Genomic DNA, 127,725 nt, shown 5'->3' with positions numbered 1-127,725 from the left:
AAGTGAAAAACAGCTAAGGTAGCAATACTTTGATCCAACAAAATAGACTTTAAAACAAAGAGTGTAACAAGAGACAAAGAAGGGCGCTATTTAGTGAAAAAGGGATCCATCCATCAAGAGTAATTGTAAAAAATCTATGCACCCAACATAGGGGCACTTAAATACATAAAGCAAATATTAACAGACATGAAGGGAGAAATTGACAATAATATAATACTAGTAGGGGACTTTAACATCCCACTTCCATCCATGAATAAATCATCCAGACAGAAAATCAACAAGGAAACAGATACTATAAATGACACATTCAATCAGAGGACCTAACAGATATTCACAGAACATTCTATCCAAAAACAGTGGAATACACATTCTTTTCAAGTGCACATAGAACACGCTCCAAGACAGATCATGTTAGACCACAAAACAAGTCTCAATAAATTTAAGAAGACTGAAATCCTAGCAAGCACTTTTTCCAACCACAATGGTATGACACTAGAAATCAATTACAAGAAAAAATTTGGAAAAAACACAAACACATGGAGGCTAAACAACACAATGGGTCAACCATAGTCAAAGGCGAAATAAAAAAATACATGAAGGCAAATGAAAACGAAAACACAATGATCCAAAATCTTTGAAATACAGCAAAAGCAATTCTAAGTTTACAGCAGTACAGACTTACCTCGAGAAACAAGAAGTATCTCAAACAACAAAAATTACACCTAAAGAAGCTAGAAAAAGAAGAGCAAAAACCAAAACTAGTATAAGGAAGGAAATAATAAAAATTAGAGCAGAAATAAATGAGACTAAAAAAATATGAAATCAAGAGCTAGTTCTTTGAAAAGATAATCAAAATTGATAAACCTTCATCCAGATTCATCCAGAAAAAAAGAGAGCACTCAAATAAATAAAACCAGAAACAAAGGAGGAGAAATAACCAATACCAAAGAAACACAAAGAATTATAAGACAATTTATGGAAAACTACATACCAACAAATTGGACAACCTAGAAGAAATGGATAAATACCTAGGTATATAAAATCTTCCAAAACTGAATCAGGAAGAAACAGAAAATGTGACCAGACCAATAACTAGTCATGAATCAAATCAGGAATCAAAAAACTCCCCAAAACAAAAGTCCAGGCCCAGACACCTTCATTGGTGAATTCTACCAAACATTTAAAGAGGAGGTAATACCTATTCTTCTGAAACTACTTCAAAAAATAGAAGAGGAAGGACAATTTCCAAATTCCTTCTATGAGGCCTGCACTACCCTGATAAAGAGATACCCAGATAAAGACACCATAAAAAAAGAAAACTGCGGGCCATTATCTTTGATGAACACAGATGCAAAATTCCTCAACAAAATAGCAAACCAAATTCAATAATACATTTAAAAAGTCATTCACCACAATCAGGTGGAATCTATTCCAGGGATATGAGGTAGTTCAATATTCATGAATCAATCACATCACGGTACATCACATGAACAAGACAAAGGATAACAATGATCATTTCAATAGATGCAGAAAAGCCATTTGACAAAATACACCCATTCATGATGAAAACTCTCAACATAATCAAGGCCATATAAGAGAAACCCATAGCTAACATCACACTCAATGGTGAAAAGTTGGGATCTTTGCCCCTAAGGTCAGGAACAAGACAAGGATGTCCACTCTCACCACTTTTACTAGTATTAGAAGTCCTAGCCACAGCAATCAGACAAGAAAACGAAATAAAAGGCATCCAAACGGGTAAGAAAGAGGTAAAACTGTCACTATTTGCAGATGACATGATACTATACATAGAAAACCCTAAAGACTCCACCAAACAACTACAAATGAATTCAGTGAAGTTGCAGGATAAAAAATGAATGTACAGAAATCTGTTGCATTTCTTACCCTGACAACAAAATAGAAGAGAAATTAAGAAAAAAAAAATCTCACTTACAATCGCACCAAAAAGAATGAAATATCTAGGAATAAATTTAACCACGGAGGTGAAAAACCTATACTCTGGAAACTATAAAATACTGATGAAAGAAATTGAAGATGACACAAACAAATGGAAAGGTATATCATGGTCATGGATTGGAAAAAATATTGTTAAAACGTCCACACTACTCAAAGCAATCTACAGATTTAAGGCAATCCCTATGAAACTACTAATAGTGTTTTTCACAGAATATAAGTAATCCTAAAACTTGTATGGAACCACAAAAGACCTTGAATACCCAAAGCATTCTTGAAAGAAAGAAGTACAAAGCTTGAGGTATCACAATCCCAGATTTCTACAAAGCTCTGATAATTCAAACAGTACGGTACTGGCATGAAAACAAACACAGGTTAATAAAACAGGACAGAGAGTCCATAAATAAACTGACACCTAATGGTAAATTAATCTACGATAAAAGAGGCAATAATATACAATGGGGAAAAGATAATCTCTTCAACAAATGGTGCTGGGAAAACTGGACAGCTACATGCAGAAGAATGAAACTGGGTCACTTTCTTACACTATACACAAAAATAAACTCAAAATGGATTAAAAACCTAATGTGAGGGGCACCTGAGTGGCTCAGTGGGTTATGCGTCTGCCCTCAGTTTAGGTCATGAACTCAGGGTCCTGGGATAGAGCCCCCCATCGGGCTCCCCGCTCAGAGGGAAGCCTGCTTCTCCTCCCTCTGCCTCTCCCCCTGCTCGCACTCGCTCGCTCTCATTCACGCTCTCAAATAAATAAATCTTAAAAAAAAAAAAAAAGATCCGATGTGAGACCAGAAACCATATAACTGCCACAAGGAAACATAGGCAGAAATCTCTTGACCATCAGCCTTAGCACTGTATTTATGGATATATCTCCTCAGGTAAGAGAAACAAAAGCAAAAACAAACTACTGGGACTACAAATAAAAAGCTTTTGCACAGCAAAGGAAACCATCAACAAAACAAAAAGGCAACCCAGTGAATGGGAGAATTTACTTGCAAATGACATATCTGATAAGGGGTTAATATCAAAAATAAAGAAAGAACTTATACAAACTCAACACCAAAAAAAACCACAAAAAAACATAAAACCCAACTCCCCCCCCCAAGCCCACAAATAATCCAATTAAAAAAGGGCAGAGGTGCGCCTGGGTGGCTCAGTTGGTTGAGTGTCTGCCTTTGGCTCAGGTCATGGTCCCAGGGTCCTGGGATTGAGCCCCTCATTGTTGAGCTCCCTGCTCAGCAGGGAGCCTGCTTCTCCCTCTCTCTGACCCTCCCCCCTACTCATGCTCTCTAATAAATAAATAGAATCTTTAAAGGGGGGGGTAGAGGACCTGAATAGACATTTTTCCAAAGAAGACATACAGATGGCCAATAGACACATCAAAAGATGCTCAACATCACTCATCCTCAGGGAAATGCAAATCGAAACCAACCTCACACCTGTCAGAACGGCTAGTATCAAAAAAGACAAAAAACAGCAAGTGTTGGCGAGGATGTGGAGAAAAGGTGACCCTCCTGCACTATTGGTGGGAATGTAAGTTGGTTCAGCCCTTGTGGAAAACAGCATGGAGGCCCCTCCAAAAATTAACAGAACTACTATACAATCCACTAATTCCAATACTGGGTATTTACCCAAAGAAATCAAAAACACTAATCTGAAAAGATATATGCACCCTTATGTTTACTGCAGCATCATTTACAACAGCCAAGATACGGAAGGAAATTAAGGGTCCATCAATAGTTGAATGGATAAAGAAAAGGTGAAACACACACACACACACACACACTGGATTATCACTCAGGCACCAAAAAATCCTGAGATGGGGGCACCTGGGTGGCTCAGTTGGTTAAGCATCTGCCTTGGGCTCAGGTCATGATCTCAGGGTGTTGGGATTGAGTCCCGAATGGGGCTCTGTGCTCAGCGGGGAGTCTGCTTCTCCCTCTGCCTCTCCCCCAGCTCGTGCTCTCTCTCTCTCTCTCTCTCAAATCTTTAAAAAAAAAAAAAATTTAAAAATCATGAGTACCATCAGTGACAACATGGATGGACCTAGAGGGTATTATGCTAAGTGAAATAAGTCAGACAAAGACAAATACCATATGATTTCAGTGGAATCTTAAAATCAAAACAAGCAAACAAAAACTCAGAGAACAGAGTTCTCTTAAATACAGAGAACTTCTGGTTGCCAGAGAGGGAAGGGCAAAATAGGTTAAACGGATTAAGAGGTACAAACTTCCACTCATAAAATAAATAATTCATGGAGATGAAAAGTAGGGCATTGGGAATGTAGACAGTAATATCTAAAAAGGTCAGCTGCTGACAGATGGTGACTGCACTCATGCTGAGTCACGTATAGAATTGTCGGGTTAATATGCCGTATACCTGAAACCAACGTTGTATGTTAATTATACTTCAATTTAAAAATAAACAACTAAAATAAACAATAAGCATAGGAATAGCAGAAGAAACCATGAAGAATCTTTACCACCTCACCGTGGAAAAGACATGAAAAAGAGCCAGAGGTCATAAAAAGAAAGGAAGGAAGGAAACTGCCAATTTCACCTGTTTTTAAGAGACAAGCCAATGTGCCCAGGCCGGGGCTGGGCGGGGCGGGGGGGGGGGGGTCACAGCCCGAACACGCAGCAGGCGGGCACCATGCCGAATTCTCCCAGGCGCTCCCTGCCGCCGTGTCTCTGAGGCTGAGCAATTAGAAGCAACCAAAAATGCCCCACAACAGGTGACTGTTTTTAAGAAGAAAAGTTTCCTATGATTCCAAATAGAGTTCTTTGGGACCACTAAAAACAATGATTTAGAAAGCTAGTCAGTGAAACTAGACACCTCAAGACTGTGTTGTTACATGAAAACAGGCTGAAGAACAGTGTACATGGAATGAGCCATTTTGGGGGGAAAGGGGCAGATTCACGTGATTAGGGAGAAACACTAGGAGGGAGATATCAGATTTCAGGACTTGGCAATTTCAAAAGCAATCCAGTGTGTTCCATTCAGGGGACCCCGGGAGGAGCGCAGGCAGGCAGGAAAGCCCCAGGGGGAGCCCCAGGCTCCGGAGATCCGCGCTGGAAACGGAACTGATCTCAGTGTGAAGCCCGTGCCTTGTGCAGCTCCATGGACAGGACACAAGCCTTGAAGTAGTCAAGGGTGAGGTGGGGAGGGGACGGCAGAAGGGCACTGGGGTCCCTGGCTGCTGGGGTCCCCGTGGCGGCCACGCACAAGGCCCGGGACGCCTGGGGACGTCCAGGGCTGGGGAGCAGCAGAGCGAGGCGAGGGTTCCAGATCTCCCGCCTCCTGCCTGAGCAACCTCACAGGGCACGGAGCCCCACCCGGGAAGGACAGGGACCCGAGAGCCCGAATAGTGTGTCCCTCGGGAACGGAGAGGCCCAACGATGAAATTTTAAGTAGAAGCCAAAGTTACCAACCTGGAAAAAGACCAAGGTCTGTCTGCCCACCTCCCTGGAGCTGAACCCTCCCATAAGGGAGAGGGAAAGGTCACGGGATCATAGGAAACCGTTTTGCTCCCATTTCTTCAAAGAAATAATTAGATGTGGAAGAAGCAGCTTCTGAGTCACAAGGAAGCCTTTTCCCCAAGGATTGGCATCAGAAACAATGGGGAAAGGAATTATTCAAGCCATCAGCTCACAACAGGCTCAGGAAGAAGCTGAATAAACTTTGAACAATTTGTCTCATCCTGCGAAACGAAGAGGAAATTTCAGCAAGTTGAGAACGCTCGTGTGTGCACAGTGACACGCCCTTCCACTCTGCGGGTAGGGTCCTGTGTGCCGAGAGAAGGAGGGACGTGCCTTCACTCCTTCCCCGATGCCTGTGTGCAGGAGGACAGTGCCCACAGCCCCTGCCTTCTCCTTGGGGACATGCAGCCTGCAGGCCCCGCCCACCACTGTCCCAGAACCCGCCTTCCAGCGGTCTCCGCCGGGTCTGTGGGATGGGGAGAAGAGAGGCAGGGAAATACAGGGAAAAAAAATCAAAATTCCTTTGCAGCCCATTGACCAGTACTTGAGACAGGCAGAGTGACCTTCCATGACCTTCCTTCAGGAGACCAACTGCCTGCGCTCAGGGCAAAAGGCAACTTTAGCCCGACATGAGCCCAACCCCCAGGATCCTATAAGTCTCCCTTAACACAGAAAGATCCCTTTGGGAACTTCCTTTATCTCAACCCCACCCAGGATATAGGTTAGCCATCATCCTCCAAACATACGGTCCCCTGAGGTCCATCTGCAGGGTCTCATGACGAAGGTTTTCCGGGACAGTAGTAAGTGACCCCTCAGGGTCCTGGACACCTTGCTTCCAAATTCCTGAGACTTACACTGTCCCCAACCCCCTCCCAACCTCAAAGGATATGATGGGCCACTCCTCACGCCCCCACTGCAGCTCTTTCTTCCCACGGGTCCTGTCCCTGTGCTTAAATAAAGCACCTTTTCTGCACCGAAGACGTCTCACGAATTCCTTTGTGACCGTTTGCTCCTGAACCCCAACATTTCACATCACATGTGTGCTGGGGTTGGCGAGGTGTGGGTGGACACTTTCTTTGATAAATGAATGGACCCCGCACCCGTATCACCTCCACTCTTCCCATTTCTTCTCACCAACCCCCTCACCAAAACCTCAAACCCTAGCTTTCCAAAAAGCCCCCTTCTTGTCCCACGGAATAGATCCTATTTGATCTAGAGAAGGAAAGAAACACGCTCAGCTGTCAGGAAGCAAGGGCATTATTAACCTGTGGGTCAAAACCAACCCCGCCAACAGAGGACAATGCAGGAGGGACCTGGGGGCTATTGAGGCAGCTTAGCCTGGTGGTTGGGTCACTAAGAGAGAATGGAGTCCTGGGTGCACATCACACAAATGGAGGGTAGACTGTGCAGCCTCCAAAAAATAGGAGGAATGCTTTAGGAGCTTGTCTGAGGATTTTTCAGACTTTGAAAATAAGTTTCCTTCAGGACAGAGACTGGCCTCACATGAGACACCAGTTCCTTAGTTCATGGTTCAGCATAAATAATCCACAATAGCACCAAGATATTTGGCCATGGACCTAGCTACAGATCACTGCACCCAGGTGGGATGGAACTCCCAAAAGGAAAATTATTCCAGAAGGAAAACAAGATTTTCCTTCCAAATTACTTTATAAATAGGGAAGACTCAGGTCTTCCTTAAAAAAAACTAATGATGTAATGTATGGTGACTAACATAATAAAATTTAAAAAAAGAAAAGAATAACTTTTGAAAATCCAGAGTTAAAAATATTGTTAACATGCTCCAAGAACTTGTAGTCCCAGAATTTCACACAAGATTAAAAATGAAGATAAAACAAGCTAATGCAAGGATAAAATAGGTCCCATAATTGCGACAAGTGAGTACAAATTTAGCTCGGAATTTCCAAGCAGCCAAAGTAAAAACAAAACAGGATCCGTTCAATAATGATAAAGACAAAATAAGCCAGTGATCTAGAAGTCTTTTCGTGGTAGAGATTTCAGAAGATTTTGCTCCGGGGGGATCCTCTATAAGGTAGTCCTGGGACGTCTGACTAAATGCTGTCCTCGTACTGTGATATCAAGACCCTCAGACCAAAGCTCCAAGGGCAGGCTTAATGTTGACTCTTATTGCCCACAGGAGGGGCACCATCTTTGCTTCACTCAGAGTGTGGTTCACCCCCTCAAGGTGCGCATCCCGTACCCACCAGTGACTGCTTCAGGCCTGGACACATGACCCTGTTCTGCCCAGGAAGCCACAAAGAGAAGTCTGCAGGGGCCATTCTGAATAAGGTTCTCAATCCACCAGAAGGCCATGGGAAGAGACAGTCTCTTCTCCCTCTAGGTGGGTTGCATCTGAATGTGACACCCGGAGCTGCTGCAGCCATATTGCTACCACCCGAAGGATAAAGTTGCCTCCAGCAGTGACAGTCCTGAAGGATGCAGAAAAGCTGAGGTTTCAGTGTCAGCACTGAATTACTACACCAATTTCTGGACCTCCTCTCCAGTGAGAGAAAATCCTGCCCTTAGGGTTTCAACTGGGTCATTCACAGGTTTCCATTTTACAAAAACAAAAGGTAAAAAGCCCAACTTTTCGAAGGGAAATACAAATGAGACATGAAAATTTTCTACACAGAGAACTATTGCATATACTAGGCTATTCGTTCCAGCATTGTTTGAAAGAACACAGGACTGGATGCAAACTTTTTTTTTAATATTTTTATTTTTTATTGTTATGTTAATCACCATACATTACATCATTAGTTTTTGATGCAGTGTTCCATGATTCATTGTTTGTGCATAACACCCAGTGCTCCATGCAGAACGTGCCCTCTTTAATGCCCATCACCAGGCTAACCCATCCTCCCACCGCCCTCCCCTCTAGAACCCTCAGTTTGTTTTTCGGAGTCCATCGTCTCTCATGGTTCGTCTCCCCCTCCGACTTACTCCCCTTCATTCTTCCCCTCCTGCTATCTTCTTTTTTTCTTAACATATGTTGCATTATTTGTTTCAGAGGTACAGATCTGTGATTCAACAGTCTTGTACAATTCACAGCGCTCACCATAGCACATACCCTCCCCAATGTCTACCACCCAGCCACCCCGTCCCTCCCACCCCCCACCACTCCAGTAACCCTCAGTTTGTTTCCTGAGATTAAGAATTCCTCCTATCAGCGAGGTCATATGGTACATGTCTTTCTCTGATGGACTTATTTCACTCAGCAGAACCCCCTCCAGCTCCAGACTGGATGCAATCTTAATAGCCATCGTTAAATGAGGGGACACATACCCATCCCATGCTGTTGGCCAAATACGTGCACGATGGAATCTCAAAGTGCCATAAAAAAAAAGAACAGGAAAGACTCCTTGGCCCCCATATGACAAAAAAGAACATTTACACTAAGTGAAAAAAGTGCAGAACACGGTGTATAGTGTGCTTTAATAGGTATTAAAAAGGGGAGAAGGGCTCCTGGCTGGCTCCGTCAGAAGAGCATGGGACTCTTGATTACGGGGTCTTGAGTTTGAGCCCCACGTGAGGTACAGAGATTACACAAATAAAACTTTCAAAAGAGGGGGAGAAATATATATTTTTTGTTTTTGCATATGGTCATCTATTGATGCATAACGAATTACTCAAAACTGAGCAATTTAAATCAAAACAAACATTTATTATTTCAGTTTCTGTGGCTCAGGAATTTGGGAGTGGCTTAGCAGGGTGGTCCTGGTTCAGTGTCCCTCATGTGGCAATAGTCAAGATGTTGCCCAGGGAGTGAAATCAGTGAAAATGGAGACATAAAGACACCACCCCCCAAATTCTCTCCTTCATAAAGGCAATAAGAAAACTGGCAAAGTTGTCAGAATCAACTTTTCAGAACCCTGGAAATTAACCAAGGGACTGAAGCAAGCTGGAGAGTTTTTATCAAGAAAAATGGCTAAATCTCAGTAAGAACAGTGAGTTTTGTGGCAATTAAACTTGTTCTATTTCCATCCCCTCTTACCAGCTCTGAGACGCTCTTGGGAACCAATAGTTCCCGTCACAGCCTGGCAGACAATGGGGCAGGATGTGGGAAGAAGTTTGGGGTTTGAGGTCCTTAAAACCTTCATTTGCATAGAACTGTCATTTGTGACCTGTCTGGTGGCATCTTTAAAACTCCACTTGCAAGGCTGTCTTTGTTTTACTAGACTTGGAGTTCATCCAATGTGAAAAAGCTCTTCTCTGGGAGTACTGGTATGAATCTTCAGATTCATACCCTTGTGGATAGACTAAAACCACTATATGGTTGACCCTTGAACCATGGGAGGGTTAGGGGTGCCAACCCTCCATGAAATCGAGAATCCACATATAACCCTTAACTCCCCCCAAAACTTGACTTATTGCCTACTGCCAACTGGAAGCCTTACTGATAACATCAACAGTTAACACGTTTTATATGTATATGTATTGTATATATTGTATTCTTACAATAAAGCAAGCTAGAGAAAATATTAAGACAATCCTAAGAAAATACATTTTCAGTTCTGTATGGTAAAAGATCTGCATATAAGGGAACCCACACTGTTCAAACCTGTGTTGTAAATACAAAACTGTATTTACACTTTAAAAGGGCACATTTTATGGTATCTGAATTATGTCTCCATTAAAAAAAAAAAAAAGATGTTGTGTCAGGGTGCAGTCAGCCAAAAGCCTGACTGGGGCTGGAGGGTGCACTTCCAAGGTGACTTTTTTTCACATTGCTCTACCAGGAGGCCTCAGCTCCTCACCAGATGGACCCTCTCAAAACACTGCTCAAGTGTCTTAGCAACAGAGCAGTTGGCTTCTATCAGAACCAGTAATTTGAGAGAGAAAGGAGAAAGTCACAAAGTATTTTTATGACTTTGGCTTAGAAGTTATGATGGTCACTTATGTCAGGTTCTAGGAGTTCTAAGTGAGCCACCAAGTCCAGTCCATTCTCAAGGAGAAGGAAGCAATCTCCAGCTCTTAAAGGGGGTATGACATAACGCATGGACACGCTTTCAAACCCACGACACATATGTAACATCTCCAGGATACACAAGAAACTGACAACAGGGCTCCTCCATGTGGAAAGGGGAACCAGGGGCTCAAAGTCAGGAGCTGGATGGAGGGCAGGCACACACCGTAAACTCATTTGCACGGTTGGAATGGTGAACCATGCGAATGTGCTGCCTGTCCGAATGATTCAAAACAACTTTTGAAAGCTAAAAACAAGAAGTAAATTTGTATTCCTTTAAGAAGGAAAATGGTTTTAATCTGTAATGTGCTTTACTAGCTGAATTTGTTAGGTGAAAGTCCTAAATTGTACTTAATACATAAAAGTTTTAAATATTTATATTCATCCATCCATACACACTTTCTCACTCAGCTCTTAGCCAAATTTTTTTTAAGATTTTATTTATTTATTTGACAGAGACACAGCGAGAGAGGGAACACAAGCAGGGGGAGTGGGAGAGGGAGAAGCAGGCTTCCCACTGAGCAGGGAGCCTGATGTGGGGCTTGATCCCAGGACCCTGGAATCATGACCTGAGCCGAAGGCAGATGCTTAACGACAGCCACCCAGGCGCCCCCTAACAGCCAATTTTTAACAAAAGAAAAAAACTGTACTCTTCTTTGGGCTCTAAAATCTGTTTTTGCATATTCTTATGTACCCATTATGCTTTAGTTTCAAGGTTTGTGATAGAAAATTACAAAAATACCCCAAACTCTAGCAAGCATGAAAATTAAGGAGAGATCACAAATTGTATCACCGAGTAAACAGATTTCAGTACTAAGCTCCCCAGTCTCCTTTCTTGGACCTGATGTTTCCTACAGCTGTTAAATCTCCTTGTAACTTCCAGGGGAGAACATCATTTCATCATTAAGTTTCATTGACAAAATCTGTCCACTAGATTCCTGCATCCTAAATGCAAAACCACTTTGTCTTTTCTTTGACTGTTATTTGCTGCTGAAAGTTTCTGATCCGCTCCACCTTAGAGGCAATAGTGCCCATGGGTTAAGCAGGGGCTGGAAGTTTGGCTCAATTCAAACACCGATTATATGGCAACGTAGGAAAACCCTGAACTCACCTCCTGCATGGACACACCAAATCTACACTTACAGAGCAATTTCTCCTGAAGAACTGTGGGCTGATGGAACAGCTTCTGTACAACAGAGAGACCACACAGAGAATGGCAAGAGAGACAGACACGGTAACAAAGGGAACCCCACTTCTGACACCATCAGCTGCAGTGGGAGGGATGGAGCTGAGGGACTGTGAGCAGTTTCATCCGTCCTGAGGCACAGAAAAAAAGCTATGGTTTAAAAGAATTAGAAGGCACCTGGGTGGCTCAGTCAGTTAAGTGTCTGCCTTCAGCTCAGATCATGATCTCAGGGTCCTGGGATCGAGCCCCGCATCAGGCTCCCAGCTCAGCAGGGAGTCTGCTTCTTCCTCGGCCCCACTCCCTCTTGTGTGCTCTCTCACTAATAAATAAATAAAATCCTTAAAAAAATAAATAAAAGAACTGGGATATAAAAAATCAAACTTCAATATTCCACCAAATGGCCAGGGAGCTCCTCGAACTATCCCCTGGTTGGAGGGGCTGGTGAGCACCATGGTTTATGTCCCCCTCCACCTTGACAGCACAGACAGGAGCAGGGTCTGGGAACCCTAACTGGCTTACTGCCTCAGTGAGCCCCAGACACCTAGCCCACACCACCCCCAGCACTGTACACAACAGGAAATCCCTGGTCAGGGCTCACTCCAACATATCTCACCAAGGTCACACAGCACAAGCACCCCAGAACATGCCAGGCCCACACTACTTCAGCTCCAGATGACTTGCCAGAGACCCCCAAGGCAGAGAACCCTGGAATAACCCACTTCAGCTTCAGCTGGCCTGCCAGGGTGCCCTCTGTATGGAGAGCCCTGGAATCAACCTGGACCATGCCCACCTTCAGCTCCTGCTGTCCCACCAGGCAGCCCCAGCACAGAATTCCCTGGGACTTCCAGTCTGTACCAGCTACAGCATTAGCAAGCCAGCCAAAGTCACCTGGCACACACAGCCCATACAGGGGACAACCTTATCTTCAAGTTTAGGGGAAGTAGCTGTTCTGCCTAATTCATAGACACAATATAGAAAATCAAGCAAAATGAGGAGACAGAGGAATATGTTCCAAACAAAAGAACATGACAAAACCTCAGAGAAAGACTACATGAGATGGAGATAAGCAATCTACGTGATAAAGAATTCAAAATCATGGTCATTAAGATGCTCACTGGAGACAAGAGTGGATGAACTCAGTAAGAACTTCAACAAAGAGCAGATATTTTTAAAAAGAGTAGAAGAAATGAAAAATACACTAGAGGGAAACGACAATAGATTAGAGGACACAGAAGAACAGACCAGCAATATGAAGGAGAGGATAATGAAAAGCACCCAAGCTGAAAAGCCAAAATTAAAAAGAAATTTAAAATGAGAATAGGTTAAGAGATCTTTTTGACCACATAAAGAAGCAAATATTCAGAGAGGAGTGGGGGGACAGAAAAATTATTCGAAAAATTAATAGCTGAAAATTTCCCCACCCTGGGGAAGGAAACAGACATCCAGATCCAGATCCAAGAAGCACAGAGAGCTCCAAACAAGATGAACCCAAGGAGGTCTCGCCATGACACCTAATAATTAAACTGCCAAATATTAAAGATAAAAGAGAATTTTAAAAGCACCAGGAGAGGGCGCCTGGGTGGCTCAGTTGGTTGGGCGACTGCCTTCGGCTCAGGTCATGATCCTGGAGTCCCGGGATCGCGTCCCGTATCGGGCTCCCTGCTCAGCGGGGAGTCTACTTCTCCCTCTGACCCTCCCCCGTCTCATGCTCTATCTCATTCTCTCAAATAAGTAAATAAAAAATCTTAAAAAAAAAAAAAAAAACGCACCAGGAGAGAACAACTAGTTATATACAGGGGAAACTGCATAAGGTCATCAGCTGATTTTTCAACACAAACTTTGCAGGCCAGACAGAAGTGGCATGACATATTCAAGGTGCTGAAAGGAAAAAACCTACAACCAAGAATACTCTACCTGACAAGGCTATCAATCAGAACAGAAGGAGAGATAAAGAGCTTCCCAGACAAAAGTTAGAAGAGTTCATCACCATTAAGCCAGCCTTGTAAGAAATGTGAAAGTGGCTTCTTTAAAAGGAAAAGAAAAGGCCATAATTAGATGAAAATTATGAAAGGAAAATACTTTGTGAGTAAAAGCAAACATATGGTAAAGGGAGCAGAGCAATCACTTATAAAGCTAAAGGAAAGGATAAAATACAAAAGCAGTAAAATTATATCCAAAACCTTAGTTACGGGGCCTCAAGGTAAAAAGATGTAAATTATGAGAACATATGCATAAAATGTGGAGGGGAGGTTAAAATGTAGTTCCTTTACAATGTGTTCAAATTTAAATGACCATCAACTTAATATAGACTGCTATAGACTTAGGATGTTATATGTGAACCTCATGGGAACCACAAGCCAAAAACCTATAATAGAAACACAAAAAAAGAGAGAAAGTAAGCCAAGCACAACACTAAAGAAAGTCATCAATCACAAGGAAAGAAAGAGAAGGAACAGAGAAAAGCTACAAAAACAACCAAAAAACAACAAAATAGCAATAGATGCATACCATTCAATCATTACTTTAAATGTAAATCATCTAAATGCTCCAATCAAAATACAGGGTAGCTGAATGGATTAAAAACAAGAACATAACACCAATCTGTATGTTGCATACAAGAGACTCATTTCAGACCTAAAGACATGTATAGACTCAAAGTGAAGGCATGGAGAAAGATATTCCATGCAAATGGAAGTGGAAAAAAAAAAAAGCCTTGGTAGCCATACTTATATCCAACAATATCTACTTTAAAACAGACTGTAGCAAGAAACAAAGAAGGGCACTAGATAATGATGAAGGGATCAACCCAAAAGAGGGTATAACAACTGCAAATAGCTATGCACCCAACATAGGAGCATCTAAATACATAAAAGTAAATATTAACAAACATAAAATGAGAAAATGACAGTAACACAATAATAGTAGGAGAATTTAATGCCACACATGCATCAAGGGAGAAATCATCCAAACAAAAATCATAAAAAAGAGAGAAAATAGTGGCTTTGAGGGCATGTGGGTGACTCAGTCAGTTAAGCATCTGATTCTTGGTTTCAGCTCAGGTAATGACCTCAGGGTCATGGGATCCAGCCCTGCATTGGCTCAGGCTGAGCACAGAGTCTGCTTGGGATTCTTTCCCTCTTCCTCTCCTTCCCCTCTGCCTCTCCCTCACCCCCACCCCCGACTTGCACATGCACATGCAATCTCTCTCTCCCTAATAAATGAATAAAAACTTAAAAAAGATATAGTCGCTTTGAATGACACGTTAGATCAGATGGTAAATCACGTTAGGCCACAAAACAAGACTCAGTAACTACAACTGATAAACCTTCAGCAAGATTTGTCAAGAAAAAGAGAGAGGATCTAAATAAAATCTGAAATTAAAGAGAAGTAACCACAAATACCACAGAAATACAAAGGATTAAAAGAGACTACTATGAAAACTTATATGCCAACAAATTGGACAACCTAGAAGAAATGGGTAACTTCCTAGAAACATACACTCTCCCAAAACTGAATAAAAAAATAGAAATTCTGAACATTCATCCGTCAATCAATGGATACTTGGGCTGCTTCCATAATTTGGCTATTGTAGATAATTCTACCATAAATGTAGGGGTGCATGTATCCTTTTGAATTAGTGTTTTTGTATTCTTTGGGTAATACCCACTGTGAATGCTGGATCCTAGGGTAGTGCGATATTTAACTTTTTGAGGAACCTCCGTACTGTTTTGCACAGTGACTGCACAGTTTGCATTCCCACCAACAGTGTAGGAGGGTTCCCCTTTCTCCACATCCTTGCCAGCACCTGTTGTTTCTTGTATTTTGATTTTAGCCATTCTGACAGGTGTGAGGTGATATCTACGAAACATTTAAAGAAGAGTTAATAGCTATTCTTCTCAAACTATTCCAAAAATAGAAGGAAAACTTCCAAATACATTCTATGAGATCAGCATCACCCTGATACCAAAACCAAAGGCAGCACAGTATAGACAATTACTGGTCAATATCTCTGATGAACATAGATGCGAAAATCCTCAAGAAAAGCAAGCTGAATTCAACAGTATGTTAAAAAGTCATTCTCAGGGTGCCTGACTGGCTCAGTGGTAGAACATGTGACTCTTGATCTTGGGATTGTGAGTTCGAGCCCCACACTGGGCATCAAAACTACATACATACATAAAACAAAAAATAAAAACCATGATCATCTCAATAGATGCAGAATAAGCACTGGACAAAATTCAACAACTGTTCATGATGAAAACTCTCAACAAAGTGAATCTAGAGGAAACACACCTCAATATGATAAAGACCATATATAAAAACCCACAGCTACCATCATACTCAGTGGTGAAAAAAAAATTTTCCTCTAAGAATAGGAACAAAACAAGAATGTTCATTCTTACCACTTTTATTCAACTTGTACTGGAAGTCCTAGCCACAGAAATCAGTCAAGAAAAAGAAAAGGCAGGGCCACCTGGGTGGCTCATTTGGTGAAGCGTCTGCCTTTGGCTCAGGTCATGATCCCAGGGTCCTGGGATCGAGTCCTGCATCGGGCTCCCTGCTCATCAGAGAGCTTGCTTCTCCCTCTGCCTGCAGCTCCCCATGCTTGTGCTCTTTCTCTCTCTGACAAATAAATAAAAATCTTAAAAAAGAAAAAGAAAAGGCATCCAAATTGGTAAGAAAGAAGTAAAACTGTCACTATTTGCAGAAGATATGATACTAGAAATCCTAAAGACTCCACCAAAAAAACTAAAATAACTAATAAGTGAATTCCGTAAAGCGGCAGGATATGAAATTAATATGCAGAAATTTGTTGCATTTCTATACATTAATAACAAAGTAGCAGAAAGAGAAATTAAGAAATCAATCCCATTTATAGTTGCATCAGAAAGAATATCTAGAATAAACTTAACCAAGGATGTAATAAACTTGTACTCTAAAATATATAAAACAGGCGCGCCTGGGTGGCTCAGTGGTTGTGTCTGCCTTCGGCTCAGGTCAAGATCCCAGGGTCCTGGGATCGAGCCCCGCATCGGGCTCCCTGCTCGGCGGGAAGCCTGCTTCTCCCTCTCCCACTTCCCCTGCTTGTGTTCCCTCTCTCACTGTGTCTCTCTCTGTCAAATAAATAAAATCTTTAAAAAAATATATAAAACATTGATGAAAGAAATTAAAGATGACACGAACAAATGGAAAGATAAATCACGATAATAGATCAAAACAGTACAGTGCTGGCACAAAAATATAGATCAGTGGAGAATAGAGAGCCCAGAAATAAACCATGCTTATAAGGTCAATTAGTCCATGACAAAGGAAGAATATATAATGAGGAAAAGACACGCTCTTCAATACATGGTGTTGGGAAAACTAGACAGCTACCTGCAAAATGAGACTGGACTACTTTCTTACACCATACACAAAAATAAACTCAAAATGGATGAAAGATCTAAATGTTGAGACCTGAAACCATAAAACTTCTAAAAAAAAAAAAAAAAAAAAAAGCAGGGCGCCTGGGTGGCTCAGTTGGTTAAGCGACTGCCTTCGGCTCAGGTCATGATCCTGGGGTCCCGGGATCGAGTCCCGCATCAGGCTCCCTGCTCAGCGGGGAGTCTGCTTCTCCCTCTGACCCTCCCCCCTCTCATGCTCTCCCTCTCTCTCATTCTCTCTCAAATAAATAAATAAAATCTTAAAAAAAAAAATTAAAAAAAAAGCAAAAACAAAAACCAAAAAACATAGGCAGTAATTTCTTTGACATCAGCCTTAGCAACATATTTATGGATATGTCTCAGACATATCAGACAAGGGAAAAAAAAGCAAAAATAAATTATTGGGGCTACATCAAAATAAGAAGCTTTTCACAGTGAAGGAAACTATCAACAAAATGAAAAGACAACCTACTGAATGGGAGAAGATATGTGTAAATGATATATCTGATAAGGGGTTAATATCTAATATATATAAAGAACGTATACAACTCAACACCAAAAAACAAATAATCTAATTAAAAATGGGCAGAGGACCTGAATAGACATTTTCCCAAAGCAGACAGACCACCAACAGACACATCAAAAGATGCTCATCATTCATCATCAGGGAAATGCAAATCAAAACTACAATGAGATATCACCTCACACCTGTCAGAATGGCTAGAATCATAAACACAAGAAACAACAAGTGTTGGTGAGGATGTGGAGAAAAGGCAACCCCCGTGCACTGTTGGTGGGAGTCTAAGTTGGTGCAGCCATTGTGGCAAACAGTATGGAGGCCCCTCTAAAAATTAAAAAGAACACAATTCAGTAATTCTGGTACTGGGCATTTATTTACCCAAAGAAATCAAAAACACCAATTTGAAAAGATATATGCACCTTTATGTTTACTGCAGCATCATTTACAACAGCCAAGATATGGAAGCAATCTGAGTGTCCATCAATAGTTGAATGGATAAAGAAAACGTGGTGTATGTATACAGTGAAATTTTCTCAGCCATGATGAGATCTTGACATTTACAACAACATGGATGGACCTAGAGAGTATTATGCTAAGTGAGAGAAGTCAGACAGAGAAAGACAAATACCGTATGATTTCACTTATATGTGGAATCTAAAGAAACAAAATAAATGAACACAGAAAGAAAAGAAACAAAGAAAAATAAATACAGAGAACAAACTGGGGGTTGCCAGAGGAAAGGGAGGAGGGGGAGAGCAAATGGGTGAAGGGGAGCGGGAGGTCCAGGCTTGCAGGTGTGGGATGAGTACATCACGGGATGGACGGGACAGCAGAGGGACTACAGTGAAGGGTACTGGCATGGTGTTGCGTGGTGACAGATGGTGGCCTCACTTGTGGTGATCACAGTGTCTCACACACACTTGTGGAATCACTATGTTGTGCACCTGAAACTAATGTAACACTGTGTGTCAACTATACTTCAATAAATAATAAATACTCATAGGTTTGTTGTGAGGATCAGATGAAATGAGGTGCAGAGCTCACAGTAGCATGCCCAGCACATGGTACACACTCAAATACATGCTCATCGTCATCAGTCAGACTGTATTCCCAGGGTCTTGTACTTAAGAAACAAGAGCTGAAGGAATCATCACAGCTTTAGGTAAAATGAAAACATTGTCATTGGAGAGGCCCGCCTTTGGCTGAGATGTGATGAGCCCCCAGGCCAATGCAGAGTCCTACCTGCGAAGTCAGACACCCCTGAGAAACGGGCCTTTGACTCAGTCTCCCAGTAAATCTCCAGAAAAGTATTAGGGGTTGTGGAGTGAAAGAGATCCCTGGAGGGGAGTGAGCAACAAGGAGAGCTTCACTCATCAGGCACCTGGGTGTGCTCAGCTGCTCTGGCCCTTGCATCCCGTGTGACAATCTGTGTGGCCAGTTCCCTGGCCCTTTAGCTACATTAAAAGGCCCATGTTCCCTTCGCTGTGTGTACTACAGTCTTTCAGGCAATCACTCCTGCTTGAGGACCACCCCACAGCTGACTTTCTGAAAACACCGTCAGCGCTGATGCAGATGAAAACAACACAAATCTGGAAGGTGCGGAGATGCTGTGAGGCCTCTGCTGCACAGGAAGATCATGGGGTCCAAGGACAGTAGGCAGAAAGGAACACTTTGCAAAGATCTATCAACCCAAAGAAACACTGCACCCTGGAAGCTAGAATTTCAAAAAAACTAGTTACTCTCCTCCTCCAAATGAGAACTTGCTGGCTACAATGAACAGAGAAAGAAAAAAATCTATTTTGAGCTAACCTCAACAGATTACATGTCATTATTTAATTATTCATACAGAATGAAGAAACTTTAACTTCTGTTTACAAAGTATTCATCGTGTTTAGATTGTATTTAAAATATTTAAACCATAGGTCCTGAAACCTAAAGAGTGCCCCAGAGGTTTTCAACTGAAAATAAAATTATTAAAATAAACAAGAGAAGGGCACATGGGTGGCTCAGTTGTGGTTAACCACCTGCCTTTGGCTCAGATCATGATCCTAGGGTCCTGGGACCAAGTCCCTGCTTAGCAGGGAGTCTACTTCTTCCTCTTCCTCTGTCCCTCTCCCCACTCATTTTTTTCTCTCTCTCAAATAAATGAATAAAATCTTAAAAAAAAAAAAGATTGAAAAATTTTCCTATAATTTCACAAATGAGACAAGAATGCCTGCTTTTGGGCACGTAGATGGGTCAGTTGGTGAACCATCTGCCTCCAGCTCAGGTCATGATCCCAGGGTCCTGGGATTGAGTCCCGCACTGGACTCCCTGCTCATTAGGAGCCTGCTTCTCTCTCTGCTCTTCCTCCCCCCACCCCGCTCGTGTTCTCTCTCTCTCTCTCTCTCACATGCGTGCATGCATGTAAAAATAAATAAAAATACTTAAAAAAAAAAAAAAAAGAATCCCTGCTTTCACCACTGCTATTTAACATAGCATGGTGTTCTAGCCAGAAGAGCTGGACAAGAAATAGAAGGCATCCAAACTGGAAATAAAAAAGGAAAAATATCTCTATTTGCTGGTGACATAATCCTATACATAGAAAATCCCAAGGAATGCACAAGAAAGCTATGAGAGCTAATAAATTCAGGAAAATTGTGGAGTAAAAGACCATCACACAAAATCAGTTGTATTTCTATACACCATTTATGAACAGTTTTTTTAAAGAAATTAAAGAAGCAATTCCATTTACAGTAACATCCATGGATGAGTTTTCCACACTAACCAATTCTCCAATTCCCCACAGGTAACAACTGGGTGTTGTACAATTTAATTCAATCCTCACACGAACCACTCAGAATTAGCACGGACACCACAGGTGACCAGCTCAGTCCCACAAGGTTTCCCCGACTTCAGATGCCAATCACAAGTAGCAGGGCCCCAGGTTACCCACACTTCTGTCCGACTTGGCTATAAACTGGGGCATCCCATGATCCCCTCCTTAGGTTTAATAATTTGACATAATGATTCATATAACTGGGGAGAAAAACCTTTACTATTATTGTTTTATTATAAAGGATACAAATGAACAGCCAGATGAAGAGGTACATATGGTAAGGTCTGGTAGCGTCCTGAGTACAGCACTTTCTGTTCCGTAGTTTGTTATGTGCCACCCTCCCAGCACATATTCACCAAGCTCTTCCAACCACATCAGTTAGTTTCTGTGGACATTCAATTATGTAGGCACAGTTGATCAAATCATTGACTGTTGGTGATGAACACAATCTCTAGTCCCTCTCCCCTCCCCAGGGGTGGGGCTGAAAGCTCCAATTTCCAAATCACATGATTGGTTCCTCCAGCAACCAGCCCGCAAACTACCTATGAGCCCAAGGGTGACTTCATTAGCATAAACTCAGGTAAGGTTGAAAGAGGCTTATAATGAATAACAAACGATGGTCCTCCCACCCCTAACACTCAGGAAATTTCAAAGATTTTAGAAACTTTTGTGCCAAGAACTGAGGACAAAAACCAAATATATATTTATTACATCACAATATCACAATCTAAAATACCTGGGAATAAATTTAATCAATGAGTAAAAGATTTATCGTCTGAAAATTAAAAACATTTCTGAAAAAATTTAAAGACTTAAATAAATGGAAAGACATCCCATGCTCATTGATTGGAAGACTTAATGTCAGTACTACCCAAAGCTATCTACAAATTCAGTGCAACTCCTATTAAAATTCCAATGGCAATTTTTTTTCCCCAGAAATAGAAAAGCTGATCCTCAAACTCATATGGAATTGCATATGGTCCATGTCTTGGGCTCAACTGTATTCCCCAGAGTTCATATGTTGAAGTCGTGAATGCCCAGTACCTCAAAATGGGACCATATTTGGAGATAGGGTGTTTAAAAAGGTAATTAAGGGGCACCAGGGTGGCTCAGTCAATTCAGCATCTGCCTTCGGCTCAGGTCATGATCACAGGGTCCTGGGATCGAGTCCCACGGCAGGCTCTCTGCTCAGTGGGGAGCCTGCTTCTCCCTCTGCCTCTACCCCTCCCCCTCTGCTTGTGCGCTCTCGCTCTCCCTCTCTCTCTCATGCTCTCAAATAAATTACTTAAAAATAATTTTAAAAAGGTAATTAAGTTACAATGAGGCCATTAGGGTGGGCCCTAGTCTACTCAGACTGGTGTCCTTATAAGAAGAGGTTTGGACACATGCCAGGACACCAGGGATGCACATGCTCAGAGGAAGACTGTGTGAGAACTGTCCTCTGCAAGCCAAGGAGAGAGGTCTTAGGAGAAACCAAACCTGCTAACACTTGGATCTTGGACTTCCAGCCCCTAGATATGCAAGGAAATAAGTATCTGTTTAACCACCCCCTCCCCGGTCTTCGGTATTTTGTTATGGCAGCCCTAGCAAAGTAATACAGCCCAAGCAGCCAAACCAAAACAAACAAAACAAAACAAAACAAAACAAAACAACTAAAAAAGAACAAAGCTGGAAGACTCATACTTCAAAACTTACTACAAGGCTGTGGTAATCAAAATACCGTGGTACTGGCCTAAGGACAGACTTATAGACCAATGGAATAGAACTGAGAGTTCCAAAATAAACCCATACATTTATGGCCAAATGATTTTTGACAAGAGTGCCAACCCCATTCAATGGGGAAAGCATAGTGTCTTCAACAGATGATGCTGGCACAACTAGGTTTCCACACATAAAAGAATTAAATTGACCCCCTACCTCATATACAAAAATTAACACCAAATGACCAAAGACCAAAATATAAGAGCTAAAAACCATCAAACTCCTGAAAGAAAACATAGGGATGATTCTTCATGACCTTGGATTTGGCAAAGGATTCTTAGGTGTGACACCAAAAGCACAGGTGACAAAAGGAAAAAATAAACTGGACTTCAGTGAAATTTAAACTTTTGTGTGTTCAAGGACACAATCAACTGAGAGAAAAAGCCACCCACAGAATGGGTGAAAATATTTGTAAATCATATCTGATAAAGGACTAATAACCAGAATATACAAACAACTCCTATAACAAAAAAACCAACAATCCAGTTTTAAAAAAAGGGAAAAGACATGAACAGATGTTTCTCCAAAGAAGATACACAAATGGACAATAGACACATAAAAAGATGTTTGATATCACTAATCAGAGAAATGCAAATCAAAATATAATGAGGAGCACCTGGGTGGCTCAGTCAGTTGAGCAGCCCACTCTTGATTTCAGCTCAGGTCATGATCTCAGGGTCCTGGGATCCAGCCCTGCATCAGGCTCCCCACTTAGAGAGTCTGCTGGAGATTCTCTCTCTCCCTCTGCCCTTCCCCTGGCTTGCTCTCTCTCAAATAAATCTTAAAAAAACACCAAAACACTATAATGAGATACCACTTCACACCCACAAGGATGGTTATTATAAAAACAACAACAGCAACAACACAGAAAATCACAAGTATTGGCAAGGACGTGGAGAAATTAGAACTCATATGCATTGCTGGTGAGAATGTAAAATGAAGGAGTGGCTGCAGAAAACAGTCATGCATTTCCTCAACAGATTAAACATAGAATTACCATATGATCTAGCAATTCCAATCTTTGGTAAATACTCAAAAGAATTGAAAGCAGGTGTTTAAACAGATATCTGTACACCCACGTTCACAGTAGCATTATTCACAATAACCAAAAAACAGAAGCAACCCAACTGTCCATCAATAGATTAAAAAATACATATACACATTGTTTATCTGTATAAATATAAAATATCATTTAGTCATAAAAAGGAATGTAATTTCATATATGCTACAACATGGATGGACCATCGATTGATGAATGGATAAAGATGATGTGGTGTATATATACAATGGAATATTACTGAGCCATAAAAAATGAAATCTTGCCATTTGCAACATGGATGGATCTAGCGAGTATAATGCTAAGTGAAATTAGAGACAGATAAATACTCTATGATTTCACTCCTATGTGGACTTTAAGAAACAAAACAAACAAGCAGAAGGAAAGAAAAGACAAACCAAAAATCAGACTCTTAACTCTAGAGAACAAACTGATGATGACCAGAGGGGAGGTGGGTGGGGGAGGGGGGAAATAGGGGATGCAGATGAAGGGGGGCACTTGTCATGATGAGCACCGGGTGAGGTGTGGAAGTGTTGAATCACTATAGTGCTCACCTGAAACTAATATAACACTGTATGTGAACTAACTGGAATTAAAAACTTAAAAAAAAAAAAAAAAACCTGCCAAAAGGCTTTCGTAATTGAGGATTCACTCCTTTTGGTAGGTTCCTACTTACCTGGTTAGGGATAAAAGTAAATGAGTCTATGATCAGGAACTTCTCCTTAATTCCTAGTTACTGCCTAATCTGTTGCTTTGACTCTCCAGCCAAAGCTGTTTTGGAGAATAGAACGGTTCTTGCTCAATCCTTTAGCTGTGCAAGGAGGCATCTGTGCTGTGGCTGACACCACCTGCTGTATCTGGATTAACACTTCCAGGGACGTTGAAACTCAATTATATAAGATTACAAAACCAGCCGCTTGGCTTGAAAAAGGCGACTCCTTCCACATGGACTTTCTTTGACTTATTTGATTTTGACTGATTTGGGTCTTGGGGAGCGTGGCTTCAAAGTGCGCTCCAAACACTGGACATTATTCTGTTTAGACTAATCATAATAAGCTCCCCGCTGCCTTATAGTCTCTCAAAATCTTTAAATGCATGTTTGTAGCCGCTAAGTACCAGGCAAACAATCTCTATAAGCCTGGAGCACCAAAAAGGGAACAAAGAGGGTGACCGCCGTAACCTGTAAATACCACGGAGCGGATGACCTGCGGGGCCGCCTGGGGGGTTCAGTCGTGAAGCATCTGCCTTGGGCTCAGGTCATGATCCCAGGGTCCTGGGATCGAGCTCCGCATCGGGCTCCCTGCTCCGCGGGAAGCCTGCTTCTTTCTCCCTCTCCCGCTCCCCCTGCTTGTGTTCCCTCTCTTGCTGTCTTTCTCTGATAGATAAATAAATAAATAAATAAATAAATAATAAATAAATAAATAAAAGCATGACCTGCGGCCGCCATGCAGAGAATCGGCACAAGCTGCAACAGCCAGACCGTTCACCTTGCAGGCTGCAACCACAGAACCTAAGAAGGCAGAGAAAATTTCATCTCCCCCACAGTTATCGTGAGGAGGATAGGGTATTGCTGGCTGGGACACCCTGCTCACTTAGGAGGCTGCAGCTGAGATCTTGGGGACACTGGAAAAAAGCCAGGGAAAGGTTCCTAAGACACAGGCCCTCTCTACATGGAGGCAGAGCACCTATGAACAAGCCCTATTCACCAGTCCCTCTATCACGGGGGGTGGGGGTGGGAATGGGCTCCATCCCATGAAGCGAATCATGACTTGAGCCGAAACCAAGAGCAGGATGCTCAACTGACAGAGCCACCCAGGCGCCCCTGATTGCTTTTACTTACAGAGAGAGAGAGAGAGAGAGAGAGAGAGAGAGAGAGAGAGAGAGAGAGAGAGAGAACGAGTGAGCAGGGGGAGGGGCAGAGGGAGAAGCGGACTCCCTGCGGAGCAAGGAGCCTGATGTGGGGCTTGATCCCCAGGATCCTGGGATCATGACCCAAGCCGACGGCAGACAACCGACTGAGTTACCCAGGCACCCTTGACGGCTCTTTTAGACAAAATCCCAGGAAAATGTAACCGTTCTACCATAGTTTCCCCACTTGACCCACTGAAGGCATACTCTGCGTCCACCGTAATATCAGCCCAAGCCACTGAACCCACAGCTTCCACGAGAGTTTGCACATTGGCAAAAGGGAACAGTGCCCCCATTTACAACGACGCCAGGTATGCCTTTGGAGTCTACCACATTGTTGGCACAATCTGGAAATCCTGTGGATTTTTTTTTTAAGATTTTATTTATTCATTTGAGACAGAGATACAGAGGGAGAGCAAGAGCATGAGCAGGGGAGAGGCAGAGGGCGAGGGAGAAGCAGGCTCCCCACCGAGCCAGGAGCCAGACGTGGGGCTCAATCCCAGGACCCTGGGATCATGACCCGAGCCGAAGGCAGACACTCAACCATCTGAGCCACCCAGGAGCCCCAAATCCTGTGGATTCTTAACCTCTCTTGATGCTGCTATTGCTGATGAACATCTGATTGTTACTCTCTTACAGTCCATTCATCTTGCTACCAAATTACTATTGCTCATGGTCCAGCCCATACTAAGGAGACTGATACTATATCGCTGGGAACAGGACTGATAACTGCTCAGCTCGAAATGGGTCCACTATCCTTTCTCTACTAATTTATAAACCTGCTTTTATCCCCGATGATGTTATTGACTATCAGGCAAATATCCTGCAATCTGAAAAAGACAAAGTGATATAAAAGAGTGTTATGTACCAGATAGAGTGTGCACTGGGCCAAATGGACATCCTGTACCCCCTCTTCACTTGTTCTTACCTCCCATCAATCAGATGGGACATCTGTACAGATGAGAGAACATTAAGGAACCCGAAGACAGTTTGTCCTCCGAGGCTCACCCTGGACCCAGCAGCACTCCAAGTGGATTTTAAGATTTCCCACCAGCTTCAGGCTGTTTTTCTGTGTGGTTATTGTCTGCATGATTAGTGAATGGATGGAATGCTATCCAATTAGACATCCTGATGCCACAACACTGGTAAAGAAATTAATAACCTTTTTTTGTCTTAGCCTTCCTTTATGGACTAAATCAGACCACAGAACTCGTTTTATAGCAGAAACTACTTGCTTACAAGAACTCTGAGGCACTCATTGCAATTTCATACCTCACAACATTCTCAGTCATAAAGGCAAGTATAATGTAAAAATCTAGGGCGTTAGAAAAATCTGTGAAGGATTTAAATGGTCAGAAGCATGACCTCTGTCCTCTGTCAAAATCCAGAATACTCTCAATAGGAGACATGGATTAACCCCTTTTGAAATATTTTTCATCATCCTATGCCTACTGGTATCTCTAAAATTTCTGTTCCTAGAATAAGGGAACATCATAGGGACAATTTAATGCTGTGATTAGCTATACGTAAGAGCTAAAAAGTCATCAACAGGTAAAAAAAAAAAAAAGACATGGCCTCCACTGACAAGCTTTCCTACCCCTTTCAACTGGGAGACTGGGTATACATGAAGATTTTTAGAAGCATGATCTGTCCCCATACTGGGAAAGAACTTGCAAAATACTTGCTGACCTACCCTGCCATCAAAATTAAAGGAAAATCTGGGGCTCATGTGAGCCACCCCAAGCAAGACCCAGATCACTCCTCTCAGGACAAGTAGATGATCTCAAAGTAAGGATTTCCAGAGCCAATTCCCAGTCCCTGGAAGAAGCACCGCAAAATAGATACATCCCAAGATCACGTCTCGAAAACCTTTGCCTCCACCTACATTTTCCTCCTTTTAAGTGTCTGTTCTCCCTGAAGGGGGAAAAATCATTTAAATTAACCTCACCTTTCTTGCTGTTTACTGAATGACTGCTGGTTATGTCAACGCCTCAAGAGCATTGAAGAACCTGAGCTAGTATTTATTGTTGCCAATGTGAACACCTGGTGGACGAGCAGACGGATGAAAGCATAGGATATATCCATGACCGGAAGAACAAGTTCATTCTACTTCTCCTTGAAATGAGTCCACTGGGCTCAGAGAAACCTTTATGGAAACTCAAGGACTGTCCCTTGCTCAGGTAAAGATATCGGGAGAAAACAGAGCTAGCTCTCATTAGCCATACCTAGGTGATGTACCGAAACAACACTGCAATCAAACCCTGTGGTTTGATCCTCAGACCCTTCGCAGAGGTCGTGTTTCAAGCACAGCCTTTTAAGGGACAAACATTTGCCAAATCATCAAATGTTTCAGCTGGTTCACAGGCCATCCTCAAAAAACAACAACAAAAGCAGCATGGGTAGACCATGCTTAGTACAATAAGCCAGTCACCGAAAAGACAAATACTATATGAATCTGCTTATGTGAGGCACCTAGAATACGCAAATTCATAGAGACGGAAAGCAGAATAAAGGTTACCAGGGGCTGGGGTTCGGAAAATGGGAAGTTATTGTTTAATGGGTAGAATTCTTGTTAGAATCGATGAAAAAATTTAGACAGTGATGGTGGTCAAGGTAACATTGCAAAAGTATTTATGCCACTGATTTGTACACTTACGAGTGGTTAAAATGATAAATATTATCTATGTGTTACCATAATTCAAAACAAAATTCATGGAACTGAATGATGGTTAAGTCTGAGAGCAAATGAAATGTATTGTTAATAGTACTGGTTCAAGTACTGTGAGATACTTTCTGCAAAATACCTACTGATGAATAAGGTTTTAAACATTTTAAACATGCAAGCTTTGAAATTTGTCCAAAGAAGCCTTTTTCTGCCCCATATAGATTTCTACCACCACCAGTTGTAACATTAGCTCAGGTTATATTGAATTAGTTACTTCTCATCCTTAAAAGTATTCTCACCTGTAGTCCTTCTAAGTGGACTATTCAGAGGCTAATTCCTCAGTCTCCTCAAACTCAGCATCAACTCCTGCATAAACACCTGAGTGGTATTGATAACATTTTCTGACTCATCAAGATCCAAGGAAAACCATTCAAAATCATTTGCCTTGTTTTTAAATTCTCTGTCACGCCCGCTGTTCTCACCTCTTCAAGCTACCATTTGCAACTCAAAGGCTAATAGTCTTAAAAAGTAAGTTTATATTCTCTGGACGTATTTCCTCCAGAGAAATTCACTCACCATTGATAAGCTTTCCTTGCTTGGCTCACGAATGAGCTACTCCTACCTTGAAAGTACAACACTCAAAGCCCAGTTTTCTCTTTTCAAGGTTGAGTATGCACTAATAATTTTCAGAAAATAAGATGTCTCAGCATGGTGATTAGGTATGACCCTTGGAACACTATTGAGTTATAAACATGTAACTGCGATTTGTTGTGCGAAGTGATGAGTGTCCCGTACTGTGTTGCAACAATTTCAATTCAGCCGTTATAGCAGGGAAATAGGCATATATAATATGTAAAGGAACGTGGCTGTGTCCCAATAAAACGTACGGACACATGAATTTCATACAGTTTTCACAGCTCACATTATTGTCCTCCTGTGGTTCTTTTAAGCCACTTCGAAATGTAAAAACCGCTCCTAGCCATTCTAGGCTCACACACAGGCCGCCAGCCACAGTTTGCTGACCCCTGCTGTGGAAAAAGAGAAAATGAGCTTTGGTTACATCCTTCACAACTGAATCGGGTTGTTTTTCTCCAATATCTAATGAGAACAGAGGCACCTCAGATAAAGTAGAAGGGTAAAACTTCAAGTGCTGGTTTTTCGAAACGATAAAATAGTCAAACATCTGACAAGTTTAACTTAGCAAAGAAAGAAAACACAACATTTAAAAAGTAACAGATGGAGGTTTTTCTAATTTTGAGAGAAAACTACGGACTATATACTAATGAAGCGGAAAATCCTGATGGCAGAGACGATACAGAACAACTATGAATTTTCAGAAAGAGAGGGGAAATTTGTTTGAATGCACAGCCACGGATTGTGAGGAGCAATAACCCTTTGGCTTCTGCTTGGGGTTCCAGAGCCGCTGCCCTCCCCCTTCCTGGCCCTGCTACTTACAGCTCTGTAACTTGCAAATACCTGAGAGCAAGCCAAGAATCCTTATCTATAGACGTGCAAATACATAAATTCTGTTGGGTAGGAAGTCAGTTGCCTTCACTCCTGTGGAAAAAGTCAGTTTGGTGTCCATTCATAATTCAACATTCCTTGACTCCACATTCGTCCTTCTGTGACTTCTCCTTTGAACTGATAGTGACATGTTCAGTTCCCTCAGAGTTAAAAAAAAAAAAAAACTTACCTTGTGTTCATTTGATATCTGTAGGAGAGTCATTTCCCTTTTTTTGTGTGTGTTGTAAATTATCCTTTAACACAAATAACCAAGGATGATACAGAAAAATAGGAAAAAATTACCTTTAAAGGTTTCTGGAGCACTGTCCAATCGCGAAGGAGCAGAGTCTCCCTGACACGGGAGGCGAAAGTCTGTCCAGTGCGTTTATGCCGGCTGCATCGTCGGACCCAAGCCCCGAAGAGACCCCGGGCCAACTTGGCTCCCGCCGCCCCCGGAGCTCGCGGGATGCACCTGCGTCGGCCCCGCCCACCTCCGGAAGCGCCAATCCCAGCCCCCGGGGGCGGGGCCTGACCACCTGTTTCCGACAGACGCCGCACGAAGTTGGGAGGAGCACCTGTCCTCCCCTACAGAGGGAGGTACTGAGGCCTAGAGAAGCTCCTCCGCGCGGCGGGAGCCTAAAGCAGCTTCTGCGGGCCGCCCAGCTCCGGTACGTGAGCCCCGACCTACAGTTACCTAGCCTGGTCCCAGGCCAGGAGCAACGGCACCTCAAACGTCACTGGGAGCTGCCCCGCTAACCCGCTTCCCGTTGGGCCCTTCCCTTAACCACCCCCCCCACAGAGCCCAACCCTTTCCTCCCCGCGGACCAAAACCCAGGTCGTGTTTAGAAGGCAAGAGTATTTGCTGGGAACGCCAGACCCCACACCAAAAGATGGAAACAGAAGTTTGCTGTGAGACAAAGCTTCCTCATGGAGTTAAAATAACATTAATCTCCCCACAAGCTTATAATTACAAAGTGGAAAAGTTCACAATGGAGAAACTTGACAGGTGTGCCTTAATTCAAGAGCTCGAAGTAAACATCACAAATGTGACAAGCTGATTCTGCGCCTCTCAATTCGATGCGCCAAGAACAGTATCACTTCTGGGGTCTTCCTACAGTAAAAGGTAAATTAAATCTCACTAAGGAAACATGAAACCACCCAAACCGAAGGACACTCTACAATGTCGGACAATACTTTTCAAAGATGTCATGAAAACACACGGAAAGGAGGCTGGAGGGACATGAACACTAGGTGCAGTCAGTGATTCCGGGTCGGATTCTGGACCAGGGAAAAAGAACTACGAGACATTGGGAAATCGGCAAAAATTGATATGGTTGCATCAATGTTAAATTTCCTGATTTTGAACATTGTACCGTGGTTTTGTAAAAGAATATCCTTGTTCCTAGGAAAGACTGAAATATTTGGGGCAAGAGGACATGCCTCTAACTTACCTCAATAGACCAGAAAAAAATGCCTATGAACATGCGCGCGCGCACGCACACAGTATAAAGCCACGGGCAAAATTAACAATTGGTAGATCTGAGGATTTGAGTCTGAGTATTTGCAACCTTCCTCCAAGTCTGAAATCCTATCAAAATTGTTACGCATTTTTACATTGTTTGCTGTACCTATCTGGGGCTCTGCCACCTCCTTGCAGAGATCTCGACACCCACGCTTGCAAACATGCCCAGCTTTACCCTGGACAGAAAAGCAGATAAATGTGTGGATCACCAACTGAACAACAGCTCCTTCTCCTCACTACTCAAGAGCAGGTACCAGCCCTGCCCTGTCTTTGACCCACAGCCTCAGCAGACCCCTGAACTCAGAGCGACTATTGAGGATCCTCCCAGCGAGCATCCCAGTTATACTGACCCACCTCCACCTCCACCTCCACTTGCATCTCCTACGTGCCAGGTACTAGGCAGACACCACCCATCCTATCTCCCACCTGCAAAGCCCAACCCTCAAACATGTGAGGACTGTTACCCTTTCAGGGCAGGTTCATTAGCCCAGATTCTATGTATCTGGGGGAGGCCGAGGATCAAACGCTCAGGGCATGCGGGGCGAGGAGGAAAGCATCTCCTGATTTCCACCTGAAGCCAAGGTTAGTGCTCAGCGCCTGCCAGGACGAGGCAGGGTGGCTCAGGTGTCCAACACACCCACTGTATGGGCACTGCCCAAAGGCCACTTACAGATGCTCCCACTGCAGAGCGCTCTTCAGGATTTCTCCCTGAGAGAGAACTCCTGCCCTTAGCACTGCTGGCACCCAACCCACACAGGACACAGGCAAGGTTGTTGTCCAAGGTTTATTGAAGATATTACAGCACAGCAGAAAGATTCAAACGGCTCCACGTGGTGTTTTGAAATTCATCCCAACTGTAGGCTGAGTGACCTGCAGGTTGGACAGACTGCCAAAGTCCTAGAAAAACAACAAAATAGGTTCAGTGTGGCTATATTGGTGAGATCTGTGCTGAAAGTCCCGGGAGCACTGCCAGGCCATGCCTGTCTGCCTCCCCTAGCTTGGGGTCAGGTTGGCAGGACCCTGCAGAAACACAACAGAGGCCTTCTCCCTGCCCCAGAGCAATAAACTCACAAGGGAGCCTACTTGAGATCTGAAGGCACATACACCCCAACACCCAGACAAGGGTGCTGTCCTGTACACTGTAGGATTTTTAGCAGCATCCCTGGCCTCTATCCATTAATGTCTGCTAGTATTCCAAGCTCTGACAACCAAACGTGTCCGGACATTACCAAATGTCCTGAAGGTCAAAATCTTGTCCTTTGAGAATCACTGCTCTAAGGTCACATACAGTTCCATTTCCTTTCCAGGGCCTGACACAAGTAGGAAGCATCACTAATGCAACTGCCAAGGGCCTGCCACATACCTGGAACTTAACGTCCCTCCCATTTTATCCTCAAAAACCAATTTTATAGTTGAAACTAAAAAGTTGCATTGAAGACTGATTATTTCTGGAGAAAATTATCCACAACAGACTTCAGCTATGCTGGTAATGTTTTTCTTAAACTGGCTGGTGAGTACATTGAAGTTCATTGTTCATTACCTCTCACATTTCATGGTCATAAAGAAGAAAAAATGAAGTTGCTTCAAGTCACTGTGTACTGGACTCTGAAGCCATGCTGCCTTCACCAAACTATGTACCACTGCAGAGAGAAGCCCCATGAAGACAGCTCAACTATCTGGGAAGTATGGGGAAAGCAGAGCACAGTTCTTTGGAGTGGTCAGCATATAGACGCACAAGGAGTGAAGTCCCCGAGTGAAGGCATGAAGAGTGAAATGAAAAGACAATCAGAGCTGGAACCGGGGAGGCAAATGTGAGGAGCAGCCACAGAGGCAGGAAGCAAACAGGAGAGAAGGGAGGAAGGTTGTCCTGGAAGTCATGGGGGAATGGTCATGGCTTCCGGAACTCTCTTCCTGTGGAGGGCCATCTCCACCTTCAACTAGCTAACCCCATTTTGGAGGCAGCCTGTCCAGTGGTTAGCAGTGTAGACGGAATTCCCAACCCTGCCACCCATTAATCTTCAAGTTACATTTCCTCAGGTAGGAAAAGTAGGTAACAGGATGTGCCTCTCGGGACACAGTGAGGACAAAGGAAATGTATGAAGAACGTAGCTCCTGTTACTACAGACAGGAGAAAACTACAGATGGTCCTCGACCAGAGATAAAGTCCTCCTTTAGGAACTCAGGCAACACTTACCAAGAGTTTCAACATTTCCTTAGTGTCAGGGTCTACTTCAATGATCTCCTGATCCAGGGCTGAGACCTAGAAGGAACAGGGCAGGCCCCCAAACAATCGGTGGGTCATCTCTCACTCTCTGCACGCTTCTCCAAGATTCTTCAACGAGAGATAACAGGGTGGCGGCCGGCATCCCCCAAGGTGAGCAGTCTGCTTAAGAATTCCAGGTCCCGGGGCGCCTGGGTGGCTCAGTTGGTTAGGCGACTGCCTTCAGCTCAGGTCATGATCCTGGAGTCCCAGGATCGAGTCCCGCATCGGGCTCCTTGCTCAGCAGGGAGTCTGCTTCTCCCTCTGACCCTCCTCCCTCTCGTGCTCTCTCTCATTCTCTCTCTCTCAAATAAATAAATAAAATCTTAAAAAAAAAAAAAAAAAAAAAGAATTCCAGGTCCCAGGGATCTGCTCTTCTGCTTCTACCTCTGCAATTCCCTCGTTTACACCCAACCAGTCTGCACAAAACCTCCGCAGGAGGCGAACAACTCAGGAATGCTATGCTAAGGCAAACCATGAAACGCACAGCATCAAGGGCTCCGCTGGGAAGAACCAGAAGGGACCTCAAGGGCCCCAGCAGGGCAGAAGGGTCGATCACACAGGCAGATGAGTTTGGGCACTACAGCTGGCGGGGGCGGGGTGCTCTATGCATAAGAGACCCCCTTCCTCAGACTCGCCAGAGGGACCTCTCAAGGCTCTCAGCACCCTGCTGCTCCACCTTTGAGGATGAGCCAGACCCCGCAACTTTACCTCGGGCACGTAATTATCCCTCCTTTCTCTCTCCTCCTCCTGCAGCTTGATGGAGATGCCTCGCACCGGGCCCCTCTGAATCCGCTTCATCAGGTGTGTGACATAGCTGCAAAGGACACACGGCCACGAGCACCGTGAGGCCGCGGACGCCGCAGGGACAAGGGCCGGGGCTCCGCCCGGGCGCACAGAGCGGCTCACCGCAGCCCGCCCAAGCCGCGAACCCTCCCACCCCGCCCGGCCGCCTCCCCAAGCCCCCGACGCGGCCGCGCAGGGAAGCCCGCAGCGCGCCCCTCCCGCGCCCCTCTCCGCCAGGCCCGCCAGCTCACCCTGCGATCTTGTTGCGGAGCTTCTTGCTGGGGATGATGGCGATCTCCTCGCACACGCGCTTGTTGGTGTGGAAGTCGTTGCCCAGGCGCGTGTAGTACTTCTCAATGATGACCCGGGCCGCCTTCTTCACGGTTTTGGTGCGGACGCGGCCCTGCGGGTGGGAGAACACAGCGTCACCCGCGAGCCGGGACAGCCCTCCGACGGCGGCGGGGTTCGCGGGCTGTGGCTGAGCCCGGGACGGGAGGAGGGCCGGCCGGGCAGCGCCGGAGCGCGGGGCTCAGCGCGGAGGCCAGCGGCCCGCGGAGGCCGGGGGCGCGGGGCTGCCGCGCCCCTCCTCGAGGGCTGGAGGCCGCGGAAAGCAGAGGATGGAGGACGATTGTAGGAGACCGAGGCCTCGGGCCAAGATACCTACCATGTTGGCGGGTATAGTAAAAGAGGAAACAGGAAACACAAGCGAGGCCTATAAAGCGCGGCCAGAAAGGCGCTTCCGGCTAACCCGGGACAAGCAGAGCCGAAGCGGGTGCTCCACAGCGACCCCTGGCGCGGCGGGGCGGAAGTGCAGGGGGGCCTGCCGTCACCTGGCGGGCGGGGCGAATTCCTGGCCCGCCTCCGCGCCCCCCCCCCGCCCCCGCCCTGGGCGCAGCTCCCGCTCCCCGCCTCTCCTAGCGTTCTGTCGGCCCGCTTCTTCTGCTTCTTGGCTCTGAGACAGGATCATTCGATGTGCCCTAGACTAGAAGGGATGCACGGAGGGAGGCTTTAGAGTCCTTGGAACGGCGATTCGGGAACGAGGAAAGGTAAGGAGGTAGATGGTGCCCCGCCCAGGACCCCCAGCCTCAGGGACTTGCTTTTCTAGCCTGGGGGAGAAGGGCGCCACTGGGAGACGCTTATCCCGTTTCTTCCAAGTCTTTGCTCCAGCGTCACCTTAGCAGAGGGGCTTTCCCTTCTATCCTTTTTAAGCTGCTTGTCATGGTGACTTGCCTTAGTTTCCTCAACTAAGGGTGAGCTCTACCACAGGAAGGGCCGTTTTGCTTCGCTAGTCCCCAGTGCCCCCGACAAAGCAAGCTCTCAAACGTGGAAGCAGAGGGCCCAGTTCGCCTGCAGCGCTCCCAACCCAGTACTGGGGCACCTCCTCCAGCCAGTACAGGCTTCAGGCTGTTGCTGCCGCACCCATCCCCAAGCCAGGCCTTCTGAAGCCCAGGCTGGACTGGCCACGTTGCAGGGGTTCAGGGGCACAGGGCTGGGCCTCATCCAACTCACTCTGGTCACCTTGGCCAGGGCCATCAGACTTTGAACTGACTGGGAATGGAAGGAGGACAGGAAGCCCTCTACCTGAAAGTGGCCCCTGGACAAGATGGGGACGGAGGGGAGGAGAGACGCCTCTGCAGGAAAAAGGAGAAAAAGCGGAGACCAAAAGGGACGCTCACGCTCCTCTGAGGGAGTTGCAGGAACTTATTTTATCAGCAAACTTCCTGTCCAGCATCTGCCAGCCAGACCTCGAGTAAAAAGATGAGTGAGGCCTCTCCGTCTTGGCTGAAGGACTCCCCCACCCCCTCCAACAGGAGTTCTTACCCCTCTCACCAGAGGGATGCTTTGCTGTGCCACGTTCCCTCTACCTCAGACTCAAGTGGAATCCAAAGGCTCAGTCCGGGCACTGGGCCCAGGCACAACCTACCTGGAAAGAGCATCGTCGGACCCTCTCACAAATCCTGGGAGCCTGTGACAGAATCCAAATTAACAGGGCTCTCTGAAGAGCAGCAAGTAAATTTCTCCCTTAGAAAGGAACTGGCTCAAGCACAGGTGAGTCCAAGGCAATGGAAAGCCTTCCGAGAAAGCTTGGGAGAGCTTGAGAACAAGTGGCCTGAGGAGCTGTGCCTCCAGTTTCTCCAAGCTGCGTCTGGAGCTTTGAGAAGTGTAAGCATGACGGCTTTTTATGCCTGGAGCAAAGCTACCCACCCGCCAGAGAGGCGTCTCTGAGGTGCATTTGACCACAGAAGTGACCAAGAAGTACTGACAGGGGCAGATCTCCCCACGGCCCCACCATCAACCTGGGCTGGAATCCCATCACAGAAAATCCAAGGAAACATGAATTTTTACTCTCAAGTCTTATTACCCTACTGCCCCTTGGCTCCCACACCACAGAGAGAGAGACAGACGAGAACTCTGCTGCAACGTGTTTATTATGTGCCAAAAAAACTACACCACAGCTTACTCCACACATCTGTAGGAGAGTGCAGTCTTGCCTGCATATACTACAATGAGGTAGAGACTTCACACACAGCTTCACAAAACCCACAGAGTAGCTGGGATATGCAACAATGCAACGTCAGCTCAGCAGGAGGGAGGGGGGGTTATGACACTGGTTCTTTGGCACACAGCTTCCCAAAGAGGGGCAAGTAGGTTTTTTGTTTTCTTTTTTTTAAAAAAAGAAGAAAGAAAAAGTCAAGTTTTCAAATTCCAGTAGCATTTCAGTGACTGCAACTGTTGCTTCATACACTTCTCAAATGAAAGAAATAAGGGAAGGGTACTTGTCCCCTCTGAGAGAAAGGGCTCCTGTGAGCCTTCATCTGCCCCCACCAAAAAGCAGCCCTTTTTTAGCTCAGTTACAAAAGAAAAAAAAGTCCTGTGACTTTGTGATTAAAAACTTCTATCAACCCTCCCCCCCACATAAGTGCAACTTAAGAAGGTGCAATAAACCATTTAAAACTATATACAGCAGCCGCTCAAATACCGTTTATCCGGTCCAGTTTCAAATCCAAAAAAATTTTTTTATTCTTGGTTGCAAATGCCTTGATTTGCAACTGTGAGAAACAGTGACCAGCAGTCCCCCAGACACAAATTTGCTATAATGTTAAAAGCTGCCAGGAAAGAAAAAAAAATCTCTTGTTCCAAACGACTTAAAAACTGTTTTAAGGAGTGTAAAAAGGAACCGGTAAAAACCCTCGAGCGTAAAATATGAAATATGATTTTGGTTTAAATGAAGAGCAAAGTCTCCTTGTTGTTTACAGTAAAAAACACCAGCTGAACACTCAGTTTATGCCGTTCAGGTGGGGGTTAAATAAATGGAAAGGCACTGTATGGCAACTGCAAGAATGAAACCAACGAGACCTGCGCATCACCACCATCAGTATTGCAAGGAATGTAAAAAAGCGCTTTTAATAAATAAACCTAGATGTAGGCATCGTGTCAATACCTTCCGGACACGTAGTTCTTTTTTGCTTTTCATCGGCAAAATGAGGAACTAAAATCTGGGAAAACTACAGAGTCGCTTGGAGGGTGAGCCAGAGGGTCCTTGCCCTGGCGCACCCCCTGAAAACAAAACCCGACAGAACTCATTGTGCATTAATTAGTGCAGAAACAAAGACAGATTCAGCAAGTGCAAAGGTGACTACGATTTTCCCTTGTCCTTGGGAAGCCAGCTCCCTGGTCGCCAGGGGCAGGAGGGTGCAGGCGGCTGCCTGACCTGCCAGCCTTGGGCGCCACAGGCCACTGGGCACGGCCTGCCCCTCTAGCTGGCGTCTCGGTTCTTCTGGTTCCGCATCAGGGGGCTGTGGTGGCGCAGGCCCTCCATGCTGTGCCGCCAGTGCCAGCAGCTCCGGCAGAAGTATTTGAAGCACACCTGGTTGGGGGAGGAGGAGGAGAGAAGCCATATCCGCGTCAGACCGGAGGGGAGGGGGGCCTGCATGAGCTGCCTGCTCTGCTGGAGAGGGAGCAGGGGTTCCCGGCGGCCTCCGTGCAGTCAGAAGGCATGGTCTTGGGGAACGTCCTCCCTGCTGACAGAGGCCTGACCAGCCGTGGCAAACCCACTATGTGCCCAACTCAAGCAAACGTGAGGGGTTCCTACTGTGCAGAGACAGAGCCAGCTGCCCGCACGCTCTCCTACCACCAGGGCTGCTCGTAGGTCCTGGCCCTTCTCACCTCCTACAGAGCAGCTGCATCAGATGGCTGCTAATTTAGGAGACCATTCAAAGATAGCGGCTACACGTCCTAATGCTGGGCAACACGCCTTCATCTTCACACTAAGTGAGGAGAGGCAATGGGGTATGCCCCACAGTCTGGTCCTACCTCTGGCTGGCCGTGCAACCTCAGCCAGCCCACCAGCCTTTGAACAACTGCCTGAACATGGGGTTCATCTGTGAACAATAGGGACACACAGAAGTCTGCTAGAAGAGGCTCAGCAGAGAGATACCTGTTCTGGGCTTTGCCCAACAACCCAAATTTACTCACACCCTCCCTTTGGAGCCTCCGGTTTAACTTTTACCTACCTGGAGCCTCTGACCCTGAGCAATAAGCACCACTGCAAAAAAAACCAAGCATGGTTGACTGCTAGTGTCTGAACAGGCCCCAAACCTCCCCTAACTCTTGTCCAAGTGTACCAGGCCAGCCACTTGGACACCACTTGGAAACTTGTCAGAAATAAGGAATCTCAGGTTCCACTCCAAACCCACGGAGTCAGAATCTGCATTTAAACATCCTCAAATGTGTGTTTTAACATATGAGAAACACTGCCCAAACACACCCAGAGCCTGCTCCCACCACCCAGGAACATTCAACAGAAAGCTGCCCACTTCTGACAACTGTGGATAGAAACCAGGTAAAAATATCAAGAGTCCAGAGGCTCACAAGTGAAGAAGAGGTCCTTGAGTAGGGCAAGATCAATGGGGAAAGGCCTGAGTTAGAACTACTGTGCCTGGCTCAGAGGTGCTGCTGACCATACCCACCCAGGTTCCTTCCGTCCACAAAGACATCCTGTTGGCGGTCGTGCCACAAGCAAGGGGAAGGCCAAGGTATCAAGACTTAACAGGCTTTCCCAAGGGCTTGTTTCCCCTGGTCTGACCATCAGGGAACATGACTGCTGCCTCCTTTGTGCTTTCTTAGACAACCCCAAGAGCACCAACCTAGAGACAAATGTGGCATGACAATTTTTAATTGAGGGCGGGGACTTCCTAGACATCTGAAGTGCCCAGGGGACTTACCTGATCTCGACAGAAGAAAGGACCAGGCTGAGAACTGCAGATATGACACAGAGAATCTTCCAGGTAGGGGTCAATCTGAACCTACACAAAGGGAAAAACGAGAGAATGAGTGGCTCTTCCCGCCAGGAGGCCAAATGGGCCAGAAGAGAAGGGACATTACTGAGATATACACAGGAGTGCAGGACATCTCACTGTGAAGGAGAAGATACAGGCAGAGTACAGAGCCCCGAGGGCAGATGCACACACCACGCAAGGCCAGACTGGCAGGCAACAACACACATCACTGCATCTGCATGGGTTTCTCAGCAAATTAGATGCCAGCATTCGATCACCCAGCAAAAGGTAAGTGTTCAGAGGATGCAGGTCAGGTTGGAGAATGGGAATCCAGGGTGCCCAAGCAACGCTGGTCAAACACCCAGTGAGCAGACACCTCACATACTGAAGAGGCTCCACAGTCCCAGCTCCCCTCCACCTCCCTCCTGAGCCTGCCACAGCCAGGCCACGCCCAACCCCAACCTCACTTGGCCCACAAACGGCTCCAACCTCAGGCCCCCCCTGGCTAGTGAAGACCCAGAGTAAGGGTACAGACCAGCGCACTCACCTTCTTGGTGAACTTGGTGGTTTTGATCTCCACAAAAGCAGCGCTAACTGCTTTCAGGTAACTACGTTGGTTATTGAAAGTCACACGACCAGACCCTGGGAACAAGAGAACAAACTTACCCTCTAGCCAAATTCTCCCAAATGCTACTGTCAACACTCAGGAAACTCTGTTTCTAGACCAGGGCTGTCAGATAGAAATGTCATGTGAGATACTTATGTAATTTTAAGTCTTCAAGTAGCCACATTTAAGTGAAAAGAAAGTGGTGGAATTTTTATAATATAATTTACTTAACCCAATATATCCCAATATTACCATTTGAACACATGGCACTAGCCATGTTTTAAGCATTCCGCCGCCCCATTTATTAAACGATGTAGTTATGCAAACTGCGGTGGCACAGACCACTCAGGAGCGGGGGAAGGATTTGCGGAGTGAGATGGGGGCAGGCAGACTCCTCTGGTGCACAGGCAGGGTTAAGAGTGGGAACCAAGATGCACAGAGAACCCCTCTCTGAAGGGAGGGCAGCAGGCAAACCCCTCCTGGCCTGGAGGCACTCCGGAGATCTAGCAGAGAAGCCAAAAGACGACTCATCCTGCCAAACGCTACCTCTGCCCCCCAGCCTCCAGTCCCTGTTCCCAGCCTGCCGTGGAGCACCGATGAGCACATGGTGCTCCTTCCCAACCAGATTCAGTGTGGGTGGGCAGAGTAAGCATTTGGGGAGGTCGGTTAGCCATGCCTTGATCACACAGTTCAGGCTTTGCTCCACCTCCAAACCCCACCACCAAGATTATTCTGCTATGGCTGAGGAATGAACCTTCATTCTCGGCAGGGGGGGGCGGGGGCTGACCAAAAAGCCCAGCAGTTAGGGCTGCTGACTCCCCTCAGCAAGGATGAGGGCACAGGCCATGACCACACTCTGCTGCCAGAGTCACCTGGCATCATCCTTCAGCCTAACCTGGTCTCTGGCCCTAGACAGGGCCACTTTTCAAGAACTCTTAATTAGACAACAGGCAAGTTCAGGGAGGTCCTGGCCTTTTAATGAAGTATTATCTGTTGTCATTGGAGACTGGTTTGGCTACAAACTCTGAGCTTCCAACCAAAGTTCTGGTCTCACTTTCACCTCCTATCGCTTCCCATGATCTCCTGTCACTTCCTCCCCCTTCGTGGGAGGTGGTGGGAGAGGGGTGGGTGCAAGGCGCAGTACCAATGGCTTATCTAGAAAACGATGCTATGCTGCTGGTAGATGCTGATCTGCAGACCTGGGTCAGGCCTCCCTCTCCACTCCCGTGGGAAGTATTACAGTCTCGGTCTAGCAAGGTCCCAGGGGCCACCAAGCTTTCCCACAGAAGTGGGACACTTACCAATGGGATACTTGTGCTTATCTGTGTCAATCCCCGCGTACACCACTCCACCAAATAGGTCGTTCAAGATGGCTGCCAGGGCCTCGGCGTTGAGCATCCCGTGCAGAGCACCGACAAACACCGTCCTGCTGGGGTCGAGTCTCTGAGATGGGCTCCGGACAAAGTTGCTGTCAGCCAAGACCCAGGGGATCACCTGCACCTGGAAACCACCCAAAGGTGTGTGAGCCCTGGCAGGGAGCCAGAGAGAGCCAGGCTCTTGTACCGCGAGGCACATGCTCGGGAGGCGCTCCAACTGGGGATACCAAGGCCCATCCAGTAGGGGCATGGGTGTATTGCCCAGTGCCAGGCACACAGGTACTCAGCAGCCACCTCACCCCAACCAGAGCTGGGTTTCACTGAGTCTGTGTAACTGAAATGGGGAAAACAAGTCGAACAGCAGACTCTCCTCCTGGAGAGCAAGTGAAACAGTCCTGACTGTCACACTCAGGAAGCTAGCACTCTACAACCGTCAGCTGGGCTGTTCCAGCAGAGGACCACAGAGCCACAGAGACCATGGCGTCCCTGGGGCAGGAAGGACTCAGAACCTGAAGGGTAAGAACTGGAAGGACAGAGGGTGGGGTTGCTCGAGGTCCCCCAGTGAGACCGTTACTGACCCAGTGTGCGCACGAGTGGGCGTGTGCCAGGGACAGTGGTAGTAACTGGAGACACGCAGGGCGGATGGCTCACAGGGCAGGGGCTCACCATGTCTTTTGCCTCTGAGTCCCCTGAGCCTACAACCAAATCTGGCATAACAGGCAGAAGACTCCACGAGGAAGTGAGCTGACAGATGCCTGGTGTTTTTGGAAAGTTAATCTGTGAAGATCCAGCAACAATGACGACAACAGCAAAAAGTCTCGAAGCAGGAAGAGATCTGAGGCAGAGGCCACAGCTGAGAGGACAGGTGATGAGGACCTGGAGGTCCAGGTGGCGCTGGGCACAGAACAGGCCAAGACCAAGAAGATTCTTCGACAGAGGAGGCTGCACAAGTTAGACCACCTAGGCCTGGCGGGAGAATGAAGAGTCGGGGCTGAGGGGGTCCAGGCCTAGAAGACCCTGGGATGAGCGCCTGATGGCAGTTACCAAAAAAACTCATTTCACGGGAAGATGAAAAAGTCCATTTTGCTTTTCCACCCCCATGGGGAGAATTACCACCATCTTGGTCTACATCCCAGGGGCCAGCAAGCTTTCCAAGCTTTCTCTTACACTAAGCTCAAGAGTCCAGGATGACAGGACATCCCCACAGGAAGGTGGGGCTCAAGGAGGACATGAAGCTGGAGAGGGGAGTGTGGGTCTGAAAGTGAGAGCAGAGCCACAGGAGTGAGTGGCCGAAGTGACGGGGAGAGAAGAGTCCAACACTGACGGCATGGTGGCAGGGAGGGGACACACAGAAGAGTCTGAGAGGGAGGTCACAACCAGGAGAGCCCAGAGTCAGCGCACCAGAGACAGGCGGGGAATCCCTGCAGGGTGACGGGCTGGGGACAGGAGACAGGGAGGTGCCGGCAGGGGGCACTGAGGAGGGCCAGGGGTCTGGGGTATGGCCGTGGCAGCCTCTCACCACGAAAGCAGGGGACAGGGCGATGGAGCAGGTTAACCAAGTCCTGGAGTGTAATGAGGTGGGAGAGCCACATGAGCCCCACACAGTGAGAAAGGGCAGCCGTGAGGCCGACTTATCCTGCCACTAAGACCGAATGTGAATTAACACCAGGAAACATCTATACAATAAAGAGCCAGCTTTGTTACTTGGATTATTTATTTTATTTTAAATCCAATGTGACCATCTCAGTTTTTTTTCCCCTTTACCCTACAGATTTTAACTGACTTTACTTACTAGAGCAGTTTTAAGTTCACAGAGAAACTGAGCCGCCAGCACCGAGCTCCCACCTTTTCCCTGCTCCAGTGCACACACGGCCTCCCCCACTATGAGCAGCCCTGACCAGAGCGGGGCCTGCGCTGCAATCAGGGAACCTACGCCAGACATCATCAGCACCCGGAGTCCGTGGTTCACTTTAGGGTTTAATCCTGGTGTCTGTTGTACATTCTGTGAGTTTTGACAAATGTGTAATGGCATGATCCCACCACTGGAGCATCACACAGAGTAGTTTCTCAGCCCTAGAAATCCCTTGCTCCACCTATGCATCCCTCCCTCCTCCATAACCCCTGGCAACTGCTGATCTTTTTACTACAATATGCATTGCAAGTCCCCATTTTATAGATGAGGAAACGAAGGTTCAGATATATTAAGTATCTAGTCCAGTATCACAGAAGTGATGTTCTCTGGAACCAGATTTTTAAAAAAACACTGATTCCTGAGCACAAAACTTCCTTTTGACAATTGGTTCTCAGACATCACCCTCCAGGACCATTTGTGGAGCTTGGTCCAAAGCGGAGGTTCTGACGCTCCTCCCAAACTGACTCAGTAAGTCTGAGACAGGACCCAGGAAGGGCCCTGGCAGCCCCAGCAGTGAGGGTCACAGGTGGAGTGACACTGCTAGAGACCCATGATGCTGAGGGCACAGGCACACAAGGCCATGAGCAGAAAAGGCGTAAACACAGAGAAGCATATGGAGGAACGCACATCACTGACGAAGCCCTGGATGGGAGCCAAGAGGTACTCGGTGGACGGTATGGGCTAAGGAAGGATTTACCCACCACAGACTGGGGGGTTGGGAGGCACAACCTGAGGGCAGGATTAGGGAGAAACAGCTGTAGATTGTCAGTTAATTCCAAGTAGAGAAAGCTGCTGTTTTCAATTTCATTTCTGTTTGGGACAGAGGCGTTGGCTAGAATAAGGGCTGGGACATAGTCCGATCTTCACAGGCAGGAGCACACATATACCAGTAAGGCCCCACGGTTTTTTGTTTTTCTACCCTGAGTATTTTGTTGTCCTTACTGTTAACATGGGAGGCGCAGCCTTCTCGTCTCAGGAGGAATGTTCGCCCGAAGCCCGCGTATTCACCCACCCCAGGAAACCCACTGCCTCATGCACCAAGCACCCTGACCCAGAGAGGACATCGTGTTAACCCACCTCCTTGCAGCGCATCCTTCGGCTGGACATCTTGAAATAATATTCACTCAAACCATCTGGGCTCAGCGGGTCATGAGAGCAAGCCTGAAGCAAGGCCCGGACAGACTTCTCTAGTTCGAAGACCAGATACACATACCCTATTTCCAGATAAAAGGAGATACAGCATTAACATCCCTGGGGTGGTTACTCCTCAGCCTTGGTTTTGCAGTAGGGAGTTTCTTCCAAGAAAAATGGCCTCGTGTAAGATAAGATACATGTCTGTTCTACTCCTGGAATGTCTTTCTGAACGGAAGCACCTGCCAGGTCAGATGGCTGGGCCAAGCAAGGGAGAAGCATACCATCTCCCACCCAAGGGAGGGAAAGGACAAGGTGGGACACAGGATCCCATCCTAACCACACGGCTCTTCATCCCAGAACACACAGCATGTTCTGGGCAGCAGAGCCAGGCTGTTGTGGGGCAGGGAGGACGGCAGGCCTGTGGCCGGTCTGCTGGGGCACGGAGGTATTGCTTTAAAAGCCTAGTTAGACCACTGGTTCAGTTCATCGGAACATTTTCAGTGAAGATGGGGCAGAGTGAAAATAGCACCTGCTCCTTTCTACAGGGAGGGGATCTCATTTCAGACCAGTGAGGAATCAGATGCTTGGTCCTCATTCCTGCCAACTCCAAAGGGATCTCAGAATTAGGTCAGGCAACAATATAACTGGGCAAGAAAGGCAGGCAAAGGAAAGCTTTCTGAACGCCTCATTTCGAGAGGAAAGTAGCTGCCGGGGTTTGGGTTTGGAGGGAAGTGCACAAGGAAGTTGCACACAGCAAGATTCACAGGCAGCTGACTGCAGTGTAAGTGTGGACAGAAGGAACATTAGCTCAAGGAAGCAGAGGGATGTGCTGGGTTGGAGAGGAGTGCCGACAGCTCAAAGTTCTGTGCTCTGGAGTGCCCAAACCACATTACCAGCATGCAGCTGGGACAGCCCAGCATCCCTCAGTGCAATTATGTACTAGGGAGGGGAAAAAAAAAGCTCCTACCATGTCTGTATTACCTTTAGGCATATTACCTTTGGGAGGACACCGGGGGTGCTTGCCATCCTTACCAGGCCACTCCACACTCAGAGAGCCAAAAACACGGAAGGTGTTAACCAATCCAGCTGCAGGAAGATGGAAAAGAATGGTGGAAACTGAGGGACGTCCCCTGCCCAGAAAGGCGCAAGCACAGAACCACTCTTCTCCCAGACTTCTTTCACCTTGACAAACCACTCAGAATTGACCTTGGGTCTAGTGACAAGCGTCAGCACCAGTCACAGAAGCAATATGGGCATTTATGAAATGCACCCCTGCCCCCACTCCTGTAACACCCTGTGCCTGGGCCCAGCCTCAGCCCTGGCTTCAAGTCCAAGTTTAATGCTCTTGAGAGACACGCCCACTTTCAGTGCTCAAAGCAGCAGGTCTCAGAGGCAGCTCACCTTCCGTAATATCCCAAGGAACACCTCCTAGGAACACCTTGCAAGAGTAGATAGGATTCTTGTAGTTCCGGGGAGGAAGCTGGCCACTCCAGGTACAGGTGGCTTCATTCACAGCTTTGGTGGACGACAAAGAGAGAAATGGGTCAGAGGATCAACAAAGTCACTGATCTTTTCTGGGATGAACTTATCCAGGAAGAACTAGACAGGACATGGCCCCAGCCTGGCTGCCCGGGAGGACATCCATGAGTATTCTGAAAGGCAAGAAACCTTACCCTTCAACAAACCAGTCAGCCCAGTGTGGCAATTCTAAATCACTAATTCTGCCTCCACTAAAACAGAGAAAAAGAGCAGAGCAGATGTGTAGGGTAAAAATGATCACAACCCAAGCCTTTTTCAAACAGGTGATTGATAAGCTAACCACAAAGCAGCTTTACCTAGTCATGGCTTACAATACTAATTAATTTAAATTTCTAATTACTTTTAAATCAACAAAGCAATTTTGTATACAATGTCCTACAGGCTTTCTGGCCCAAACTGGCCTTCTCCCCAAATGTTCCAATGAGGAACATTCTACTGTTTTCTGGTCTCCACTCTGAACTCAGTCTCAGAAGTCAGAACACTGCCAGCAAGAACCAGCAGGAGCAACCCAACAAGACAAGAATGTCTCCACCGTTCCCCTACTCAGAACCACGTCCCATCACTGCCAGAGCTAGCTTCATAGCACCTGAACAGACACTGGGCCTTCCTTGATGCCAACCCTGTTAGAGAACAGATTTCCCCGCAACCACCCTGCTTCCTATTTATACCAAATGCAAGTTTGTCTAAACCTACTGTGAAGTTATCTCTGACTCAAACACCTCATTAGGAAACCCTTTCTGCTGTACAGAGTAGAAACCATCTTCTGTTTGGCCATTCTGAAAACTTCTAGAGGCCTCTCTGTTCTTGGCGTCCAGTTTGGCCTTCGGCCCATCTCATCAGTCTGTGCCTTTCCCGATCAGTGGGGACTGACTAGTCCTTGCCCATTTTAGTCCTTCAGCACTGGGGCAGAGAGCCAACGAAACCAACCATCACGTCCATCCAGGACAATGACGTGGAAGCTCATTCCTTAAAAGGCACAGGCCCAATGTATTGCTGTGCCAAGAACTTGGGTACCATCAGCAATATTTTGCGAACAAAAACATAAATCAATATAAGGGCCTCATCCAAAAGCAAGGTAATGTCATTTCTTAGGCAAACAATGGCACTCGTACAAACATGAGTTGCCAAAACCATTAAGTGAACAGGGTGTCAGAAATATCAGGAGAATGAGATCAGGTCCAGCTCTATGATGGGAAAGATAGACAAACTGAAGCCTACAAAAACAAACGGATGGAGAAACTGAACATTCACTTAGTCATCAACTCCAGAACCTTGGAAGAGCAGGCAGTGAGCATCTCCCTGAAGCTTCGGTGTCCCAACTTACTAGTAAGACTCCTTTACTTCCAGGTACCGGTATAAGATGAGGAACAGATTCAATACGTGTTTAGGAGAACTTAAATGACAGAACCTAAGGGTTCCTGAGAGACCAGGACATCCCTTACCTTATAGGCTGACACAGAGACCACCTACCCCACAGCGCATCCCTGAGTAGACCAATCAGAAAGCCTCGGGGAAGAAAGCTCCAGCATGGGTTATGTCTGACAGGTCTCTGAATTAGAAAGGGGAGAGGTAGACAAAATCCTGGGCATCACTTCTAGGGTTTCTCCTGAATACACCCACCCGTGAAAGAACCAAAAGCAACACTCATACACAGCCGACTTCCACGGAAGAGCACAACAGAGAGGTGGGCCCGACCCCGTACGGGCACAGCCTCTTTCCTCTCTGCTCAGCCGCAGAGAAGTTCCTGAGTTTGTCCCATTAGCACACAGAACGGACCACAGACTTCACCACACAACCAACTCCCCTTCTGGACAGTTCACCAGTCTGTGAACTAAAGTCACTTACTCCCTGTGCCCAGAAGGAGGCCTCAGGCCCCAGGCATGGCCACGGCCACACTCACCTGCAGCTTGCCGGTGCAGCCTGGCCTCTCTCTCGATGCTGAAGGGGTCCTTGGGAGCTTCGAGGAGGTCCCAAGATGGCCACACAGAAGCTCCTGGCCATCTCTTGGATGCACTGGTTGGGGAGGGGCTGACCGCAGCAAGAGCAGCTTGCTCTTGGTCCATCCGGGACCCAACCCCCATCTTTAAAGGGTCTCTGGGACCACCCCCCGTCAGAGACAGGAAGGGCAGGGGAGGGGAAATGCGAAGGCTGGACTAGGGGAGGAAAAAGGAAGATACAGGTTTTTAAATGACAGTTTTGTTATAAAAGTAATAATCACATTCTATATAGAAATTATACCATTTAGCTCTGATATTCTTTTATGTATTTTCTTCCTATGCATTTTTATTAGCTGTCCTTATACTAAAATTTAAACAAATCCTTTCCTCCTGAACTCAACATTTTTTTTCATATTTCCCAGTCTTCATGATCATTTTTAATTAATTTATGATAATCTATTTAGGGAACAGGCTACATTTCACTAACCTATTCCCCTACTGTTAAACATTTAGACACATTTCAAGTTTTCAGGATTATAAATACAAACTGTAAGGTATAGCTTTTTCTTACTTTGTGTGGGTTTTTTTGGGTCCAATTCCTAGATGTAAAACGCCAAAATGCTTTCTAGGAGGGTTCTGCTTTCTATCAGAAATGTAGGAGAGTGTAGCTTTCGCTATAAGCTTATGTCAAAGCTCTAAATTTTTACTAACTTAGGTGGGTAAAAATGATTCCACATTATCAAAAAAACACAAACTAGTTAGTCAGAATATTTCCTATAAGTTCAAATACTGCCTCTATTTCCCTCTTCTGTGAGCTGTCTACCCTTGGGGTTGGGTACCTAAGAAAATTCTTTCAACAAAATCCCAAAATATCAAAGCTAGTTATGAGGTAAATTTCCAAGACTGAGCCCCATCTGAGTAACATAAGTAGGACCAGAAGCATTTTAGTAAACTGAAGTCCGGAGAATCAAAGGGACCTGCTTGTGGTCCCCCTTCTGGAAACGTGGCCGAAACAGATAAAACCAACAAGCAGTGGGAACACCAACGCCAGGTTTCGTATTCTAGGACAGGCTGACAGGAGACCAGGTGGGTCCTAAAAGGTCATGCAATGGATGAGAAACGAACCACATCCAACGCTACCAGTCCTGGATACAGAAGAGAGGAGGGTAGGAAAAGCTGCCATCGTATTCACTCAGCAGGCGGCTGAGGGGGTTTAGCAGTAGAGAAAGTCAAACCTGAAATTGTATTTTATCTCAGGATGATTTCTCACTGCCATTCCCATGTATTTACTTCTCCTGTCCCCGATCCCTCATCTATTCTAATCCACCCACCAATTCTACTTAGCGCAGGTGCCGCTCCTGTCACACATGGCTGTGAAGAAGGAGCATGTGGCACATAAAGTAACTGAGTTCATACATTCATCATGGCCTCACATGGAGAGGTGGCATGGGTCAGTAAAGAGACTAGAGGAGCTACAGTCAGTCTGATCTGGATTAAAATCCTAGCTTTAATAATGACTAACATGTGATTTTTACTTCACTTAGAAATCTTGAGATAACATATGCAGAGGTACATGAACAGTACTGTTTCAAGGCTCAAGAAAACAACCAAACAGATCAAGAAAGAGAACAATGCAGGACTCCCATATTAACTTTTGAAATTATTTCTCAAAGCCCTTGAAGTAACTTGTAAGAGGAGAGTCCGCTGCCTGAGTCCTGAAAGGTACTGCTCAGTGAGTATATAAGGCATCATCTCCTCTATGGTAGGTGAAGGTTCTCTATACCGATTCCGTCATTCCACCTCCCACCGGCACTCTGATGGACACGCTTCCCACGGCACGCTCCCTCACCCTGCCCACCTCACTCCCCGACAAGTTACATACAATCAAATCTGAGAGATGATCCGATCCAGAACTGAAGCCACTGGTGTCCGAGTCAGAGGGGCTGCTAGAACGGGAGTCCAAGATGGGCCGGGTGTCCAGGCGGGATCCTCTAACTGAGGGTGCTGGAAACTTGTCCACCAAGTCAGATCCAAGGGGGTCCAGAGGCAGGAAGCTCAAGGGGGGTTTCCCCAGGACATTGCCCAGTGGGTTGTGAAGCATGCTCAGTACTAGGAAGAAAAAAAAAAAAAGAACGAAGTCTCACGACCTCTTCGTTTTCTTCCCAAACAACAGTCCTTCCCTTTCCTCCCACAGCTGCCCGAGAAGATACACAAAGGCACAACCACCGAAGCACAACAGAACCACAGGGAGGGTGTAACGAGGAGACGTCCAACACCGCCCGTGGCCAACTAGGGCCCGTTAGAGGCAGTTCCAGGACGGCTTTCTGAAGACCAGAGTTCTTGCTGCAACAGCAGAACAGCTCTCCGCCACCCAAACTTAAGGGTCAGTGCCAGTATTTGGGGAAACTGTGCCAGCAGGAACGCTGGTCACAGCTACTATCAATGTCTGGATACACACGTCCTGCTGCCTTAGGAGACACCTTCAGCACAATTAGGAAGCCCAAACCACACTCCTTCCTTACTGCCTGCCAACATATTTATTCAAAGAATTCCCACCTTTCTAACACTATCTAGAGCTCCAGGACAGAATTTCATGCCACGCCCCACAAGTCTGATTCAACACAAGCACGCCATCTCCTCTGCAAAGCTCCCTCACACAAAGTGCTTGCAGATACAGACTCTCTGCTATTCACTCCTGAACTTCAGACACTGAGGGTGGAAGGACAGTGTGGTTAAGCCCACTCTGGCTTAAGACGAACCTGGGCTGGAACCCTAGGTCCGACACCACCTCTCTGGCTGTGTGCCCTGCAAAGCTTGTGGAGTCCTCATTTTCTCATAAGGTCTCGAGTGGAATAGCAACTATTTCATAGCTTCATCGGCAGGGTTCAGTAACGAAGACAGCAGATGGACAGTGCTCAGCAGAGCAGTGCCCAGCACACAAATATTTAAATACCAAACATCAAAAAAGAATGAAGCAAAGGGGACGCCTGGCAGGTCATGATCCCAGGATCCTGGGATGGAGCCCCGCATTGGGCTCCCTGCACAGTGGGGAGCCTGCTTCTCCCTCTGCCTCTGCTCTGCCACTCCCCCTGCTTGTGCTCTCTGTCAAATAAATAAAATCTTAAAAAAAAAAAAAAAAAAAAAGAGTGAAGCAAAGGCCAGAAGACGTAAGGGAGGTAAAGTGGAAGAAAGGGACATCTTTCCACCCTTGGCCTTGAAGACATAAGGAATCCAAAGGAAAACATGCCTTTCATCCATGAGGATGAAGAATAAAAGGGCTTTGCCATGGAGCATGGCAGCACAAGGGCTAGGGAAGAAGCGTTCACCTGATAATGTTTTCATCGGAAGACAGGGGAAAATGTCCACCTCAATGGCTGTGAGGTGAAACCAATGTACTGTGCAAAGTACTGTGCGTGTGTGTCTCTGTGCGTGTGCGTCTTTGTGTGTGCGTGTGCAGGTGTGCGTGTGTGCGCACGTGCACAGGTGCTCAGTAAGCAGTGGCCATACCTGGCCCCCCTCCCCAGGTCACTGAGTGACACACAGGTAGTCAGAGCTGGCTTCCTCTCAGGTCCTTCGTCGGTCCGAACGCCAGCTGGGGGCTGTGCTCGGTCCAAAGTGGCAGGAACGAACCCCTCCAGGCCTCCCATGCAGTCACAGTGAAAGCACGCTTCGCAGGGCACACACACACGCCATTTGCGACAGAGCGCATGTGCCAGAGGAGACCAGCCTGTCTCCTGTGACCCAAAGATGAAGAGAGGGTGGGTGTACCTTTAACTTTTTAAGTGCAGGGGATATTGTGGATGTGTGTGTTTATTTTATTCTGGTACATATATCCTGGATTCTTAAAGAAACGGTCACACCGGTTTCCCAAGGGGATGTACCACTTTACATTCCTACTGGCACTGAAGAGAGTCTCCGTCCCCTCCACATCCTGGCCCCCAGCTGGTACGCTCAGTCTTTTTCATTCTAGCCAGTCTGATATGCATGTGTGCTGGGGGGCGGGGGGGGGGGGGCGCTGAACCACCTACGGCAAAGGAGTCTGCTAGTTTATTACTTTGCTTTTTAAGAAAACATTCTTTTCACTGGGGCTTTGAAAGCAATTTTCTAAGCATGGGCCCATAACCCTATGCTCAAAGTAAGTGTCTCTCAATGCTTGGATTCTGACATCCACCAGAAATAATCCTTGTCAAACTTCTCAAATACTCTTTGACAAGCCACTGCCTCAGTGAAGCACAAAATCCAAGGCCCTGAGCTCGTGCTCTGAGAAGGCAGGAGGTGTGAAGATTTATTCAAGGCTTCTTCTTGGTGCTGCAAAACCTGGCATAAAAGTGCTGTGAAAATTAGTGGATCATACATATTGGCCTTAAAATGGTACTAATGCCCTAGAGGGCCTCATCTTCCTTCACATTTTACAGAAGTGTAGGGTGCCGAATAACAAGGTATACAGAGCTTTGAAAATCAAGTTTGGGCGTGCAGACTTCACCGTGAAGGTACTAGGCAGATACCGAAGATCTGCTGTGGGGGTGGCTGAGGCGGCTGACAGGAAGGCCCCCCTGCACCCAGGGCCCAGCTGAGAGACTGTGTCTACGCTCGATGGGCCACTCTCTCCACCGGGACCCACACAGGGCTGTGAAGGAGGAAGTGCGTGTGCGTGACAAGAGCTGACGGGAACAGCCGCAGGGCAGGGGAAGGACAGAAACGGGTCATGCAGTGGACGCAGACGCAAACCAGCCATTTCAGCGTGCTGAGAGCTGCAAGTGGGGTGAGGGACAGACAGAAGAAACGGGAGGTGGCGGGACGGTGAACACTGAGCTCTGAGGATGGCAAGAAGCAGGACTGTGACCAGGAGTGGGCCGACGTGGAATGTATGAGAGGCTGGACAGGACATCCATAAGGAGATGAACGGGACCCATGTAACTGGGCCTGTGGTTAAAACCAACAAACACTGAGATCCTCGGAGAGGGAAAGAACCGAGAAATTGGAAGGAACAAAAGGAATGGCCCTGAGGTAAGTGGTAGATGAGGCCACCTCATCTCCCTCTTGACAAAGCAGCACCATTGGAGAGAAGCCCCCAGCAAGCGCACAAGCCAGAGGGGGCCGCTCCCCAGGAAAAGACAAGACACAGGGCTGTGTGTCAGTCCTAGGAAAAGGTACAGCACTGTAGGGAGCCGAGTTCTCAAGGGAAACACAGCATAAAGCAGCAGAAAAAAGCTCAAGAGAGGATGGCTGGCCCAAAGGGCTTGTGTCTGGGGGGCGCCAAAGACAGTAAATATGGGCTACAGTAACTGTCTTCACCCAAGGTTTTGAAAAAAAGTGTATTTGGAAGAGTCAAAAAGCAACTTGGGTGCCACTGCAGACTACTTTTCTCATTCCCATCAGTTTCTGTTCACTACCGTTATTGGTACTTCTGTCTACCAGCCACAAATCCATCCACTTCAACTAACATGCAATTTTTTTTTTTTTTTACCATGCCCACAAAGATATCTTGAGGCTCTGTCAAATTCCTGTGTCAAAGTGAGGAATTATGTCTACAGCACTCCTCTCAATGTGATAATAAGCCTGTCTAAAAAGAAAATGGCATGACAACCCACATTGGCCACTAATGAACTCACTTCCTTAAGTGCCCATGGTTCATGGTCAATCATCTGTTCTACAGTCTGGACCAGGTTCAACCAAGCTCCTACCATTCACTAAGACCAACTTCCACTTACTGCACATAGAGCATGTGCCAGATGCTTTGTCAGAAGCACTTTAGGTAAGTAATCTTCACTAAATCCTAAGCAGTGAGTCCTATTACCCCATCTTAACAAAAGAGAACCCAAGGCTCAAAGGGCAAGCATTGGTATAAGTAACAGCTAGTGAGTGACAGGATGGGACCCAATTCTTTCTGATTCTGAGCTGTATCTTCTGAAACCCACCTTTCCTGGCTACTTTTATTTTTTCCTAATACTCAGGACTTTACATCTTTTTGTCTTCCTGTTCTCAACACCTCTCTTTTGTTCAGATTCCTTTAAGACCATCAGCTACTGACTGACAAAGCTCTTGAGCCTACCAAAGGTCAGTGCCTTGGGATCTAAATCATCCAGGCCTTGAAACTTCTCTAGGGCCTTGCCACTGTAGGAACTCATTAAAAATGCATTATGGGCCCCACTCCAGACCTAGTGCATCAGAACCTGCATTTTGAACAAGATCCCCAGGGGGTTTGTGTGCACATTAAAGTTTGAGAAGCACTCATCTAGAAAAACCTCAGGCTTGCTACATCAAACTTCTCATCAGTTCCCCTCACCACACCCCAAAAACCTTTCATGTCATTATTTCCCTTGACTTAAAAACTGCAGGTTAAACACAGCTCTAGTACAGCATAATGGCAACTAATACCTAAAATAACAAAAGCACGGTGGCTATATAGGACATTTTCCAAAGAGTCCGATGTCTGAAAACATTGGTGGGGTGCGCAGAGGGGAGTGGGGTGGAGAGAGGGAGGGTGATAGTAACAAGGAGCAAAGAATATATAAGATTGGTACAGACTGGGGCGCCCGGGTGGCTCAGTCGTTAAGCGTCTGCCTTTGGCTCAGGTCATGGATGGAGCCCCGGGTCCGGCTCCCTGCTCCACAGGAAGCCTGCTTCTCCCTCTCCCACTCCCCCTGCTTGTGTTCCCTCTCTCGCTGTCTCTGTCAAATAAATAAATTTTAAAAAAATCTTAAAAAAAAATGGTACAGACTGTGGTAACAGTTTTGGGAAAAATGTTGACCGGAGCAAGCTGAATGTTGCGAAAAATATTCAAGACAACCAAAAAAAGACTTTGTAAGCTCATACTGGGCAAAAACAAAGGGAGCTAGGACCTACTGCTTGGAGCAGACACCTGTTAAGAGAGAAGGAGAAGCACCACGAAGGACACTGCTGGGTCAGGTGACAAAACTGGACTACGAACAAGTTTAATGAAAAGTATTATATCAACTTTATGTTGACTGGAATTGAGAACGGCTTTGTTATGTAAGAACATCTCTATTCTCAGTGGTTCAGGAAGAACTTATGTAGAGACAGAGAGAAAGAGAACATGCAATTGATAAAGATGAATGTCAACAATAGGAGAATCTGGACAAAAGAAATACAAGCATTCCTTGTATAACTTTATAACTTTAGTAAATCTGAAATTATTCCCAAACAGAAAGTTTCTTTTTAAATGACACGAAGGAAAACTAGTCAATTCCCACTGGACTTTCTCCGCCTCTTTAAAGGTAACTGGATCTAGCCTGAAAAGGAGAATCAAGTACAAGTAATAGGGCCTAGAATCCCCAGCGGGGGTGACAGGGGAGGGGAGGGGGATGATAATAAAGTACCTTTCGAGCCTCTGCCTAGAAGAAGAAATAATCTTCTTTTAAACAAGCTTTTTAAAACCTCAAAAACATTTGTATATCTGCAGGCACACATGTGGACAAAGTTCTGCCTTCTCAACCAAGCATGCCAACCCACTCCAACAGTAATTAGCTCAACATCTGGCAGAGAGCAGGGGATCAGTATCTGCTAAATAGTACTGGAAGGAAGGAGACATCACATCCCTTACAGCCAGTATGCTCACTGAGGCTACACCCTTTCCATCAAGGTTATTCAACTTAAGGACACAATACTTGACTTAGAGGCAACTCGGAACAGGGGGAAAAAATTTCAGTTCATCCCAACCCAGCCCATCACCAAAACAGAGGTTGAGAGAAGTGGTTACTTGCCACATCCAATTTGTGACAATACTCCTTCCGCTGGTTTCCAATACTTTCTTCAAAGAGAACTAAACATATATAGGTACAGGTGGAACACAGCTACTCTGTTTGAGGAAGGGCAAGATGAAAGAGGCACCTCCCTGCCATCTGTTGGGATCCTTGCAGCCATGGATACACACTTCTGTGTTCAAGTACGAAGAGCAGGAAAGAACGCTTCGCTGAACACCATCCCAGCCACATAGAAGAACAGGGGAAAGGCTGTTCTGATGGCTCAGAAAGGGACAATGCCATCTAGCAGACATAAGGTCTGAGTGCCCCGGGATTAATACCACCTGGGTCACATCAGCACCTCCATGCAGTTTCCTGCAAATATTACAGTGGAAGGGGCCAAGAATACAGTAGGAGTTGGACTAGAAGATACAGGGAAGAAAACCTAGTATAAACAGGTCTAGGATTTTCCAGGTATTTTTATATTTCCTTCAACTCACAGAAGGAGCCAGGTTTCTGGAAACTGCCACCCGTGGTCAGATGCCCCGGAATGACCTGACTGCCCCTAAATTGTCAACTCACACAGGGCCTGGCCAGGCAGTTCTTTGAATGTCTACAGACCAAAGGAAAAGCTTCTGGGGAAAGTGGCACCTCATTTCAAGAGATGGAACCTGTCTTGCTCTCGGCTCAGACCCTGAGACCACACTTCCCTTGACGTAAGGTTGCTGGGGGGCCAGCACTGATCCTTAGCAGCTGAGAATCAGGAGGGAAGGAGCCAAAAAGCTAGAATTGATAGGTTTCCCTCTTCCTAACTTGAAGTAGGAAGTGTATTTACTGGAAAAGCTTCATAACCTAAAACAGTGGAAGTGATAGGTCACTTACGCTGCAGGCCAGTAACTTATCTCGAAGTCCACTTCCCATCACAGGGCACAGAGCTTCACCAAGGCCAGATGTCAAGTATTAACCCAGATGGCTTGGGGGGTGGGAAGTGTGGGAGAGAAGTCCATAGTCACCCTTCAATGGGAGCCAAGGCCCTAACCTCTGCGCTCTATTCCTGAACTCCACAACTCGGGGACCATAGGAAGTCTGAGATTTACCAAGTCCCTCCAGCCCCGGTGGCCAAGCGCATGGCACTTGTATCTTCCAAAAGTGACTAAGAAAAGCAGTGTGCTCTTCCTGGGGCAGAGGCACTCATCCCCACTCATATGCTGGCAAGAATCAGCATCAGCTACAGACAGCTCTCAGGGAAGTCACGGAGCGGGGAGGGGAGAGGACCTGGCAGAGGGTTCCATCTCATTAATGCTACCTCAGAGGGTACAGGAGACCAAATCAGCAGTAATATTTTTAGACTGATTGTTAACTTTCTCCACTTTCACCCTTCTATGCCAGCTCCTGTGGGTTTTACAGCTGAGTCACTGTTCGAATTTTCTGAAGCCTTCCCCAAGAGTACAAAGTCACCCAGAGTCTGATGGTGGCAGCAATAATGGCAGCAAGAGCTTGGCACTGGATGTGGGTATTGCAAGACACTGTCTGAGTTTGAGCTCAGCTTGGGGAGAGACTAGGCCCAAGACATCAGAGTCAGATGCCTGCTAGCTACTGGGAGTAGTCATGGAAAAAACCCAAACCAGGGGCCATTATTTCTAGCCTGAGATTTAGGGCCACATACCTGGAACCCTTCCTTCCCTCTCCCAACCCTTGGTTCTAGGCTGTGTGCTCAAAATCCATCTGAAGGCATAGAGGTAGGAAGGGGGAGGGAAGCACTCACTCCAGGTACAACAGACTGCTCTTTGCCTAGAACTCCAACACTGCAACTCTCCACCGCACCCCAACTCCCCACACCCCAACTCTGCACCCTACCCCAGCTCTCCACCGCACCCCAACTCTGCACCCTACCCCAGCTCTCCACCGCACCCCAACTCTGCACCCTACCCCAGCTCTCCACCGCACCCCGACTCTCCACCGCACCCCGACTCTCCACCGCACCCCGACTCTCCACCGTACCTCGACTCTCCACCGTACCTCGACTCTCCACCATACCTCGACTCTCCACCGTACCTCGACTCTCCACCGTACCTCGACTCTCCACCGTACCTCGACTCTCCACCGTACCTCGACTCTCCACCGTACCTCGACTCTCCACCGTACCTCGACTCTCCACCGTACCTCGACTCTCCACCGTACCTCGACTCTCCACCGTACCTCGACTCTCCACCATACCCTGACTCTCCACCGTACCTCGACTCTCCACCGTACCTCGACTCTCCACCGTACCTCGACTCTCCACCGTACCTCGACTCAGGTGGCAGTCTTCTGAGTGTCAACTGCCTCCACCGACTGTGGATCCCACAGGTCCAAGGTGGTACCCAATATAGCCCTTCTCCCCTGTCTTGCTCACTGGACAAATTTCCTTACCTGAAGAAATGACATAGCCAAGTCCTATGTAAGGTCGGCACACATGCCCTCCTACCCAACTTACTTCTCACCTAGGAGGCACCCTATTGTTTAATGCTTCCCAGGCCCTCCCTCCTCTGCACGGAAAGCTATCCCTCAGTAGACTACCTGACTCCATGACAGAATTCACGTTCCAGTGTATGACAAAATTTTCTGTAAATGCGTCTTCATGCCTTAGAAGCTATGGAGGTTCAGAGATACTGATTTTTGAAGAAATCTATCCATCCAGCTGATCAAAACAAGTAGGAGGCAGAAGAATAAGAGAGACCTTGACAGAATTCTACAGTTAAAACTACCCAGGATTAACAACACGGGGGCTTGGCATTCATCGTTCATTCAACAGATCCTTATAAAAAGCCATGAGCCAGGCACTGTGCTGCATGCTGGGGATAAGAGCAGGACAACCTGGATAATGGAGTCAGATCTGCACAACTTGGTTGGGTCTAGGAAGTAAGTCCATGTCCTACAGACAAGAGCCCAACTGTGTTTTGAATGTCACCTCAGAAAGGCTGTTTGGAAGGGCAGCAGTAGCAGAAGCAAAAGCTGATCCAGCCTGCCCACCAACGGGGAGCCTGCAAGTAACACATAACCTGACTGGTTGGTTGGCAGTCAGGGAACAAACCAGAGAAGGTTGACAGGTTAATCCCTGAGGAACTTCTATAGGACAGTGGGAGAAAACAAGACATGGCCTCTGGCATACTCAGACTGAGCATCTGGTCTACCCGCTGGGCTTCAGTACAAGTCATTCATTAGGAGTCCCTGGCTTCCAGGCCCCCCCCAGAGTAGATTCTCAGTCACCCCCCTTCCTGCTGAATAATGCTGTATGCAAGAGTCCCCAGGGTGGGTCAGGAAGACCGACCCATCCGGTGGTGCTGCTGATGAGCAGACTCAGGTGGAGGGGAGTCAGAACAGTCCACTGCATGCCCTGGCCTTGAGGGGCCTCAGCAAGGGAACACACCACCTCTGGTCGGACAGCCCCAGGGCTGTATGTGGAGACACCTTAACAGAAGTGTTCTTCAACATGTTAGAGTTCCGCTTACAGGAACACAGATGTAACAGAAAGCACAAGAGTTTTGGAACCAAAGAGACCTGGGTAGAATTCTGGCAGTTGTGAGATTTCTGGTACTTCACAACGTTTGTGAGCTTATCTCCTCATCTTTACAACAAAAGTAATGCCTGTACACACTTCACAGGACTGTGCAAGCATTAAAATCACGTGATGGACTTCACGTAGGAAGCAGTCAGTAACTAGTGGTTTTTAGTCATTCCATCCCCCATCCTGAGCTATTGAGGACAGCTTTCAGAGCCCTGCTGTTCCATTACAGGACGTAAGACACTGCCAGGAAGACAAAGGTAGTGCTGGACACAAGACTTGGGGTCTAAGGGAAACACCCACTTCTAACAGTAAAAGGCTTCCTTCCCAGCAAGAGGTGAGGCCTCAGGGTAGGCAGAGTCTAGAGAGCGGGACCCCACAAAGTACCATATCCAAACGAATACTGGCCTTGTGGGCACAAATCTCAAAACCAAATTCCACTCCAGGGTCTTCAAGCAGGCCTCTGAGGCCAATGGAACCCATGCAGCAGAAGGACTCTAGTCCCTTCAGAAAGGTCTCCATGTACCAGCCTCACGCTGAGAACCTGATGAAAGGCTGTCCCTACGCCAAAACAAACAAACAAAAACAAACAAACAAAAAATCCCAAAACCCTTAGGGGAGAAAATGGAAGTATCCATCATAGCAACTATCATGCTGCATTTGATATGCCTTCTCACCTCTTTTCCCTTGATAGTCATGGGGATTTTATTCACTGATGAATAACCTAGTACCTGGCACACAGCTAGGGCTCAATGACTGATAGTCTTGGCTAAATTTATTCAAGCAAAAGCCCTGCTATCTCTACCCTTGCCCCCAACATTGCTAAATACTTAAAAGTGGCAGAAGATGGTCAAACGTAAAGCTATAGCTGCCTGGGGAAATATATCACCAAACAGAGCCCAAGGAATAAGCGTGCACCTTGCGCTCCACACAGACAGCCCAGTACCATGCTGTAAGGATAACTCCCAGACTGTACAGAGCTGTTGAAATACCTCCTCCCCCCTGAAGAAAGTGAGCTAGTTGGTCTTCAGATGGGAAGGCAGTGTAGGCATTGGAATGTGGGCTGCATGTTCCCGCACTGCTGGCAAGGGTGCCCAATCTGGCACTGCAGCTGGCCGGTGGGAGGGCTACATCCTACTCCAGTAGGCAGCACCCTCATGTGCGCTTTCCGAGAAGGCCCCGAGCTCAGAGAAAGAAGAGGGATGGCCATCACCAAAGCTTCAAAATTCAAGGACATCATGGATGTTAGGGATGAGTGTGTCCTTAACCCTCAGAAGGGAAGACAGAGCCACACCAACCCTGCCCATAGCCAGATCATACCACTGGGGCAGCCCTCTGGTCCCTGCGAATGCTAGGGCCACAGACTGCAGTCCCTCCCTGATCCACAGAATCATGTAATATTTATCACGAAAGTGCCTGAGATGAAAGGTGGAGAAATAAATCAATCCCCACTTTGGAGACAAAGAGCCGTAAGCACAGGACATTCGGTAGCAGGGAAGCCAGAGAAATTTTGGTTGTGTCCAAGCTATTTTTTATAGCCCAATTTCACAGTAACTTTCAGGCCATGTTCTCCAAGGCCCAAGTTGGGTCCTCCTGCAATTCTATGTGCTGTAATACTTTTCAAAAGGACCCCTGTAGCTAAGACAGACCAGAGCCAAAGAAGGGCCACGCCCCAACCTGGTGTCAGTGAAATAGTGCCTTAGTCCAACAGGGATCGCACAGACAGGTGCCCACCTCCTCTGTGAGCTCTTCTGTCTTTTGCTCAGATACCCTGGGACTGAGGACAAGGCCAGCTTCATAGGCTATCCAGGTCGACCTCAGAGTACCACATAAGAGAAGTGACCACGGCCTCCAAGCCAAGATCTCCAGGCACAGGATACACGCTTGCCCAGGGGAACAAGGCACCTACCAACATTTCTGGACAAACCTGAGTCAGCTCAAGGCCAGTACTTCAAGAAATTCTACCTTAACCAGAGGTAGTTACTTAGGGCAAAGCTGTTCCCCATCCTCAATCAAATAAAAAAAAAAATCCAGCCCCCTACCCCCAATCAAATGGGATTTTGCTGAAACAACTGGCCATTAAAATGCCAACAGACACAACAGTCCCAGGCTCTGCAAAGCATTCTAAAAAAAGACCTGCGCCAAACAGGGTGGAGGCCAGAGAAATCAACAAGACAGCACCTTGCTGCCTTGACTGTCAGTTTCTGGAGCAGGGGAGGCGAGGGAAGGATGGCAGGCTCAGTGCATCCCATGGTCAGCACCAACAGCAAATGGCTGCCCCACCCCCACTACCTTTCCATCTTCCCAAAGTATCTGCTGCTGATACTCTTTTTATTAAGACACAATTCACATAAAGAAAAATACATGGATTTTAAGTTCCCTGTCATATTTCCTAAGTTCCCAATTCTTCCCGAATACTCCAAGACTTGGGTCCGGCCAACCCTACACACCACCACCCCCGCCCCGCCATGTACCACAAGAGGGAAATAAACAGGCACTGGGAAGGTCTCATCAGAAGCAGCTCAAGGGGTTGCCAAGAAGCCCCTTCAATCTGTCCCCACCAAATCCTCCCAAGGCAACAAGGAGTCCTAAAGGGGAGTGGCTCTTCATCCATTTGGTTACCCTTCACACAAAGAAAAACAAAGCCTCCGCAGCTTAGAGTTACTCCACCCCAATGACCCTGCCTACCCCTTGCCAGGGTTCAATGCTCTTACCCATATGTTAAGCCAATTCCAATAATCCTAATGTCACCCAGCCTCACCTGAGGTTAAAATTATTCCCTTGCCATGTTTCAGGGACCACCCATCCTCATATAGAGGTCCCTAGTTTTAAAAACCACTGAGAAACAGAATCTGGACATCCAGTGATCAGCCCCTTAGGTCCCCTCCCCCACCTAAAAGTGTTTTGCTTCATCATCTCCAAGACAGGCCTGGGCGCTAGGGGGTTAGCTGGATCTTTTCTGCATAAGACTGTCACCTTGGGGACCCTTCTCAGGGCCACCCCAGGTGCAGACTAACAACTCCAGGGAATTTATCAGGGTAAGTGGAAAAGCCATGCCTGCCTTTACAAGCAACCATCTGTCCTGCCACACTAACAGCCAGCATTTCCATCTCTTGCAAAACAGCTCCATGTTGTATTGGGGTGGGGGGGGGGTGATGCAAAGGGGAAGAGAACAACTGTTGCTGTGGGTGTCTTCGGTCGCCACCCCACGCGTCCCCCTCCCCCAGCCAACTCGTTGCCTGGCACTCACCCGAGTGTGTGCTGCTCTGGGCTGAGGAATCTGAGTCCTGGGTGCTCCAGGGTCGGTCCCAGCCTGTGAGACTGAGGGACTGCAGGCCAAGGCACAAGTCATTTGCATCTGGGAGGCCCCGGGAAGAATCTTGCGCAGAGGTGGGGAAAAGCATCCTGCTTGCAACTGTTTCTTCAGAGTCCTGGAAGTCTGCTTTGGACAGGACGACAGCAGAAACCCCAGAGTTAAGGGCTGTTTTCCCCAGTATCATCGACAATAAGTATTATTAATAGTAGTTTCCCCAAGCCCAAGAAACAGACATCCAAGCTGGCTGGACGCTGCGGCCGCTGCCTCTGCACTTTTGGGGGCGTTAGAGCGAGAGCAGTTGCCATACAGCCCCCCTCCCCACATACACACCCCTATCCCGTCTGCATTACAGACTGGGCCAGCATGTGATCAGGCTGCTGATGCTTCCCGCTGCCAGTGACATCAGCCGGCTGAGCCGTGCAATAGAGAGCGGCATCATCCCTCACAGAATGGGGGAGGAGCAGGAGGGGACGACAGGGAGGAGACTTGCCTCCCCGGGAAAAGATAGCACAACAGCTACTTGGAACAGTCCGGGTGCAGTGCCGGTAAGTCAGGGTTCCGAGGCAGCGCCCTCCGGTCTCCAGCAATGGTGGCCAAGCGGCCCTCAGGCACGACTGAAGTCCTCTCTGCTGACAGCAAAGCCAAAGCAGCCGACTGCCTGCTTGTGGAGCTCTGCCCTCCTGCCCCTCCCTTCCCCTCCCTCTGCTCTCCACCCCCAAACCCAAAAACACTCTAGTCCTGGACTCTCTCCAGCTGCTTGCTCAAGCCCTGGTTTTGCAGCCCAATGCAAAGCTTCACAATCCTGCTAGCAAAAATCTATGTGCTCCAAGTGGCCCTGAGCAGCACCCTGACACAGCAGTGTTTACCACGGAGGAAGAGAATCACCTTCAGAAAAACACGGCACACTGGGACCCTGGGGAACACCACCTGGTGCTCCAGGCTTGTCTGGAGCAGTTTATCACAGAGAAAAGGGGTCAGCTGTGGCAGACGGAAGGGACTCTGTGTTGCTCAGGGGTGTCTCACAGCCCACACGCCTGGGTAAGCTCTGCCCTGACCAGGACAATCCCCGTCCCCAACAGGATGGGCAGTGAGTCATGAGCAGAAAGGTCAGGTCCAGCTCCCCTACCCTCTGGCAACCACAGGGACAGACTGGGGCGACACTGCTAGAACACTGTCAGAGAGACGGAAAGAGGAGAAACGGTCCCAGTTGTAATCTGCCTCGTCAGAGATCAGGAGCTTCCCCCACCCCGCTCTGTTGACACTCTTTCTCCGGCCTTCCAAGAGCACTCAGAGCTACGCTGGCCAGCCGGGTAGTGAGCCGGATGCCTCACTCAGGGGTGCTGCCCGGGACCCAGGCCCTACTTCTGTGACCACTCACAGCTCCAGCAACAAAGTCCAGCTCTGCGCAGAGATTGTGGAACCGCCACCATTTCCTCTTTCCCAACGTGCTCTCCCCATCAGTCCTTTTCCATCATGACCTGTAGTCACAAGGCTCCCCCCTCAGAAAAGAAGGCAGAGCCAAGTCCCAGCCCCGGCAGGCAGGCCACTCACACCTAGACCAGGCTGGAAGCACGCCACCTTGCTTGCTCTCCTGTGTTCCACGAGCAGTAACCAGATACAGGAAGCAGGCCCACCTGGGACTGCCCGTGACAGGGTCCCAGGCGGGCAGAGGTGGGGATGGTGCTGTTCGCCACAGGAGAAGCTACAGAGCCACCTGCACTATGTCCCCTCGTGTCCTGAGGCACGCGGGCATAGCCGAGAGGGGAGACATGACCAGTCCGTGGGAGGGACTCCTCCCCTTGGAGGTGGTTTTTTCTTTTTCTTTTCTTTTTTCTTTTCCCCAGAGCTTTGCTGCTGTGTCATCCAACCACGTTATTCCTGTCTGGCTGTAGGTACTCTGCTCTCTGTCTGTGTTTGTTAAAGCCCTGCTCACCACTGCACCATGCTGTGCTGTCCTCACCCCAGAACACTCCCTCCTGCTTCTCTATGTCTCCACTTCACACAAGCTAAGGGTATACTTTAAAAATAATCTGCATATACTAATTACAAAAATGTAATGCTACCTTTAAAAACATCCATATTTAAGTACCCATTCCCCCCCAAACCACCTTTCCATATAGTCTCTGCTACCCACCGTGAGGCCACCTACGCCTAGAAGCCACTGTCCCTCCCCAACCTCTAAAATGAGGGTTTTGTGTACATGACTACCCCCATGACCCTGACAAAGAGAACCTAATCACTAACCCTACTCTTGCTGCCCAAAGTCCAACGTGGCTTGGGCCACTGGGAGCTTGTTACAAATGCAGAATCTCAGGCCCCCCTGAGACCTACAGAAATGATCTACATTTTAACAGGATTCCCAGTTGCTGTGTAGGCACATGAAAGTTTGAGCGATATATCTATACAACTTCCACCACCTTCCCACCCCAAGCTGACTGATCCAGGCCCAAGCAGCAGGGTTGTTTAAGGACACTGATGGCTACGTGCACCCAGAAGCTCCGCGATCTAAACACAACCTGACCTCCACCCCCAGAGTCCCCACTACAGGCATCACCTCCGCTCTTATCCAGATCTTCTCCATTCCACGGGTTCTTCCAGAAAAAGGCTTTCACTACCACTGCAGGATTCCTTCACTAGATCCTAAAAATCAATGGAGCCCATACCCGTTAAATGCTTAATGTAGCAGGCTGGGAAAAATTAAATAGCTTTAAAAGTCTGATAGATCTTGCTTTTGCCCACCAGGTCGGCCACTGTCTGATCTCAGACAAGTTACTCAGCCTTCCTGAGCATCTTTTTATCTGTAGGGTGGGAACTGCAGCTACCTTTCAGGATCACATAAAGTGTCTCGTACGCTGCCTGACACAAAGTATTTCATCAGTGTTTCACTTTCAGTAGGGTGACCATATAATTTATCATCCAAACCAAGGCATTTTTGAGAGAGAAAGGGGGCAAATTTTAATAATCACACCAGAACAAACATCTGGCTTTAAAGTCAGTCAGTCACAGAGACAAAAAGTACAACATTGGATAGTTAATAATGTTGTAGTAACATATGGGGACAGATGGCGACATTATTTACTGTGCAATGAGTAACAGAACTGTCCAATCGCTAGGCTGTACACCTGAAACTAACGTCACGCTCTATGTTAATGATACCTCAATTAAAACAAAATCATACCAGGACAGCCAGCTTAAACAGAGACCGGAGGCGAACTGGTAGGCACCGTCACTCTATCCACAGCCAGCTGTGTTCAGAAACATTTTACTCAAGGAACAGACTTTTTTTTTTTTTTTTTTTTAAGTAATCCCTATACCCAATGTGGAGCTCAAACTCACGACCCCGAGATCAAGAGTCACACACTCTACTGACTGTACCAGCCAGGTGCCCCTCCAGAAACCTTTTACTCAAAAAGCCTCTTTTCCAATGGCTGCCTAATCCTCTCTCTCCAAATTTACCATTCTGCTCCACCTCCTTCCTCTGTACTGAAAGAAAGTTTGAGGAGCACACTGTCAACCAGGCCAACATGCAGTGAGGGAAGAGGTCTGAAAGGCAAAGGGTAATTTCACTGAGCAAAAGCTTTTCTTTGCTTCTCAAACTCACCGCGGATGCTGGACAGGAACCTGCCCCTTTTTACTGGACGCTATTCATCATCTGTTGCCAAGCACCAACTAAGCACTCTGAAGTACTAAAGCTGGTAACCAGCGCAAGATGAAGTGAAAAATCTCATTCAAAGGCAGTCTATTGAACAATGACTCTCTTAAATGCTTTTTCCTACAACTTTCCTTTATCCATACCTATACAAATACCTATACAAAGCTTCTGATTTAAGTTTCTTAATTTGGTTCAAAATTTTAAAATCATTTCCCTTTGAAAAAATATCAGTTATCTTCTTTACAGTTAATCTCCCAAATTCCTTAGTAGCCATACAACTCAGGGAGATAAGTAAACTGACCCAAAGTTCAAAGTTTGCCACAATCTAAGATACAGCATCCCCTGGCAGACTCAAAATGCAGAGGTGAACCAGGGACCCTGGCTCAGGGGCTTGGAGTGTGGCCTCAACTCTGATCTTTTCCATCTTCTTAGAAACCTGTCCGCCCTCTGATGACTCCTCTGCTGGCAGAACTTAGCACAAAACTGCTCGGGGTCCACTGCAGCCGCCATTCCTGAGCATCTGGGGGGTAGGGGAAGTAAGATGAGAGGAGTGCCAGGAGGCCATCACCTGTGAACCATGAAGGCATTCTACAAAGGCAGATGGTGATTGCAAAGTCGGTTGGCTTCACAGAACGGATATATCACAAGGTGATTCTAGGAAAAAGGAGACCTGATTTTGAGGAGGTTACAGGGAAGAAGGTAAGCAAGGTGTGTTTGCATGAGCCCAACCACGGGCCCAAGATGGACCAGACATCAGCCAGGGAGGCCAGGGATGAGAGGGAGACGAGGAGGAAGAAGCTGCAGAGGAGGAAAATGCACTAAATGGCACGAGCAGACTACAAAGTTGCATCTACACCATGAATAGAACAATGTGATGATTCAGTGCGCTGACAGAAATTTTGGTAAAGGAACACAAGAATACGAACAGTGTATGTGTGAGGTTAGCAGGCTGCTGACGGATGTTCCTTTAGTAACCACATAATTATAACAATACAAAAGTAAGATCTCTCCTCTCCTTCCTTTTCCCTCTTTTGACCTTAAAGCAGCACACTATTAGTTTGTTTAGCAACCACACTTGAGCTCTTACAAAAATCTCAACTTCATCCCCAGATTCTGGTCCCTGGGAAAAGCAAAGAAGGACATTGGATCGTTTGTCCCCATTAGATTCTTTCAAATGACTAACTTTATAGTCAGCCGCGTCTACTTAGTCAATGACTTATGGTTCTTAAGGTTTTAACAAGCCTATAAAGCAGCATTTCTAATAATGTATTTCTAAAAAGACTGTCTGAAAGAATCTTCTCCAAAAATCCAGAAAACCAAAATGATGGTTTTGAAAATCCATTTTGGCAACTTTGAACAAATGTGCAAGGAGTCAGACATCTGTCAGGATCATGGCAACTCCTCTGTTTGCACTATGGCCCTTAACCGCTCAAGCCAGGGAGACTGCACGCTTCTCCAGAGCAGGACTCCTCAAACTTTAATGGGCATACAGATGAGCAGGCAATCTTTCTGAATCATGGATTCAGATTCGGTGGGTCTGGGTCAAGCCCAGAACTTGCAATCCTAACAAACCCCCAAATGATGTCAACACTCCCGGGATGCTGGCCACGCTCTGAGGAGTACAAGTTTAAAAGGGTTGTTCTACCCCAGACTGTCTCTTCCAGGTAACTCACCCCAGTCTTAATCAGCACTACTTTCTTCATGGTGTTCGCTCCGCTAAACCAGTACCTTCAACAGCTCCCTGTCGCCTCTCAGATCAAAGCCAATCTCCAGGCCCTGGCTCACTTATTAACTTTCTCTTACACTAGTCACCAAACATTAAAGGTTAAGCTTGAGTTAATCACAACTCCGCAGAAGTTCACACTCTAGAGAATAATTTGTTAACCTGCATGCTAACAAGTGAAACAACAGTTTAGGTGAGCATGCATACACGACGGCTAAGACATTCAGGGAAAGCTTACATATGATTTTGTTATATGTCACTATATATCACGTTACAGATTAAGGTAGGAGAGACAACAACTGATTTACTTTCTATGTCCCACCATAAAAATGGGATCCTTGGCTTATTTTAGCCTTGACACTTTTAAATAATGTTCAAATAAAGTCCACAAATTATTTCCATGATAATAAAAAGTGATTTTTATAAGATATTTCTTAAATGAATATTAACAATGTTTAGTTTTTAAAGTGTCATGTACCACGTTCATATACTGAAAGATTAAATATTGTTAAAAAGTTAATTCCCACTCAATTGAGCCATGTGGTCAATGCAAGCCCAATAATAAACGTGGTCGTTGAGTAATTCAGTGGGGACAGACCCTTTAACACATGCTGCTGGAACCACCACATATCCACATGCGGAAAAAATGCACCCTGAGCTCACACCATATACAAACATTAATTCAATATGGATCAAAGAGAACTTAAAAAGTTAAAACTAAAGTTTCTCTAAGAAAACAGACTCTCTGTGACTTGGGGTGGGGGAATGGACAGACACAAAGGTTTCCTACGGAGGACAGAGAAAGTAATCATCATTGGAAAAAACTTTGGGGGCACCTGGCTCAGTCAGTTAAGCATCTGCCTTCAGCTCAGGTCATGATCCCAGGGTCCTGGGATTGAGTCCCTGCATCGGGCTCCCTGCTCAGTGGAAAGTCGGCTTCTCCCTCTGCCCCATTCCCCATTCGTGCTCTCTCTCAAGTCAATAAAATCTTTAAAAAATATTGAAGAAAAAACTTTTGATAAACGGAACTCATCAAAGTTAAAAACTTCTGTTCATCAAGACACCATTGAGAAAATAATCGGGACAGCTACAAAGTGGGAGAAAATACCCGCAACCATATTTGATAAATGGCTAGTATGTAAAATGTATAAAGAAACCTTAACTCAAAAGAAAAAAAGTACTTTTCAAAAGAGCACAAAATATTGAAAAGATATTTCACAAAGACATATAATTGGTCAGTAAGCACTTGAAAAAGTGCTCAACATCATTAGTCAAAGAAATGTGAACTGGACCACAAGGAACTACATACACACCCACAAGACAGCTAAAATTAGAAAGACTGGCTCCACATTTTGCCAACATTTAGCGCTGCCCATCAGAACTTCTATGCATTATTATGTGCGGTATGATCACTTTTGCAAAAGTCTGCAGATTTCTTATACAACTAAACAGAACACTATCCTATGACCCACCAATCCCACTCCTCAGTACTCAACCAGGAGGAATGAAAGTATGGGTTTACAAACAGGGCTGTACGTGAATGGCGACAGGAGCTTTATTCATGATCACCAAATTCTGGAGACAGCCCAAGTGACCATCAACGGAGGAATAAAATATGGCATATGTATTGACTGGAATATGACTCAGCAGTCAAAAGGAATAAATGGACAGAGGCAACATGGAGCAATCTTAGAATAATTACAAAAAGAAGCTTTACATAAATGAAATCATATATATATATAATATATATGCACTCTCGTTTGAAGTTCTAGAAACAGTCAAAACTAATTATGTGGTGAAATCTGGTGGTTGCCTCTGCAGGAGAGGGGGTGGGGAGTGGAGGGAGCTAACCGGAAGAGGTAGGAGGAACCTTTATGAGGGGATGGTAATACGCTACATTCTGATGGGAACTGGGGTTGGGTGTGTGCATTTGTCAGGACGCATCTAGTGATCCATATAGGATTTGTGCATTTCACTGTGTAGAAATTTTACCTCAAAAAATTGTAAACAAATACTGAACATTAGTTAATGACATGCATACTGAAGTATTTAGGAGTGAATTATATCCACGTCTGCAACTTACCTTGAAGTGTGTTATGCAAGTAAGATGTACTTCTAAATGGTTAAGGGGATATATAAATGGGTACATGGTAAAGCAACCTGACCAAAAGGTACTGTAGAATCTAGGTGGTGGGTATGATGGGTGTCCTCTTCATAATTCATTCAGCTTTTCTGTATGTTGGAAAACGTTCATAATAAAATGTTGGGGAAAATTAAGTCTGACTTTTCTAACAAAAGCAAGTCTGATTGAACTAATTGGTTTGACAGTAAGAACTGACTTCATGAGCTTTTATAGCTGACATTTTCCGTAAGTACAGCAAGTTAGAATCTAGAGACCCAAGGTTTTGACAGTACATACTTAAAAGTGTAAGATAAAAAGCATTTTAAGATACTTTCTTGGCAAAGATGTATTTTCAAATTGACAGTAATTTTCTCAACCCTTTAGGTAAACAGAGGTAAGCAAGGTCTCTAAGTCAAAGAATGATAAACATAGTAGTTATCTAAAACCTTGATAAAGCACTCTTGATATACTTTCAAAAAAACTGATAAATTCAGTAACTGATGACTTAGATAACAAATCTTTTCACAAATTTGATGGTTTCCAGTTCCTTCTTCATCACAAATATGAAGGAGTGAATGGAACTGTCAACAAGTACAAGACTAAAAATAATGACAGATGTCTGATTTTTTTGCATAGAACTCGAGTTCAAACAACTGAGAGACACTGCTCTAACAACTCCTTCACTTCCCATCTATTTATTTATGTGAATAAGTTTAGTCAGAGCACAGACCTATAAAAACAAAAAATAGGAATATATTTGGTGTTGAAAACCCTGTGTCATTCCAGCAATAAGTGAGTCATCAAAATTACATGGGTTTTTTAAATGTCTCATCTCATTAAGAAGCACTTCCAATAAACAATTATTAAAGAAAATTTGTAACATTGAGATTGTCTTAAACCAACTGTCCTAGCGATCAAAGGCCACAGCAATCCAGAACACTTATGGCCTTTTAGTCACAGAAAATAATTTAAAACTTCAATTTATGTACTGTTTTTGTTGCTGAGAAGTATAACATATCAAGACCCATAACTGTAAAATATTACATGAGGATAAAATTCCATGGGAGAAGTAGACTAGAAATATGAGGAAAGGAGAAGAAGAACAATGAAAAATGTCCTACTGTTAAAGAATGGGTTTATAGGGGCGTCTGGGTGGCTCAGTCGGTTAAGCAGTTGCCTTTGGCTCAGGTCATGATCCCAGAGTCCTGGGATCGAGCCCTGCATCTGGCTCCCTGCTCAGCGGGGAGCCTGCTTCTCCCTCTCCCTCTGCCTGCCACTCTGCCTACTTGTGCTATCTCTCTGTCAAACAGATAAATAAAATCTTTAAAAAAAAAAAAAAAGAATGGGTTTACATATTTTTCAAATAGATAATAGGTATCAAATAGGTCTATTTTTATTCCACTGGATACATTTTCACTTATGATTAGATATCAAATTACATATGCAAGAAGTACGTTGTATTTTTTAAAATTTTTATTGTGGTAAACTATACATAAAACTTTACCATTCTGGCCATTTTTAAATATATAATACAGAGGCATTAAGTACATTTACATTTTTGTGTGCCTCTTGCCACTGTGTATTGCCAGAACTTTCTCAAATTGAAACACTGTGCCTATTTAAACACTAACTCCCCACAAGCCCCATCTCCAGTCCCTGGTAACCACTTTCTGTCTCTATGGATTCAACTACTTCAGGAACCTCATAGAAGTGAAATCATACATTATCTGTCCTTTGTGTCCAAGGTTCCAGGTTCATCCATGTTGTAGCGTGTACTGGAATGTCCTTCCTAAGGCTGAATAATATTCCAGTGTATTCACCACATTTTGTTTATCCACTCAACTGTCAATGGACATTTGGGTTATTTCTACCTGTTGGCTATTGTGAATAGTACTGCTGTGAACACTGGTGTACAAATATGGGTTCAATTCCTTTGCATATATACCTAGAAGTGGAACTGATGGTAATTCTACATTTAATGTTTTATTTTTGGGAAACACCACACAGCTTTCCACAGTGGCAGCACCATTTTACATTCAGCAATGCACACGTGTTCCAAATCCTCCACATTATCACCCACACGGCCTTTCTATTGTTTTGACAATGACCATCCTAATGGGTGTGAACTGACACCTTGGTGGTTGTTTTTTTGATCAATGAGATGTATACAAACAGATGTTTGAAGACTGCTGCTGCCTCATTCATTAATCTCCTAGACCATGTTTTTATAAATCTCCCACACACCAGGATTTTGTTTGAACTATTTTTCTTCCTGTGGCATCCAAGTCGTCCTAAAGGCAAATGCCATCTTCCCATAGGATTCTGCTTCCCTGATCACAGTGACGGTCCACAGGTGAACATGTGACCCAACGTGAGCCACAATAACCCATTCCTAGGACTAGAGAGACCAGTCCAGGTATGGGCACAATTCACAGCAAGCTAACTGGGAGTCCTTTTTGGGATTTTTCTAATTAGATATAGCAGAGGAGGAACAATTTCCTCGCTTCATGATGCTAGAGAATGTGAACATATCTCCTTCCACAGATAATAGGGCAACTGTGCAAAAGGAGAAAATGAAACCCACACTTGGGGAGAGGCTGCAAAGAGACAAGATCTTGACACAACTGAAGGCCTTGGATTCAGCATCCTTGCTTAGTTTTCTAGCCATTTCTTCCTATTCTGTGAGGTATATACCAAGAGCCTTCCAACACATCTCACATTTTGGTAAGATTAGTTCTAATCAGTGTTTGATCAGTTGCCAATAAGAGTGTTCTGCATAATTCGGGCCCTTTAAGCAGGGATTGACCAAACAAGTAATCACTACCGGAAGAGAATCTCTGGGACCAAAGTCCCTAATGCCCCGCCACCAGATGAGTGTCAGCCACAAAGAAAAGCAGGAAAGGATCCAAAAGACCACTTGGTTAAATCTTTTCACCCCCACTAGAGAGCAAACAAGGCCCAGAGAGGGCCAAAGCGACAAAGCTACCAGGTGGCAGAGGTGGGATCCAAATCCAGGGACCAAGCTATTCTGCCTCTCTCCTACCCTGGGGCACTTTCTCAGGCCAGGTCTGCCTCATACGTGTCCCAACTCAGGGTTGTTTTATCTGTAAATTATTAGTGGATTCTCTTTTTTCCACTTAGGTCCCCATGCAGCATTGTACTGAAACCAACCCATCAGGAGTTCAATTTTTTTTTTTTTTTAAGATTTTATGTATTTATTTGAGAGAGAGAGAGAGAGAGCACAAGCAGGGGGAGTGGCAGGCAGAGGGAGAAGCAGGCTCCCCACGGAGCAGGGAGCCCGACATGGGGCTCAATCCCAGGACCCTGGGATCATGACCCGAGCCGAAGGCAGACGGTTAACAGACTGAGCCACCCGGGCGCCCCAACAGTTCAATTTTTAACACTCACTTCTCTCCCCTCTTATTACCCTCCCCCCAATCTCCCACTTCTTCAGCAAAATGTGAAATTCATATTCTGGGGTTTCCAAGACTCCACTGCCATGTGCGTGCATTATTTTTGAAAGTGACCATTTAACTTCTTCCCCATGGAACTCAAGAGAGGACTTATGATTCAAGTCCAGCTCCACATGATCTATGGCTCCTGGCGTGGCAGCATCTGGAACAGAAGTTCTTGAAGACTCTGGTCCAGGGTCCTGGACTACGATATACTGCCAGAGGCTGAGCCTGAGTTGCATGTAAAACTAGTGTGATCTAAACACAATGACGTGTGATGCTCTACTGTTCAAATTCGGGGTTTGCACAAGTTCCTTAAACATGACACCAAACTGGAGACTCCTTACAGTGCCAAACCACAGCAGATCTAGAGAATATAAAAGCCAGTGATTTTTAAAAGGACTCGGTGCTTTCATATCCTATGGAAAGATGAATCTTGTATGTGTCTGGAAGGTAATCTGACATGTCCATCACTCAAAGCTTTGAAAGATACTTATTTGATAGAGTTTTACTTCAAGAGATTTATTCTATATCTAAATAACCACGTATGTAGCCAAAAGTTTTAACTTTAGGTACTTTCTACTAGTGTTTAAAACAGACACATATGTAAGCAAATGATATCCAATAGTTTGAAATTCTTAACTTTTTAAACCATGAACAATTTGGCAGTCTGCTAAAGCATATTGATACCTTCTAAGAATAATGTTGTTAAATATGTAAAATAGTAATAATTTGGGTTTTTTTTTTAAAGATTTTATTTGAGAGAGAGCATGTGACTTGGGGTAGGGGGGTGGTGCAGAGAGGGAGAAGCAGCTCCCCGCTGAGCAGGGAGCCTAATGTGTGACTCCATCCCAGGACCCCAGGATCATGACCTGAGCTGAAGGCAGTCGCTTAACCAACTGAGCCACCCAGGTACCCCAGTGATAATTTTGAAGTAAAGATGAGTATAGACAACATTTCAAAATATGTGCAATGACTGTAAAGAAATTAGATACAAAATGTCTGACCATCCTACTGACGATGAGGATTACTGCCAAAGTTATTAGACCCTGCGATTATTGTCATTTGTTGCCAACATTTACAATAGAAAGAAATGCTACATTTCAGGTAGACATTGGTAAAAATAAGGATCTATTCACCTGTCCAAGTTCCTAGACTCCCTGAATTCTATCCATGGATCTGGGTTAAGAATCCCATATTGTGTCTATTTACACAGTAAAATGCTATGTAACTTTGACAGAGACACAGAAAACCAATGACTCTAAAAGATAAAAGGAAGACAAAGAGGCACATCGCTACATAGTGTGTTCAGAAAGCTTCCGCTTTAATAAATATGTGTGTGTGTGTGTATATATATATATATGTGTTAGAAAAATACTGGATATGCTAAAACGTTAGTTATCCCTGAGTAGTGGGACTACATAAGATTATTTTCCTTTTGTCTGTTTTACAATGAACATATTGAAACAAGAAAAACATACAGGTTATTAAACAGGGTAAGGTAACTAAGATTTAATATCCCCTAAATAAACTCAAAAAAATTTCTAAAAATTTTTACAAAGAAAAATCCGTATTAAAAGATTTTAAATTTGACATTAGGAGTTCAATAACAATACAAAATTAGGATTATAATTTAAATACAATAAACCACAGAATATTAAAAATAGAAGGGACTTTATGGGGCCCCTGGGTGGCTCAACGGTTAAGCATCTGCCTTCGGCTCAGGTCATGATCCCAGGGTCCTGGGATCGAGCCCCGCATCGGGCTCCCTGCTCCGCGGGGAGCCTGCTTCTCCCTCTCCCACTCCCCCTGCTTGTGTTCCCTCTCTCGCTGTGTCTCTGTCAAATAAATAAAATCTTTAAAAAAAAAAAATAGGAGGGACTTTGGAGTCCACTTAGTCCAGGCCCCTCACTTATGGATTCCGGCTTTAACCCTTGACCTCTGCACAGTTGCCTCTCTTCCCATAATTGTACTCATTTCTTCTTTAGTCGAAAATAAAAACACTTACGTTCAGAAGCTGGAAGGCGCACACTGCAGTGGGAGTAACACTACCTGTGATCAAAACACCATCAAGCCTTAGCTTTGAGTGGCAAAGCCCCGACATTCCAGCAGATGGGGATGGTACCACACAGATCAAGGATTTTAGAAATTAAACATCACAGTCCCTGCTTTATAAAGCAAGAAAAAGAGCAGAGTCCTTGGACAGGCTCTGGAACAATCTGCTAAGATGCATTTCCTTTCACAGACTGGAGTCTCAGGGTTGGTCCCCCTCCCACTTTCTACCACAGCCCCTCTATACTGTACTCTCCTCAAGTCCAAGTGTTCTCTGTCCCCCTCTCTACAGACAACCTCATATGGAGCTGGGCTGAGAAAGCCAAAGAGCATGAGGTCAGCAGAGTCGGACACAGTGAGGGACAGACACAAAGATGCTGGCATCCAGCTTCGTGCTTGCTCTCCTGCACTCCACATCTGTGATTCCACCCTATAACAGGCCCCGGAGACAAGAGCAAGCCCAGACCCACCTCCGGGGGCAGTGGCAACAGCTTTCTACCGATCATCCACCGGCTCCCCCTGCAGGCCTGACCCTAGCAGCCAGATCGGTCTCGCCTAGAGTGCCCTGTGAGCCCCGACTGTCCACCTACACCAGTACTTCAAGAGGGCTGTTGAGTGATGCTTCCGTGACCTTTCACCTCCCCACCCAACCCCCCGCCAACAATGTAATCTAAGTCCCATAATATCTAAGTCCTCTAATAAGTTCTCAGAGTCCATAATAACCATCGTGGTTCTGCTTCCTGGTCAAACTCTGAGACTGTCTCATAAGGGGACAGCATATGGAGCAACGAAATCATCCCCACGGTAAACAGGACAGCCAGAAATTTCACTTCGAGAGCCAAGGACATAAGCAAATTTGGATTAGCTGCCAGGCTCAAGAATCCTAAGGTGAACCAGAGAGGACGGATGCCACCCCCTGGCAGGCTCAAGAATCCTAAGGTGAACCAGAGAGGACGGATGCCACCCCCTGGCCTGCCGTACTGTGTCCCACATTCCTTTGGGACTGCCGTGTCCCATTCAGAACACACTAGCTACATGGGGCCACTGGGCACTTAAAAAGTAGCTATTCCAACTAGGGAAGTGAATTAACATTTGAATTAAAAAATGGCAACTGGGGTCTGTTATTGGAACACTTTTAGTATGGTTCAGAACAATGTGAATCTACATTTTCAACTTTGTATTTTATAAGATTTAAATACATAAACTATTTTGGATGAAAATTTACAGTTCAAATCAAGATAGGCTGTGAATGTGAAATATAATGTAGGTCATTAGAATAAACTGCATATAATCTTGCAATAAATTCATGTATCAAATCATGTTATACACCTAATACTAACACAATGTTATACGTCAAGTGTATCTCAGTGAAAAATTTTAAACTATGTATTCACTGCATTTTGAAGACTTAGTATGAAAAAAATAATAAAATACCTCCTGTTTATATAAATCACATGTTGAATATTTTGGAATAAAATTATTAAAAATGAAAAAGATAAGAACACACGGAGAAGGCATTAGATCCATTTTGTTAAGTGTTGACACCGAAGCTCAAACGAGGTGAAGCCATGTGACCAAGGTGGCTGGGCTGGCTTAGATGTCAAAGTGACACACCAGCACTCGGGGTGGACGTACACTTTACGTCAAAGACAAAAAAGGTAGTACCTCAAGACAATACACAAGGACAGGGTAAAGTAAACCTCACTTTCATTCCTGCAACACTGCTCATCCTCACTTCTAATCTCCTCTAATAGTTTAAAATAGATTTCTCTTATATCGTTTTCTATGCATTTGTGAACACCTTTACCAACACTGGTGTTATCCAACTCTAAGTTCTGCCAATGTGTTAGGTTTAAAAAAAGTACTGAAGTGAGATTCTTATGTGTCAGGCAGCAGCTAATATGATAAGGGAAGAAAAAACAGCTATAGCTCTTGCCTTTATAGATTTGCAAGTCAGTGACTCCAGTGTGCAGCCGTCCAAAGAATCACACCGATGATGAGCTGCCATGTGAGTGAAGACACAAACTGACAGCACAGTACATAAAGGAAGTTCTTGGCCCTGGGGCACCTGGCTGGCTCAGTCAGTGGAGTATGCTGCTCCTGATCTCGCGGTTGTGAGTTCGAGTGCCACGCTGGCTATAGAGACTACTTAAAAATGAATGTTTAAAAAAAAAAAAAAAAAGAGGTTCCTGGCCCCATGGGGGAAGGTAGGTTAGGATTTCCCTGAGGAAGTCCGCTTTCCAAATATCTTGTCTGATTTACAACATCTTTGGTTATTAGATAGTTGAAGCATTTTTTTCCTAACAGAAGAATTAAAAACAGCCAGTAGCTATCAATTTTCAGTTCATAACCCCTGCCCTACTTTCTGTAAGGATGAGATCAGGTGGCCTTTCCATCAATAAGATGGTATTATTTTCTTCTACAAGGTTAAAATAAAAAAAAAAACAATGGGGCGCCTGGGTGGCTCAGTTGTTAAGCATCTGCCTTTGGCTCAGGTCATGGTCCCAGGGTCCTGGGATCGAGCCCTGCATCGGGCTCCCTGCTCAGCGGGAAGCCTGCTTCTCCCTCTCACTCCCCCTGCTTGTGTTCCCTCTCTCGCTGTGTCTCTGTCAAATAAATAAATACAATCTTTTAAAAAAAACAACAACCCAGTTGAGTGTAAGATTTGCCCTTTCTAACAATAAATGTTAGAATAACATAAAATAACAATGAATAAAACAAATAAATCTCTAAAAATTTCTGACTACATTTTCCTAAGCATTTGGTTAAGATTTAAAGCACTTTAAACTATAGCACTGTTTGTAGAGACCCCTACTTTTAAAAATTAATTTCCTTTTAAAAAAAGAAAGGCATGTTAAACAAATTTGATCTCTCTCCTGCTCTCTGAATTTTGGTCAGAACAAAAAGTTACCTAAGTTATATTTCGTCTGAAACAGATGGATTGCTGGTAAAAACCAGAAACTCAACTGATGTGCCTAAGAATGAACACTTAAAAGTTAGTCCGTATCCCGTATTCACTGGGAAAGAATCGAAGGACAGAGGTTCAAGGTGGAGTCACAGCTATTCCAAATCTGGATTCACACCTGCGCGCGCACACGCACACGCGCGCACACACACACACACACACCCCTTCCTCCACAGGGACACAGAGCTACACAGGTGTGACTCAGGACAAGCCCTATTCCTGGCCATCATTAACATCCCAAAGAGTCAAAACTGCCTGTGAGGAGTGTTTGCCCGTCTAAGCCGATTTTAACACATTTTCCTCACAGGATGTTATTCACAGGAACTAGGTAACAATGAATTAAAAAGCTACATATTTTCTTTTAACTTCACAACAAAGGAAGGAATACAATGGTCTTTCAGGCAGTTTGGTTTTTCCAGAGGGTCTGGTGGCGTTTCCAATCAGAGAGAGAGAGGTCAGTAGGAAATTCAACAAGGGAAAAGATAAAACACTAATGCTGTTAAAAAAAAAAAAAAAAAAAAAGTTGTTCCACTTTAAAACAAATGGGAATTCAACTAAGAATTCTGCTTACCAAACCAGAAAAATTAAAGGTATAATATGCAGTGGTGAGGAATTATTTTGATAATTTTCTTCTCTGCCTAATACATAAGACAAGCACTCTCAAATTGCTGGAGGGACCATAAAAGGACAGCATTTCCATAAATCATAAGGAGCTTAAAAAATTAAAGCCGTTCAACTCAGTAATTGTACTGCTAAGAATCTCTAAGTAAATACTCATAAATGCAGAGAAATGCCTACCTATAGAGATGTTTGTCACAAAGCTATTAATGGTGAGAAGCTGAAAATAACTATTTTGCTCATTAAGAGGTAGGAACTTAGCCATTAATAATATTCCTGTCTCCACACATGATGGAGGAGAATGCTTAAGTACCTGGGGAAGGAGAATAAACCCTGGAAAGCAGGATTACAACTGCATGAAAATGTCCAGACGTACACAGAAAGGGACTAACAGTCTTCCAAACAACCGAAGTAGACTATAGGCAGGAGGACATATAAATTGGTACTGAATTTTCCAATTCATCTATAGCAAACATAAATCACAAAAAAAATTCAGAAAATGGTTTTAAGAATTTAAAATCTGGGTAAGCTCTCCGACAAAGGAATTTATGGTATTTTAAAATTTATTTTGAGAGAGAGCGCGTGCACACATGCATGGGGCAGAGGCAGAGAGAGAGGGAGAGAATCTTAAGCAGACTCCACAACCAGTGCAGAGCCCGTGTGGGGCTCGATTGCACAACCCTGAGATCATAACCTGAGCTGAAATCAAGAGTCGATGCTCAACCGACTGAGCCACCCAGGCACCCTGGAACTCATGATATATTAAAAAACAGTATATTTAAATAAAAATGAGCGGTCTTTTAAGAAAAGAACTTGGTAAACCTTCTGGGATGTTCTTGGTCATAGGTATCGAGTCTCTTTGTGCTTATATCCTGTACAGATGTTAGCAGTCCAGTATTTCTAGAATTCTATCATGAGAATGAGACATGGTCAAAGACTGTCCTCCAGGGAGGTTCACTGCCACATTCAGAGTTAGTGACAGTAGTGTGCACAACTTCCCTTGATCTTAGCCAAAAGGCCAAGAAGTGATGTGCATGACTTCAAATAGGAAAGGAAAATAAAAGTGAGAATTATCTCCTTCCTCAAATTCCCCAGCCTGGAGGTACCTTTAGAAGATTCTTTCATGTGCACAAAGCACGTAAATGCATAGCTTTTAAAAAAAACATACACAAAGGGTCAAATGTAATATTTCACATCTTTTTTCAAATACTGTATTTTGGAGTCAGTTTTGTGACAGTATGGTAGTCCATCCCGTGAGCTTTTGTCACATTTTCACTGATGGACATTCAGGTCTTTCCTAGTAGTTATTTCTTCTTCTACAAACAGTAAGGCAATATACATTCCTCTACATTTACTTTCACTTTCTTAGGGGAACATTCTTGACAAGTGCATATTTCTCATGATCCAGTATGTTTAAAGCTGATAGATGTTGGCCAAAATTGTCCCAAGAGTAATTTCAGTCTGAATTCCCAACTACATGTGGACTATTTCTCCACACCCTTACCAAATTTTACTTTGCATGAATCTAATAGGTAAAACTAGAATCCAGTTGTTTAAATCTGTGGTAAAAATCTTGGACTGAATGGCAAGGGTCTACTTAATGTCTTTACCTTTTATAAGAGTTAGCATTCTTTCATAGCATTCTTTCACTTCCACAGAGTTAACTGTCCCCTTTTTCCTCCTGGTATTCAGAAAATGGATCCACCTAAGTTTGCCAGACAAATTTGATTCTACTCTCCCTCAACCACCACAATCAGCAAGTCCTGTTAAACCTACTTCTGAAATCCACACTGAATCTGTCCACTTACCTACCATACAGTCCAAGCCAACACACTCCTCACCTGGACTACTGAAATCACTTCCTTTTAACTCTGCTTCACCACTTACCACCCTTCCCACCCCTCAACTATACTAATTTCAGACCCATCCCACCTCCCTCAGGACGTTCCTGTTTGTTTTGCCCTGGTATTAAATCACTTCCTCCCTATGGCTGGCTCCTCTTCCCTGGGATCTTCAGCATAAATGCCACTTCTTCAGAGAGAGGATCTCCCTTACCAGTATGTGGGGAAATCATTCATGCAATCACAAACCCTCCCCACACTGCCATTCTCTGCCACGCTCCCTCAGTTCAGATGTTTCCATGTAACTTAGCATAACTGAACTATGTGTCCCTGTTCCCCACAACACTCCTGTAGTTACATGCATACAGTTCACAGCTCTTCTCTACATCTTCTCTACAGAGACACATCTGTTCACATCTGTATTCCCAGCACCGACAGCAGTTTATTGTATGATGACTCAAAGAATAGTCTCTTCATGTGTGTTCAATTTTTTAAAACAGGGTTTAGTCTAATTCATAAGAACACTCTAATTTGAGAAAGTTAATCCTCTGTTACATACTGCAAATATTCCTTTCTCCTTAGTCACATATTCACCCACTAAAAACATGCAGTTCAATGGTTTTTGTATTTCCAGAGTTGTACAATCATGATCACAACCAATTTTAGAATATTCCATCACTGCAAAAAGAAATGAGTACCCTTTAGCACTCAACCATCATTTCCCTCCAACTTTTCCCAGTCCAAAGAAATCCAGTAACTGGGGCGCCTGGGTGGCTCAGTCAGTTAGATGTCCAACTCTTGGTTTTGGCTCTGGTCATGATTTCAGGGTCATGGGATAGAAACCCGTGTCAGGCTCTGTGCTCAGCAGGGAGTCTGCTTAAGGTTCTCTCTCCCCCTCCCCTTTTGCCCCTCCCCACTGCACGCACACTCTCTCTCTAAATCTTAAAAAAAAGGGAAGAAGAAAAAGCCCAATAATCCTTCTATAACTACATTATTTGCTCATTCTGGGCATTTCATAGAAATGATGTAACACGGGGTCTTTGGCTTTTCTCACTTTAGCATTTGTTTTCAAAGTTCATCGGTATTTTAGCATGAATTAGGCCTTCATTCCTGTCTATTGCCAAATGATATTTCACTGTATGAATATAACACACACCAGTTTATCCACTCATCAGTTGACATCTGAATCGTTTCCATGTTTGGGATATTATGAATAATAAGTTATAAAGGGTCATATTCAAGTTTTTGTGGGGACACGTTTCCATTTCTCTTAGGTCGACACCCAGGAGCACATTTCTAAGTCATATAGTAAACTCTATGTTTATCCTTCAAAACTGTTAAACTGTTTACAAATCAGCTGTAATATTTTGCAGTAGCAATTTCTGAGGGGTCTGGTTTTTCTACAACTGTTATTGCCTGTTTTGTTTTGTTTTTTTTCTTCTTATAGCCACCCTACTGGGTGTGAGAGCTCAACTGTTCAAAGATTGGACAATCTGAACAAAAACATAACTGCAGCGGATCAAGACACATCAAACACATCACATCCATGAGCTCACAATGATAGTGGAAAACAATATACTGGTCAGCTTCTGAGAACTAGAGACTCAGCTCAATATTATGAAAAAAAGTAAATGAAAAAAATAATCAAGCATTTATGTGGCTTTACTAAGTGTTTTATTCTTCCACTTAAATAGTTGATGAGTGAAGTTACTTTTATAAAAATCTATGAGCTAATAAAAATAAATGAAAAGTTGTCTTTGGCAGCCCCTAATGCATTACTGCATCCAGGTAAAGAGAAAAGTGGCTGCTACGGCCACTTTCTAGCAGTGCTCATTATCACCTATGAAGTGCTCTCCCATCCTGAGGGTAGGCTATAATAAACTTAGATGGTATGTGCACACCCACCTTTCAGGCAATCTCAAATACAATTTGAGATTTAAATTTAAAATGGCTCAAAGGCCATTTTAAAATACAAGTTACAACCAATATTGACCAAATATTTTCAGAAGACCAACAGAATCATGAGGCAGCAAGCTTAACATGAAACTTACACCTAAGGAAATAAAGGCTAATAAAGCCAAGAACAAGCAATTTTGAAATAAATATTCCCAGAAACTACAGAAAATCCACAGGAAACCTTGAAAGTTAAAATCTGATTACGTAACTAAAACCAATGAATGGTCTGGTTGGTAAAAAGAGCTAAAAAAAAAAAAACAAAACACTTAAGTGGAAAGACAAAGTAGTTTTCCAAGAATTATATGAAGCAGGAGGACAAAAAAAATGTTGAAAAATGAAAGAAAATTGGAAAAATTACTCACTACCATGCAATGGATGCATGCTAGGCTCTTTACATGTGCCATCTCTTATACATTTCTTTACAGCAACCGTTCCCAGTAGGTACCCGTACTAGAGAAGAATTAAAACAAAGGTTAGGGACACCTGGGTGGCTCAGTCATTAAGCGGCTGCCTTCGGCTCAGGTCATGATCCCAGGGTCCCGGGATCGAGCCCCACGTCGGGCTCCCTGCTCAGTGGGAAGCCTGCTTCTCCCTCTCCCTCTACCTGCCGCTCTGCCTACATGTGCTCTCTCTCTGTTGAATAAATAAAATCTTAAAAAAAAATAAAAATAAAACAAAGGTTAAATCAAAATTTAAAACCATTCAAGTTTCATTTCCAGTTGTGGCTGACAAGGTTATTCAGACTAACTTTCCAGAAAATAAAAAAATGGTGATAAAGACAGACATTATCTGAAAAGCATCTGAGATCATAGAAGACAGTAGAGAACTACAGGTCAGTTCTGAAAGAAAGCAGGAACCCAGAAGAGAAAGCCAAACACGAGAGCACCCAAGTCACTGACCGTCTGATGGTATCTGCACTGCTCAGAGACACTGGGGTTTGGGTCTAAAACCTGGAGGAACAAAGGGAAAGAGGTTACAATGACCCTGCCCAGCAGGGAGTCTAACAGGACACCCTGTCCGCTAGGCTAGGACCCCAAGGGCACCTCAGGGTAAAAATGAACCAGAATGAAGCCAGAGACCAAAACCGCTCACCAAAATACCAGAAATTGGAAACTCCTCAGATAGAGCTTAACAGTAAATGAAGTACAGTACAGGACAAGAAGTGACTAGAACACAGGGCCAAAATGTCCAAAACAAGGTGGAGAGGGGGGAAAAAAAAGAAAATACTAGAAAGAGGATGAGAGACCAAGGATCAAATGAGTAACTGGAGTCGACGTTTAACTGCAGTCACAGGGAAAAGAGAAAAATGAAGCAGAGGCCATATGTGAATAGACAATGACTGTGAACTGAACAGAGAAAACACCCATCCATACATATAAGAAGCCCAAGAACCCACAAGCAAGAAAAATTTAAAAAAAAATATATATCATACACAGACTCAGAGTGAAACACCAGAGAAAACATGGGGACAATGAAAACAAATTGCAAGACATTAAATAACAAGAGATTTCAAAAAAGAGCAACAGATTTCTCAACAAAACCTTAAAAGCCTAAAGATAATGAACATATGTGGAGTGGAATGATAAATGGCAACCAGGAATTCTATAAACAATAAGAATGTCCTAAGAAATGAAAGTTAAATAAAGACATTTTCAGGGAAAATTTTTAAAAAATTGATTGCTGGTAGACTCACACTGAAGAGAACACTGAAGATGTTCCTCTGGCAGCAGAAAAGTGAACCCACATATATTCAGAAAAGAAAAAAAGAGTACATGTGAGCTAAACTAAGTAAATAATAGTTATATAAAGTAATTCTCGAGTTTAAAAATATATATACACGTAGTTAAAATGCATAGTAACAATACCACAGAAACTGCGGGGACAGGGTAATCAGAGTTCTAGCAATTTCCGGCATTTTCCGGGAAGGGATGAAAAAACTAGGGTAGAACAGTAGAAGAATGTTTAATCAAACAACAGAAAAGGGAAGTCTGAATAAAGAATACCTGATTAATCTAAAAGACAGTCACACAGGACATGAAGGACAAAGAGAAGATCCAATAAAGTTGACAGATTAAAGCCTAAGTATATTAACAGATGTTTAAAAACCCCAAAACTGCAATTAAAACACTTATTGGAAGAACTGATTTAAAAAAAAATTCAAAATTTCCACCATCTGCTACTTAACAGAATCAGTTCTTAAAAATATAAGGTCAACAACAGGCTGAAATACACAGTATGAGGCAGGCCATGCCAAAGCTAAGGAAAGAAAGCTGGTATAACTAAACTATCAAACTAAACTTTTTTTTAAGATTTTATTTATTTGAGAGAAAGAGAGGTAGACACGACGAGGTGGAGGGAGGGGCAGGCAGGGGGAGAGAGAAAAGCAGATTCCTCCCGCTGAGCAGGGAGCCTGATGTGGAGCTCTATCCCAGGACTCTGAGACCATGACCTGAGCCAAAAGCAGCCGCTAAACCAACTGAGCCGTCCAGGCACCCCTCAAAGCTAACTTTAAGGCAAAAATAAGAGATAAAAAACAGGACATTTCATAAGTATAAAGAAATCAATCCATAAGGAGGCTATAATTCTAAAATTTGATTTACAAAAATCCGTAACAACAAAAAATACATTTCTCTTGGAAACTGGTCAGATAAGCAGACCAAAAATAAAAAAATATAGAAGATGTGAAATGTAAAATCAACAAACCGGACCTTCCAGACATAAAAAGAACAAGGCATGAACATGTGCCCCACACAATTTCTTTACAATGTACACAGAACATTTAACAAACTAGGGCATATGCTAGACCATAAAGAAAGCCTCAACAAATTTCAAGACTGAAATCATATGGAAGATTTTCATCTTCATTCCATTATGATTATAGAACTCCATTACAAAAAGACAACAAGTCCCCAATATTTTGAAGATAAACCACACACTTCTTCAGGGGTTAACAAGACATCCAATGGAAATTAGAAAAGATTTTTAAGTGATAATTAAAAAGACACCACAAGTCATAGAATGCACTAAAACCCGTATTTGGAAGGAAACTTACAGCCTTTGAGGCACATATTAGAAATAAAAAAAAAAAAATTGATGATCAGGATGATGTCAGGTAAATGGCCAAGTAAGTACCTCCAAAAATTTTTTCCTCTATAAAAGCAGTGAAAACACTGGCAAAAAACTGTTAGAATGAACTTTTTCAGAGCTCTGGAAATGAAACAAAGGCTTACAGTAATTGGGGAACATGAGCTGGATCCTGGTAAAAACAGTATGCTTTATGGCCGTTTAACTTACAATATTCCATCTCCTCCTCCTTAGCTCTGCAGTCACCCTGAAAATAAACAGCCCACAATCACAGTGAAAATTAGCAGCCTGGCAGCCACTGTAACGGACAGAACAAGGTCAAAACTCAAATCCCATCCTCAGAGATTGTCATTACTTGGCCTTTCTGGTCGTTCCCTGCAAGTTCTCATTTCTATTAAGGCTGTCTTTGCTTGACCTGCCCCAGATCTCATCTAGTATTAATAGCCTTTCTCCAGGGGAAGTCTGTCCAACAATCAAAGGCAACTGTGAAACATCTGGTGCCTCAAGTAGTAAATAATAATTTGGGCAAACAACAGATTGCCAAAAAATTCTTATAAGGAAAAGCTAGGGAATGAGATATCTATAGGCGGGTTTAAAAAGCTCAACATAGTTCTGGGCATCTAGAGGGCCACATGCATGCTGAGCCCTGAGAGCTCACTTCTGGTTAAGGTTAAGGCTCTGCACAAGCAGTCAACTGAAGGCTACAGTACTGTCATAAGCTATATGGCTCAGAATGGAAGGTATGCTGAGCCCCTTAGCAAAGGCTGGAGACTTATTGGTTCCAAGCATGTAAGGAAATCTCTTTGTAGTCATTAGGTGACCAATAAGATAACGAAGTAGAGATTCTACAGAAGAAGTTGAGGAAAGCCCCTGAACAACAAACAGAAAGAACAACAAGCCCTGGGAAGAGGGATAATCTGATTTCTAGACTTTTCATATTAAATAAGTATCCGCTTTTCAACAAAATGTTTACAAGATCTACAAAGAAACAAGAAAATATGGTCCATCCACAGGGGAAAAAAGGAAATCAAAAGAAATTACCTTACAAAGACTAGACATTCCAAGCACTAGACAAAGACTTCATTCAGCAATTTAAGTATGTTTACATAGCTAAAAGGAAACCACATCTAAGAGATTAAAAGCAAGTATGAGAACAATGTCTCACCAAACAATAAAGAGTTAATATTATAAGAAGGAACCAATTAGAAATTCTGTGGCTGAAAAGTACAGTAACAAATGAAAAATTCAGTACAGCATCTCAGGATTTAAATAGAAGAAAGAATGAGCAAACCAAGAGATAGGTACATTAAGGTTATCCAGTTTGAGGAAGAAAAAGAAAAAATAACAAAGTAAAGTGAAGGGAGTCTTGGATACCCATGGGATAAATTAAGTGTACTGACAGACATACATTAAAAGTTCCAGAAGGAGAGAAAAAAGAAGAGAGATTATATAAAGAAAAAAATGACAAAAACTTCCCAAATTTGATTAAAAATATCAATCTACACCCTCAAGAAACTCAACAAAGTCTAGGTAGAATTAATACAAAGAAAGTCACACAGAGACATCAGAATCAAACTGTCAAAGCCAGAAGTAAAAAGAATCTTGGAATGTGCGAGTCAAAAGCAACTCTTCACAAGTCATGTACAAGGGATCCTCAAAAAGATTAAGGCAGTGCTGGGGCACCTGGGTGGCTCAGTCAGTTGAGCACCTGCCTTTGGCTCAGGTCGTGGTCTCAGGGTCCTGGGACTGAGCCCCACATCGGGCTCCCTGCTCAGCGGGGGGGGGCTGCTTTTCTCTCTCCCTCTTCCTGCCTGTCTGCCTATTTGTGATCTCTCTCTCTCTCAAATACGTAAGTAAAAATCTTAAAAAAAAAAAAAAAAAAAAAAGATTAAGGCAGTGCTTATTTCTCATCAGCAACCCCATGGAAACCAGAAAGCAATGCGATGAAACATTCAGGGTTTCATCTGGGTTGAAAGAAATAACTCTACCAAGAATTCTATGGACAAGAAAACAATCCTTCAAAAATGGAAGAATTTGGGGCGCCTGGGTGGCTCAGTCGTTAAGCATCTGCCTTGGGCTCAGGTCATGGTCCTGGGGTCCTGGGATCAAGCCCCACGTCGGGATCCCTGCTCGGCAGGAAGCCTGCTTCTCCCTCTCCTACTCCCCCTGCCTGTGTTCCCTCTCTCGCTCTGTCTCTGTCAAATAAATAAAAAATCTTAAAAAAGAAAAATGGAAGAATTTAAGACATTCCCAAATTAAACAAAAACTAAGCATTTATCGTTAGCATACCTGCCCTACATAAATACGAAAGGTAGTCCTTCAGGCTAAAACAAAAGGACACTGAACAGTTACTTTAATACACACAAAGTAACAAAGACACCAAAAAAGTACACAGGTAAATAAAATAGACTATAAATGTGTCTTTGTTTACATTTTTTCTACCTTATTAAAAGATAACTGAATAAAAGCAGTAATTATAAATCTGGATTGATAAGCATACAATGTATAAAGATGTATTCTGTATGACACTATCAGTACAAAAGAGGGAGGGAATTGCAGCAATACTGGAGCCAAGTTTATGTATACTACTGAAATTACATTGGTATTAATATGAACTACATTGTTATAAATTAAAATGCTTTTTGTAATCTCCAGGGCAGCCATCAACAAACTCAAAAAATACAGTAAAAGAAGACAAGGAAATTAAAATGGTACAATAAATATATACTTGACACAAAAGAAGGCAATTAATGAACAAAAAAGGACATAAGAAATATGGTAAATAATAAAATGACAGACGTATATTCTACCTTACCAGTAATTACATTAAATGTAAATGTACTAAATTCTCCAACTAAAAAGGCAGAGATTGGCAAAATGGATTTTTAAGACCCACGAACCAAACATACACTATATAAAAGATACACTTAAGATACAAAGACACAAATAGGTTGAAAGTAAAAAAATATAAGAAGATATACCCTGAAAGCAGTAATCAAAAGAGATGGAGTGGCTATACTAACATCAGATGAAATAAATCTTAAAACAAAAGGCACCTGGGTGGCTCAGTTGGTTCAGCGTCCGACTCTTAATTTTGGCTCAGATCATGATCTCAGGGTTGTGAGATCAAGCCCTACATAGGGCACACCCAGTGTAGAGCCTGCTTAAGATTCTCTCTCCCCCCCTCTCCTTGCCCCTCCCCCCTCTAAAAAATGTGCCTAGAGACAAAGGGAGTTTTATAATGAAAAAAGATTAATACATGAAGCAGGTGTAACAATTATAAACATAGGTGAATCTAAGAAAAAAGTACTAAAATATATTAAGTAAAAGATAATTGATGGGATAAAACATATTTCAACAATAGTTGGAAACAAATACTTCATTTTCGATAATGGACAAAACAAGACAGAAGACCAACAAAACAGAAGATTTGAACATTATCAGCCAACTGGAACTAAAGATATCTGTAGAACACTCTATCCAACAAAAGCAGAATACACAATCTTAAGTGCGTACTGAATATTCTACAAGCCAGAACATATGTAATGCCACAAAGTAAGTCTAAATAAATTTGAAAAGACTGAAATCAAAGTATGTTCTCTGACCATGATGCAATCAGCAATCAATACAAAAGAAAAACTGGAAAATTCACAAATATGTGGAAATGAAGTAAAATAATCAATGGATCAAAGAAGAAATCACACAAGAATTCAAAAATACTTTGAGATGAATGAAAATACATCTACGGCCATACCACCCTGAACATGCCTGATGTCATCTGATGTTGAAATTAGGTAAGCACGGTTGGGCCTGGTTAGTACTTGGATGGGAGATGAAGGAAAAGACAACATACTAAAATATATCACAGGCAGTGAAGGCAGTACTTGGAAGGAAAATTACAGCTGTATTAAAAAAGACCTTAAATCAATAACCTAAGCATTCTGCCTTAAGGAACTAGAAAAAAAGCCAAAACAAAAACCAGGAAAAAGTAAAAAAGATTAAAGGAGAAATAAATGAAATAAAAACTAGAAAAACCATACAGAAAAAAACAACAACAGGGCCCCTGAGTGGTGCAGTCGGTTGAGCATCCAGCTCCTAATTTCAGCTCAGGTCATGGTCTCAGGGTCCTGGGATCGAGCCCCACGTGGGGCTCCCTGCTCAGCGGGGAGCTTGCTTCGGATTCTCCTTCCCTCTCTCTCTGCCCCTCCTGCTTGTGCTTTCTCTCAAATAAATCTTAAAAAAAAAAAAAAAAATCAACAAAACCCAAAGCTGGTTCTTTGAAAAACATCTGCAAAATTAACAAATCTTGAACTAGACTGACCACAAAAAAGATCAAACACTCAAATTACTAAAATCAGAAATGAAACTGTGGACATTACTACTACCAACCCTACAGAAATAAAAAGGGGAAAACTGCCTACAAATTAGAAAACTTAGGTGAAATGAACAAATTCCTACAAAAACAAACTGTCAAAACTGACACAAAAGAACAATCTGAGTAGATGTATAATGAGGAAAGAACCTGAACTAGTGATCAAAAACTTCCCACAAAGAAAGTCCATGACCAGATGGCTTCACCGGTGAATTCCACCAAAGGCTTAAAAAAGGAAATTATACCAATTCTTCATAAAGTCCTACAAAAAAATGCAAGAGACAACACTTTACAACTCAGTCATAAGGCCAGTACTGCCCTGATACCAAAAGCAGACAAAGACATCACAAGAAAATCATAGGCCTATAGACCTTATCAATATAAATGAAAATCCTCAACAAAATACTAGCAAACCAAATGCAATGGTGCATAAAAAGAATTGCACACACCATGACCAAATGAGACTTTTCCCAAGAATGCAAGGTTGGTTCAACATATAAAACTCGGGCACCTGGGTGGCTCAGTCGTTAAGCATCTGCCTTCGGCTCAGGCCATGATCCCAGGGTCCTGGGATCGAGCCCCACATTGGGCTCCCTGCTCAGCAGGAAGCCTGCTTCTCCCTCTCCCACTCCCCTGCTTGTGTTCCTGCTCTCTGTCATTCTCTCTGTGTCAAATAAATAAATAAAATAAAATAAAATAAACAAAACAGAAAACTCAATTAGTGAAATACACCATATTAATAAAGAACAAAATTTACACGATTATCTTAACAGACACATAAAAAGTATTTGACAAAACTGAACACCCTTTCACGATCAAAATAAAATTTAATAAACTAGCAACAGAAGGGAACAACCTCAACCTGATAAAGGGTTTCTACAAAACCCCATAGCTAACAGGTCATGATTGGTCAAACAATGGTCAAAGACTGAAAGCTTTCCCCATAAGGCTGGAACAAGACAAGAATGTCTACTCTTGTCACTTTTACTCAAAACTGTACAAAGATAGCCAGGGAAACTAGCAGGAAAAAGAAACAAAAAACATCAGATTGAAAAGAAAAAAATGCTACTCGAGGAAGACATGATCTTGGACATAAAAAAATCCTAAGGAATCCACACACACAAAACAATTAGGGCTAAAGGAGTTCAGTAAAGTGGCAGGGTACAAGACCAACAAACAAAAATCAATGATATTTTTATACACTAGCAAAGAATAATCTGAAAATGAAATTAACAATTTACAACAGAATCAAGAAAGAATAAACATACTTACAAATACAGGGCAAGATTTGTACAAAGAAAACTACAAAACATTTTTGAAAGAAACGAGACACCTCATATTCACGGATTCAAAGACTTAGTATTAAGATGGCAATAGTTTCTAAATTAATCTATAGATTCAAAGGCCCAACTGTCTTCTTTGCATAAACCAACAAGCCGATCTTAAAATTCATATGGAATTGCGAGTGACCATGAATACCTAAAATGATTTGTGTTAGAAGACTCACACTCCCTAATTTCAAGACTTACTACACAAAGCTACAATAATCAAGGCTGTGTGGTACAGGCTAAAGGACAGACATAGATCAATGGAACAGAACTGAATTCAGAAATAAATCATTACATTTACGGCCAACTGATTTTCTATAAGGATGTTAAGACCATTCAAGGAGAATATAATATTCTTTTCAACAAATAGTTCTTGGACAATTGAATATCTACATGCAAAAAAAAAAAAAAAGAATTTAAACCCATACCTGACACCATATGCAAAAATTAATTCAAAATTAATATTAGAGCTAAATGTAATAACTGAAGCAAGAAAGCAAGAAAACCCTGTGCTACAGGGAGAACACTATCAAAAAAGCTGAGACAACCCACAGAATGTACAAAATATTTGCAAATCATATTATCTGATAAGGGTCTAACATGTAGAATATATAAAAAGAACTCATAGTTCAACTTTAAAAGAAAAAAAATTTCCCAATTTTTAGATGAGCAAAGGATTTAAAGAGACATTTGTCCAAAGAAAATATACATGGCCAAAAGTTAATCATCATTAGAGAAATTAAAACCACAATGAAATACAACTTTACTAGCCACTAGTTTGGCTATCATCTAAAAAAATAAAAAGTACTGGGCGCCTGGGTGGCTCAGTTGGTTAAGCGACTGCTTTCGGCTCAGGTCATGATCCCGGAGTCCCGGGATCGAGTCCTGCATCGGACTTCCTGCTCAGCAGGGAGTCTGCTTCTCCCTCTGATCCTCCCCCCTCTTGTGCTCTATCTCATTCTCTCTCTCAAATAAATTCTTTAAAAAAAAAAAAAGATTCTCTCAACCTTTTCAAAAAAAAATAAAAATAAAAAATAAAAAGTACTGATAAGAATATGGAAAAAATCCAAACCCTCATACATTGCTGGTGGCAATGTAATATGGTTGCAGCTGCTTTGGAAAACAGTTCCACAATTTCTCAAGAAGTTAAAACACATGATCCAAAAATTCATTCCTAGGTATATAACTTCCATAATAAATGTTCTTAAAAGTATTATTCATAATAGCCAAGAAAATGTAAACAACCCAAATGTCCACCAACTGATGAATGGATAAAGAATATGTGACATAACTATATAATGGAATATTATTCAGCCAGAAAAAGGAATTATGCACTGATTCATGGTAAATATGGATGCATGTTGAAAATACTATGCTAAGTGAAGAAAGCCAAACATAAAAGACTGCATATTACATCATTCCACTTACATGAAATATCTAAAGTAGGCAAATCCATAGAGACCAAAAGATTAGTAACTGCCAGGGAATGGGGAAATAGTGGCAGGGAGTCATGACTAATGGGTTGTTTTCTTTTTGTGATGATGAAAAGATTCTGGAATTAGTGGTGATGCTTTCACAATTTTGTGAATATACTGAAACCACTAAATTGTAAAAGTTTTAAATGATGGATCTATTATACACAAATTCTATCTCCAAAAAAATTATCAAAGCACTTCTATTTCAAGAAGTTAGAAAAAGAACTGTATATTAAACCAAATAAAACTATAGCAAGAAAAAAAATCAACGACATATAAAAGCAAAGTATAATAGAGTGGGGGGGGAATAATCAAAGTCAAAAGTTCATCTTTTAAAAAAATTAATAAACCTGAAAAAGAACAAGCACAAAATACCAATGTCAAGAGATGTCAATAATTCTATCAACAAAATGAAAAGGCAACCTATTAAATGGGAGAAAGTATTTGAAAATTGTGTATCTGTAAGGGATTAATATCCAAAATATATAAGAACTTGTACAACTCAATAGCAAAAAACCAAATAATCCAATTAAAAACAGGCAGAGGATATGAACAGGTATTTAAAAAAAAAAAAAAGACATACAGATGGCCAACAGATCATGAAAAAGATACCTGACCATCACTAAATCATTGGGAAAATGCAAATCAAAACCACAATCAGATTATCTAACCCCATTCAAACTCCATAGCAGTTAGAATGGCTATTGTCAAAAAAAAAAAAAAAAAGAAAGAAAGAAAGAAAGAAAAAGAAATAACAATTGCTAGCAAGAATGTGAAGAAAAGGGAACCCCCGTGCACTGTTGGTGGGAGTGCAAACTGATGCAGCCACTATGGAAAATGCAATGAAAGCTCCTCAAAAAATTAAAGGTCGAAATACCGTATGATCCAGCAATTCCACTTGTGGGTATTTACCTGAAGAAAAGGAAAACACTAACTCAAAAAGATATATGCTCCCATGTTCACTGCAGCACTATCTACAATAGCCAGGACATGGAAACAACCTAAGTGTCCATCAGCGGATGAAGGGATAAAGAACACAGGCTACACAAATATAATGGAGTGTTATCTAGCCATTAAAAGTAACGAAATCTTGCTATTTGCAATAACCTGGACAGAACGTGAGAACATTATGCCAAGTAAGAGAGAGAAAGACAAATACTGTGTGATCTCACTTATGTGTCAAATCTAAGAAAGAAAAAAACAAAACTCATAAATTTAGAGAACAGAACAGTGGTTGCCAGAGGTGGCAGAAAGCGTTAAATGGGTGAAGGGAGTCCAAAGGTACCAACTTCCAGTTATAAAACAACTAAGTCATGGGGATGTAATATACAGCATAATGACTAGAGTTAATACTGTATTGCAGGGGCGCCTGGGTGGCTCAGTGGTTAAGCGTCTGCCTTTGGCTCACGTCATGGTCCCAGGGTCCTGGGATCAAGCCCTGCATCAGGTTCCCTGCTCTGCTCTCCCACTCCCCCTGCCTGTGTTCCTTCTCTCGCTGTCAAATAAATAAATAAAATCTTTAAAAAAAATTTAAAAATACTGTATTGCACAATTGAAAGTTGCTGAGTAAATCTTAAAAATTCTCTTCACTAGAAAAAAATTCTGTATGTATGGTAATGGAGGTTAACTAGACTTACTGTGATCATTTTGCAGTATGTTCAAATACCAAATCATTATGTTGTATGCCTGACACTAGTATGCTGTACATCAATTGCATCTCAATAGAAAAGGAAAGAATATTGATAATTCTAAAACATTGAGAGGCTATTATACGTAAGTTTATGCCAACGAATTTCAAATTTTAAATGAAAATGGAGAAATTCTTAGAAAAACTCAAAAAAAAACAAAGTATGAATAATTCTGTATCTGTTAAAGAAACTAAATTCATAATTTAAACCCTTTCCTCAAAAAACAAAACAATACAAACACTTCAAGCCCAGGTGGCTTAACTACTAAATTATACCAAAATTTAAGGAGGCCCACTGTACATTTTATACAGGCTCTTCCAAAGAAAAGGAAAAAAAAAAAAAAACAACTTCCCAGTTTCAAGAGGTTACCATAACCTTGTTACCAAGCATATTTTAAGGAAGGAAAACTACAAACTAATCTCTTACCTGCATGGATACAAAAACCCTAAAGGAAACATTTGCAAACCAAATTCAGCAACATACTAAATGAAATATATTATGACCAAATTGGGTTTATTCTGGGAATGTCAAGTTGGTTTTATGTTGGTATTCTTTCCTGAATGTTCTCCCCATGTTTATATAATAAATGAGAAAAGTCCAATGAATACTGAAGAAAACTAAATTTAAGATCCATTCATGATTTAACACACACACACACACACACACACACACACACAGATATCCTCTACCAACTCTGAAATTTCCATCATCAGATAAAAAATAAGTCTCAAAAATGTCTCAATTTCAGATAAAACAATGAAATGCTGAAGATTTCCATTCCTGTAACCCCTTCCACAGAACTAGCAATAATACACACAGGCTTGTTATTATCATTTCTATTCAATACTCTTCTGTGTAATCTAAACCACTGAAATAAGTTATGGGAAAGAAAAGTAGAAGGACTGGAAAGAAAGAACAAAACATTCATAATCTGCAGACAACTGCGTATGCAGAAAATCTACAGGACTCTAAAATGACTAGTATTTTAAAGTAAATTCAGCAAGGTCCATGAATACATTATCAATATACAAAAAGCTATTCTTTCTATGTGCTAGCAAATGATTAATAAAAATTAAAAAAGAAAAATTTATAATTGTTTGATATTATCCAAAAATATCAACCAAGACAGCTTCTCAAAGATAACACAAAAAATATCATTTCCTCAAAGAAGATTTCTTAAATACAGCATGAAAATGCTGACAGTAAAGAAAAATCTCAATAAATTGGAACTATCTTAAAATGAAGAACTTACGTTCATCAAAAGACAACAGTAGAAGACTAAAACAAAAGCCAGAAAGTTGGAGAGATTAGCAGTGCACAGATCTGACAAAGGACTCCAATGCACAATAAATAATGCCCTACAAATCTGATTCTACCACCCGAAAATAGGTACAAATACCTGCACAAGCACGGTGCAGAATAATATTCAAAATCGCCAATAAAGATCTTGAAAATGCTGAACACCTCAATGAAATCAAGAAGACACAAAAGTTAAAACCACCTGAGCTATTACACTCGGTAGGTAAGAAAACTCCGTGGAAAAGAGTGACAGTATCAATAGTTCATAGGGTGTGAAGGAGCTGCACGGATACATTCTCTGCTGGTGGGGAAGTAAACTGGTACAACCTCTTTGGGAAAGGCTGAGCATTGCTTATTAATTTTGAAGATACTCATTCTTAAATATTAGAGAATCTGTGTACCAGGACTCACCCACAAGAACGTTCAGCAACAACACAAATGTTGAACATCAGAAATGATAAGTTATGAGATTTTTATAATGCTATATATATCCATCAATTTTAACTACAGTTGCACACAACATAGATTAGTTTCATAAACAAGGCTGTCATAAAAGAATACAGTATGGAATAAAGTTCAAAATGTAAATACTTTTTAGGGATATATGCATGGGGATGAAAAACTAGAGAAAAATCACAGGAAGACAATGGTTCTATCTGGGGAAATGGAGATATGATCATTAAAACATGGGGGGCGCCTGGGTGGCTCAGTCGTTAAGCGTCTGCCTTCGGCTCAGGTCATGATCCCAGGGTCCTGGGACCGAGCCCTGCATCAGGCTCCCTGCTCAGCGGGAAGCCTTCTTCTCCCTCTCCCAATCCCCTTGCTTGTGGTTCCCTCTCTCGCCATCTCTCTGTCAAAAAAATAAAATCTTTAAAAAAAAAATAAAACATGGGGAACTTCTGGAGTATTGATAATGTTCTGTTTTTTAAGGATTTATTTATTAGAGAGAGAGAGAGAAAGAGAGAATGCAAAGGAGAGCACTCAAGCAAGCAAGGGGAGAGGCAGAGGGAGAGCCCTCAAGAAGAACAGACTTCCCTGCTGAGCACAGAGCCTGACATAGGGCTCGATCCCGGGACCCTGAAATCATGACCCAAATTGAAATTGAGAGTCAGCTGCTTAACCAACTGAGCCACCCAGGCGCCCCAATAACGCTCTATTTCTTGACCTAGGTAAGGGCTATGTGGGTGTTTACTGTATAATTTATTAGAGTAAAACAATGGTTTTAGCAATTTCCTATGTTATGTATGTTATGCTTAATGATTTGAAAAGTCAAGAAAACTAGCCCAAAAATGAACAGTAATCTAAGAAACCAGTAAAAATAAAGTCAAAATAAGTGATGATGTGTAAACATACAAAACTAAAACCCTAGATGCTAGAAGGATTTTCAGAAGATGGAGGTATAGAAAGCACCATTATTTATACTAACACAATCCGTATGATGTAATTTTTCATTTTTTAAATTTTTACTTTTTTTTGAGAGAGAGAGAGAATACATGTGCGTACTGGGGGGGGGGGGGGCAGCACGGAGAGGAAGAGAGAGAATCTTGAGCAGGTTCCACACCTAGCCAAGAGCCAAACTTGGGGCTTGATTTCACGACCCTCAGATCATGATCTGAGCCAAAACCAAGAGTCAGCCGCTTAACTGACTGAGCCACCCAGGCCCCTATGTAACTATTTCACAACTCTGGAGTCTGATGAAGCCTTACAACTTCCAAGGGAAAACCTGAGGGTAAACTGCCTCAGTTTGGATCAATTTCAGCTCCCAGCACAGCAGCTACACTCACCCCAGCCACCAGCTATCTGTGCACATGTTCCTGGAGCAGCCTGTATATGGTCTGGAAGAGTTAAGGCAGGCAAAAAGGACCGGTCATCCAAATACTGGGGATATGTGCTCTGAACACTGATCACAGAGGTGCCGACACAGAGACAGTCAGCCATTGCTCCTGCCCCTCCCCCAGCATTGCAAGCCCTAGCCCCTCTCCCTCCAGCTGAAATAGCTTCCAGGGGATTTAAAGGGCAGGTGCCATTTTCCCCCTTCATTTTCCACTTTTTCCCCCTACAGGAGCCAGACACTGGCTAGGACACTCTAAGATAACCACCTATATGGAGAAAATTACAAAGTGCTTGCACATGTCCAGGTAAAGGCTTAGGAAAGACCTGAGAAAACACCTAAGTATAAACATGCCTCAGGCTGATCCTCAACACAGAGACTGCCTACAACAACCAAAAAAACAAAAACGAAAACAATAAAACCACAAACCACAGAACAAAAACTGAACCCAGCAAAAACAGTAACAAGAGAAAACAAAAAACAAAAACAAAAGAAAACGCTGGGAAAGGCAAAGAGTCTGTTTTCCAGAGTTACCATGTTATAATCCAGTGTTCAACAAACAAATCGAAAGGCACACAAAGAAACTAGTATGGCCTATTCAAAGGAAAAGAAAGATCAACAAGACTGTCCCTGAAAAGACCCTGGAAAATATGTTACACAAAGACTTTAAAACAGTGGTTTTAAAGATGATAAAGGAATAAAAGGAAGATGTGGAGTAAGTCAAGAAAACAATGTGTAAACAAAATGGAAATGTCAATAAAGAGACAGAAAACCTACAAAGAAACAAACAAACAAAAATCTGGAACTGAATAGTCCAATACCTGAAATTGAAGATTTCGCTAAAGAGATTCAAGCAGGCAGAAGAAAGAATCAGTGAACTTTAAGACAGGACAGTGGAAATGATCGAGGCTGAAGAAAGAAATAAAGATTTCAGAGAACAGCTCCTCAGGGACTGACGTGGGACACCATCAGGGAGACTAACATATGCATCATGGGAGTCCCAGGAGAACAGAGTAAAAGGGGCAGAGAGAATATCTGAAGAAATAATGGCCTAAAACTTCTGAAATGTGATGAAAATGAGCATGAACCCTGAAGCAGCACAAAATAACCCCAAGTCAGATGAATTCAGAGACCCACACTGAGGTACGGTATAATCATACTTTCAAAAGACAAAGAGAGGGGCACCTGGGTGGCTCGGCTGGTTAAGCGTCTGCCTTCAGCTCAGGTCACAATCCCGGGGTCCTGGGATTGAGTCCTGTGTGGGGTTCCCTGCTCAGCAGAGAGTCTGCTTCTCCCTCCCCCTCTGCCTGCTGCTCCCCCTGCTTGTGCTCTGTCAAATAAAAAAAAAAAATCTTAAAAAAAAAAGACAAAGAGAATCTTGAAAGTGGCAGAGAGAAGCCAATCACCATATTCAAGATTGCTCAGTAGGACTGTCAGCAGTGTCTCATCAAAAACTTTTGAGGCCAGAAAACTTGGGCCCATAAGTTCAAAGTGCTAAGAGGAAAAAAAAATACCAACTAGGAATCCTATATCCACAAACAGTATCCTTCAAAAGTGAGGGAGAAATTAAGACATGTCCAGACAAACAAAAGCTGGGGAAGTTCATGACCGTTAAGTATGATCTGCAAACATGCTCAAGGGTGTTCTGCACGGTGAAACGAAAGGACACTCAACTATAACCTGAAGCTTCGTGGAGAAGTGAACATCTCCACAAGAGTAATCATGTGGGCAATTACAAAAGTGTCATTGCAATGGAATACTACTCAGCCATAAGAAAGAATGAAATCTTGCCATTTGCAATGACATGGATGGAACTAGAGAGTATAATGCAAAAGAAGTCAGAGAAAGACAAATACCCTATGATTCCACTCATATGTGGAACTTAAGAAACAATGGAAAAAAAGACTAACAAGAAAACAGACATTTAACCCCAGAGTTACCTCCCATTGGTTGTCCAATGGGAGGTAGTGGGGAAATGGAAGAGATAAAAGGGGACTAATACCACCTTTATCATGATGAGTTCTAAGTAATGCATGGAAGTGCTAAATCACTCTACTGTACACCTGAAACTACTATAATACTGTAGGTTAACTATATTGGAATTTTTTAAACAGCAGGGATCACTGTAATAATGGTTTATAACCTTTTTCCATGTGATTTCAAAGACTACCACATTTAAAGAAACAAAATAATTACTGGAAAAGTTAGTATGACTAACTTTGGTTTGTAATTTGAAATCTTGTTTTCTACATAAAGATGTAATCTTGTCACAACAACTGAAAGGGATGAGTAAAGACTTGTAAAGGAGCAAAGGTTTTGTATGTTATTGAAAAATGCTAGTATAAATCCGTATTAGTGTTATAACTTTATGATGTCAAATGTAACCACCCCAGAGTAACCAAAAAGAAAAAAGCTATAGGATACACACAAAAGGAAACAAGAGATTTAAACATTTCACCAAAAAAAAAAAATCAACTAAACATAAAAGAAGACATTAATATAAGAAATAAGAAGCAAAAAGAAGCTGTAAGGCATATAGAAAACAACACAATGACAAAAGTCCCTCCTTATAATTAAATGTAAATAGATTAAACTCTCTAATCAAAAGACAGATTGGGGGTTCCTGAGTGGCTCAGTCAGTTAGGTGTCCAACTCCTGATCTCAGCTCAGGTCTTGATCCTAGGGTTGTGAGTTCAAGCCCCATGCTGGGCTCCACACTGCACATGGAGCCTACTTAGAAAAAGAGACAGCGACACTGGCAGAATGGATAAAAAAACATGACCCACCTACATGATGTCTACAAAAGACTCAAGATCCAAAGACACAAAGACAGTTTGAAAGTGAAATGACAGAAAAAATGTATCCATGCAAATAGTAATCAAAAGAGAGCAGGGTGGCTATATTAATACCAGACGAAACAGGTTTAAGCCAAAAAAGGTTATAAGAGACAAAAGAAGAATGTTATATATTAATATAAGGTTCAATATATCAAAATACAAAAATTATAAACATTTACATACTTAATGACAGACCATCAAAATGTATGAAACAAATACTGACAGGATTGAGGAGAAATGGTCTACAAGAGTTCAACACTTCAATACCCCAATTCACAATAACAGAGAAAAACCAAAAAGAAGAATTTAAAGAAGGAAATACAAGACTTAACACAATAAACTAGATGTGACAGATATATACAGAACATTCTACCCAACAACAAATACACATTCTCCTCAAGTGCACATAGGACATTTTCTTTTTCTTTGACCATATGTTAGACCACAAATCAAGCCTCAATAGATTTAAAAAGATATATATCATACAAAGTATCTTCTGACTACAACAAATGGTGCTAGAAGTCAATAATAAAAGTAAAACTGGGAAATTCACTATACTGTGGAAATTAAACCTATTTTTTTAAACATGTTTTAAACAACCAATGGATCAAAGTAGAAATCACAAAGAAATTAGAAAATACTTAAGAGACAAATGAAAATGAAAGCACAACATACCCAAACTATGGGACACAGCAAAAGTGGTGCTAAGAGGGAAATTTACAGCTATAAATGCTTTCATCAAAAAAACAAATCTCAAATCAACAACCTAACTTTACAAGGTAAGGAACTAGAAGAATAAACTAAGCCCAAAGCTAGCAGAAGAAGGGAAATAAGAGCAGAGATAAACATAAAAGACAAAAAATAAAAAAAGGAAAAAAATAAAATCAATAAAACCAGAAGTTGGTTCTTTGAAAAGATCAACAAAATGGACAAATCTTTAACTAAATGAACTAAAAGAGAGAAGACTGAATAACTAACATCAATAACATATGTGGGGACAGTACTACCTACCCTACAGAAATAGAAAGGATTGTAGGAGAGTACTATGAGCTGTACTTCAAAAATTGAATAATCTAGATGAAATGGGCAAATTCCTAGAAACACAAAACTTACCAAGACTAAATCACAAAGAAATAGACAATCTGAATAGATCTATAACTAGTAAGGATATTGAATCAATAAATAAAAATCTCCCAACAAAGGAAAGCCCTGGACCTGATGGCTTCACTGGTGAACTCTATCAAACATTTAAAGAACTAATACCAACCCTTCTCAAACTTTCCAAAAAAACTGAAGAGCAGAGAACACTTCTCAACTCATTCTGTGAAAGCAGCATAATCCTGATACCAAAGACACTACAAGCAAACTACAGACCAACATCCTTTGTGAACACTGATCAAAACCAAAAATTGGACAAAAACACTCAACAAATACTAGCAAACAGAATTCCACAGTGTGCTGAAAGGATTACACACTGTGTCCAAAGGGGATTTGTTCCTGGAATGTAAGGATGGTTCAACATACAAAAAAACCTATATGCTCCATCAACAAAAAGAATGGGGGGGAAAAAAACCCAACCATGTTGGTGTTGTACTGTGTTTGTGCTTAGAAAATCTGCATAGTATAATTAAAAGTAAAATACAGTGGAAAAAAAAAAAACCGACCACATGACCATTTCACTTGATGCAAAGAAAGTACCTGAGAAGATACTTTCACGATAAAAGCACTCAACAAAATAGGAATAAAAGGAAACATACCTTCACATAATAAAAGCCTTATATTTAAAAAAACCCATAGCAAATATAATACTCAATGGTGGAAGACTAAAAGCTTTTCCTTTAAGATCAGGAAAAAAAAAATAAGGATGCCCACTTTTACCACTTCTATTCGACATAATGAAAGTTCTATCAAGAGTATTTAGTCAAGGAAAATAAAAGGCATCCAAACTGGAAAGGAAGAAGTACAATTATCCCTATTCGTAAATGATATGATTATTATGTTGAAACCCCTAAGGAGTACACAAAAAACTATTAGAATAAATTCAGCTAAGTATCAGGATACAAAGTCAACACAAAAAAATCAGTTGCATTTCTAGACACAATGAACAATCTGAAAAGGAAATTACAAAAACTATTCCATCTACAATAGCATCAAAAAGAATAAAATACTTAGGAACTGACTTAACCAAGAAAGTGAAAGACTTGTGCAATGAAAACTAAGAAACAGTGATAAAATAAGTTAAAGACAACATAAATAAATGGTAACACATCCCATGTCCATTACATGGATAAGAAGACTTAATGCTTTTAAAATGTCAGTACTACCCAAAGCAAACTACAGATTCAATGCAATTCATATCAAAATCCCAATGACAGTGTTGCAGAAATAGAAGAAACCCTGATACCAAAAGCAAAAATAAACACATGGGAATACATTACTAAAACCTTCTAACTATCAACAAAATGAAAAGGTAACCTACCAAATGGGAGAATATTTGAAAATCATGCCTGATAAGGAATTAACAACCAAAATACATAAAGAAAAATCCATCCTAAAATTCATACGGAATCTCAGGTACCCTAAATAACCAAAGCATCTTGGAAAAAAAAAAACAACAAAGTTGGAAGACTCATACTTCCTGATTTCAAAACCAATTATAAAGCTACAGTAACCAAAACAGTGTGTTATTGGCATAAAGACAGACATAAACTAATGGAAAATAGAAAGCCCAGAAATAAATTCTTACATATATGTTCAAATGATTTTTTGACAAGGCTGCCAGGACTATTCAATGGGGAAAAGGACAGTCTCTTCAACAAATGGTGCTGGGAAAACTGGATATACACATGCAAATAAAGTTGAACGTTTATCTAAAACCACATACAAAAATTAACTCAAAAATGGATTAAGGACCTAAACGTAAGATCTTAGAAGAAAACACAGGATAAAAGCTTCATGACACTGGATTTGGCAATGTTTTCTTGGATATGATACCAAAAGTACAAGTAAACAAAAAAATAGGCAAATTAGATCTCATTAAAATTTTAAAGTCCTGTACATCAAAAGGCACTCTCCTGAGTAAAAAGGCAGCCCACAGGGGTGTCTGGGTGGCTCAGTTGGTTAAGTGGCTCCCTTTGGCTCAGGTCATGGTCTCAAGGTCTTGGGATTGAGCCCTGCATCGGGCTCCCGGCTCAGTGGGGAGTCAGTCTGTTTCTACCTCTCCTTCTCCCTCTGCCCCTCCTCCTGCTCATACTCTCTCTCTCAAATAAACAAAGTCTTAAAAAAAATAAAGTTGTTAAAAAGGCATCCCACAGTGCTCGCTTCGGCAGCACATATACTAAAAAGGCATCCCACAGAATAGGAGAAAGTCTGTAAATCATGTATCGGATGAGGCATTAATATCTAGAACATAGAGAGAACAGCTAAAATTCAGCAACAAGAACAAAAAACCTGATTAAAAAATGTACAAAGGAATTTGAGATGTTTCTCCAAAGATGATACACAAATAGGCAATAAGCATGTGAAAAGGTGCTAAACATCTCAAATCATTAGGGAAACACAAATCAAAACTAGGATACCACCTCATGCCTATTGGGATGGTACTATCAACAACAAGGTTTGTGAGGGTATGGAGAAACTGGAACCCTTGTGCACTCTTGGTGGGAATGTAAATGGTGCAACTACTGTGGAAAACAGTATGGTGATTCCTCAAAAAATTAAGAATAGAACAGCAATTACCTCTCGATATATACCTGAAAGAAGCAAAGGCACGGTCTTGAAAAGATTTGTACATGCATGTTTATAGTAGCATTATTCAAACCGCTAAAATGTGGAAGCAACCAAGTATCCATCAATGTATGACTGGATAAACAAAATGAGATATATACAGTAACAGAATATTATTCAGACTTAAAATTCTGACAAATGCTACAACATGGATGAACCTTGAGGACATCATGCAAAAGGGAGGGACATAAGCCAGTCACAAATGACAAATACTGTATGCCTCCACTTACATGAGGTACTTAGAATAGTCAGAATCATGAAGACCTAAGGTGTAATGGCGAGTGGCAGGGGGTGGCGGGGAGGGAAGAATGGGGGAGTTGTTGTTCAACATGTACAGGGTTTCAGCTTTACAGGATGAAGAATTATAGGGATGAATGGTGGTAATGGTTGCTCAACTATGTGCATGTATTAAATGTCACTGAACTGTGCATTTAAAAGTGGTTAAGACGGTAAATTTATTTTACCACAATAAAAAAGAAGAAAAATCCTAGACACTAATCAATATAGAATGTGGGGAGAGAACTTATTTGAACATAAAATTAGGGCCTCCTTCAGCTTCAGTACCCAGTTTGTGAGAATGTATATATACATCAATCGTGTAAGGACACCCACCCTGTGCCAGACGCAGTACTGAGGGTCAGGGAACCCAAGGGTGTTTAACACCTGGTCCTTGACAGTCTAAACCAGAAACCAGGAATTCAACTTTCCAACATCATGACCCTACATAAAGCTCTCTCACAACTGCACTGTCTATATCCACACCGTCACAATCAGTACCACCACAGTGTGTGTAAGTGCAGTTATGGGCTTTATTCTACAAATTCAACACACATAGCTTATTCAAGCTCCCCCAAAAGCTTGTATATGGGTATGGCTATGACTCCTGTGTTACAGTTCAGGAAACGTAAACTCAGAGTTAGCCATGATTAGAGCAAGTAAGCAGCACAACCAGGGTCTGTTCTCAAGTTAATCTGCATCCAGAGCCTGCACTTTTGTGCAGGTTTATTATGACATGGGCAAACTGAATATGCTTCAAGACTATACCTCATCTTCCCTGTTTTGAGACCACATATATTTACATTTAGAACACCACACAGTGGGGTCAATGAACAGTCTGAAATAGCCAAGAATGATCTCATCACATCTAACAGAGAGAGGCAGGGGAATGTGAGAAAAAGTTCTCAGAGGTGATAACAAAGCTGTTCTTGAAAATGAGAAGGATTTTTCTAGGCAGAGAACATTAAATTTAGTATTCTGCTCAACAGTTCGGCTTTGTAGCAGAACAGCATTTCCTGCATGATTTCATCTAAGCCAGTGATTTTTAATTATGTATAATGGAATCTCAAGAAACACACCAGCATAAAGGAAAAGAACACTGAGGTCCAGTTCTAAAGATCTTTCCTGGGTTGATGCCAGATCATACATGCTACCTGTATTCTTTTAACTGCAAAAAATATTTCTCAATATAGACAAAAACAAAAATAAGTAAGCTTTACACCCAAGGCTGCCTGAAATTTTGAATTATGACAGTAAGTGGGTCTACAAAGATGTAGGAAAAAAACTCTCATGAAATTCTGGCAGGATTGTAAACGGATAAATTCACTTTAAGAAAGAAGTTAGCAACTTAACAGTTTGAAGATGGTATATACCCAATCACTCTGCAATTCCCTTCTAGGTATGTAGGCTAGAGAAGTGCTTGTTACATGCACACAAGGAGATATATACAAGGATGTTCACCAAAATACTGTTTATAACAGCAAAAATCACTTACCAATAGAGGATCAGATAAATATTGTAGATATTTATGTAGATTACTATTAAACAGCAATTAAAACATACTGATTTGACTTAAAAATATCAATATGGACACACTGTAAATATGATACATAGAAAAAGGCAAATACAGGCATACCTTGTTTTATTGCGTTTTGCAGATATTGATTTTTTATAAATTGAAGATTTATGGTAACCCCATCTAGCAAGTCTATCAGTGCCATTTTTCCAACAGCATTTGCTCACTTCGTGTCTCTGAGTCACATTTTGGTAATTCTTGCAATATTTTCCAATCTTTTCATTATTATCGTATTTGTTATGATGATCTGTGATCTTTGATGTTACCACTGTTATTGTTTTGGGGCGGCACAAACCATGCCCACACAAGATGGCAAACTTAATTGCTAAATATTATGTGTGTGCGGACTGTTCCACCAACTAGCTATTCCCCTTCTGTTCCCCCCCTCTCCTTGGGCCTCCCCATTCCCGGAGATACAGTAATATCAAAATTAGGCCAATCAATAACCCGACAATATCCTTTAAGTATCTTAAGTGTCCAAGTGAAAGGAAGAGTCACACATCTCTCATTTCAAAAGCTAGAAATGATTAGGCTCAGTGAGAGGAAGGTGTGTTGAAAGTCTAGATAAGCCGAGAGCCAGGCCGCTTGCCCCAAACAGACAAGTTGTGAATGCAAAGGAAGAGTTCTGGAAGGACATTACAAGTGCTATGCCAGTGAACCCACGAATGATAACAAAGTGAAACAGCCTTACTGCTGATATGGACAAAGTCTTAGTGGTCTGGACAGAAGCTCCAACAGCCACAACATCCCCTTAAGCCAAAGCCTAGTCCGGAGCAAGGCCTCACTCTCTTCAGTTCTGTGAAGGCGGAGAGAGGGGACGAAGCTGCAGAAGACAAGTCTGAAGCTAGCAGAGTTGGTTCGTGAGGTTTAAGGAAAGACGCCGTCTCCACAACATCAAACTGCAAGGTGAAGCAGCAAGGGCTGATGGAGAAGCAGCAGCGAGGTCTCCGGAAGCTGTAGCGGAGATCATTCATGAAGGTGGTTCCACAACACAACGGATTTTCAGTGTGGACCAACCAGCCTTCTGTCAGAAGATGATGCCATCTAGGACTTTCACAGCCCGAGAGGGAGGGTCAGGGCCTGGCTACAAAGCTTCAAAGGTTGGGCTGACTCTATCGTTAAGGGCTAATGCAGACGCTGACTTTAAGCTGAAGCCTGTGCTCATGTACCGTTCTGAAAATCCTGGGGACCCGAAGAATTATGCTAAATCCACTCTGCCTGGGCTCTGTCAATGGAACAACAAAACCCGGACAGTACGTATGTTTACAACATGGTACACTAAATATTTCAAGCTCACTGTTGAGGCCTACTGCTCAGAAGATTCCTGTCAAGATATTACTGCTCATTGACAATGCACCTGGTCCCCCGGGAGCTCTGACGGAGATGTACGAGGAGACTGATGTTCTTTGCACACCTGCTGATACAACATTCTGCAGCCCATGGGTCTAGAAGTAATTTTGACTTTCAAGTCTTATTACTGAATATATTTCATAAGACTATAGCTGCCATAGATAGTGATTCCTCTGCTGGATCTGGACAGAGTAAACTGAAGACCTTCTGGAAGGGATTCACCATTCTGGATGCCATTAAGAACATTAGCGATTTATAGAAAGAGGTCAAAATATCAATATATCAATATTAACAGAGTTTGGAAGAAGCTGATTCCAACCCTCGTGGATGACTTTGAGGGGTTCATGACGTCTGTGGAGGAAGTCACTGCAGATGTGGTGGAAACAGCAAGAGAACTAGAATTACTAGTGGAGCCTCAGGGTGGGACTGAACCGCTGTGATCTCACGGTCAAACTCGAACGGAGGAGGAGCTGCTTCTTGTGGAAGAGCAAAGAAAGTGGTTTCTTGCGATGGGGTCGACTCCTGGCGGAGGCTGTGGGATGATTGTTGGGATGGCAACAAAGGATTTAGAATATTACACACAGTTGCCAATAGGGCAGCGGCAGGGTCTGAGAGGACAGACTCCGATTTTTTTCCACTGTATTTATATTTTTATGTTAATTTTATATGTCTCAAAACTGAGAATGTGTGTATATATGGATTAGTATTCTATCTTAATTTCATGCTATATTATGAAGATTTTTATGTAACTGAACATGTAGAAAGCTACTATTCTCGAAAGGTATTATTCTAATAACTACAAAATACTCCATCACTTTAATATACAAACAAATATTTTCCTCTTAGGAGACACTCAGGTTTTTTTGGGTTTTTTTCTTTCCCAAATTTTTAACCACCATAATGATGCTCTAAGTATCCTTCTACATAAATCCTTATTTGCACTGATTATTACTCCTTAGGAGAGAGTCTCAGATCTGGACATAATGAGTCAAAAGAGCATGATGATTTTTAAAGCAAAAAAAGTGATCACTGAGGCCAAGTTGTAAAGAGGCTGCACTGGCAAATACAGGAGCAATGCTAGGAACCTTTCCCAAGCACAAAAAAAAAAAAAAAACAAAAAACGATGAGTCGACACTCATTTTCTCCATCATGAGGTGTGGCTTCCATTCTGTCCTCCACCTTTTTGTTGGAGACATGGGTAATCAAGTTTGGAGGACAAACCACTCCTTTAATATCACTGGCCACGGACCTCCAACAACTCTCACAGGAACATCCAGGGGCTTTGTGCAGCCCACGGTACCCGCCCACTCAAGCCCCCCGCCACCCCTGCAGCCATTGTGTGGGACTCCCCCTTCCCTACTCTTCCTTCAGTGCCTCAAACCTGCCAAGCTCTTTCAAAAGCCTTAGTCCAAACTTTTCTGTCTGAAATGTTTCCCTACACTCTTTATGTGATCTAGTGCTTTCTCTTCCTTTAGGACTCCATTTTTAAACATACCTCCTCAGAGTTCCTGCCTAGGTCACTCAAAATGTTATTACTTCATAGTACCTACTAAAACTTGCAATTATTTTATTTCTGTTTAGTTTATTTCCTTCTGTCTCCCATCCATGATGGGAGAGCAGGTTCTGAGGATACCACATAAAGTCAGGAATCCTTGGAGCCTAACAACAGTGATTGGCATGAAGTAGGCATTCCCTATTTGCTGTTGAATTTCTGGTGAATTTGGCCAACTGTGGCAGGGGGACCAAGTGTAGTAAGAGATATGGAATCTAAAGCCAGATTTTGCAGGGATGGACCTGAACTATAGGTCCAAGGTTGAGTTGATCTGCATTACTTGATGAGGTAGCTGAATGAGGTCTCCAAAGATGTCCCTGTCTTCATCCCTGGAACCTGTGAATGTCTCAGAATGAAATACTGATGTATGTTTGGCCCAAGAGCCAACCAAGGCATCCCAAGGCTGGGGCAGTGTGATCTGGGTGCAAAGGCCAGGGCTCTATGTAGGAAGCACCTGGCTCAGCGGAAATCTGACCTCCAGTAGTCACAGCATCCACTGGAGCCCAAATAAAATCAAGACCGGAACGGACACAGAAGTCGAAGCTGGATGTACACCTGCATGCACCTGAAGATGCTGTCAGTGGGAGCCGAGAGCTAGGAAGTGGCCTGGTGCCAAACAACGTGCACTGTGACAGCAGACTCTGGTCTGAGTCTGAGATTAGCCACTTCCTGACTAGCTACATAGCCTCACACAAGTCCTCCAGCTCAGAGGAAATTTGGTTTCCTCATCTGTAACACAGGATTGACTCCCAATTTTGAAAGAAGTTCTACTGTGAGTAAAATGCTATCAAGTCACATTGGCCACTACAGAGAAGTCATTCCGGAAAGAGTTGATCGATGCAGCAAACTTCACTGTTGTCTCATTTTAACAAACTGCCACAGCCACCCCACCTTCAGCAACCACCACCCTCAACAGTCAGCAGCCAGCAGCATCAAGACAAGACCCTCCACCAGTGAAAAGACTAGGGCTTGCTGAAAGTTCATATGATGGCTAGCATTTTTTAGCAATCAAGTATGTTTTAACTGAAGTATGTACCATTTTTCAGACACGCTATTGCACACTTAACAGACTACAGTACGATGTAATAAGCATAACTTTCATATGCACTGGGAAACCAAAAAATTCCTTTGGCTCGCTTCATTGCAATATCCACCTTGCTGCGGTGGTTTGGGAGCCAACCCGTAATTTCTCCGAGGTGTGCCTGAGTAAGTTCCCAGCATGTCTGAGGCAACCCAGTGAGATTTAAGCCATCGTTGATTGTCATTCATATTGGAATAAAATTCATGCAGTTTTCTCAAAGAAAAACAGAACACATACGTTGAACCAAGCAGATTTTCTGAGTTTTTAAAAACCTGGCATAAGCTAAAGAACAATCAGGGTTATTAGTTCATGACATACACCAACTAACAGGAAATCATACACATGTACTTTCTTGGAAGTTTGAGGAGACAAGCCCGACCAGCATTCCTAGTTCCCCTATGCCCTTCTGCCATTTGCCCTGTAGTTAGAAAAACTTAATAGAAATAAATTCTACAGTTACAAGTCAGTCTTGTTTGTAATGAAATCTCTCCTTCAGACATTTAGCTACTTTATGTTCACATAGACCTGCATCTTTATGGGAATTATTTCCAATGTCAAGGTCAGAAGTAAATCAAAGAATTTATGATGAAAAAACAGCAATTACCGGTCCTTGTTCTGCAAACCCCACTACTGCCAAATTTATCTCAAGGCACATTTAAAAAATTAAAAACATGTTCACTTTCAACTAAAGTAACTCAAACAAGAAACATTCCATCAACATTCTTACAACATGTTGCAACTTCCACAGAAGATTATGAAACACATTTTAGGACTTCCAAGCCTCCTTGTGAAGTACCATCTTCGGGTATGCTATCCTCTCCCCTCCTCTATCCTATGGGAGAGCCTACATATCATCAGAACTAAATGCTTGTTGACTTGCATTCATGGTTAAAAGCGATTAAAATATCCAAGAGATGCGCTGTCCAATATAGCAACCACTAGTCACGTGGCCACCAAGCTCCTGAAATGCAGCTAGTTCCAACTGAGCTGCACTGTAAATGTGAAATACACTCACAAAAGAATACGATATCTCATTAACGGTTTCTATATTGACTCTACGGTTACCATATTTTCTATATGTTAGGTTACATAAAATATTAATATCCCTTTTTTAAAAAAAACGTTTTAAATGTGACTACCAGAAAACCTGTAATTACATATGACTCACATCATAATTCTCTATATAAGCAGTCCTGCTACCTCTGACCTATCCTTTTTTATCCAGTCTTTTTATAGGTCATAAAATAGATTTGTACATTATAAATCGAAGGCAGTCTTCATCCAGAGGAAAACCTAGTCCACAAAGTAAGCTACAAAAAGGGGCTAGTATTACCAAAGAGTCAGGGTCATTTTTCATAGGCCTCACAAGAAAGCTGCCTAGAAACAGGTCTACATACATACATAGTGTATGTACGAAAACATACACTAAAGGTTTCAAATCTAAGTCACCTGGCAAATGATCATGAATTCCTCGGTTTATGGGTGTAGTGCAGACTCTACTGAAATCCAGAGAATTATCCAATATGGCATTTATCCTTCGAAAGATATTGGCATTGCTACACGTGGAGAGCGCAGGTGCTTCCTGGTTGTCCCAGCAATCTTTTATCCTCCCGGCTTCTTCTTCCTAGACATAGAAAAAAGATATTTAGGTTTTCGTCCTAGGAAAGAAAAAAAAAAGATACTTAGGTTTTTCTACAGTCCTTCACGATAAATAACCCCCCTTCTCCCAATCCAACGCTGTGAGTTAGATAAAGTAACAAGGACTTGAATTTCTTGCCTATATATGAAAATACTTAATGAGTCCTATTATGAGCAGGGTTTCCTGAAAGAACGGTAAGAGGGAAAAAGAAAAACACAGAAATACAAGATATTGCCCCAAGAACCTTCTAATCTAATGAGACATGTATAAGAATTCACATGGTGTGGCAGCAGCAGTTTTAGAACCAGAAATCCCTGATTCAAAGTTTGGAGGTAGATCTATGTAACAGGATATTATCGGGAAATTTAAAAAATGAAGCACTCGGGGCGTGTGGGTGGCCCCTTGGTTGAGTGTCTGACTCTTGGTTTTGGTTCAGGTTGTGACCTCAGGGTCCTGGGATCAAGCCCCACATAGGGCTCCCCACTCAGCAGGGAGCCTGCTTCTCACTCTCCCTCTGCCCCTCCCCCCTGCTCTCTCTCTCTCTCTTAGATAAATCTTTTTTTTTTAAATGAAGCACTGATACGTGCCTCAAGTGGATAAACCTCAAGTACTTGATGCTAAGTGAAAGAAGCCAGTCACAAAAGACCACCTATTATGAGCCCATTTATAGGAAATGCCCAAAACAGACAAATCTAATCTAAATTAGATGAGTTGCCTTCATCCGGGGGTGGAGAGAGACGAAGGTTTGGAGATGGTGGCTAACGAGTACAAGGTTCCTTTCTGAGATAATGAAAATATTCTAAAATTAGATTATGGTGATGATCACAAAACTATACACTAAAAATCACTGAATTTTATAGAAATGTGAATTATAGCTCTATAGAGTTGTTTAGAAAGTTTGGTTCTGCCCTTTATTGTCAGTTACTCAACCTCTTTGCCTCAGTTTCCCCATCTGTGAAATGGGAAGTGTACCTACCACCCTTTTGACAAGATGTAATAAAGCACTTAACATGGTGCCCGCCATACAGTGGCTGCTATTTCTACAGCGGAAGGCACACTTACAGCAGAACACATGGTAAGCACCGAGAGCAGTACAACACCACCCAAAGGAATTGTTCCAGTGGTACAACTCAACATAGTCATTAGAAGTACAGACAACTCGTCTAAGATCTGAACTTGCACTGCCAGATATACAATCATGAACTGACCCCCCCCCCATCAGATCGATTCTCTTGGTATTCTCTAGCTCAGTAGACACCACCACCATCCACCAGGTGTCCAGAAAGAAATCTGGTACCATTCTTCACTCTCCCTCACTCAGCCTGAGTGGTTGCTTACTGTGCCTGACGCAGTAAGCAAGGACACAGTGGCTGACAGAGTCATTTCTAAGGGGAGTCTGACTCATCAGCTCTACAATTCCCAATTACCTTGAGGAAAAGAAAGAAAAATCACACCAAGTAAAGAAACTAGCACCTAGGATCTTCCAGCTGGTCACTTCAAAACAAAATTTTAAAAAGCTGGGTGCCTATGTTTAGCCTATTAAAATTCAGGTAAGCATGAGAATGACCAGAAGCACTTGCAGTTTTATCAGCTCTGCAGGATGGCCTTAAAGGAACAAACCTGAGTCCCATATCATTCTCAAGCTCTTGAAAAGACTGGTATCCTCTGCAAGCTGTGAGGAGGACCAGAATACACAGTCCTGCAAGGTCGTTTTCCCAAGCCCTCCAGAGAGCCACCATTGAGAGCAGTTAAACCCACACACACAAGGCCCTTTTCACAACTGTAGATTTCTAAGATGATGCTCAACCTCACTAAGGCAACATCACAAAGGCTAAGATGCAAGCATTTACAATCAAACTGCAGATCTTAAGGCTGCATGCTTCCTCACTCATTCGCTGCCCAATCAACATTAACCAACTGCCTGCTATGTACAGTGAGCACCCAAAGGGTAGGCAGATTAGACAGACTCAACCAAAAGAGATTTCTGAAGTCCAGAAAGGGAACTAAGATCTGATCATGCTGTAAACAGCCACCACACAAGCTACGGTTTGCTGTGATCATACATTGTCCTCTCAGCCAAGGGGGCTCAGAGGAAGACAATGTACCCGAAAGTAACGGTAGGAAGAAAGTCTGACGCACAAAGAGAACAGAGGGGCATTATCAAAAGTGGTCCAATGTGCAGGGCACGGGGTACAAGAGAGCAAACTGGAAAGAAGGCTTCATGCTAGGTTAAGGAGTTAGAATTATCTCCTACATCAGAGGTTTCCAAATTTTAAAAGGCCCCTCTTAATACACAAATACTAATTTGATTTTTATTTACTAGTACAGATGTGCTATAGATCTATGGATTCCCAGATCCTGGCAAGGAGGTAAATACTGTATGTGAGTCTCAGGAGACCTCAAGCAACCATGAAAGAGCACAGGAAGAACCACTGAGGGAAGTGTCACAGACATCCAGGGAAGACACAGGCCCAGAAGCCCTCTGAGAGAAACCTGCTTCCCCAGGAGAAGGGCAAGGTCTAAGAATCTTACCATCTCAAGCAGCCTGAAAAAAACCCAATTTAGAAAAGAATGAAGGGGAGTAAGTCAGAGGGGGAGACGAACCAGGAGAGATGATGGACTCTGAAAAACAAACTGAGGTTTCTGGAGGGGAGGGGGGTGGGGGGATGGGTTAGCCTGGTGATGGGTATTAAAGAGGGCACGTTCTGCGTGGAGCACTGGGTGTTATGCACAAACAATGAATCATGGAACACTACATCCAAAACAAATTATGTAATATACGGTGATTAACATAACAATTAAAAAATTAAAAAAATAAAATAAAATAAGAAAAAAAAAATACACCTGGCCAATGCTATCCCACTGCAAATCCCATTAGGAACACATACCACAACCTGGGACCTCAAGGCAAATGCAATCTAGAATGCCTCCCTCCCTCCCTCCCTTTCAGGTATACCAAACCAGTTATCCAGACGACTCCGGGTAATTAGAACAAAAGGAAATGGAGTGTTTGATTAATATTCCAAACTGCTTAATCACATAAGTACCAATTGTTTGCCTTGAATAACCAATTTGGAAGGTGGGGGGGGGGGATCAAAGCTAGCGATGCCCGAGGGGAAACAGATCTACCACTTTGCTTACGTGCACGATAGGGATAAAAGTAATACCACGGCCTCATATGGCTTTTTGTGAATTAACACACGTACCATGCTTGGCACAGTCCCTGGCACATAATCACACGCTGAGCAGGTGAATGATGGCTATGGTAGGATCATTACTATTGCAGCAAGGGGTCAGAGGTTACCACAAGGATCCCTGAAGAAAAGACTATTTGCTCATGAAAGGAGAAAACGTACTGAGGACACAAGCCAACTATTCTTTTGAAGACCCCAGGCCCTTCCATGCTGAATTTTCCTAATCCTTTCATTTAGAAAGCTTAATTAAAAGGACTAAAGAGAGGATACAAATTGAACTACCTAAAACGTGTAAATAACAACACAATTTAGTGATCCTTCAAACTCTCCAGCTAAATGAATTCAGTTTCTCATTTTCAAAACACAGACCTTTTATCCACACCCATTACTCTATATTCTATCTTAACTGATCAATGTATAGGTGTGAGTTCATATGTTTCACTATAAAGAAAAAGTCCCCACCCCCTTGGTTATTATACCACTGTTGTCTGATAATTTTCATGGTTATTTCTGGCATATTTTGCCTTAAAGTGAGATCATTTGCAGGTTTTTATTTAAACCTTTATTTGGTCTTTCACAATGGACAGGAAAGGAGGCTTTAAGAGGATCAGAGACTTGGAATGCAAATCATAATACTATTGAGAACCATGGATCAAAAGAGCAAATTAATTGGCAATGCTAGAAAAGAGAAACAGTAATTCTTACTGTCACTGGCTAAAAATGGTGTCGAGATCAAACTAGTTGTACCAGGGCACGTGGGTGGCTCAGTCGTTTAGTGTCTGCCTTCGGCTCAGGTCATGATCCCAGGATCCTGGGATTGAGCCCCTCATCGAGCTCCCTGCTCGGCGGGAGGCCTGCTTCTCCCTCTCCCACTCCCCCTGCTTGTGTTCCCTCTCTGTCAAATAAATAAATAAAATCTTAAAAAAAAAAAACCCACTAGTTGTACCTCCTTATTGTCAGAAAGAACAGTTCATGAGGAATCTCTGCTAATACAAGCTATTTTATAGCAGGTCTCAATGTTCTCCTCTTCAACAGGTAAAAGTTGACATTCCCATCATGACACACTGGTCTCCTACAGCAATAATTCTCAGCTGGGAGGGAGAGGGAGACAACAGTCAGAAAAGAAGCGTTTCCTTTTTCCACAAGGGAAGAATCTTTCCCAAAACTGAATCACTGTTTCACAAAGCAGAATCAACAGAGGCCTTGGAGTATAAATACTAACTCTACCGTTTAAGCATCTTCTATGAGCCTTGGTTGCCTTGGGTATAAAATGGAGTACCATCCACTTTGCAGACTTTGTAGTAATGAGAAATCTATAAAGTGCATGGATAGGCTCATCCCAGTCAATTTCACCAAGAAGCTCATTCACTTGTTTAGCACTTCTAACTGGAGGTTTTTCTGCATTTGTGATTTGAAACGATCACTCTTAACTCTAAAAATCTGAACCCATACCACCTAGCTCTGTTTTCTACTTAAAGACTAAGATCCCCAAATTTTATACTTATTTGTATGCTAGAATTGCCTAATTTGGAAACTCTGGCAAGGCCTTCAGAGACCATACAACCCAGCAACAACATGGTGATGGGATGGCCATTCTTTAGGTCAAAATCCTGGTCTGGGAATATTTAATGGTCATAAATGAATGCCAACTCTACAACCTCTAGGTTGATTATAATTCAGTTTGCCATTAATCAAAAATACAATACCTAGATCACAGGCCCCTTCAAGACTATTCCTGCTAATCATTTACTATGGCTTCATGAAAAGCCAGTTGAGAGATTTATGGAAGACTGAAAGACACACAGTTTATTCTTCCAGATGGGAGTTTTAACCTGGGTTACATAGACTGGAATTTACTAAGCCTCCAGCAAAACAGTGTTCACACTAAAAAATTTTCTTAGAATAAGATTTTCTAATTAGAAGTTTTTTAGATGAAAGCATTAATCTTGAACATTTAGATTTTGTTTTTTTAGTTAAGACACACCAACAGAGGGGCATCTGGCTAGCTCAGTTAGGAGAGCATTTGACTCTTGATCTTGGGGTTGTGAGTTTAAGCCCTACCCTGGGTGTAGAGATTACGCAAAAAAAAAAAAAAAAGAAAAAGACAAGACAAGACAAGACACATCAAGAGAAAGCAATACACTTAGATGCCCCCAAAGAACTGGTTTTGGAGGTGTACTTTGGCAATTTGCCTTTATTTTTATAGTAAGTAATAAAGCTGAACAAAACGTCTATAGCATTTATACTCATGATTTTGAAAATACTACTTAACTACAACTTTGAACAGCCCTTCTACGAACATGCACTTAGAAAAATGTCATTCAGACCAAAGACTAGGAAATGCTACAGTTTCACCTGAGGAACTGGTAGGTTTTCTTTATGGAAGAATGTAAATCATCTAGCCAAATTCCCGTGTGTCACCTGGTCATTCAAAGTCAGTTTGTGGTTGGCACTTTACTGACTCCACAAATGTTAAGAAATGCTTCTCTATTTAATTTTCTCCTTGACCCTTACTTGACCATTCTGAACTGAACTTCCACCTCAAGTCTTCTGCGCAACACTGTAAGAATTTAAAACTTATTAGGTTGGTCCATACAAAACTGTCAACATTCTACATGTTGCAACCAACAGCAATTTCACACAGTTCAATCTAGTATTTCATAAATACTAAAAACCTGTTAGGTTAGATGTTGAGATTACAGATAGATAAAACATAATCTTTGACCTAAGGAGAATTAGTCAAGCAGGAGAAGGAAATCTAGTTAGGTAAGTGGAGATCAAGTAAGTACAAAATGCTACATATAGAAGAGAGAAGTAAATTAAAGTATCTGGAATGGCTTGACAACTCAGACTTTTAAGCTAGAGAAATGAAAAGTCAGAATTTCTCTAAGTGTGGGAAAGGACAGACAAGCAGAGAACATGCACAGATTGGACACAGAACACAGTAAACTCAAAAAAAGGAAGTGGCAGAACAGGGGTGGACAGGGAAGGTCACCAGGAATAAAGGAGAAATGGCTACAGACAAAGTGAATCCGTCACCAGATACAAGACTCAAGATGCCACCCCTTCTTTTTCTTCCTTCATGATCTGACCTTCCTCTTTCCTCTCCACTGGTTCCTTCCCATCAATCTGTAAGTATGCCCAAGGCACTCTCACCCTAAAAACATAAACACACCTTTCTTGACTTACAACTCCTCCCGAGCCACTGCCTTCTTTCTCTTGGTCTACTACCAGCCTTCTAGAAAATATGCTATACTTACTTCTTAACCTCCTGGGGTCCTCTAAACCCATGATATCCTGCTAGCATGACCCCCTCCCCCCCCCACACCCCAAAACCCACTACAGAACTGCTGCTCAATTAATGACTTCACAATTGCCAAACCCAAACAATATTTCAGGTTTATCTTACTTGGTATCTTTGGGGATCTGATCCTTAACTATTCTTCACTCACTGAATTCAGGAACCCCCCTCTCATGGATCTCTCTTTACTTTTCTGGTTAGTTTTCAGTTTCTACAGGGTACATCCAATGCAATACAGACACACACACACACACACACACACACACACACACACACACACTCTCTCTCTCTCTCTCTCTCTCTGTCTGGAAAAGGAACTACTACAGTTTCCAAGACAGGTTTATGAGAACATTAAGGGAATATTTAATACCTTGACTGCTCAAGAATATCCAGAACACATGGTCACTGTAACTTAGCTCCTGTCACACTTACCTGTCAAACTGTTAGCTATATGCGCTCTTAGCTCTGTGTCTGATAAATGGTAAGGTCCTCCAAGATCTTTACCTAAGCAGCACTCAGCGTACTACCTGCGGCATTTGCAGGAACTCAATACAGACACCACAGGAGAGACAAACCCGTATCACACCGCTTTCATGGGTATGTTTTACCTCCTCAATCACAACCTCCACCAACGGCAGTGACTCCTTTCTTCAATGCTAAGATCAAAATCAATATTCAGTCACCAAGTCTCTCTCTTCTGCCAAAGCTTTAAGCCACTCACAGTCATTTCAGGATTTGGGCTTTTAAACCCTTGGACCAGACAATTCACATGAACAATAGACAAAGAACTCATAAACAACATAACCTGGTGATCGCAGACCCAAAGGTTATAATTACACTTACTAACTGTATTTGCATCATATGCCAGGAGCCATTCTGGAGACAGAGGGTAGGTAAGACAATCCCTGCATCCCAGGAGTGAGTCTAATGGGAACACAAGCACATAAACAAGCATATGCTGTCCTATAAGCCCAACAATAGAGAAATAACAAGAGTAGTAGGAAGGTGAGAAGATTAAAAGGTTTTGCCAAACAGTCACAGTAGGAGTGGGGAGGGCATTCTAGGCAAAAAGAACAACATGTACAAAAGGCAAGGAGGTAAGAAACAGGGATGCTTTTAGGCAACTAGAAGTACACTACTGCTAGGATCTTAAGTGCAAAGGACACTATCCTACGACCCAGCGTTGCTCCTGCATGCAAGAGAAAAGATGGGGCTATAAAAAGGCACGTACAAGAACAGTCACAGCAGATTTGGTTATACTCAAACTCTGAAGACAAACAAAAACCACGCCCATTGTGTTAGTGGTCCCCAAGACCACCCCCGGGTTTGACGATTCACTCGGAGGAATCACAGGACTCAGCACATAGTTGTACTGAGTGCATGTGGCTAACATTTATCACAGCCAGAAGATACGGAGGAAAACCAGCAAAGGGAAAAGGTATATGGGACAAAGTGTGGGGGAAACCAGGTACAAACTTCCAAGGGTCCTCTTCCAAGGGAGTCACACAAGATAAGCTTTATTGCTTAGCTCCCCCAGCAATAAGCTGGGACTATACACAGGAATGGTTGCCAACCAGGGAAGCTTGCTAGAGACTTGGCACCCGGGGTTTTTATGGAGGGGTGGTCACACAGGCAGCCTCTGCCTGGAATATGCCCAAATTCCAAACTCCAGGAGGACAGCAGGTGTTCAGCCTCAATCACACTGTTTGCACAGTTTAGGCGTAAGTCACTCTATTGGTTCTGGGAATGGCGGGACTACAGCAATAAACTTGGACTTCACTGCAACTTCTAGAAATCTCAGATACTAAATTAAGTTGGGGGGAAAAGTCAGACTCCGAAGAGTACATGCTACGGATTTCATTTTAGGTTCAAAAATAGGCAAAACCAACTGAGGACAACAGAAGTCAGTAGGAGTTAATCCCTGGTGGGAGGGAAGGGGGGGGCGGGCAGAGATACTTAGTGAGAAAGGGCACAAGGGAACCTTAGTGAGTACTGGAAATGTCCTGTATCTTCACCAGTGTGGTAGTTACTTAGGTGTATAAAAATAATATAAATATGTAAAAACTGACCACGTTATACACTTAAAATTAGTGCCTTTTACCATATGGATTTACTGTATTTTTATGGTTTTTTTTTTTTTAAGATTTTATTTGAGAGAGAGAGAGCGCGAGCGAGCGCAGGAGCAGGGTGGGGGCAGAGGCAGAAGCAGACTCCCGCTGAGTGGGGAGCCCGATGTGGGACTCGATCCCAGCACCCTGGGATCCTGACCCAAGCCAAAGGCAGATGCTCAACCGATTGGAGCCACGCAGGCGCCCCCCCTCTCAATTTTAAAAAAGTTCAAAGAGGAGACCAGTAGGGATTAAACTCAGCCACTAAACTGAAGCCAGATCCTGATGGGCTTCATGTGCTACCACTAAGGGACCTGGCCTTTACTGTGTGGTGGTAGTTCTCCAGGGAGGTGTTGTGGACCCACGAAGGTCTGCGAGACCATTCCAGAGGTCCACAAAGCCAAAACTACTACCATAATTCTAAGACACCAATTTCTTTTCTCACTATGCTGACATTTGCAATGATAGTACAAAAATAATGAGTGGGTAAAACTGGCACCTTAGCAGGAATCAAGGCAATGCCAATCAACTATAGTAAGCAATTACTGTACTCTCTTCATGCTCTGCAATCCCAGGAACAGCCAGGTTCTCTTGCCAAGGTCCTTGAGAAAGCGGTAAAAACATATTTACATCTTGACCCTTGAGTACAGGCCTTCAATATTCTGTGAGACAAACAGGAAGTTAGCATGAAGCCCATCTGCTGCATACTGAAGTATAATAGTTGTCTCAAGAGAAAGTGTTTATGTGACTGAGTTTCAGAAAGAATTAGCCTCTTTTTTTTTTTTTTTGAAACATCTTTTTTACTTGAAAGAACTGACCTACTACGGTTATCAAACTTTGGGTATTTGGCAAACACTCTCTTGAAAACAAGGTAAGCTAGATGCTTCAAATAAACTACTAACAGTATTTGTTGCCATATATTAAAATTTGAGCTTTGAAGGAAAAAACAGAACTCTGGGAAACCTTCATCTGCCCCTTTCCTCAATACTTTAAGACTTTTCTGATGAGACTGGTGGTGTTATTAACTAGCCTGTCAGCACAGTGTGATGTGTACATATAACACATCACACTATGCAATATTGCACAACAGTGAACCAGTATTTGTCAAATGACTAAAGTATAGTGTTACAAAATCAGGCATGGGGCAATGATCTATCCCAAGTACAAGAGGGATCAATGTGTTTTAATGTAACAGTAAGAACAGTACACCCATATGGCTTCAGATTCCATGTTGCAACTGACCTTTAAGAAGTTAACACTTGTCAAGTTTTGGTGTAGTATCAAAGAGGCATAGCCACAATTAAATGAAAAGGCTATTCAAATATTCCTCCTCTTTCCAACTACATATCCATGCGAGGCCATATTTTCTTCATATATTTCAACAGAAACAACATGTGGCAACAGATTAAATATAGGAACAGACGGAAAAGCCAGCTATCTTCTAATAAATCCGATACTAAAGAGATTTGCAAAAATGTAAAAGAATGCTCTTATTTTCCTGTTTTCAAAAAAATCTAATTGTGTTAATATGTAATGGATTTGTAACTTTAAATGATTAATTTATTTTTCCAGTTTTAATTTCTAACAGATTAGAATTTTTTCTTTTTTTTTTTTTTAAAGATTTTATTTATTTATTCATGAGAGACAGAGGGAGAGAGAGAGAGAAGCAGAGGGAGAAGCAGGCTCCCAAGAAGCAGGGAGCCCAATGCGGGACTCGATCCCAGGACCCTGGGATCATGACCTGAACTGAAGGCAGACGCTTAACCATCTGAGCCACCCAGGCGCCCTAGAATTAATTTCTAACAAACTTCTAAGCAAATACCGATAGATACGGTCCACATACACTAAAGCTCTTGCGGTCCTCAGTAACGGAGTCCTGAGATGAAAATGTCTGAGAACCTCTGCCCTATGGAGGTGATCAAACTGGCACTTTTCAAAGATCTTACAGGAACATCCAGGCAGAAATGCAAACATCCTGAAAGACTGAAGAAATGCTCCTCAGGGCACAGTGAACTTGGGAAAAAAGAGTCTCAGAAATGCACGTGTGAGAAGGGAGAGGAGCTCTGATGTCAGATCTCAAGGATTTAAGAGATGAGCAAAGGGTGGGCCAGTCCATATGGGGAGGGAGCTACTCTGTACAAAAGCTTGATGAGAAAAAGCTAAGCAAAGCCAGTGAGGCTGGCTGCTTGAGGGGAGTGCTATACTAAGGTAAGGTCTAAGCACGGGAGAGATGTGATCGTGTTTACGGACAGAGGTGAAAGGTGTGGCAGGAACAACGCACCACAAGGTCCTGAGGGTGTGAGAAAGATGGGCTCCAACGCACAAAACTGTTCTCTGAATAGGGAGGAGGCCGCTCCTGCAAAAGCCGAAAACAAAGAATGTAATTGGAGCCAAGTCCAACTGGAGAGGGAAAGAACAGGACCTAGATGACCAACTGTGCAGAACCCAGAGTAGCTTTTGGTCCACACAAGAATATATGAGCCTATGTCAGTCTCACATTCCAAAGAAAAAGATATACTTTGAGAAACTGAAAATCTTGCTCAAAAATCAACCAGTTAACAGAGCACAAGGACTCAAATCAGGATCCCAGACTCCACATCTCTCCTCTGCCTCTGCCTCAAGGCAGCATGAGAAATAGCAGGAGAAGGGATAGAGCAAGACGGCGAACTGCTCTGTGGCAACTCTGAAACCGTATGGGAGGCTCTCACAAGGACAGGGAAATATGGTTTTGTTTCACCTGAAACGTCTGGAAGCCTTGGCATTGAGTGACCTCCCCAAACTCAGGTAGGGCAACATGTGCAGGAAAAGCAGTATGACGGTGGAACAAACATAACCTCCTGACCAGCAGAGCTAAATTCAGCTTTGTGAAGTCCAAAATCCAAGGCAAGCTTGAGTTTCATCTTAAAACTCCTAGACTAACAGGCACCTGGTTGGCTCAGTCAGCTGAGCATCCGACTCTTGATCTCGGCTCAGGTCTTGATCTCACCATCATGAGTTTGAGACCCACGCTGGGCTCTGCGCTGGGCATGAAGCCTACTTAAAAAACAAAACCAAAACCTCCTGGACTTAAGCAACACCCTCAGTAGTGATTTCTGGAGGCAAGGGGCACAGAGGGATGAGCTAGGGAGACGCACCCAACCAAGGACCAAGGATGAGAAGGACAGATCTGGGCAACAACAGGACCATTACTAGGACAGAGCTCTGCACAGAGTAATAGCTGTGAACAGGCAAAACAACTGAGGAAGAAGGTAGAAAGAGCAGACTGAACACACTCCTCCAAGGGAGACCTCACATAGCGGCAGCATTGTAAAAAAGAGGCAGTGAAAGGATGCAGGGGCCAAGGGAGACACACAAAACCATACCAAGGCTTTATAGTTACAGATATTGCGAAGAGGTTTCAAAAGAAAAGCTACAAGTATGCATTCACCTAGCGTCCTTCTGTACTGGGGCCTCCAGTGACTGAAAAAATAAAAAAATAAAAACCGAAACACCCCAAACACAGCTCTTTCCCCCAAGAGAACACTATAGTTGGGGAAAAAAGACTAATTGGGTGGAGGGGATAGAATTAGATTAGCCTCAGGAAATGAGTAGAGGGAAGAAATTGGTTCTGTGTTTAAACCTGCTGGGTTTAACATGCCTCCAACAGACAGAACTCCTTCAGTAGGCCAGTCAGAACCATGGGTTCTGAGAATAAGCAGGGCTAGAGCTCAACCTAAAACTCGGTCCCAGAGAGAGAGAACTAGTGCAGCAGGAATACACAGGCCCTCTGTATAAGGGGAAAGAGGAGCCAACAGAATGAACCACAGGGAATGCGGCATTCTGGGGGAGGAGGCCTGTAAGTACCAGGACAAGAAAGACCTATCAGACAGGAGGAGGGGGGAGCTATAGAGTCTTTCGAGACAAGTGGAAATTTTAAGTAGAAGTAGATAATCCGAGACCAATATAGCAAAGGATGAGGTACATGAATTCTACAAATACCAGTCTGGAAATGAAGAGATCTGTGTTCCAGTTCTGGCTCTACCATCCACTCACTGTATTAAAACAGTCACTTCTCATGCTAAGCTTAGTTCTCTTGTCTGAGAAAATAAACATCAGAATCTGCGTTTGTTGTCAATTCTGAGTTGTATCTGGGAGACGGGTCTCTGATAGCTTTCGAGCTTCATAACAATTCCAAAATTACAGCTTAAAAAAGAAAAAGAAAAGAAAGTCTCAAGAGAAAGGACAGACTCAGGAGACCGATGGTATCAGAGCCAGAAGCCAGGAACACAAAGCCAGAATGCAGAGAACACAGGTGTTAAGTAGTAAGAGATTAAGTGTTCTGTCAAAAGACAAAAAAACCCAACCAGCCGTTCAAGGTAACTGCTTTCCCCCAACAGAGAGCTACTCCCACACCTTTATCCAAGGAGACTCTGGGCCATGATGCTAAATCGTCAGGATGGTACATATATCTGCATATAATGCTGGCCAAGAATAAAGAAACCAGTAACACTATTATAGTTAAATTACTCCCAGAATCAACAGCTAGGTGCAACTGTGACCCATTTTTCAAGCACAAATCAATCTTTAGACCTGTCCTCTGGGGAGTCTACAATTACCTCAAGGCAAGTCATCACAAAATGCCTTCAAAAAAATCAAAACAAAAGAGTGTTAACTCACTGTAATCTAAAGGGTGCTCCAACCATACAGGAATACTAAAAACAAAGTGGAAATCAAAGGTTGTCCGTGCCTAAATGTTCTCCTGTACTACTGGACGCAAAGCTCAACCCCATTTAGTCAGGAATTTTCCCCCCACGCCTGTGTTATTTAAAAATACTCCCGTCATACATTAAAGCAGCAAAATAATCCCTTACAGGAGACTTTTTAAATGCCAATAACAAAACTTAGTGAACATTATGTTTACAATGCAAAATTTGGATACTGATTTTTTATGGAAAGTCAGATAATTTTCCCATGAAAAATACAAAATATTACAAACATGATGTATCTTTTCATTCCATACTTTCAGCAGTTTACTGTAACTGAGATATGCCTTGTTTTGGGGGTCCTATCTTGAACATAAAAACCTTCAGCACTTGGAATCTGTTGTTACAGAAGGGGATGAGCTCTCATGAGCAGGTATAACCAAACCAGGCAGCAACAAAGGCAGGAAACAAAGAGCATTTCCAAAGCTGCAACGTGGGGGGCCAAGGAGGCGGGGTCGGCAGTACCCAAAAGACTTAATAAAACACTGAAAGGGTGCAATCAATACTTCTTGGCTTTAAACCAAATAACAGAAGCAAAAATTCTTTAACCTCCTCTACTCCAACCTCTGGGTCCTATCCCCTTCCTACTCCTCACCCTCTGTCCCCAGGCTTTCTGGCAAGCTCTCCCCAGAGTCAATACAGCTTAGATACTGCCTAGGAAAAGCAGATTTGCAGAACAGGATGGGATTAGCACAGCTCTTCCATAGGAAAGAAAATAATTTGTCATTTGATCCTAGGATTCTTTTACTGACTCCACCACTAGCTACTGAAGACAACAGCCTGCACATTAATATCCAGGTTTGGGATGCCTTCCTGTCCCAAACTTCAAGCCAGAAGTACAAACCCACTAATTAATTTCCACTTTAAACAAGCACATTACTTTAAGGAATGGTCATTTAGCCAAGGGACCTGAAACCAATGAAGAGAAAGTCTACTCAGATATTGCCTACCACGTAAACACTAAAATACCAGCAAAAGGCACTTTAGTCACTTCACCCTTCCTCCCTACCACCAAATTCACAAATACTTAACTCATAACTGAGTGCTTGAACTAAAAACGTTTGCTAGATAAGCAGCTGGAGACCAGGTAACATTCTAAAGTTTGCATCTTTCCAAAAACTTCCCAGGCCAGAGATTTATTAAAAAAAAAAAAAATTATCTAGTTTGTATGTTGAGTCTGCATTTTCACAGAAAAATCCCTTTGGCAAAGGCTCTGAATATGGTTTTGCTGCTTTAAGTCTTTTGGGATAAAATACAGAAATAAAGGGTTATATCTGCAAGTGAGGCTCTGTACACTGCTGTGAGTCTAAGTTTCTTTTACCCAGAATGAAAACCCAGTCTCTCATTCCTGGCATAGGGCTATTTTAGGTCCTGGAAGCTTATTCCAGAAGATCTTAGCACATACTGCTAAAACCCTTATTAATTCTTCCTGGAAATCTAAGAGGCATGATTATGGGAATTTTAGCTAAGAGAGAAAAGGTGAGATTTAATAAGCCACATTCTACTTTGAGAGGTCTTAAAACAATTATGTAATTTCAAATTTGCCTAAATCTCAGAAGGAGAAAGTTATTGCAATTTTAACTGTCCTGAAAAAGGAAAGGCTTCTGTGCAGAGTTGGGAGGGTCACCCCCCCACACAGTGGGAGGAGCCTGACTTCTCCAGACCTCTGGCTCTCAGGATCAGCTAACTGCTCTGACACACATCGAGGAATGATAGACACAGCACATTCCTCCTGACATCAACACTGCTGCACTAACGCTCAGAAGACCCACGCTGACTTCCACAACAACCAGAGATCCCCTCCAATGCAGTTAAGGTGCCTATAAATGGGACAGGCCATAAAGCATTGCATTTCCTAGACAATGTACATCACCAATAACTCCTTGGCCCCTCTGACCTACCAGAACACACGCAATATCATACCTTGAGCTATGGCACCGGAAAGACCTAGGTTCACAATGGGTTTTATCCCTTAACAGCCTTGTTAACTTGATTTCTGAGCCGGGTCTTCTCATTTGCAAAATAGGGGGAAAATCTAAAAGGATGAGTTGAAGACTGAGATCCCAAACTAGCCCTCAGCTTGACTCTCATCTTCAGAGACGTGTTACCTTTGATCCTTAAACTGTTCACAGTTTTTTAAGCCCTACATTTATAAGAGAGACTGGTAGCTTAACTAGGAAAAAAGTCAAAGATCCATCAACTCTGGGCCCACATCTTGGTGTGGCAACAACCAGCTCCTTGCGGCTCCCTTTAGACACAAACTCTATAGCTCAGTAGGCACTACTCTTCTCTCCCCGCTTCCCTCATTTATGTCACTTCAGTTCCCTGCAGAGATCTGAGCACACAACCAGTTTTAAGGATTAAAAACAAAATAAATAGCTTGATGACTCACAAAAATACTTAGTGAGACAGCTAGTATCACGAGCTTACTTGCTAACCAGCGTGCTGTGAAGCCTGGAGTCTTCCTACTTTCACCATCTTCCTCTGCTTTCTGCCTCAAGATCGCTGCCACGGGAGGCGTACCACGGTACAGACCCACCCCTGTATCAGGTGCCTATGGCCCAACCCCAACTGCAAATGTTTCCATGATCGCTGACCACCTGCACCGGCTCTAGCT

The 127,725-nt window shown here is 43.3% G+C and overlaps 2 protein-coding genes across 2 annotated transcripts; both read right to left on the bottom strand.

Annotated features, from left to right (window-relative positions):
- Window positions 1-31,584: 31,584 nt before the first annotated feature.
- On the bottom strand, window positions 31,585-35,798 carry RPS17 (ribosomal protein S17). Its single transcript, XM_028089422.2, is given in 9 exon segments — window positions 31,585-31,712; window positions 33,010-33,075; window positions 33,787-33,892; window positions 34,113-34,264; window positions 34,526-34,538; window positions 34,540-34,585; window positions 34,588-34,681; window positions 35,371-35,492; window positions 35,786-35,798. Coding segments are annotated over 9 exon segments (693 nt in total). The 3' UTR covers window positions 31,585-31,631.
- A 474-nt stretch (window positions 35,799-36,272) lies between these two features.
- Window positions 36,273-111,729, bottom strand: CPEB1 (cytoplasmic polyadenylation element binding protein 1). Its single transcript, XM_028089423.2, has 11 exons — window positions 111,574-111,729; window positions 62,143-62,331; window positions 49,528-49,754; window positions 47,609-47,861; window positions 45,571-45,684; window positions 45,166-45,255; window positions 44,113-44,249; window positions 41,049-41,247; window positions 39,688-39,782; window positions 39,087-39,167; window positions 36,273-37,729 (listed from the first exon to the last, which is right to left on the bottom strand). The coding sequence occupies exons 2-11, from the start codon at window positions 62,294-62,296 to the stop codon at window positions 37,619-37,621; spliced, it is 1,461 nt and encodes a 486-aa protein (XP_027945224.2). The 5' UTR covers window positions 62,297-62,331; window positions 111,574-111,729; the 3' UTR covers window positions 36,273-37,618.
- Window positions 111,730-127,725: the final 15,996 nt, after the last annotated feature.

Source organism: Eumetopias jubatus, unplaced genomic scaffold (genome assembly GCF_037043125.1).
Source record: "Eumetopias jubatus isolate StellerSeaLion01/CBP00866 unplaced genomic scaffold, mEumJub1_p1.0 scaffold_7, whole genome shotgun sequence".
Taxonomy (NCBI): domain Eukaryota; kingdom Metazoa; phylum Chordata; class Mammalia; order Carnivora; family Otariidae; genus Eumetopias; species Eumetopias jubatus.
Note: the sequence above shows the minus strand (reverse complement) of the source record. Positions and strands in the feature narration are given on the sequence as shown.

What these genes read in the sequence shown, in the direction of transcription:
- CPEB1 (XM_028089423.2), bottom strand. Translation starts at nt 62,296, where the DNA reads ATGCTTTTCCCCACCTCTGCGCAAGATTCTTCCCGGGGCCTCCCAGAT. An exon ending in CCAGAGCAGCACACACTCGG is followed by an intron (nt 49,755 to 62,142) that starts GTGAGTGCCAGG and finishes TTTTCTTCCTAG; the next exon opens with TACTGAGCATGCTTCACAAC. An exon ending in TCCTTGGGATATTACGGAAG is followed by an intron (nt 45,256 to 45,570) that starts GTGAGCTGCCTC and finishes ATCTTCCTGCAG; the next exon opens with CTGGATTGGTTAACACCTTC.